At 42.3% G+C, this 144,179-nt stretch overlaps 2 protein-coding genes and 1 long non-coding RNA gene across 3 annotated transcripts; 2 read left to right on the forward strand and 1 right to left on the reverse strand.

The window, feature by feature from the left end:
- Positions 1 to 39,322: 39,322 nt before the first annotated feature.
- On the forward strand, positions 39,323 to 49,231 carry LOC311119826 (uncharacterized protein; the record flags this gene model as incomplete). The annotated part of the gene is made up of 4 exons (XM_084194484.1): positions 39,323 to 39,379; positions 40,324 to 40,486; positions 42,110 to 42,947; positions 49,228 to 49,231. Exons 1-4 carry the CDS (start codon positions 39,341 to 39,343, stop codon positions 49,229 to 49,231), a joined length of 1,044 nt encoding a protein of 347 aa, XP_084050610.1. The 5' UTR covers positions 39,323 to 39,340.
- Positions 49,232 to 64,381: 15,150 nt separating this feature from the next.
- On the reverse strand, positions 64,382 to 65,717 carry LOC311119855. The gene is made up of 3 exons (XR_014612032.1): positions 65,637 to 65,717; positions 64,514 to 64,637; positions 64,382 to 64,421 (listed from the first exon to the last, which is right to left on the reverse strand). It is a non-coding gene; the product is annotated as an uncharacterized lncRNA (long non-coding RNA).
- Positions 65,718 to 130,892: 65,175 nt separating this feature from the next.
- On the forward strand, positions 130,893 to 131,729 carry LOC311119931 (uncharacterized protein). Its single transcript, XM_084194577.1, has 4 exons — positions 130,893 to 130,909; positions 131,015 to 131,075; positions 131,195 to 131,443; positions 131,669 to 131,729. Exons 1-4 carry the CDS (start codon positions 130,899 to 130,901, stop codon positions 131,702 to 131,704), a joined length of 357 nt encoding a protein of 118 aa, XP_084050703.1. The 5' UTR covers positions 130,893 to 130,898; the 3' UTR covers positions 131,705 to 131,729.
- The last annotated feature ends 12,450 nt before the right edge of the window (positions 131,730 to 144,179 follow it).

Below are 144,179 nucleotides of genomic sequence, written 5' to 3' on the forward strand. Positions count from 1 at the left end.
GGGCCTTCTTGTATTAACTAGAGTTCTTTAAACCCCTAACATCAGCTCTGAGGACAGTGGAGAATACTACTGTGAAGCTCTCAACATTATAGGGAGAGAGACTTCCAACCATGTCCATATTAATGTTTCATGTAAGTATTGCATGTTATATACATTGATTTGACAGAAGTATTTTCTAACATCATGTATTAATGATCCTGCAGCAGTGTTTCCCTGGGTTCCTGTGGTGGGGGCTGTCCTGACTGCAGGAGCTCTTCTACGCACCATCTGCTGCACTCTGAAGAGGTCAGCATTTAATTTACATGTATTGTATTTGTAACATATCAACCCCTAAAGGTCAGTAGAGAGCAGAACTCACTCTGTCCCTCTTTACAGGAGATCCACAGGAGGAAGTGATGCCACAGCAGACACAGGTGATTATATCAGTTAAAACTCCACCACCACACATGTTCACATTAATTTACTACATTTCTACACCCTGGTTACACCTCCACCTCCACACCTGGTGACATGAATTTACTACATCACTACACCCTGGTTACACCTCCACCTCCACACCTGGTGACATTAATTTACTACATTTCTACACCCTGGTTACACCTCCACCTCCACACCTGGTGACATGAATTTACTACATCTCTACACCCTGGTTACACCTCCACCTCCACACCTGGTGACATTAATTTACTACATCACTACACATTCTCTTTCTGTATTATCTTATTGTTGTTATCTTGAAATGTATTTCTCCACAGAGTGTCCATCCTGACCCAAACATGAGGACCACATCCCCTGATTACGTCAACCTGGCAGTAAGTCCTTTATAATATATTAATTTATGTATTTTGTTTTATATATAGCTGTAAGATCTTAATTTGATCACCCTGTTAAAGGATAACTTTTAATGTATTTGAAGTTTGAAAGGCTTCTGTCCGTTATTTATAATCCATATACAGTGAGGGAAAAAAGTATTTGATCCCCTGCTGATTTTGTACGTTTGCCCACTGACAACGAAATGATCAGTCTATAATTTTAATGGTAGGTTTATTTGAACAGTGAGAGACAGAATAACAACAAAAAAATCCAGAAAAACGCTGTTATAAATTGATTTGCATTTTAATGAGGGAAATAAGTAGTTGACCCCTCTGCAAAACATGACTTAGTACTTGGTGGCAAAACCCTTGTTGGCAATCACAGAGGTCAGACGTTTCTTGTAGTTGGCCACCAGGTTTGCACACATCTCAGGAGGGATTTTGTCCCACTCCTCTTTGCAGATCTTCTCCAAGTCATTAAAGTTTCGAGGCTGACATTTGGCAACTCGAACCTTCAGCTCCCTCCACAGATTTTCTATGGGATTAAGGTCTGAAGACTGGCTAGGCCACTCCAGGACCTTAATGTGCTTCTTCTTGAGCCACTCCTTTGTTGCCTTGGCCGTGTGTTTTGAGTCATTGTCATGCTGGAATACCCATCCACGACCCATTTTCAATGCCCTGGCTGAGGGAAGGAGGTTCTCACCCAAGATTTGACGGTACATGGCCCCGTCCATCGTCCCTTTGATGCGGTGAAGTTGTCCTGTCCCCTTAGCAGAAAAACACCCCCAAAGCTTAATGTTTCCACCTCCATGTTTGACAGTGGGGATGGTGTTCTTGGGGTCATAGGCAGCATTCCTCCTCCTCCAAACACGGCGAGTTGAGTTGATGCCAAAGAGCTCCATTTTGGTCTCATCTGACCACAACACTTTCACCCATTTCTCCTCTGAATCATTCAGATGTTCATTGGCAAACTTCAGACGGGCATGTATATGTGCTTTCTTGAGCAGGGGGACCTTGCGGGCGCTGCAGGATTTCAGTCCTTCACGGCGTAGTGTGTTACCAATTGTTTTCTTGGTGACTATGGTCCCAGCTGCCTTGAGATCATTGACAAGATCCTCCCATGTAGTTCTGGGCTGATTCCTCACCGTTCTCATGATCATTGCAACTCCACGAGGTGAGAACTTGCATGGAGCCCCAGGCCGAGGGAGATTGACAGTTATTTTGTGTTTCTTCCATTTGCGAATAATCACACCAACTGTTGTCACCTTCTCACAAAGCTGCTTGGCGATGGTCTTGTAGCCCAGCCTTGTGTAGGTCTACAATCTTGTCCCTGACATCCTTGGAGAGCTCTTTGGTCTTGGCCATGGTGGAGAGTTTGGGATCTGATTGATTGCTTCTGTGGACAGGTGTCTTTTATACAGGTAACAAACTGAGATTAGGAGCACAACCTTTAAGAGTGTGCTCCTAATCTCAGCTCGTTACCTGTATAAAAGACACCTGGGAGCCAGAAATCTTTCTGATTGAGAGGGGGTCAAATACTTATTTCCCTCATTAAAATGCATATCAATTTATAACATTTTTGACATGTGTTTTTCTGGATTTATTTGTTGTTATTCTGTCTCTCACTGTTCAAATAAACCTACAATTAGAATTATAGACTGATCATTTCTTTGTCAGTGGGCAAACGTACAAAATCAGCAGTGGATCAAATACTTTTTTCCCTCACTGTAATAATCCACATTTCCTGTTGCTGCAGGATTATTTTCCTGCTGTAGCAAACTCTCAAATTAAGATCCTACATCTGTAGTATTGAGTGTTTGTGTATTTCATCTCTCTCTCTCTCTCTTTCTTTACAAAGAGTGTCCATCCTGATCATAACAGTGACACATACACAGCTCTGAACATGAGGACCGGGTCCCCTGATTATGACACGCTGGCAGTAAGGATCTTGTGATTTAGTGTGTGTGTGTCTGTAAACATGTTAGATATAGTGGTGTGTAAAATGTTCATTCCGTGTGTCTTCTTTCAGAGTGTGACGACTCCCCCAGTGATATAGCCATTAAGAGAGACGCTCAGCCCTCCCATTATGAGAACTGGAGAAAACCACCACAGAACCTGGACTAAAGAAAACCACCACTGAACTGGACTGAAGAGAACCACCACAGAACATGGACTGAAGTGCTATGGCACCAAAACCAAAGCTAGGCCTTACACCTCTATTCTCTTAACAATCATATTGCTACCACATCTAGAAGTTTTCCAGACCATGAACTTCAACTTTTGAGTGAATGCTGTATTTGAATGATCTGTCCTTGTTATGATAGTAATCTACAGTATATTGACAGTATATATCAAGATTTTACTTCTGCTCTTTATCATTGGGATTTTGCATTTCTGTATTTTTGATTACACAAAAACTTTTCTCAGCGACTAACATGGATAATATTGATAACAGCATTTAATATTTTTTGCTCTAGGACCGAGTGCTCCTGATATGTTTAATGATTTACTTGGTATTGCTGTCAGTCATTATTGCACAATTGCCTTTTATGAAAATATTATATTACGCAATACCATATTGTTCAGTGTAATAATATTCTATGTTTGATTATCAAATTATTCTCTACTAACTTTTTTAGACACATTGTGGTTCAGGATCAATAAACTACAGTGAGTGTACAAAACATTAGGAACACCTGCTCTTTCCATGTCATAGACTGACCAGGTGAAAGCTATGATCCCTTATTGATGTCACTTGTTAAATCCACTTCAGTCAATGTAGATGAAGGGGAGGAGACAGGTTAAAGACGGATTTTTAAGCCTTGAGACAATTGAGACATGGATTGTGCATGTGTGCCATTCAGAGGGTGAATGTGTAAGACAAAATATTTAAGTGCCTTTGAACGGGGTATGGTAGTAGGTGCCAGGTGCACCGGTTTGTGTCAAGAACTGCAACACTGCTGGGTCTTTCATGCTCAACAGTTTCCCGTGTGTATAAAGAATGGTCCACCACCCAAAGGACATCCAGCCAACTTGACACAACTGTGGTAAGCATTGGAGTCAACATGGGTCAGCATCGCTGTGGAACACTTTCGACACCTTGTAGAGTCCATGCCCTGACGAATTAATGCTGATACAAGGATCCTATATTAGGTACTACTACAGTGCTAGCTAGCTACATATGGTTTTACAGTACTAATCATTTTCGTGAATGTACAGGGTCCATTTTTGACCAAAGACAATCCAGACTAAGAATTGACTAAAGGTCAGATCATAATGAATACTAGTATTATATGGACAGTTGACCTGATCCTAGATCAGCACTCCCAGGCAACTTTCAGGCATTTTGGTGCCACAACAGCCCTTCCATGGGAGAGCATCCTCACCTGGCGGACAGTGGCCCGTTTCTAAAAGACAGGAAGAGGTCTGCTGGAGCTGCTGGAGTTAACCACACACAGCAATGGTGTTGGTCAGGTGACCCACTCCCTTCTCAGGGTTGGAAAACAAAATAGATTAGTTGAAAGCCACACTGTCAGGTCAGGATTAGATGAACCCCGAACTAATATAGAAAATAATGTATTCCAAACTTCTGAACATGCAACAGCCCCCTTACAATGTCTGGTACTGTCCCCTGAGGCAATATAATCATTCTCTGTTGTAAGTCTTCTGACCATGATAACATTTAATTTAATTGAGAAAGGTCAAGTCAAATGTGAGTGTGCGTGTCTGCCTGCCTCTCAGTCAGTCAGTTGTTACTCAAAGCATATTCTACCTCGATCAGTAGAGCGTTGCATGGTGATGAACTTGGCTGACTTCTTCCTGGCCTCAGTGATGGTCAGAATCAGGGGGATCTGATAGGTGCTCACCTCTCCTGTAATAGATTGAGGGGAGACCACAATAGAAGTGTTGAATGCAGAATAAAGCATCTCTCGTGGTGATTGGATGTCAAAAAAATCCTTGCCGACAGCTAAGAAGAGTTGCTATTTTTATGCTAGTCCCAGATCTGTATGTCCACTCACCCACATCTACTAATCATAGACCAGGGGGTCAATCTGAAATTATAGAAAGGATGATCAGAGAGAGAGAATTCGACATCAGAGTAGGAGTGCTGATCTAGGATCAGGTTGACTCTGTCCATATAATACTAGTATTCATTATGATCTGACCTTTGGTACATTCTTTGTTTGGATTGTTGTCTTGGGTCAAAAATGGACCCTGTACATTCATGAAATATGATTAGTAAAGGAGGGCTCTCCTGCTAGCACTGTAGTAGTACCTAATACATAGAGAATACTTGTATCGGCTGTTATAGATTCATTTTATGACGATGAGCACCTACATTTGCTCCAGTATTAAAGTTGCCTTCCAGTGGCCACCACCACTCCTCCAGCCACATCTGGAACTCCAAGAGACAGACAGAGAGAGAGAGAGAGAGAGAGAGAGAGAGAGAGAGACACACTGAGTCTGAGAGCTGGGAAAATAGATAAATGTAAAACAAATGTTGCTTATTCATAGGTTGCACCTCAGTCAGCGGGTCGCGTCATGTCATTGTTATGAATATTCTCCAAGCCTCCCTCTGCCGTTGGTGCATAGACATGCACAAAAGTCACGATGGATGGAGGCTAATGACTATTTTGTCTAAGTAACACTATAGTGCCCTAGAAATTTGATGACATTGCTAAAGTAGACAAATGTGTAGTAGGAAACAACTTTGACATCATTATCATGTCGTCAAATGGATGGCAATGTTGTCATTAGCTAACAAGTTCATGAAAAATAGCTAGCAATGCTAACGGCAGCTAGCAAAAATGTGGTGGTATCCCCTCAATCGTAGCTATCTAGCTAACGTTATGCTGCATATCTAAAGTCAATCTGGCGACATCAAAATGACAAAAGGTTTTCTTACTCATTATTTGCCATAACTTTTTTGAAGAAATCAGCACTCATTGACGACGCATTGAGTAGAATGCTCGATCAGTCGGACATGCTTCTCAGACAGGGGCTTGCTTGTTCGTTCTTGTCTGAGAATAGCCATAGCTAGCTACCACAGTGATCCCCTTGAGAGTAGCTAATTTCAGTGCATCATTCATATGGCTTGCTAGCTAGTGTAGGAGCTCCCTAGGTGAGTCCTCTTTACCTTTACTGGACTCAGGCTGAGATATGCTGTCAATGTTCACTTCATGGATCTCCTTTCTTGCCACAGTGTGACTGAAAATAAAATAAGTACATACAACGTTTACCAATTGTGAGGAGACTGTTTACCCTGGATGGAACATGTATGACAGGGCAAAAATCAAGACATATTTCACACAAAAGTAGGATGGATGCATAATGCATACAATTTTTGGTGATAGTGTCGTATATGAAGATTATGACGTTGTTAATGTTTTTAAGTGGAACCGGAGAGGACGTTTATTTTAGTATCAAGAGGGAATGTTTTCGTGTAACGCCACATACAACAGACAGGAAGTGTGTTGTAGACAGGGGATTGGACAGTAGAGGGAGCCACCCACATCTTGGGGAGATTATATATACTGGGGGGAAAACGAAGAAGAGGTTAGAGCGACCATTGCAATCTGGGGCGTCGCTCTCCGGGTGGGCATGACACCTGTAACTCATGCTGAAAGCTTGTGATATGAATAAACTTATGATCAAAGGTTCAGTATGAGCGGACTCCTTTGTTTATCAGCAATAATTGCCAACATTTACTCTATACTACAAATGGCGTCACGAAAAGGGAAGGACTGCATTTACCTCTTTGTTGCATTCATTGCCGCCAAGCTAACTCCTTCTGAAGTCATGGCCAGATAAGGGTGAGTTTTTCCTCACCGCTTTGGGAGTTTGTTAGTTTGGATGCTATTTGAGTGTGGACTGGAGAGATGTACCATTAGGACCGAAGTGTGCTTTGTGTTGCGTTATTGCTGAGAACTGGGGGTCTGGCTAATCATTATAAAATTGTTTGCACTGATAAACAGCGCAAAAGGGGGGAGAGCCTATAGATTGGCTATAGAGATGTGTTGCTTGAATAGGAAGTCAAGAACAATCAGGGGCCAAGATATGTATACAAGTTAGGACATTGCAGGATTTGATAAGCCCTCGGAACAAACGAGGCGACCTCTCGGGTGGGCCATAAATCCTAATAACGCATTCGGTGTGATTAGGTGTGTTCTGGGAACACGGGGTTTTGGAATATACATTCTATTGATGTTACCTCTCAGCTGGTGGTTGACGAAGCATTTGTCTGAAGTAACCTCTCATAAAATATCCAGAACTCACGGCAGCCTAAAGTTAGTAGGAACAAAGAAAAGTAATTTAAGGCGCAATGTCGGGTACATTGTTTTCATGCTACATGGTGCATACAGGCTAATGCTAATGCTAAATGCTAATATGCTGCATGCTAACATGTGACCTTAGAGGTCCACTGCGATGGAATAAAGCCTCTTAAATTATGTTTGTGTGTGTAGAATTTCGGTTCTAGGTTTTGTGAGCGCTGTTAAATGTTGTTTGACTATGAGGGGAAAACGGAGGTACAGCAGGACTGTTAAACTGTCTGTTTGGGTTGGGGAGAGAGCTAAGAATCTCCCTTCCACGGTGAAAAAGTATTTTTGAATGTATCGCGCATGCGTGTGATTTTACTAAACTACAACACGTTTGATTTTACTACACTAGGTTACGACACGGGGGAGTTTACGGCACTAGATTATGACACGTTTGTTTTACGGCACTAAACTACAACACGTTGTTTACTAAAACTACAACAAGGGGGATTTTGGGTAAATGGGTCATACTTCTGTTACACTGCAGGGGGAGACAGAGACACAGACGAGGGAACAAAGAGGAGAGATTTTAACACGAATGGAATCTTCTAGTTGTTACATCGGCTGTTGGTTAAAGATGAAACTGTTTTTGTGACCTATTGAATTGATAAATGAGAGAGATATATGTTGACTGATTAAAATAAATAAAATAAAATGACGGATTAAAATAAAATAAAAATGTTATTGAGCTATCTATATTTATTCCTGAGTTGATTCTTAGAGCGAATGTGAACGAAGGAATATTGAATGCTGGAAATAACTCAGTGATTGCATAAACTGCTAAATTCTTTTTCTGTTTCTATGCTCTTTTGTCATATGAGAGGCGATAGGACGAGAGGAGAGAGAAAGAGAGGAGGGGCTGGCGTGTACGTGACGCGACAGAGGATCGAGTCAAAAGGTTTCTTTGGTGCTGTTCTGTTTACAAAATCTTCCCCTACAGGATATTTGATGTTATGACAATTTCACAGAGGCTTGGCAAAATACTCATTCATTAAAATTTGCATTTTGGAGTTTCTGTGCATCACTTGGGTTTGATTAGGGGTTCTGTTGGAAATCGAGTACTGACATTGTTCTGTAAAATTAAAATAATTGGGTGCTTATAGAGTAAGGGGGTTTATGGGTATTGTAGTGATTGTAGGGTTAGAGGGCTTTGTTTTTAGGATTGCTGTGAAGTTGACTACTTGCATTTACTTTCCTGATGGGTTGTGGTAAGATAGCCACTAATTGATAAATTGGTAAGATAGGATATAGAAATAAAAAATAGATTTTTTATTTTAATTTAAAAGATTTTTGAATAAAAAATTTAATTGAATTTTTTTTTTTTTTTGGGTTGTTTGGTTTATATTAATAATTAAAGGGGGGAAGCCATAGGCTATATAGTCTAAAATAAAATAATTCACAATAAAGGAATATAAAAGGGTTGTTACAATGGGGAAAAACGACAGCAAGGCTATGAAGGTAATTACACCTGTTGATATAGTACAAAATAGTAATCCTTTAACTAAAGTATTGCTAGGTTATCCGGCAAATGAAACAAAAGTTGCCCTTCATTCTCAAACAAAAACTGATAAAAGATTCCAGCGATAAGATAAACAAAGGTATAGAGAAAAGGCTAAAGGAAGAGAAGGCGACAGAAAAAACTAATGGCAGAAGTTAGTACACCTTTCTCACACACGGATTCAGCAAAAAGACACCCACCTTATGAGAAGGAAGTAGAGCTTAGGGATGTTTATCCTCAGCTTCCAGTGATCATCCAGGAGGGTGATTATTGCATCAGAGATGAAAATGAACGAATTATAGATAGAGGACAAGCAGAAACGACCAGAAAGATGAATCCAAAACTCCAGAAGTAAGAAAAACCGAGATGTCTGGAAACTAAGAGAAGAATACAGTGAGGCCAAGGAAAAAGGCCACTAGTAAGAAGATGATGGAAGATGATATTTCGAGGACAGAACTTAGAATATAAGCTGTTGAAGAATCCTGACATGTCAACAACAAGAAAGAACAGGACCAAGAAACTCTCAAAAAACTCAATCATACAACTGGTGGAGAAGGAGAAGAGAAGCTTTGGTTATGAAGAATCAGAGTGAACCAAATCAACAATCACTGCTACAGCTTCAACTGAACAAGGCCAACCGCAATTGTACCAGCCACCAAGGGCGGTACCAGTTATTCCATATCCACAGCCAGATTCTGGACAGACACAGAATTGGAGAGGAAGAGGACGAGAAGGCTTAGAAGGAGGAGGAAGATTTCAGCTACACTTACAGCAACTTTCAGAAGAGTGTTATAATTATGGACAGGTTGGTCACTTTACCTGTGAGTGCAATGCGCCAGGAGGAAACAACAGAGGAAATTTCTGAGGAAGATAGAGGAGCAAGTGAAGATCACCTGTTCTCTAGGTGAACCCTTAAAGGATTCTAGAGTGCCTAGAAGATACGAAGGGGGGTGTCAGCTGATAGCACCGATTAGAGAAGAAGAGAAAATATCTAACAATTGAAGTAAAAACAAAGGACTAGGAGAGGTGAATAGTGGAAAAGCTTTTATCTGTGTTGAGCCTAAAGAGGTTAAACATCTCATTATGTAAAATTAACTAATTAGGATAGGGATTTGAGGTAGTAAAACAGCTAATTACTCTTAAGGAACCAATTGAGCTCTGCTATAAAAATCAAAGAGAAATTAAAATAGACATACTAATATTAGAACATATACCTATTGCATTGTTGGGAAGAGAGGCATTGTGTAAATTGAACTGTACAATAAGATGTACACTAGACGGCTGTCTGGTAGAAGATTTTAAAAGAGTGGGGTTTTTGGGAATCATATTTGCTTAAAAAGATAATATCATAGGAAGGATGACAATCTATTAGACTGCCTATTAGACAATCTGTCTGAAAAATAAAGTTAAAAGGGGTGACTGTTATTCTGGGTTACATTCCTACACCAAGAGATTTCAGGCTAGGCTAAAATATGTTTAGTCGTTTGCCAAGTCTGTGTGTAAAGAAGTCAGAAGCAGGTGGGGACTTCCCAATCACATATTCTAAAAATTAGTGGTAAAGGATTTTGTGAATAAATCAGTGGAAAAAGGGTTTTAAAGGTTAGGAGAAAATATTAGATTTAAAAAAGTTAGGAGAACTAGGGTTGAAGGAACTCTAAGACAGTAAGCTAAGTTTCAAAGTTAGTAGTAAGAGAGAGAGAACAGTGGTGAAGGACATTTTAGAGTTTAGTGGGAAGATAGATATGGTAGGAGTTTAGATCTGTTAGGAGCAGATGCATTGAGAAAGTATGCGTTGCTGAATGATAAGAGAAGATTGAGGGTGATTGAGTATCTATACTTACAGTTCCCAGCAGGAAGATCAAGGTAATTGTGGGTGTATTTTTTATAATCAAAAGTTTGAAAGTCAGGGATTAGAGGTAGGACTGAGAGTTTTAAAAAAAAGGTGACACTAGTGGTGATAGAGGGAAATACAAGTAAGGAGTTAAAAGTCTTAGGGAAAATAGATGAAGTAACAACAATGACATTAACACTTCAGTATATTAAAACAACAGTGAGAAGCAATTTAACTCTTTCAACATTGATAGTTATTAAAGCCATAAATATATCGCATTTGATTATAAGGGAACCAATAGCTCCAGCACCAATTTTAGGGGGAAAAAGACTGTTATTAGGGTTAGGATGGGGACGTTCCTCCCACATGGAGAGATAATTATGGAGAAGAAGTATTGTTATCAGGACCAGAAGTAGAAGCTGTTGCACCTAGTCAAAGGAGGTATAGTTTGTACAACGATATGAAGTGGAAGAGGGTTATGAGTGATTGTTCATTCATTTTGCGTAATGTTACAGAGAAAGATCAGGGAGAATATATGTGTACTTATCTAGTGCAAGCATTAAAATTTGTTCCGGTTAAGAATTATTGGTTAAAAGGCTATGTAATTCGTAAAGTGACGCTTATAATGGAAGAGTTGAAGTCTGTTGAAGCTTCCACAGTCACCAAAGGAGTTCAGGAGAAGTATATTACAGTAGCCACTCCAACAGTAAATAATACACAGAGGATATTGGTAGCTTTCCCACTAGAAGTAGTCAAGGGTGTAATACATCAACTAAATCAACTACTTTAATGGTGACTTTGGAAGGGATTAATGGAAAGTAAATGGAAAGTGTCTCTGCCAAACCCCTCGCGACAAGCTGAAATCGCCGCTGCAAACACCTTAATGGTGGCGTGCGATCGCTGCTTATCAAACATAGACTGCAGGAAAGAGAGAACACTCTCAACCTGACAGCTCATGGGGTCTACATTCTCTGTGACGCACCACTGTGAAAAAACTTTCCATTTACTGGCATACACCCTGGAAGTGGAACTGGCACGTGAACCCTGTATGGTCCTGATTACTGAATCAGATAACCCACAGCGCTCTAGCCTGTCCCTCTCAGGAGCCAAGCCTTCAGTGGTTGGCCGATTATGGGCAATTGCCCTATCGAGCCCCCCGCCTGAGACAACGCGTCCCGTCGATGTGGAATTGGCCAAGGTGGCGCAATCAACATCTGACTCATCTCCGCAAACCATGGAGCCCCTGGGCGATCGGTGGCTATCAATATTATTGACAGCCCTCCTGATCTCACCCTGTCTAACAGTGGGAGAATGCAGGACAGCGGAGGGAATGCAAACAGAAGAACTCTCGGCCACGGGTGGTGCACGAATGCGTCCCTTCCCAGTGGCGGTTAGTCCTGTTCCCTCAGAGAGAACCATAGGGGACAATGCGCGTTCACGCGTGACGCGAATAAATCCACCTCGGCTCTCCCGAACTGTTCCCAAATTTGGAGAACAATGTCCGGATGCAGACGCCACTCGTCGTCTCGAGGACCCCCTCGAGACATGAGGTCTGCTCCTACGTTCAAGTAGCCCGGAATGTGTGCTGCTCTCAATGAGTGAAGGTGCTCGTGAGCCCACAGCCACAATTCCTCTGCCGACCAGTGGAGAGCAGGAGACCTGACTCCTCCCTGGCGATTTATGTGGGCTACTGTGGTCCGGTTGTCTGACCAGACCAACACATCGCGACCACGAAGGGTAGACGCGAAGTGGGTCAGAACCAGTCGAACCGTTTCCAACTCCAAGAGGTTGATGTGGCAACTCGAAAGAGGCCACACACCTCCTATCGCTTGGGTCTGACATGTCCCTCCCCATCCAGTCAGAGAGGCATCTGTAAACACTGGAATGTAGGAGGACACTTTGCCTATCGGGACTCCGTGCGTGAGAATGCGCGGGTCTCTCCAATAGTTCAGATCTTCACTGAGCGAGAGAGGAACCACCACCAACCGATGACGTTGACGCACTGGGTCTAGTCTTAGTTGGGCGAGCCATCGCTGCATCCTGCGCATGCGCAGGAGTCCCAGCGGAACCACGGAATGGGCTGACGACATGAGACCCAAGAGTGACATGACTGACAGCGCCGTTACCGTGTGATTAGGACGACACTTTCTCAGGGATAGCAACAAGGCTACCCTTCGAGGGTCCGAAATTCGAGCCCTCATCATTACAGTGTCTAGCTGTATCCCCAGACAATCTGATGACTGGGCCAGGGCGCGCTCTTTTTCCAATTCACAGCGAACCCCAGACGTGTGAGATGAATCACTGTCTGTGTTGTGTGAGTGATCGCCAGCTCTGCTGACGGGGCGAGAACCAGTAGGTCGTCTAGGTAGGCTAGTAGCCTTATTCCCTGACGACGCAACGGTTCCAATACCACCTCCACACACTTGGAAAACATGCGAGGTGCCAGGGCGTACCCGAATGGCATCCTCGTGTATTCGTACGCCACCCCTTGAAAAGGCGAATCGCAGAAACTTTCTGTGACGCGGCTGCACCGGCACATGAAAGTACGCGTCCTTTAGGTCTATGCTTGTACAAAAGTCTCCTTTCTGGACACATTCCAGTAGACGTTTTGTCGTGAGCATTCGGAAGGGCCGTTTGGTTACGCTCTCGTTGAGAATGCGTAAATCCAATATCGGCCTCATTCCCCCCGTCTTTTTGTGCACCAGGAAGTAGGGCGAATATAGCCCTTTGTTCCTTTGCTCCTGGGGAACTACTGTGACCGCCTCCTTCGCCAAAAGTTACGTAATCTCTGACACCAGAGCGGCCACTTTTTCGGGCGTTTTCATCACCGTCTCCACCACTCCCCTGAATGGGGGCGGTGTCCGATGGAATTGGATGGCATAAACCTTCTGCAACGTCTGGTCTAGCCAGCGTGAGAGGGTACAGCTTCGCCGCCACTCCCAGCAATGCAGAGAAAGCGGGCGAGCACGAAGCTGTGGTACATTCAGTAGGAAGGACCTGTATTCCTCGATGGCCCTTGCCGCCGCTGTTCCCCAGCACTGAGGTGGTGGAACAGCCCAAGGCGGGCCTCCCGTGAAAGGGAGAGGAAACATCAGCGCGTTCTGAGAGAAACGGGGGCGCCAATACGTTGGTTAAACCCATAACCGTAGTGTTCCGGCCCTCCGTGAACGCAGCGCGGATCTGAACTGCACTGACCGGGGCTATAGCCTGCGACAGAGCACCATCCCCAGAAAGCGATTGCGTCATCATTCCAGAATCTGGCTGTGACTGCAGTTCGCTATGAGAGCCCTTCACTACAGTACTCCTAGGAGTCTGTAATGTGAGGTCTCTATGAGGTAACCCAAGGCGGCGCCTTGATACCTTCTTAACATTCACCTTCTGTGTGTGCTCAGCTCTGCACCCTTGGTGGGCTGAACTACACTCAGCGTGGTGAGCATCAGCGCATTCTGAGAGAAACGGGGGCGCCGATACGTTGGTTACGCCCGTAACCGTAGTATTCCGGCCCTCCGTGAACGCAGCACGGGTCTGAACTGCACTGACCTTAGTCTGAGCCATCCCCGAATAGCGGTTGCGTCATACTGTCATTATCTGACTGAGACTGCAGCCTGCCATGTGAGACACTCCTGAGCGGCACTCAGAGTGGTAAGAGAGAGAGAGTGAGGTAGGGCGAACGCTCTCGGATGTATTATGGAAAAGGGCTCTTTTTTGACAAAGTCAGGTGGAGCCAACTCTTTATTACATATCACATCAACAACAACATTTTCACCCATCCCCTCAACCGAAGGGTGGGGGGGAATAGCGGCCACGTTCCACTCTGTCGTTGCGCCGTCTTCTATCCACTCCCCCACGTCCCGTCATGTGCGCCGTCTCTTGTGGCCGTCCTTAGGCTGCCAGGTCGGCGTCTTGACAACCTCCCTTGCCGGCTGCGTCATCGGGGCCACCGTGGCTGCTGGGGGGGCGGGGCCCGCTAGTTCAAAAGCGACGTCCTGTCTGCTTCCTTCATGGTCGTCAATGACAACCAGAGGTGTCGTTCCGCGACCACCGAAGTGGCCATGGACCTCCCCACGCAGACAGCCAAAGCCTGAGTTAGGTGGAGAATAGCGCCAGAAATTCTGGACGCCTCCTCCACCTCCTCCCAGTCCAGGTTGGTCTTACCCGTGGTTAAACGGGACAGAGCGGCCGCTAGGAGGGCAATATTATTAGCTGCTGCTACAGCTTGGGCTCCCAACGTAAAAGACTTCTCTCACAGCTGCGCTGTGAGACAGTCCTTCTGCGTCGGGCAAAGGTGGCTTTCTTAGAAGAGGGCCAGGGACTCGAACCCGGTACGAGAGACGCAGCCATGGCGCTCTCTAACCTGGGGATTCACTCTGGTGAATGGGAGGTATGATTTGGCCGGCGAACGCGCCGCCAAAGGTGCCTCCCATGAGCCCTCAATGTATTTTGCCAGTGAGGGCATTGCTGGAGCCAATGGCTCTGCCGCTCTCCTTGGCCGGGAATAGGGGCCGCCCTCCATCATATCCACCTCCGGTGCGGAGGGAATAGGGGGCAGCGCTATTTCCAAACGTCGGGCAGCCCTCTCAATGAGTCCGGGAAAATCCGAACGCAGAGAGGCTGCAGCGAAGGACAGGGCTTCTGATCTCTCAGAGCCCGTGTCGTCATCGCCTAGGGAACTGCAATCCCTCTCACTCTCCAAAGGAAAGGGGGGCTTGAACGTGTGGGTCAGAGGGTCGGATTGTTCCATCGGAATATCCGCCTCCTGCCCATAATCTCCTGAGTCGGCGCCATCTGATGATGCCTCTGAAGCAGAGGCTAGCACCGACAGCACGTCCTGTAGAGGAAAATCCTCCCTAAAAAACGGCCAGCGCTGCTTCCTCTCCTTTAAAGAAAGGAGGGTGCAGGAGGCGCAATTAGGGGGATTGCTGATGCCCTCCTTGGCGTGCTGTGAACCCAAACACACGAAACATAAGTCGTGGGAGTCCACAGCCGCCATGGAGGAGCATCGGCATTGAGCTCTGAAAATAGCTTTTAGGGGTGGAAAATGTCCTGGTGTGCTCATTGTAGGACGACGTCGATGAACTGGAAATCGACGGCGTTTCTTCGTCCTGAGTCTTCTCTTCGTCTCCTCGTGGCTTCTTCAGTCTAGTCCAGTCGCTGAAGATAAAGGGAGGGCTGATTGAGGTGAGGCATCCCCTCTTATAGGGACACCTGTACTCCTATTGGCTGCAGGTGTGTGCATAATTTTGTCTCAGGCTGATGCTGCCTTAGGGCAGTGGGTAAACCAATAGGAGCAGAGCTCCCCTATGGGGCGGAGCTCCACGATATAGAACCCATATTTATGTTTATTTATTTTCCCTTTCGTACTTTAACCATTTACTGACAAATACTGACATTTAATCAATTACAAATTACATGACCCTCCCCTGGAAAAAACAACAACTAAACTCTCCCCCTGACTGAAATTGAAAAAGCATGACGCAATCCCCCGGGAAATACAGTAATTGCATTCATTTCTGCCTGTCCCTAAAGAATAATGTATTTATACTATAGTCCAGCTGGGGGCAGTAATGCAAGATATTGGATGCCAATCACCATTAAAGTCCACTGAAGAAGAAAAAGGAGACGAATTTGTCATTGCAAATATTTTCCGATATGTGAGATAATTTACTTGTTCTCTGTAATATCGTATAGCTTTGGAATCGTGACATTATCTAGTGTGGAGGAAAAGATGCAGGTTTCTAGACTCATACCCTGACTCTGAGAAGGGATTGCGTGACGATTCGTTTGGCACCCGCGTGACCCAACATGACTACGTGAACGCGAATGTCCGACAGTCTGCTGGGTGAGGCGTTATACGTTCCTCCATTCATTGCCGAATGAGATTCCTAGATCCTCCTTTCTCTAATATCTCTGCAATGAGCTCTTAAATCGAGATAGCTGTGTATTCTGCTACTGCATGGCCAGCGTGAGCCAGAATGTCTGATGAAAAAACGCTGAAGAAAATGTGGCTTCCCCAATGGATCCGGTAAGTCTGGTTTCCTTCTAACAGTATAGGCCTGCTGTATAAAATGTCTATGCCTAGTTTTTATCATATTTGAACCTCCACATTCCTCTGTTCCGTGTTAATGGCTGGACAAAAAAAATAAAAAGACTGTAAAACTTGGGATTTGTTTTCCTTCAGCAAGGTAACCTACTACTATATCATGCGTAGGAATCTGTATCTAGAACTTAATGATCTCTCCTTCCTCCCAAAGTTTTCACCTCCACTGATTTGAAAATCTGATTATCCTTTATATGACCAGATACTCGGAAGTGGTCACTCACAATGAAAATATATCTTCTTCTGTGGGGTTTATTGGCGGTTGTCATCCAACGTTATGGTGCATTATGCCACCTACTGTACTGGAGTGTGGGCCAGCGACAGGGATCGAGGAACTAAATCCTATATGACATCCCCGTTTCTCTTAAAAAATATACATATTTGAGACTGTATGTAACGATGTATGCTCATCAAACTCAATTCCTGTACCCCCTTCTCCCTCATACTGGATCAGTCTCTCTCTTTCCCTATCATACTGCCCACACTGTATCAGTACATGCTCCACTGTCTCTGTTTCCTGGCAGTAATCACACCTTCCTGTTGGATGCTTTCCTATCACATCTAATGACTTATTCAGCTGGCTGTGTCCCACCCTTAGCCTTGTAAGGATGGCCTCCTCTCTTCTGTCCATTCCTACCATCCTCCCCTACTTTACTCTGTACCTGGAATAGGGGCGGCAGGTAGCCTAGCGGTTTAGAGCGTTGGGCCAGTAACCCGAGCCGACTAGGTGAAAAATCTATCAATGTGCCTTTGAGTAACTTAACCCTAATTGCTCCTGTAAGTCACTCTAGATAAGAGTTTCTGCTAAATGACTAAAATGTAAACAATGAATAGATGCCTGCCCTTAGTGTCACTGTTTCACTGTTCCTGCCATCTCTGCACCACCGCTGCCCATATCATTCCCTTAGCCTCTGCCTTGCTCATTGGCACCTTAACCTCCTGTCTCCTAAGGGCCTGTTTAGCTAGCATATCTACTTCCTCATTCCCTTCCACCCCCACATGGGCCGGGACCCAAGCAAAGCTTATATGGACACCCAGCTGTCTCATCTGGGCATGAATTTAAATTCCCTCATATAGCAGGCCTTGTCTGCTATGTGAGCTAAATTATTGCAGGCTTATCAACACAGTACATGAGTCAGAACATATACAGTGGGGAGAACAAGTATTTGATACACTGACGATTTGGCAGGTTTTCCTACTTACAAAGTATGTAGAGGTCTGTAATTTTTATCATAGGTACACTTCAACTGTGAGAGATGGAATCTAAAACAAAAATCCAGAAAATCACATTGTATGATTTTGAAGTAATTGATTTTCATTTTATTGCATGACATAAGTATTTGATACATCAGAAAATCAGAACTTAATATTTGGTACAGAAACCTTTGTTTGCAATTACAGAGATCATATGTTTCCTGTAGGTCTTGACCAGGTTTGCACACACTGTAGCAGGGATTTTGGCCCACTCCTCCATACAGACCTTCTCCAGATCCTTCAGGTTTCGGGGCTGTCACAGGGCAATACGGACTTTCAGCTCCCTCCAAAGATTTTCTATTGGGTTCAGGTCTGGAGACTGGCTAGGCCACTCCAGGACCTTGAGATGCTTCTTACGGAGCCACTCCTTAGTTGCCCTGGCTGTGTGTTTCGGGTCGTTGTCATGCTGGAAGACCCAGCCACGACCCATCTTCAATGCTCTTACTGAGGGAAGGAGGTTGTTGGCCAAGATCTCGCGATACATGGCCCCATCCATCCTCCCCTCAATACGGTGCAGTCGTCCTGTCCTCTTTGCAGAAAAGCATCCCCAAAGAATGATGTTTCCACCTCCATGCTTCACGGTTGGGATGGTGTTCTTGGGGTTGTACTCATCCTTCTTCTTCCTCCAAACACGGCGAGTGGAGTTTAGACCAAAAGGCTATATTTTTGTCTCATCAGACCACATGACCTTCTCCCATTCCTCCTCTGGATCATCCAGATGGTCATTGGCAAACTTCAGACGGGCCTGGACATGCGCTGGCTTGAGCAGGGGGACCTTGCGTGCGCTGCAGGATTTTAATCCATGACGGCGTAGTGTGTTACAAATGGTTTTCTTTGAGACTGTTGTCCCAGCTCTCTTCAGGTCATTGACCAGGTCCTGCCGTGTAGTTCTGGGCTGATCCCTCACCTTCCTCATGATCATTGATGCCCCACGAGGTGAGATCTTGCATGGAGCCCCAGACCGAGGGTGATTGACCGTCATCTTGAACTTCTTCCATTTTCTAATAATTGCGCCAACAGTTGTTGCCTTCTCACCAAGCTGCTTTCCTATTGTCCTGTAGCCCATCCCAGCCTTGTGCAGGTCTACAATTTTATCCCTGATGTCCTTACACAGCTCTCTGGTCTTGGCCATTGTGGAGAGGTTGGAGTCTGTTTGATTGAGTGTGTGGACAGGTGTCTTTTATACAGGTAACGAGTTCAAACACGTGCAGTTAATACAGGTAATGAGTGGAGAACAGGAGGGCTTCTTAAAGAAAAACTAACAGGTCTGTGAGAGCCGGAATTCTTACTGGTTGGTAGGTGATCAAATACTTATGTCATGCAATAAAAAGCAAATTAATTACTTAAAAATCATACAATGTGATTTTCTGGATTTTTTTAGATTCCGTCTCTCACAGTTGAAGTGTACCTATGATAAAAATTACAGACCTCTACATGCTTTGTAAGTAGGAAAACCTGCAAAATCGGCAGTGTATCAGTGTGCAGCAACAGCAGAGAAGCCAGTCTAACAAAGATATGATGTTGCAAAAGGAAGAAGAATGCCCATGGCCCTCTGCCCTAAGAGTGGATACTGCCTCTCTACACTCAGCCAGAATTCACTCAGTGTCTGTGATGTGAACCTCAGTCTCAATGTGGAGTCAGACGTTATATCAATGAACTGGTCCTCCTCTGCAGAGCTGAAACCAGTTGGAGCTGGTGCATTGAAAGGATCTCTCACCCAGTCATATTGGGAACTGTTTTCAGGGAAGTACTTTTTAAAGAATCCCATCAGTGATGAAATATGCTCCTTAATATATGGAATCACTGAGGTGGCATCATAGTCAGTAGTGTCAACAAATTCATGCAGGTTCTTGAATGAATCAGTATTTCCTTCATCAAGTCGCCTGCCCCACATTGCAAGCTTTCGAGTGAAAGAGCTGATCTTGTCTGTGACCTGAGGGAGGTGTTTATCTTTCCCTTGAAGCTGTAGATTTAGTTCATTTAGCTTTCCAAATATGTCACTCAGGTAGGTCAGTTTTGCCAGGAAGTTCTCATCACTACATTTTTCTGCGAGGTCATACTTGTGCTCCTGCTCCGAAAACATTCTTATCTGCTCTCTGAGCTCAAAAACTCGGGACAAGACTTTTCCTCGTGACAGCCACCTTGCTTCACTGTGAAACAGCACAGCTTGATGTTCAGCTCCCATCTCCTCACAGATAGCAGAGAAGACTCTTGTTTTTAGTGGTCTGGTCTTTATAAAATTGACTACACCTACAATGTCAGTCATAACCTCACTTAATTCAGAGAAAAGGTGCCTTGATGCCAGTGCTTCTCTGTGTATAACACAGTGTGTCCACTCAGCATTAAGTGAGGCCTTCTTGATGAGTGCCCGAAGTCCTTTTCTCATCCCTGCCATGGTCTGTGCACCATCACTGCAAACACCAATGCAGTTCTCCCACTTTAGCCCATTCTCAGTCAGGAAGCAGTCCAGCATTTTGAATAGCTCTTCAGCTGTGGCTCTGTCTCTGACATATTTACGAAAAAGTAGATCCTCACACAGGGAGTTTGTCATGTCAAAACGTACATAAGCGATAAACAAACAGTCTTTGTTGCTGTCAGTTGCTTCATCGAACTGTAAGGCAAAACGTTTGTCTTTGAGTTTATCTACCAGCTGTTCATTAAGATCGTTAGCAATGTCATTTATACGTCTGGCGACAGTGTCATTGGACAGAGGGATAGTTTTTATTTTTGCAGCACTTGCGTCATCCAGCATTGACAGAGACCATGTCTAATGCTGCAGGCAGTATCAGCTCCTCTGCTATGGAGTGTTTTTTTTTGCACTGAGCAATTTGGTACGCCACCTTATATGATGCTAACAGTGCTCGCTGGTTTACTGAAGTAGCATTCACAAAGCGGGACGATTGTTTGCAATCTTCGGCATATTTTCGCTGAAAACTCAAGCGGCTTATCAGCGTGATTGGGGTGTAATGTCTTTAAGTGACGCCTTAATTTATTTGGCTTCATGCTGTCCGCTGCCAACATTTTTAGACACAGTAAACATACCGGTCTTTCCTCGTCTCCCACCGTAGTCACAGTGAAGCCAAGCGCTACATACGCTTCGTCATATTTCCTCGTCTTAGCTTTCGGGAGACTTACGTTTGTCTCATTATCTCCGTCTCTCTCCGCCTTTCTTTTCATCCCTGTTGAATATTTTTCCATGGTGTCTCCTAAGGGTTTGTTATCTGCACTTCATATCTCCTGCTCTGTGCTGTGTGCTCTTGTTCGGTGCTAAAAAACCCTACTCCCTGCGGCAAAAAAAAAGCATGTTCCCCGGGGTCACACGCGCCCCCCCTGGCATCGCTCCGAGCCCCCCACTATTTGAGAAGGACTGCCTTAAGCCAATTAAGATAAGCAGAGTAAGGTGTTTACATGACTAATGCCATACTCGGCCTACAGCCATAACTAGTTTAATGTCCAATTATGAGTGTGCATGTAAACATACTCATTGTAAAGCACTAGTTATTTTGTTGCTATGACAGTCATTTCTGAACATTATTATGAATGTTATTAGTAATTCATTTACGTCTGTCCCTCATTTTAAGGTTGATATGATGAGTTTCTGTGGTATTAAGGAATTCAGGATGCATTAATATAACTAAACACTTAGATGGAGATTTGATACAAGGTATTGAATAATATGGTACCAGATTCAACACAACAAGATAGACGTAAGTTGCCTCTTGCTGTCCGAATGATAGACCCAGAGATCTCTGTTTATATACTTGAGTGTAAACAAGTTCTAACCAACAGTTGCCAACCATCATTGGGTGTCACTCCCAACCCCGATGGTATCAGTTTGCACCCCAGTCAGGACATTCTATCACGTAGTCATTCTAAGATTAACAGCAGTGGCCCCCCAGAATTCCTGGCACCCAGACTATCTGGCACACATCAGTGACATAAATAAATGGAATGTCCTCATCCTCAAATCCTATGTAACACGTAGTATCAAAGGTAAACTGTGATGGAAATGTTTGTTAAACCTTTATCATGCTTTTTCTTTAAGCTTAATTGCTTCTGCCTTAATTCTGAGATGATTGATATAACTAGATCATATGAGATGGGATTGTGTGTGCAGGGGTATGGGCCTGTTTCTAACTGTTCTGTGGCTGTGGATGTGCAGCATAGGAACCTAGTTTTAGGGAAGTATGGACATGATGTCAGGGTGCACAGCCAAGAGCTGAAAGGTGAGACCTATGCTTTCCTGCTGGTCAGAAGGGAAAGAACCGGTTCCTCTCAATCTACTGAAACCAGAGCAAAGTGTTAAATCCTGCGCTCTAATGATAAAGCTGTTGTCCTGGCTAAGGCCTGTTGCTGAGCAAAAGGTTCAAACTTGGTGTGTGTGGGTGTCAAGCCCCACATCATCTAGGCAGACAGCGAAAGACGCTTTCTTGCTCGGGTCAAGGGGCCATTAATCTACTATTGAGGAACTATGTCTGGGGAGATTTCCTGTTGTTTTGACAACCTTTTTCACAGTTAGTCTGCACCCCAGTTTCGTCTCATTGTCCAGCACATACACACACCAAGATCACAAGTTTTGTACATGCTTGCATAAGGTGACTTGCCTAGATAAGGTTTCTGTACTCCTCGTGTCATTCCAGCTCTCTGGCGTACACCTTAGAAGTGCATGTCCGACCAGCTCCATTATTGCAGTAATTAATTGGTAAATAAAGTATAAATGTTTGAAGAAATAAAAAAACTCTCCTTATTGGGTAGAATTTCCACAACACAACCCTGTTACATGAACTGAACTCTCGTTTTAATATGGTGAAACTAGTCCTTTAAAATATATACAGTGGGGGAAAAAAGTATTTAGTCAGCCACCAATTGTGCAAGTTCTCCCACTTAAAAAGATGAGAGAGGCCTGTAATTTTCATCATAGGTACACGTCAACTATGACAGACAAAATGAGAAAAAAAATCCAGAAAATCACATTGTAGGATTTTTTATGAATTTATTTGCAAATTATGGTGGAAAATAAGTATTTGGTCAATAACAAAAGTTTCTCAATACTTTGTTTATATACCCTTTGTTGGCAATGACACAGGTCAAACGTTTTCTGTAAGTCTTCACAAGGTTTTCACACACTGTTGCTGGTATTTTGGCCCATTCCTCCATGCAGATCTCTTCTAGAGCAGTGATGTTTTGGGGCTGTCGCTGGGCAACACGGACTTTCAACTCCCTCCAAAGATTTTCGATGGGGTTGAGATCTGGAGACTGGCTAGGCCACTCCAGGACCTTGAAATGGAATGTAATACGTCTCCTGACAGCCACCCCACTTTTCTGTTCAACAAAGGCTGATCCAGTCTTACCTGTCTTTGGGTCTTTTGATCCATCTGTATATATGGGCAATTTTTTTTGATTTTACAGTTTCCAGGCACCTTTTAAAGAACTCTCATGGATCAACACCATCCCTGTCGTTCCGTGCTCTCTCCAACACTTGTAAATCAACTACTGGAGGTGGGAGTAGCCATGGTGGACTCACAGGGATAGGTACCGTGGGGCTAATGTCCCTGCCATACAATCCCATCTGCCTCGCCTGGTTATCACCCACCCATCCAAAGGTTTTATTCTGTCCACGTTCATGCTCCCAACTTTTCTGTAGAACCCTTTTTGTGGGGTGAGACAACCCATGTTCCAATAATTAATTGCCTTCTAATATGTAACGGCAATGAAATATATGTCTTAAAAAATGAAAGGCAGTTGGGAGGAGGCAAGATCAGGTGGGACCATTCTAGCCAATGAGAGGGCAGACACGCATGTGAACAACAGGCACAACGGTTTCCACTAGTTACCACAAACACAAAGTAAAAAATGTATATCGTAGAAATTCATGAAAACAAAAATGTGCTTTTTTTATTTTAAGTTAGGGTCAGGCATAAGGTTAGAAGTGTGGTGTGTGGTTAAGGTTAGGTTTCAAATTACATGTTTTTTTTTTGGGGGGGGGGGGGTTAAGTTTCCAGCATGTCACGTGACCTACTTTTATCAGTACACTCATAACAACCTAATCATTATGAAACCTATATTCGATCAAATAAGCCACAAGTCGCCTCTTACTCTCTGTTTTGAAAGGAAATGACTGGTATAAGAAATATGGTGGAAACTCTGACTAGCCCATGCCTCCACCAACCCAAAGCTATTAGATTTGTGGGAAGGAGTGAACGATTGAACATTTCAGGAAAAATGAGATATTCTAGGGATGCTCCCAAATCAATCAGAGGTGTAGACTAAATTAATCAAATGTTTGGTTTAATGATAAACTGTTTAATATTTATTGTGGCCAACAGGACAAAGCTAGCCCGTTCCCCTCCACCCTCCCAGAGTCCCCAGGTCAAACACCTCCTGGTACCGCTTTACTGCTGTGTCTGGTCGACTGCAGGAAAACACCGGGGCAGAGTGGAGCTGAGAGAGGAGGAGGAGAAGAGAAAGAAGATGGAGATTTGATTTCATTAAGTAAGAACCATGGTGTGTAGATTACACTACAGTCTGCTTCTGTAACAATAGTGGAGGTGCATAAAGATGGCGGCCCACATGTACCTACCATAAATTCCTCATTTAGCTAAGTTCACTGTATTGTACATTGCTCTCCTTTACTGTTTTTTTTGGATTAGTCATTAGCACAGTAAACATGATCCCAATTTTAGCTTCAAGACAACAGCAGTTTGAAAAACCGAAAAGTAGATTGTGTTGATTTATTGGAACATTGAACAATGTCGCGCACCGTAGTTTCAAAACTCAGTGAATAGTGCTAAAACAATGATGTCATATCAGAATTCTAACATCTTTATGCACTTTAGTCATTCATTGATTAATTACAGTGGGGAAAAAAAGTATTTAGTCAGCCACCAATTGTGTTGTTCTTCCACTTAAAAAGATGAGAGGCCTGTAATTTTCATCATAGGTACACGTCAACTATGACAGACAAAATGAGAAAAACAAATCCAGAAAATCACATTGTAGGATTTTTAATATATTTATTTGCAAATTATGGTGGAAAATAAGTATTTGGTCAATAACAAAAGTTTCTCAATACTTTGTTATATACCCTTTGTTGGCAATGACACAGGTCAAATGTTTTCTGTAAGTCTTCACAAGGTTTTCACACACTGTTGCTGGTATTTTGGCCCATTCCTCCATGCAGATCTCCTCTAGAGCAGTGATGTTTTGGGGCTGTCGCTGGGCAACACGGACTTTCAACTCCCTCCAAAGATTTTCTATGGGGTTGAGATCTGGAGACTGGCTAGGCCATTCCAGGACCTTGAAATGCTTCTTACGAAGCCACTCCTTCGTTGCCCGGGCGGTGTGTTTGGGATCATTGTCATGCTGAAAGACCCAGCCACGTTTCATCTTCAATGCCCTTGCTGATGGAAGGAGGTTTTCACTCAAAATCTCACGATACATGGTCCCATTCATTCTTTCCTTTACACGGATCAGTCGTCCTGGTCCCTTTGCAGAAAAACAGCCCCAAAGCATGATGTTTCCACCCCCATGCTTCACAGTAGGTATGGTGTTCTATGGATGCAACTCAGCATTCTTTGTCCTCCAAACACGACGAGTTGAGTTTTTACCAAAAAGTTATATTTTGGTTTCATCTGACCATATGACATTCTCCCAATCCTCTTCTGGATCATCCAAATGCACTCTAGCAAACTTCAGACGGGCCTGGACATGTACTGGCTTAAGCAGGGGGACACGTCTGGCACTGCAGGATTTGAGTCCCTGGCGGCGTAGTGTGTAACTGATGGTAGGCTTTGTTACTTTGGTCCCAGCTCTCTGCAGGTCATTCACTAGGTCCCCCCGTGTGGTTCTGGGATTTTTGCTCACCGTTCTTGTGATCATTTTGACCCCACGGGGTGAGATCTTGCGTGGAGCCCCAGATCGAGGGAGATTATCAGTGGTCTTGTATGTCTTCCATTTCCTAATAATTGCTCCCACATTTGATTTCTTCAAACCAAGCTGCTTACCTATTGCAGATTCAGTCTTCCCAGCCTGGTGCAGGTCTACAATTTTGTTTCTGGTGTCCTTTGACAGCTCTTTGGTCTTGGCCATAGTGGAGTTTGGAGTGTGACTGTTTGAGGTTGTGGACAGGTGTCTTTTATACTGATAACAAGTTCAAACAGGTGCCATTAATACAGGTAACGAGTGGAGGACAGAGGAGCCTCTTAAAGAAGAAGTTACAGGTCTGTGAGAGCCAGAAATCTTGCTTGTTTGTAGGTGACCAAATACTTATTTTCCACCATAATTTGCAAATAAATTCATTAAAAATCCTACAATGTGATTTTCTGCAAAAAAAATTACAGGCCTCTCTCATCTTTTTAAGTGGGAGAACTTGCACAATTGGTGGCTGACTAAATACTTTTTTCCCCCATTGTATATATTGATGAAACTATCTGGGTCGTTCCACCCATTTTTTAAAGTGTAAAATGGTAAAATAAATACAAATATTGTTCACCTAATTAACATTTGGCCATAAATAGCACATGTTCAACTTCATAAACATGTTTTCCAATCTCAAGACATTGAATAAAACTATTACTATACTAAGTGCCTATGTGCCAAATAAAGTGACATGGTTGAACATAACAGGGGACTACTGAAAACAACAAAGCCAGTGCATTACATGGGTGAAATAGTCCTTTAAATCAGCCATAAAACCGCTTGTGACAGAGGGAATGGAAGGTTGTTTTGAATGCAATCTTCCAAAAATGTTTTACTTGTTAAAACATTTCTAGATTGTCTATGTATGGGTGAAAGGGTTTACTTGCACAGTTTTCCACCACAAAACAGAATAAAATTGACAAAGATTAGGACCAGCTGACCTGCTTTTACTCTATGATTTGACTATTAGATGTTCAATGTTTATTTTGCAAACATATTTTTTAAGGAATAATTTCAACATATTAAAACGAGAGTTCAGTTCATGTAACGGGGTTAACATTTAAAATGAGGGACAGATGTAAATTCATTATTAATCACATTCATAATAATCTTCAGAAATGACTGTCAAAGCAACAATGAGTATGTTTACATGCACACTCATAATTTGACTTTAAACTAGTTATGGCAGTAGGCTGAGTATGTTATTAGTCATGTAAACACCTTACTCTGCTTATCTTAATTGGCTTAAGGTGACAATCGAAGTAACGCTGTTAAAAACACCTGGTTTTCTGAGCAATCTTTAGAATTATTAGGACACGTAAACGCCTTAATTAGATTCATGTAGGCATATTTAATCTGTGCATGTGCTAGCACGAGCAGCGCAAACTTCCTTCTTTTGCACGAGTGCAGTGAGTTTGGAAAAAGTGAAAGTATGCATCTTATAAATAGTTGACATGTCCGAATTCGGAAACAAATATGCTTCTCAAAAATTATGTGGTCGCTGTGGTAGTACGTTTATTTTGATTGGCAATTTTCAGCATTTATCAAAGTCCCATCAAGTAGCCTGATTTCAGATGTCCATGCTATTCATTATCTTTGTTTCACAGGGGACAGCCCTAACCATTGCTCTCTCAGTGGGAAGGGCTTATCATCTCGGGAGGCTCAACAACAACATGATTCTGACAAGACGTCTCTCCAGAAGAGTCACTCCAGATCAGAACGTCTCACTAAACACAAGCAGAGACTTATAGGGAAGAAACCTCCCCACCGCTGCTCTGGCTGTGGGAAGAGTTTTTCTAAACAGACGGAATTGATGATTCACGAGCGGATTCACACTGGAGAGAAACCTTATAGCTGTGATCAGTGTGAGGAGAGCTTCAATCAATCAGCACACCTGACTAGACACCAACGCATACACACAGGAGAGAAGCCTTATAGCTGTGATCAGTGTGGGAAGAGCTTCAATCAATCAGTACACCTGACTATACACGAGCGCATACACACAGGAGAGAAGCCTTATAGCTGTGATCAGTGTGGGAAGAGCTTCAATCAATCAGGAGCCCTGAGAACACACCAACGCATACACACAGGAGAGAAGCCTTATCGCTGTGATCAGTGTGGGAAGAGCTTCAATTGTTCAGGATCCCTGACGACACACCAGCGCATACACACAGGAGAGAAGCCTTATAGCTGTGATCAGTGTGGGAAGAGCTTCAATCATTCAGGAAACCTGATTATACACCAACGCATACACACAGGAGAGAAGCCTTATAGCTGTGATCAGTGTGGGAAGAGCTTCAGGAACTCAGGACACCTGACTACACACCAACTCACACACACAGAAAATAAACCTTATAGCTGTGATCAGTGTGGGAAGAGCTTCAATCATTCCGGATCCCTGACTACACACGAGCGCATACACACAGGAGAGAAGCCTTATTGCTGTGATCAGTGTGGGAAGAGCTTCAATCAATCAGGAGCCCTGAGAACACACCAACGCATACACACAGGAGAGAAGCCTTATAGCTGTGATCAGTGTGGGAAGAGCTTCAATCATTCTGGATCCCTGATTACACACCAACGCATACACACAGGAGAGAAGCCTTATAGCTGTGAGCAGTGTGGGAAGAGCTTCAATCTATCAGGAGCCCTGACTACACACAAACGCATACACACAGGAGAGAAGCCTTATAGCTGTGATCAGTGTGGGAAGAGCTTCAGTCATTCAAGAAACCTGATTACACACCAGCGCATACACACAGGAGTGAAGCCTTATAGCTGTGATCAGTGTGGGAAGAGCTTCAGTCATTCAAGAAACCTGATTACACACCAGCGCATACACACAGGAGTGAAGCCTTATAGCTGTGATCAGTGTGGGAAGAGCTTCAATCAATCAGCACACCTGACTACACACCAACGCATACACACAGGAGAGAAGCCTTATAGCTGTGATCAGTGTGGGAAGAGCTTCAACAAATCAGGAGCCCTGACTACACACCAACGCATACACACAGGAGAGAAGCCTTATAGCTGTGATCAGTGTGGGAAGAGCTTCAATCTATCAGGAGCCCTGACTACACACCAACGCATACACACAGGAGAGAAGCCTTATAGCTGTAATCAGTGTGGGAAGCGCTTCAGTCATTCAGGAAACCTGATTACACACCAGCGTTTACACACAGGAGAGAAGCCTTATAGCTGTGATCAGTGTCAGATGAGCTTCAATCAATCAGGAGCCCTGATTACACACCATCGCATACACACAGGAGAGAAGCCTTATGGCTGTGATCAGTGTGGGAAGAGCTTCAATCATTCAGGATCCCTGATTACACACCAACGCATACACACAGGAGAGAAGCCTTATGGCTGTGAGCAGTGTGGGAAGAGCTTCAATCATTCAGGATCCCTGATTACACACCAACGCATACACACAGGAGAGAAGCCTTATAGCTGTGATCAGTGTGGGAAGAGCTTCAATCATTCAGGAAACCTGATTATACACCAACGCATACACACAGGAGAGAAGCCTTATAGCTGTGATCAGTGTGGGAAGAGCTTCAGGAACTCAGGACACCTGACTACACACCAACTCACACACACAGAAAATAAACCTTATAGCTGTGATCAGTGTGGGAAGAGCTTCAATCATTCCGGATCCCTGACTACACACGAGCGCATACACACAGGAGAGAAGCCTTATTGCTGTGATCAGTGTGGGAAGAGCTTCAATCATTCTGGATCCCTGATTACACACCAACGCATACACACAGGAGAGAAGCCTTATAGCTGTGAGCAGTGTGGGAAGAGCTTCAATCTATCAGGAGCCCTGACTACACACAAACGCATACACACAGGAGAGAAGCCTTATAGCTGTGATCAGTGTGGGAAGAGCTTCAATCTATCAGGAGCCCTGACTACACACCAACGCATACACACAGGAGAGAAGCCTTATAGCTGTAATCAGTGTGGGAAGAGCTTCAGTCATTCAGGAAACCTGATTACACACCAGCGTTTACACACAGGAGAGAAGCCTTATAGCTGTGATCAGTGTCAGATGAGCTTCAATCAATCAGGAGCCCTGATTACACACCATCGCATACACACAGGAGAGAAGCCTTATGGCTGTGATCAGTGTGGGAAGAGCTTCAATCATTCAGGATCCCTGATTACACACCAACGCATACACACAGGAGAGAAGCCTTATGGCTGTGAGCAGTGTGGGAAGAGCTTCAATCATTCAGGATCCCTGATTACACACCAACGCATACACACAGGAGAGAAGCCTTATAGCTGTGAGCAGTGTGGGAAGAGCTTCAATCAATCAGCACACCTGACTACACACCAACTTATACACACAGGAGAGGAGCCTGATTTACACCAGCTCTCACACACTGGAGAGAAACCTTACTCCTGTCTATATGGAAAGAGCTTTGCTCATTCAGGGCCATTGAAAAAACACCAGAAATCACAAACATGTTTTCTTGCATCTCTCTCTTCTTCGGCACCGGTTCCTGATCCCTAAATAAAGTTTCAATAGAAAACATATAGTAAAGAGTAATCTCCCATTCTCTAAGTGTTTACTAAGTCTGATTACCACGGTAACCTGTGTAGCATAATATAAAGCTCTGGATCGATATGTATCAAGCTTCTCGGAGTAGGAGGTTTGTTTGTGTGTGTTGTGGTGTGGGGGTATTCAGGGCTGTATCTTATTTCATTAACTCCTTGTATAATGTAAAATAATGTTTCAACAATACTAGGTGTGTATTCATGTATTCAATAGATAAATAAATTACATTCAATATCTGCTTCTCTCTTCATTTATATGCTGTTTTTTAAATGGATCAGAGACCTATTCTAGAAGACATTTTCTCCAAAAATACATATTTATTGTAAAACCCTTTACCGGGTTTTAGTGCAGCTGATGGGACATACAGAAGTACAGAATAATGCTGCTATAGGAATTGTGGTTGTGGTTCTCATCCTCTGTCTCTCTGGCTTCATGTGGTTCAGGTGAGCATCTTTCCAAGACTTATCTTTCATTCTATCATTTGGATTTGTTATTAACTTGATTGTTTTTCAATGATTCATTCATTCATTTTTTTTTTTTATATGAAGAAAGCCTCCAGATCTGACACAAGGGACACAGCAGGGAATGGACAGGTGCGTTTAGGTCAAAAAGTGTTTGTTTTCTTTCAGATCTTTTTATCAGTGCTCGATTAATCTTGCCTGGCACAATGGAACCAATTGAATAGTCCCAAGGTATGCTTCTATTGTCTGTCTTTTCTCCTCTCCAGGGAGACTCAGTCCAGTGTATGACAATGGCCTCACTGCAGCACAGACGAGCAGGGTGATGTTCACTATGCCAATGTCCACCTCTATTGCTCCAATAACCAGGAAGTGCCTCTGTACTCCACTGTCGCAACTGCCTCAACCCCAGAAAGAGGATGAGGATGTCCAGTATGATGTTGTGAAATTCAACCCCCCTAGTGCTGCCATCCAGTGAGCAAGTCCAGCCATTACAACATCTCAAGATAATTTTTTTATTAGATAATTTTTTAATTAGATGGTACTTGTGCTTGACAGTTAGAAATGCATAAATTAGTTGTTATGCAGACCAGCAGTTGTTTGTTTTAAACGTATTAACATCTACATGATTACTTAAAATGAGACCCCAGAAGTGAAGATTGATGATGACATGTTGTGTCTCCTTTCATAACAGACCTCCGGCACAAGTAGCTGAGGAGGACCCCTCTGTGCTCTATAGAACAGTCAACAAACCCAGAACCAAGAAGACTACAACCAGACCTGAATAGAAGATGATCTTGGCTGCGTCCCAAATGGTACCTTGTTCGCTCTAGTGCACTATGTAGGGAATAGGGTTCCATTATGGATGCACAAAGAACACCAGAAGACCTGAACACAAGATGACTCTGACTGGGATTCAATCCAAAGTTGCATTATTTTAAAGGTAATAACACTTAAGCCAAGCTCCGCAGCATTTACCTTGAATGTGATTATAAACGTCAGGGAAATTGTCTTTAAAAGCTGCGTTGTCGGCAGCACAGAAGAAATAAGTCTTTATATTTGTATTATTTTTATTATTACTACTAATACAATATATTTAATATAATATTAATATTAGTATATTAGTTTAATATAGTTTACTATAGGGTCTACTATAGGGTTTAATATACAGTGGGGGAAAAAAGTATTTAGTCAGCCACCAATTGTGCAAGTTCTCCCACTTAAAAAGATGAGAGAGGCCTGTAATTTTCATCATAGGTACACGTCAACTATGACAGACAGAATGAGGAAAAAAAATCCAGAAAATCACATTGTAGGATTTTTTATGAATTTATTTGCAAATTATGGTGGAAAATAAGTATTTGGTCAATAACAAAAGTTTCTCAATACTTTGTTTATATACCCTTTGTTGGCAATGACACAGGTCAAACGTTTTCTGTAAGTCTTCACAAGGTTGTCACACACTGTTGCTGGTATTTTGGCCCATTCCTCCATGCAGATCTCCTCTAGAGCAGTGATGTTTTGGGGCTGTCGCTGGGCAACACAGACTTTCAACTCCCTCCAAAGATTTTCTATGGGGTTGAGATCTGGAGACTGGCTAGGCCACTCCAGGAACTTGAAATGCTTCTTACGAAGCCACTCAATCATTGCCCGGGCGGTGTGTTTGGGATCATTGTCATGCTGAAAGACCCAGCCACGTTTCATCTTCAATGCCCTTGCTGATGGAAGGAGGTTTTCACTCAAAATCTCACGATACATGGCCCCATTCATTCTTTCCTTTACACGGATCAGTCGTCCTGGTCCCTTTGCAGAAAAACAGCCCCAAAGCATGATGTTTCCACCCCCATGCTTCACAGTAGGTATGGTGTTCTTTAGATGCAACTCAGCATTCTTTGTCCTCCAAACACGACGAGTTATTTTGGTTTCATCTGACCATATGACATTCTCCCAATCCTCTTCTGGATCATCCAAATGCACTCTAGCAAACTTCAGACGGGCCTGGACATGTACTGGCTTAAGCAGGGTGACACGTCTTGCACTGCAGGATTTGAGTCCCTGGCGGCGTAGTGTGTTACTGATGGTAGGCTTTGTTACTTTGGTCCCAGCTCTCTGCAGGTCATTCACTAGGTCCCCCCGTGTGGTTCTGGGATTTTTGCTCACCGTTCTTGTGATCATTTTGACCCCACGGGGTGAGATCTTGCGTGGAGCCCCAGATCGAGGGAGATTATCAGTGGTCTTGTATGTCTTCCATTTCCTAATAATTGCTCCCACAGTTGATTTCTTCAAACCAAGCTGCTTACCTATTGCAGATTCAGTCTTCCCAGCCTGGTGCAGGTCTACAATTTTGTTTCTGGTGTCCTTTGACAGCTCTTTGGTCTTGGCCATAGTGGAGTTTGGAGTGTGACTGTTTGAGGTTGTGGACAGGTGTCTTTTATAGTGATAACAAGTTCAAACAGGTGCCATTAATACAGGTAACGAGTGGAGGACAGAGGAGCCTCTTAAAGAAGAAGTTACAGGTCTGTGAGAGCCAGAAATCTTGCTTGTTTGTAGGTGACCAAATACTTATTTTCCACCATCATTTGCAAATAAATTCATTAAAAATCCTACAATGTGATTTTCTGGATTTCTTTTCTTCTCAATTTGTCTGTCATAGTTGACGTGTACCTATGATGAAAATTACAGGCCTCTCTCATCTTTTTAAGTGGGAGAACTTGTACAATTGGTGGCTGACTAAATACTTTTTTTCCCCACTGTAGTTTAATATAGGGTATACTATAGTATAGTATATGGTTTAATATAGTATACTATAGGGTTTAATATAGTATACTATAGGGTTTAATACAGTATACTATAGGGTTTAATATACTATACTATACTATAGGGTTTAATATAGTAAGCTATAGGGTCTACTATAGGGTTGAATATTGTATACTTTAGGGTGTACTATAGAGCTTAAAATAGTATATTATAGGGTCTACTATAGGGTTTAATATAGTATACTATAGGGTCTACTATAGGTTTTAATATAATATACTACATGTGTCGCAGGCTCATGTCATGAGACTGAGCTGTTGCTAAAAGCTTTGCTTTGTTTATCTGAAAGGGAACAAGACAATACCAAACCGTGATTAAGCAGTTTTTTTTCTTTTTTTGCTCATTGTGTGTGTTTTAGCACGAGGAAACTGTTGCCCATAATGTTGTAGAGTGTCATGGGTCATGGCACAACAAACTAGGGAATCATTTCTTTACCTTCATTAATATACAAGACTATACACCCCCATGTTGTTCACGTCGGACCCTATTCAGACTTGAGAACTTAACATCGACTTAAGTCCCTAAATATTGCCTAATGTCCATGGTAAGTCTACATATCAAGTCTGAATCGGCCATTCATACACAGATTTTTTTGTAAAATGCAATATAATTTATTATGCAAATGATTTTGGGTTAAACCATCCCTTTTTAAACAAAAGTATATGCTGGGCTTTATTTCACGGAGTATGCTCCATGTATTAAATAACTATAAATAACACAATATAATCAACGTTATTTAATGAGGCCTAACAATAAATGTACACAGTGATTTAAACATCACATCCATACACCAGACTAGAATAGACCTACAAATAGTCTGTCTAAGATAACATCCTATTCCCTATATAATGTCGGGTGACATTTCAGATGCAGCTATCCTCTCTAACAGATAGAAGCCAAACAAATGATGTCAGGAACTCCAAATGTCATTACGTCACTCTTGTGGATTGCTGACGCAATGATGCATAAATTACTTGTTATGCAGACCAGCAGTTGTTTGTTTTAAACGTATTAACATCTACATGATTACTTAAAATGAGACCCCAGAAGTGAAGATTGACATTGTGATGCGCCATGACATGTTTTATTTTGACAGTTGAGGTGTTGTCGTGGAGTGGGCGTAGCAACAGTACACTCTTAGAAGAAGGAAAAAAAGGTGCAATCTAGAACCTTACAGGGTTCTTCGGCTTTCTCCATAGGATAACCCTTTGAAGAACCCTTTTTGGTTCCTGGTAGAACCTCTTTGGTTCCAGGTAGAACCCTTTTGGGTTCCATGTAGAACCCTTTCTACAGAGGGTTCTACCTGGAACCCAAAAGGGTTATCCTATGGGGACAGCCGAAGAACCCTTTTGGAATGATGTTTTCTGCATGTGTCACAGTTGTAACCAAGGTCTTAAAATGAGTGACGTCATCCTCGCTTCGTCCATGGCGATATACGCTGTCGCTCCTGGCAACGGCTCACGGTTCTGAGCACGGTCATAAGCGACGGTCCAGGGCAGAAAGGTGCAGCTCGGAGAGAGGCCACGGAGAATAGAGGATCATAGAAAAGAGAATCCCTCATGACATCACAGACTGTACTGGGGCAGGGAGAGGAGACGCAGACCTTTACATGACCAAACAACACCCTTTTCATGTGACTATATTCATGATAACACAACTTATTGCACCTTAATGCTTAATCGTGCACCCATGTTTTACCTGCAGCACTGCTCCAGAGGTGTCAGGATAGAGGGTTCATCTTTAGAGTGGCCTCCAAACCTGTAGTCTGCACACAGACATTGTGTCAATGTTACGATTAACTAACGTTAGTTAGCTACTATTTGAGGGCTAACTGTTCTCAAATATTTGTGCAGTGTAAAAATTAAATATTGGTAATTGGTGTAATCTGACTACTGCAGCAGCCTACTGCTTGTCCATGTGCTAGCAAGCAGCAATACATCCAGACAAGGAAAAACGTGAAAGCATCCAGGCAGCAGAGATGAGCTTGTCATTAGCTAGCTAACGTTAACTATATTGTAGCTATAAAGCATTATGTTTACTGTTATTTTGAAATAACATCTTTATTTTATTGTATACAAGTTATATACATAGAAGGGGGTTAACTATAAATCCAGTATATTTGGCTGTAGCTTAGTTTAGAAGAAAGACTTATGTTTATTTTTGACCGTAGAATTACTTATGAATTACATTTACATTTTAGTCATTTAGCAGACGCTTTTATCCAGAGCGACTTACAGTTAGTGAATACAAATTTTTTTTTTGTAATGTTTTGTTTGTTTGTTTTTTTATACTGGCCCCCCATGGGAATCGAACCCACAACCCTGGCGTTGCAAACGCCATGCTCTATCAACTGAACTACATCCCTGCCGGCCATTCCCTCCCCTACCATGGACGACGCTGGGCCAATTGTGCGCCGCCCATGAGTCTCCCGGTCGCGGCCGGCTGCGACAGAGCCTGGATGAATAAACTGATGCACCCGTTGTAAAGACTTGTATAAATAGCTATTTGTCCTATCTGTGCTGGTAGTGTACATCAGCTGCCATTATAGCAGCAGCGAAAAACCGGAAGCAGTAATTCCCAGACACCACCTCAGGAGAGATAGGCCTGTTGAGATACTCCCTATTTGCGCATTTGTTTCTTCTTCTTCTTCTTCTTCTTCTTCTTCTTCTTCTTCTTCTTCTTCTTCTTCTTCTTCTTCTTCTTCTTCTTCTTCTTCTTCTTCTTCTTCTTCTTCTTCTTCTTCTTCTTCTTCTTCTTCTTCTTCTTCTTCTTCTTCTTCTTCTTCTTCTTCTTCTTCTTCTTCTTCTTCTTCTTCTTCTTCTTCTTCTTCTTCTTCTTCTTCTTCTTCTTCTTCTTCTTCTTCTTCTTCTTCTTCTTCTTCTTCTTCTTCTTCTTCTTCTTCTTCTTCTTCTTCTTCTTCTTCTTCTTCTTCTTCTTCTTCTTCTTCTTCTTCTTCTTCAATGAGGTTTAACGGCGGTTGGTATCCAATTTGTTGCATTTCCGCCACCTACTAGACTGGAGTACAACTCCCTTATATTTTGCTTGAAAAATTAAATTTAAATAAAGAAATACCCTACCATCTAACACTACACTCACAAATTCAAAATATTATTAATAACTAACACCACCCTTCTCCACTATTTAAATATATTCATTCCTACCTCATGCCCTCAACCTGAAATGATAGGACATCACCACTTAACACTCCCTGTAACTCTTCTGATGTCAAGTCTCGCACACCCAAATACCTCTCTGCAGTTGCCACCACAACCTCAATTTTCTTCGACTTACGTTCCATCCCTGCAGTACAATCAATAACCATTGCTATAAACGCTAAAAATCCAATCTTACTGAAACATATATCACTTGTTGACCTATCCCTCTGTACTGGTACATATCTACTACTCTCACCACTCCTCCCCCTTGACCCATCTTCCTCTACTTTCTTCACTGCCTCAGCATATGACAACTTCTTCACTACACTTACCCTGGAAACCTCAACCTGCTTCTCTCGCACATTTCTGATCCCCAACCCCATGGCCACCCCTACAATTAGCACATACCACTACTTTCCCCAATGCTACATATTCCTTTGTCTCATGCCCTTCTGCACACTTCTCACATCTTGGAAAGTCCCTCCTGCATACTGCTGCCACATGCCTATAAGTTTGACACCTGTAACATCGTAATGTATTCTGCACATAAACTCGTACAGGATTACTTATATATCCTAACTTTACTTTGTTAGACTCAACTGCAAAACTCAAAAGAACAGACAATGACTCTTCTGTTTCCCCACTCTCGCCACCCTGTTTGTGTCGCACCAAACGACAAGCATCACAAACACCGGGAATCTTCCCCTTCAGTTGGTCCACTTCTACATTTACTGCTACTCCAATAATCACTCCTTTCAATGGCGCCCTTTTCTTGAGAGCGAAACAATTCACAATTCTTTCCCCCATTTGTTTAACTCTGAGCGCCTTCTCCCTCTGCCCAACAGAAACACAAACAATTATCACTAGACCACTTCTGGTTACCCTCACCGATTCCACTGTACCCAACTCTTAATTCACCCATCTTGAAACCACAAATGGATCAGCCAAAAGGCAAGGGTCCACTTTTTCCAAAAACTTCACTCCTACTGTCATCTTTATCCTGACCCTCTGTGCAAGCCTCTGGCTCCGAGTACTTCACCACACCTACCACCTCCAATATTTCACCCTCATTCACTTCCATTTCTCCTCCTGTCTTCAGCTCACTTTGCATACATTTCCTACCATTCTTCTTTAACAAACCTTCTCCCTTTTTACGCCATTTTTTACAGACTCAAGCTCACAATCCTCCTCCCTTTCTCTCTTAGACCTCCTCTGCCTCTTTTTCCTTCCATTCCTCCTCCGTCATCCAAGTATACGTCTCCTTATCCCACAGCTGTCTGTGAGACGCCATGTTTCTTCATCCAGCCAAAACAGAAAACACAGCTCGAGACGCCGTGCCGTCCACCTTCCAACTTCCCCAACCCAGCGCAGTACTGCCGCACATGTGTTCCAAGTGGATGTCAGGTAAAAGTAGACCATAGCAGACAACAGGATTCATAGTGAAAGGGGGTGTTGTTGAACGTTTTCTTGACTTAACTCAACTTTTATAGATCACATAAAATGTTATCCAGGAACTTTCTGAAGTAAGATTAGGCTACATGAGACGTTTATTTGTCCTAACTTAATTCAGTTTAGATTATTTAAATAGATGTTTGACTGCTCAGGTATAGGGGCTCATCAGTTGCAGCCTTGAGAATTTAATTTTCTCTCTGCAACTCCCTAGTCATTATCTGAACACTACAACAAAGTAGTCTAACGCCATTTACACAGATGGACAGGATGAACTGGGACAACATTTGTAGTGCAGGAATGTGGCTGTATATACGGCGGAGCTGATGGCCATACTGTTGGCCTTGCAGTGGGTGGAGGAAGTCAAGCCAGACAGAGTAGTTATTTGCTCTGATTCTTGTGCAGTGTTGACAAGTCTGCAGTCCTTTAGCTCACGTAGCAGGCAAAAGCTGCTTTATGAGGTACTACAAACCCATGGCAGGATTAGACAGATTGGTAGACAGATAAGATTTACTTGGGTTCCAGCCCATGTGGGGGTTGAGGGGAACGAGACAGTAGATGAACAGGCTGAACAAGCACTTAGTAGTGGGGATATTGATGTTGTAGTTTCAATGAGCAAAGCAGAGGAAAAAAGCCTGATATGGACAGGGATGGTGCAGAGATATCAGGAGCAGTGGAATAGAGATACTAAGGGCAGGCATTTATTTCAAGTACAGAGGAAAGCTGGAAGGGACAGAAGAGAGGAGGCTATTTTTACAAGATTAAGGGTGGGACACAGCTAGTTGAATAAGACTTTAAATATGATAGTAAAGCATCCAACAGGAAAGTGTGATTATTGCCAGGGAACAGAGACTGTAGAGCATGTATTACTACAGTGTGGGCAGTATCAGAGGGAAAGAGAGAGGCTGAGATCTAGTATGAGGGAGAAGGGGATACAGGACATTAGTTTAACGAGTATATTGAGTAGAACTTTATTAAATATAGTCTCAAATATTTTGATATATTTTTTAAGCAAAACGGAGCTGGCACGTAGAATATAGTTTTTTCCTGTCTCAGGCCCACACTCCAGTACAGTAGGTGGCGATAACGCACCATAACGTTGGATGCCAACCGCCGATAAACCCCAGCGAAGAAGAAAGTAGTCTAACTGTACTGTAGCCTACAACAACTCATGTCTTACAAAGAAACAATAGCTTCCACAATGGATCGGGTAAGTCTGGTTGTAATAGTATAGACCTGCTGTGTTGTATAAAATGTCTAGGCCTAGTTTTCATCGTCATTGATCGTCCACATTCCTGTGTTAGGTTTAAACGGCTGGACAGAATAAAAATGGACGGTAAAACTTGTTGGGATTTTTTTTCCTTCAGCAAAGTAGCCTACTACTATATAATGTTTAGGAATCTGTGACTATTACCTAATTATCTCTCCTTTCTCCCTAAGTGTTCACATTCCTTCACTGATTTAGAACATATTATCCATTATTTGACCAGATACCCAAGTGGCCGCTCTAACAAAGAAAATAAATGTCTTCAAAAATGGAAGGCAATCGGGAAGAGGCAAGATTAGGTGGGACCATTATAGCCAATGTGAGGGCATATATACTTACTACAGCCACAAAGTCAAATATCTATATCGTATTTTTATTTATTTAGGCTAAGGCGTAAGGTTAGAAGTGTGGTTTAGGTTAGAGTTAAAATTACTTTTTAATAAGATCAATTGTATAAATGGGCGTGATTTATGACTTTGTTTGTGGTAGGGACAACCAGACACTACCCAGATAAAGTGCCGGGATGTCACGTGTCCTACTTTTACCAATACACTCCTAGCAATTTAATAGTTACGAAATTTATGTTCCATCAAATAAACCAGAAGCCAGATTTTGGGCCCAATTATCCCTCTCGCTTCGCCTCTTCCTCGCTGTTTGAACGGAAATTACTGGTATAAGAATTATGGTGGAAACTAGAATTATGGGTGGAAACTAGCCCATGCCTCCACCAATCCAATGCTCTTAGATTTGTGGGTTGTAGTGAACGATTGAACATTTCAGTATAAAGGAGATATTCGAGGGATGCACCCAAATCAGAGGTTTAGACTGAATTAATGAAATATTTGGTTTAATGTTAATCTATGTAGAATACTTCTTGCGGCCAACAGGACAAATCTAGCCCGTCCCCCTCCACCCTCCAGGAGTCCCCAGGTCGACCGCCTCCCGGTACTTTACTGCTGGGTCTGGTCGACTGCAGGAAAACACCGGGGCAGAGTGGAACTGAGAGAGGAGAAGGAGAAGAGAAGGAAGATGGAGATTTGATTTCATTAAGTAAGAAGCATGGTGTGTGGATCAGACTGCAGTCTGCTTCTGTAACAATTAATTGACTAATTATATACTGATGAAAATATCTTGTCATTCCACTCAAATTTGAGAAGTATAACTTGGTCCCAGAAACGTTTGATTTCACCAAATTGTAACGTTCTGTCATAAAGAGCAGGTGTTCAACTTCATAAAAAACATGTTTTCCCATTTCAAGAGGTTAAATAAAAAAGAAATAATATAGTAAGTGCCTATGTTGATCGTAACAGGGGACTACTGAAAACAACAAAACCCCTAGTTTACATTGGTCAAATAGTCCTTTAAATCAGCCGCAAATTCGCATATGACAGGGATAATGGAAGCTAGGTTTATGCAACAGGGAGTGGCAATTAAATGCAATTTTCACAAAAAAATATAATTGTTAAAATATTTCTACCATGTCAATTTATGGGTAAAAGGGTTCACTTGCTCAGTTTTCCACCACAAAACACCAGAGAATTGACAAAAGACTACAACCAGCTCACCTGCTTTTACTCTATGATTTGACTATTAGATATTCAATGTTTCTTTTGCAAAAATTGAATAGTTTCACCATATTAAAACTAGAGTTCAGTTCATGTAACAGGGTTGAACTTAAAATGAGGGATAGATGTAAATTAATCACTAATCACATGAAATACATGATCTTCAGAAATGTCTGTCAAAGTAACCAAATAACTAGGGCTTTACATGCACACTAATAATTTCCTATTAAACTGATTATGGCAGTAGGCCGAGTATGGCATTAGTCATGTAAACACCTTACTCTGCTTATCTTAATTGGCGTGAGGTCATAACCGAAGTAAGCATACGCCTTTAAAAACACCTGTTTTTCTGAGCAATCTTTAGAATTATTAGGACATGTCAACACTTTAATCAGAGTTATAGCGGTGTATTTAATCTGTACATGTGCTAGCACAAGCGGCGCAAGCTAACTTCTTTTGATCGGGTGCAGTGAGTTCAGAAAAACTGAAAGTATGCAGCTTAGAAATAGTTTTCACATACAAACTTTATTTGTCCAAACTCAGAATTAAATATGCTTCCAAAAAATGACATGGCCTCTGTGGTAAAACGTTTATTTAGATTGGCAATTTTTTTTGCATTAATCAAAGTCCCATCAGGTAGCCTGATTTCAGATGTGTCCATGTAAACAGGATTATTAGAGAAATTATTCAAAGCATGTCAACGTTTAAATCAAACTCCTATACTAATTGACTATTCATAATAATCATATTATTCTGCGCATGTAACCGTACTCACTGATGTTAAAACTTGGAGAAATTATTGTATTAGGTGGGTTAAAATCTTTCTAGAAGTTACACAGGGTTGTCGGAGGGACTTGTCAAAATGCAGAATTTTGTCACTTTAGCAAGTCTTTATTCATATAAAAATCGAATTAATCTAATTGTCCATGTGTTCTGTTTTAATGGGCACTTTATTTAATATAACAGAGATTCAAAATGTTATATTGGTGCACAATTTCTACTGAACAAATATAAAAGGGACGTAAAAGGCATTCATTTCGTGGAACGACCCATCTATTTATGGGCCCATGTTTGCAAAATCTAACAATTCAATGTCTTTGATTCACAGGGGACAGCCCTAATCGTTGCTCTCTCAGTGGGAGGGGCTTATCATCTGGGGAGCCTCAACAACAACATGATGCTGACAAGACAGAGAAAAGTCTATCCGGATCAGAACACCTCAAGAAACACCAGCAGAGAGGTGTAGGGAAGAAACTTCATCATTGCTGCTCAGACTGTGGGAAGGGTTTTGCTAAACAGAGGGAATTGATAATTCACCAGTGGATTCACACCGGAGAGAAACCGTATCACTGCTCTCAGTGTGGAAATAGTTTCACTGCATCTAAAACCTTAAAATGTCATCAGAAAATTCATACAGGGGAGAGGCCTTACCCCAGCTTTGATTGTGGGAAATGCTTCTATCAATCAGGAACCCTGACTAAACACAAACGGAAACACAAGGGAGAGAAGCCTTATAGCTGTGATCAGTGTGGAAAGAGCTTCAATCGATCAGGAACCCTGACTACACACCAACGCATTCACATAGGAGAGAAGCCGTATAGTTGTGATCAGTGTGGGAAGAGCTTTGCTATATCCGGAACCCTGACTAGACACCAGCGGATACACACAGGAGAGAAGCCGTATAGTTGTGATCAGTGTGGGAAGAGTTTTGCTCACAATTTCACCCTGACTACACACCAACGCATACACACAGGAGAGAAGCCTTATAGCTGTGATCAGTGTGGGAAGAGTTTTGCTCTAGATTCCACCCTGACTACACACCAACGCATACACACAGGAGAGAAGCCTTATAGCTGTGATCAGTGTGGAAAGAGCTTCAATCGATCAGGAACCCTGACTACACACCAACGCATTCACACAGGAGTGAAGCCTTATAGTTGTGATCGGTGTGGGAAGAGCTTTGCTCTATCCGGAACCCTGACTCGACACCAGCGCATACACACAGGAGAGAAGCAATATAGTTGTGATCAGTGTGGAAAGCGCTTCAATCAATCAGGAAAACTGACTGAACACCATCACATTCACACAGGAGTGAAGCCTTATAGTTGTGATCAGTGTGGGAAGAGCTTTGCTCTATCCGGAAACCTGACTAGACACCAGCGCATACACACAGGAGAGAAGCCATATAGTTGTGATCAGTGTGGAAAGCGCTTTGCTCTATCCGGAAACCTGACTTTACACCAGCGCATACACACAGGAGAGAAGCCATATAGTTGTGATCAGTGTGGAAAGAGCTTTGCTCTATCCGGAAACCTGACTTCACACCAGCGCATACACACAGGAATGAAGCCTTATAGTTGTGATCAGTGTGGGAAGAGTTTTGCTCAAGATTCCAACCTGACTATACACCAGCTCATACACACAGGAGAGAAGCCTTATAGCTGTGATCAGTGTGGGAAGAGCTTCAATCAATCAGGAACCCTGACTAAACACCAACGGATACACACAGGAGAGAAGAATTATAGTTGTGATCAGTGTGGGAAGAGTTTTGCTCAAGATTCCACCCTGACTATTCACCAGCTCATACACACAGGAGAGAAGCCTTATAGCTGTGATCAGTGTGGGAAGAGCTTCTATCGATCAGGAACCCTGACTAAACACCAACGGATACACACAGGAGAGAAGCCTTATAGTTGTGATCCGTGTGGGAACAGTTTTGCTCAAGATTCCACCCTGACTGCACACCAACGCATACACACAGGAGAGAAGCCTTATAGCTGTGATCAGTGTGGAAAGAGCTTCAATCGATCAGGAACTCTGACTAAACACCAACGCATTCACACAGGAGTGAAGCCTTATAGTTGTGATCAGTGTGGGAAGAGCTTTGCTCAAGATTCCAACCTGACTTATCACCAGTGCATACACACAGGAGACAAGCCTTATAGCTGTGATCAGTGTGGGAAGAGTTTCAATCATTCATTATCCCTGACTAGACACCATCGCATACACACAGGAGAGAAGCCTTATAACTGTGATCAGTGTGGCAAGAGCTTCAATCATTCAGGAAACCTAATTACACACCAGCGAATACACACAGGAGAGAAGCCTTATAGCTGTGATTAGTGTGGGAAGAGCTATCATTCAGGAGCCCTGATTACACACCAGCGAATTCACACAGGAGAGAAGCCTTATAGCTGTGATCAGTGTGGAAAGAGCTTCAATCGATCAGGAACCCTGACTAAACACCAACGCATACACACAGGAGAGAAGCCTTATAGCTGTGATCAGTGTGGGAAGAGTTTTGCTCTAGATTCCACCCTGACTACACACCAACGCATACACACAGGAGAGAAGCCTTATAGCTGTGATCAGTGTGGAAAGAGCTTCAATCGATCAGGAACCCTGACTACACACCAACGCATTCACACAGGAGTGAAGCCTTATAGTTGTGATCAGTGTGGGAAGAGCTTTGCTCTATCCGGAACCCTGACTCGACACCAGCGCATACACACAGGAGAGAAGCAATATAGTTGTGATCAGTGTGGAAAGCGCTTCAATCAATCAGGAAAACTGACTGAACACCATCACATTCACACAGGAGTGAAGCCTTATAGTTGTGATCAGTGTGGGAAGAGCTTTGCTCTATCCGGAAACCTGACTAGACACCAGCGCATACACACAGGAGAGAAGCCATATAGTTGTGATCAGTGTGGAAAGCGCTTTGCTCTATCCGGAAACCTGACTTTACACCAGCGCATACACACAGGAGAGAAGCCATATAGTTGTGATCAGTGTGGAAAGAGCTTTGCTCTATCCGGAAACCTGACTTCACACCAGCGCATACACACAGGAATGAAGCCTTATAGTTGTGATCAGTGTGGGAAGAGTTTTGCTCAAGATTCCAACCTGACTATACACCAGCTCATACACACAGGAGAGAAGCCTTATAGCTGTGATCAGTGTGGGAAGAGCTTCAATCAATCAGGAACCCTGACTAAACACCAACGGATACACACAGGAGAGAAGAATTATAGTTGTGATCAGTGTGGGAAGAGTTTTGCTCAAGATTCCACCCTGACTATTCACCAGCTCATACACACAGGAGAGAAGCCTTATAGCTGTGATCAGTGTGGGAAGAGCTTCTATCGATCAGGAACCCTGACTAAACACCAACGGATACACACAGGAGAGATGCCTTATAGTTGTGATCCGTGTGGGAAGAGTTTTGCTCAAGATTCCACCCTGACTGCACACCAACGCATACACACAGGAGAGAAGCCTTATAGCTGTGATCAGTGTGGAAAGAGCTTCAATCAATCAGGAACCCTGACTAGACACCAACGCATACACACAGGAGAGAAGCCTTATGGCTGTGATCAGTGTGGAAAGAGCTTCAATCGATCAGGAACTCTGACTAAACACCAACGCATTCACACAGGAGTGAAGCCTTATAGTTGTGATCAGTGTGGGAAGAGCTTTGCTCAAGATTCCAACCTGACTTATCACCAGTGCATACACACAGGAGACAAGCCTTATAGCTGTGATCAGTGTGGGAAGAGTTTCAATCATTCATTATCCCTGACTAGACACCATCGCATACACACAGGAGAGAAGCCTTATAACTGTGATCAGTGTGGCAAGAGCTTCAATCATTCAGGAAACCTAATTACACACCAGCGAATACACACAGGAGAGAAGCCTTATAGCTGTGATTAGTGTGGGAAGAGCTATCATTCAGGAGCCCTGATTACACACCAGCGAATTCACACAGGAGAGAAGCCTTATAGCTGTGATCAGTGTGGAAAGAGCTTCAATCGATCAGGAACCCTGACTAAACACCAACGCATTCACACAGGAGAGAAGCCTTATAGCTGTGATCAGTGTGGGAAGAGCTTTGCTCAAGATTCCATCCTGACTTATCACCAGTGCATAGACACAGGAGAGAAGACATAGAGCTGTGATCAGTGTGGGAAGAGCTTTGCTCAAGATTCCAACCTGACTTATCACCAGCGCATACACACAGGAGAGAAGCCTTATAGCTGTGATCAGTGTGGGAAGAGCTTTGCTCTCTCCGGACACCTGACTTCACACCAACGCATTCACACAGGAGAGAAGCCTTATAGCTGTGATCAGTGTGGGAAGAGCTTTGCTCTATCCGGACACCTGACTTCACACCAGCGAATACACACAGGAGAGAAGCCTTATAGCTGTGATCAGTGTGGGAAGAGCTTTAATCAATCAGGAGCCCTGACTACACACCAACGCATACACACAGGAGAGAAGCCTTATAGCTGTGATTAGTGTGGGAAGAGCTATCATTCAGGAGCCCTGATTACACACCAGCGAATACACACAGGAGAGAAGCCTTATAGCTGTGATCAGTGTGGGAAGAGCTTTGCTCAAGATTCCAACCTGACTTATCACCAGCGCATACACACAGGAGAGAAGCCTTATAGCTGTGATCAGTGTGGGAAGAGCTTTGCTCTATCCGGACACCTGACTACACACCACTGAATACACCCAGGAGAGAAGCCTTATAGCTGTGATCAGTGTGGAAAGAGCTTCAATCGATCAGGAACCCTGACTAAACACCAACGCATACACACAGGAGAGAAGCCATATATCTGTGATCATTGTGGGAAGAGCTTCATGGCGTCAGGAAATCTGACTACAAACCAACGCATACAAACAGGAGAGGAGCCTTATTGCTGTGATCAGTGTGGATAGATTTCACCCTGACTTTACACCAGCTCACACACACTGGAGAGAAACCTTATTCCTGTCTATGTGGAAAGAGCTTTGCTCATTCAGGGTCACTGAAAAAACACCAGAAAGGTATGTATTCAATAGATCAATACATTAAATCCATTATCTGCTCAACAACGTCTACTTATCACATTCATTTGATGTTTTTAAATCTATAAAAAGAACCCATTTTTTATAAGGACCATAGGCCTCTTGTGTAATTAGTTTGGTCCTGAAAGATGTTCACATATTTATTGTAAAACCCTTCACCAGGTTTTAGTGTAGCTGATGGGACATACGGAAGTACAGAAGCCATAGGACTATTAGTGTGGTCAAATTATGTTGTTGCGTTTATTTTAAATTGGGATATCTTTCAGCTTTCCTTATTGTATATTAAGTGTTCTCCAAAAACATGTTCACACATTTTTATTTTGAATCGTGTTGGTTGTTAGGAAGAGGTGTCATGGGGACAGGAAGCCAGCTCTGCCCATCAGTACTTACAGGTCATGTCAACCACAGACCTCACACTCTTCTGTTTTCTCACGGCCAGTAAGGTCTCCTACCAAACTTCTCTCTCTTCACTCTGGAAATACACTTGATAATATCTTATACCTTACTATTCTACTTTTTATTGGGGATTTGTTACGCGGAACGAATGCTTGCATGTAAATGTAATTGTAAAACATACATCTGCAATGTGGTTTCATGTTTTCTTGTTTTGCATTGCTGATTGCATATTCATTTTTTTTAATATGTATTTTTTAAATGTTTAGTTGTATTATGTAGAAGAGACCAGGATATGTTGTTGCCCTGTGTCCCAACACTCAATGTTATAGTCATGGTCCTGAGAATAAAACAGGTTTAAAACGATCAACAGAGAAACACGTGTCTTACAGTGCTACACATCTGTTATAATAAGTACTTTGTCCTGCTTAATTGAAGTATCAGGTGTAGTTTTTCACCAGTTATAAAGTTTGTTGTCTATCTTTATGTTTCTAAGGCTGAAGGGAGGGAGATGCAACAATAGCCTTGAGAACATCTGGACTAATATAGAACTCTGTTCCAAGTTGCTGTCAGGTAAAAGTAGACGATAGCAGACAAAAGGATTCTTAGTGAAAGGGGTGTTGTTGAACATTTTTGTTGACTTTACTCGACTTTTATAGATCAGGTAAAATCTTATCCAGGAACTTTCTGAAGTAAGATTAGCCTACATGAGATGTGAGACGTTACGTTATCATAACTTAATTGAGTTTTGATATTTAAATAGATGTTTGATTGCTCTGGTCTAGGGGTGTATCAGTTGCAGCCTTGAGACTGGAATTCTCTCCCGGGGGAATTCTCTCCCGGCAACCCCCTAATCCTTATCTGAACGCTGTGAAAACAAAGTAAATGTACTGTAGCCTACACATTTCTTGTCTTAGTAAGAAACAATAGCTTCCATGATGGACCCGGTAAGTCTGGATTCCTTTTAACAGTATAGGTCTGCTGTGCTGTATAAAATGTCTAGGCCTAGTTTTCATCATTTTTGCTCCTCCACATTCCTGTGTTTGGTTTAAATCGCTGGACCAAAAACATCTGACGCTAAAACTGGTTTGGATTTTATAATCAGGAATCTGTGATATTACTTAATTACCTCTCCTTCCTCCCAAATTGTGCACTTGTTCACATCCACTGATTTGAAAGTCAGATTATCCATCATATGACTAGATACTCAAGTGGCCACCCTAACAATGAAATAGATCTTATTCTGTGGGGTTTATTGGCGGTTAGCATCCAACGTTATGGTGCATGAGGCCACCTACTGTACTGGAGTTTTGGCCAGCAACAGAGATCGAGGAACTAAATCCTATCAGCCTGCCCCGTTTCTCTTAAAAAATATTATTATTTGCGACTGTATCTAACGATGTTCTACTCAGTATGCTTATTAAACTCAATTCCTCCTCACACGCTGGAGAGAAACCTTACTCCTGTCTTTGTGGAAAGAGCTTTGCTCATTCAGGGTCACTGAAAAAACACCAGAAAGCACAAACATGTCGTCTAAATGGCCAAATGTCATCATAGAAAATGTCATAGTGAAGCCTTTGTGTGTAGAGGAGGATGTTGATGTGGGTGGGGGTATTCAGGGCTGTACCTTAATTAATTAAATAACTCCTATTATCCATTAAATAATTGTATAATGTAGAATAATATTTCAGCAATACTAGGTGTGTATTCATGTGTTCAATTGATCAATAAAATGAATCCATTATCTGCTCAACAACATCTGCTTCTAATTTCATTTATATGTTTTTTTTTTAATATATGGACCAGAGGCCTCTTCTAGAATAAGTTTGCTCTAAAAATATCTAGACATATTTATTGTAAAACCCTTTACCAGGCTTTAGTGCAGCTGATGGGACATACAGAAGTACAGAAGAATGCAGCTTTAGGAATTGTAGTTGTGGTTCTCATCCTCTGTCTCTCTGGCTTCATGTGGTTCAGGTGAGCATCTTTCTAAGACTTATCTTTCACTTTATCATTTTGATTTGTTACTAACTTGATTGTTTTTCTATGAATCATTCATTTATTTATTTATTTTTAACATGAAGAAAGCCTCCAAATCTGACACAAGGGACACAGCAGGGAATGGACAGGTGAGTTCAGGTCAAAAAGTATTTTTCTTTCAGATCTTTTTATCAGTACTCGATTAATCTTGCCTGGCACAATGGAACCAATGGAATAGTCCCAAGGTATGCTTCTATTGTCTGTCGTTTCTCCTCTCCAGGGAGACTCAGTCCAGTGTATGACAATGGCCCCACTGCAGCACAGACGAGCAGGGTGATGTTCACTATGCCAATGTCCACCTCTCTTGCTCCAATAACCAGGAAGTGCCTCTGTACTCCACTGTCCAACTGTCTCAACCCCAGAAAGAGGATGAGGATGTCCATTACGACATTGTGAAATTCAACCCCCCCAGTGCTGCCATCCGGTGACCAAGTCCAGCCATTACAACATCTCAAGATATTTTTTTATTAGATGGTACTTGTGCTTGACAGTTAGGAATGCATAAATTAGTTGTTATGCATAAATTAGTTGTTATGCAGACCAGCAGTTGTTTGTTTTAAACGTATTAACATCTACATGATTACTTAAAATGAGACCCCAGAAGTGAAGATTGATGATGACTGTTGTGTCTCCTTTCATAACAGACCTCCAGCACAAGAAGCTGAGGAGGACCCCTCTGTGCTCTATAGCACAGTCAACAAACCCAGAACCAAGAAGACTACAACCAGACCTGAATAGAAGATGATCTTGGTTGTGTCCCAAATGGTACCTTGTTCCCTCTAGTGCACTATGTAGGGAATAGGGTTCCATTATGGATGCACACTGAACACCAGAAGACCTGAACACAAGATGACTCTGATTGGGATTAAATCAAAGTTGCATTATTTTAAAGGTAATAACACTTAAGACAAGCTCCGCAGGGATATTGTCTTTAAAAGCTGCGTTGTCGGCAGCACAGAGAAAAAAGTATTTTTATTTTTATTATTACTACTAATATAATATTTAATATAATAGTAATATAGTATACTATAGTATATAGGGTTTGATATAATATACTATAGGGTTTAATATAGTTTACTATAGGGTTTAATGTAGTATACTATAGGGTGTACTATAGGGTTTAATATAGTATACTATAGTGTCTACCATAGGGTTTAATATAGTATACTATAGGGTCTACTATAGGGTTTAATATAGTATACTATAGGGTTTAATATAGTATACTATAGGGCCTACTATAGGGTTTCTCTTGAGAGCCAGGTCTGCCTACGGTGACCTTTCTCAATAGCAATGCTATGCTCACTGAGTCTGTACATAGTCAAAGGTCAGTCACAGTGGTCAGGTATTCTCTGTTTAGGGCCAAATAGCATTCCAGTTTGCTCTGTGTTTTTGTTAATTCTTTCCAAGGTGACAAGTAATTATCTTTTTGTTTTCTCATGATTTGGTTGGGTCTAATTGTGTTGCTGTCCTGGGGCTCTGTGGGGTCTGTTTGCTTAGGGGACTTTTCTCCAGGTTCATCTCTATGTAGGTGAAGGCTTTTATGGAAGGTTTGGGAATCGTTTCCTTTTAGGTGGTTGTAGAAATTAACAGCTCTTTTCTGGATTTTGATAATTAGCGGGTATCGGCCTAATTCTGCTCTGCATGCATTATTTGGTGTTTTACATTGTACACGGAGGAGATTTTTGCAGAATTCTGCATGCAGTCTCAATTTGGTGTTTGTCCCATTTTGTGAATTCTTGGTTGGTGAGCGGACCCCAGACCTCACAACCATAAAGGGCAATGGGTTCTATAACTGATTCAAGTATTTTTTGCCAGATCCTAATTGGTATGTCAAATTGCATGTTCCTTTTGATGGCATAGAAGGCCCTTCTTGCCTTGTCTCAGATCATTAACAGCTTTGTGGAAGTTACCTGTGGCGCTGATGTTTAGGCCGAGGTATGTATCATTTTTTTTGTGCTCTAGGGCAACGGTGTCTAGGTGGAATTTTTGTATTTGTGGTCCTGGAGACTGGACCTTTTTTGGAACACCATCATTTTGGTCTTACTGAGATTAACTGTCAGGGCCCAGGTCTGGTACAATCTGTGCAGAAGATCTCTCTCTCTCTCCCTCTCTCTCTTTCTCCCTCTTCCACTCAATTACATTTCAATTCAAGGGCTTTATTGGCATGGGAAACGTGTTTACATTGCCAAATCAAGTGAACTAGATAACAAACAAAAGTGAATTAAACATTAAGAAAATGAAGAGTAAACATTAAAATGAGAAAAGTTCCAAAAGAATAAAGACATTTCAAATGTCATATAATATAGTATACTATAGGGTCTACTATAGAGCTTAATATACTATACTATATGGTCTACTATAGGGTTTAATATACTATACTATAGGGTCTACTATAGGGTTTAATATAGTATACTATAGGGTCTAATATAGGTTTTAATATAATATACTATAGGGTCTAATATAGGGTTTAATATAGTATACTATAGGGTTTAATATAGTGTACTATAGGGTTTACTATAGGGTTAAATATAGTATACTATAGGGTTTAATATAGTGTACTATAGGGTTTAATATAGTATACTATAGGGTTTAATATAGTGTACTATAGGGATTAATATAGTGTACTATAGGGTTTACTATAGGGTTTAATATAGTGTACTATATGGTTTACTATAGGGTTTACTATAGTATACTATAGGGTTTAATATAGTGTACTATAGGGTTTACTATAGGGTTTAATATAGTATACTATAGGGTTTAATATAGTATAGTATAGTATAGGGTCTACTATAGGGTTTAATATAGTATACTATAGGGTTTAATATAGTGTACTATACGGTTTAATATAGTATACTATAGGGTCTACTATAGGGTTTACTATAGTATACTATAGGGTTTAATATAGTGTACTATAGGGTTTACTATAGGGTTTAATATAGTCTACTATAGGGTTTAATATAGTATACTATAGGGTGTACTATAGGGTTTAATATAGTATACTATAGGGTCTACTATAAGGTTTAATATAGTATACTATAAGGTGTACTATAGGGTTTAATATAGTATACTATAGGGTCTACTATAGGGTTTAATATAGTGTACTATAGGGTTTACTATAGTATACTATAGGGTTTAATATAGTATACTATAGGGTTTAATATAGTATACTATAGGGTTTAATATAGTATACTATAGGGTTTAATATAGTATACTATAGGGTTTAATATAGTATACTATAGGGTTTAATATAGTATACTATAGGGTGTACTATAGGGTTTAATATAGTATACTATAGGGTTTAATATAGTGCACTATAGGGTTTACTATAGTATACTGTAGGGTTTAATATAGTGTACTATAGGGTTTACTATAGGGTTTAATATAGGGTTTAATATAGTATACTATAGGGTTTAATATAGTGTACTATAGGGTTTAATATAGTGTACTATAGGGTTTACTATAGGGTTTAATATAGTATACTATAGGGTTTAATATAGTATACTATAGGGTTTAATATAGTGTACTATAGGGTTTACTATAGTATACTATAGGGTTTAATATAGTATACTATAGGGTTTAATATAGTGTACTATAGGGTTTACTATAGGGTTTAATATAGTATACTATAGGGTTTAATATAGTATACTATAGGGTTTAATATAGTGTACTATAGGGTTTAATATAGTGTACTATAGGGTTTAATGTAGTATACTATAGGGTTTAATATAGTGTACTATAGGGTTTACTATAGGGTTTAATATAGTATACTATAGGGTTTAATATAGTATACTATAGGGTTTAAACCCTCTCCTGAGTGGCGCAGTGGTCTAAGGCACTGCATCGCAGTGCTAGCTGTGCCACTAGAGATCCTGGTTCGAATCCAGGCTCTGTAGCAGCCGGCCGCGACCGGGAGACTCATGGGCGGCGCACAATTGGCCCAGCGTCGTCCAGGGTAGGGGAGGGAATGGCCGGCAGGGATGTAGCTCAGTTGATAGAGCATGGCGTTTGCAACGCCAGGGTTGTGGGTTTGATTCCCACGGGGGGCCAGAAAAATAAAAAAAAATTAAAAAAATAAATATATATATATATATATATATATATATATGTATTCACTAACTGTAAGTCGCTCTGGATAAGAGCGTCTGCTAAATGACGTAAATGTAAATGTAAAGTAATATAGTGTACTATAGGGTTTACTATAGGGTTTAATATAGTGTACTATAGGGTTTACTATAGGGTTTAATATAGGGTTTAATATAGTATACTATAGGGTTTAATATAGTATACTATAGGGTTTAATATAGTATACTATAGGGTTTAATATAGTGTACTATAGGGTTTACTATAGGGTTTAATATAGTATACTATAGGGTTTAATATAGTATAGTATAGTATAGGGTCTACTATAGGGTTTAATATAGTATACTATAGGGTCTACTATAGGGTTTAATATAGTATACTATAGGGTCTACTATAGGGTTTAATATAGTGTACTATAGGGTTTACTATCAGGTTTAATATAGTATACTATAGGGTTTAATATAGTATACTATAGGGTTTAATATAGTGTACTATAGGGTTTAATATAGTGTACTATAGGGTTTACTATAGGGTTTAATATAGTATACTATAGGGTTTAATATAGTGTACTATAGGGTTTACTATAGGGTTTAATATAGTATACTATAGGCTTTAATATAGTATAGTATAGTATAGTGTAGTATAGGGTATACTATAGGGTTTAATATAGTATACTATAGGGTTTAATATAGTGTACTATAGGGTTTAATATAGTATACTATAGGGTCTACTATAGGGTTTAATATAGTATACTATAGGGTCTACTATAGGGTATAATATAGTATACTATAGGGTTTAATATAGGGTTTAATATAGTATACTATAGGGTTTAATCTTGAAACCATAAATGGATCAGCCAAAAGGCAAGGGTCCACTTTTTCCAAAAACTTCACTCCTACTGTCACAGACTCTTTATCCTGACCCTCTGGGCAAGCCTCGGCCTCTGAGTACTTCACCACACCTACCACCTCCGATACTTCACCCTCATTCACTTCCATTTCTCCTCTTGTCTTCAGCTCACTTTGCTTACATTTCCTACCATTCTTCTTTAACAAACATTCTCCTTTTTTCACGCCATTTTTTACCGACTCAAGCTCACAATCCTCCTCCCTCTCTCTCTTAGACCTCCTCTGCCTCTTTTTCCTTCCATTCCTCCTCCGTCATCCAAGTATACGTCTCCTTATCCCACAGCTGTCTGTGAGACGCCATGTTTCTTCATCCAGCCAAAACAGAAAACACAGCTCGAGACACCGTGCCGTCCACCTTCCCCAACCCAGCGCAGTACTGCTGTGAAAGTGTTCCACATATAAAATGTTATCCAGGAACTTTCTGAAGTAAGATTAGGCTACATGAGACGTGAGACGTTTATTTGTCCTAACTTAATTACGTTTTGATATTTAAATAGATGTTTAATTGTCAGGTATAGGGGCTCATTAATTGCAGCCTTGAGAATTTAATTTTCTCTCTGCAACTCCCTAGTCATTATCTGAACACTACAACAAAGTAGTCTAACGCCATTTACACAGATGGACAGGATGTACTGGATCAACATTTGTAGTGCAGGAATGTGGCTGTATATACGGCGGAGCTGATGGCCATACTGTTGGCCTTGCAGTGGGTGGAGGAAGTCAAGCCAGACAGAGTAGTTGTTTGCTCTGATTCATGTGCTGTGTTGACAAGTCTGCAGTCCTTTAGCTCACGTAGCAGACAAGACCTGCTTTATGAGGTGCTACAAACCCATGGGAAGATTATACAGATGGGTATACAAATACGTTTTACTTGGGTCCCAGCCCATGTGGGGGTGGAGGGGAAGAGGCTGAACAAGCACTTAGCAGTGGAATAGTTTCAATGAGCAAAGCAGAGGCAAAAAGCCTGATATGGACAGTGATGGTGCAGAGATGGCAGGAGCAGTGGAATAGAGATACTAAGGGCAGGCATTTATTTCAAGTACAGAGGAAAGTCAGGGAGGGGAGGACGGCAGGGAGGGACAGAAGAGAGGAGGCTATTTTTACAAGGTTAAGTGTGGGACACAGCCAGTTGAATAAGACTTTAAATATGATAGTAAAGCATCCAACAGGAAAGTGTGATTATTGCCAGGGAACAGAGACTGTAGAGCATGTATTACTACAGTGTGGGCAGTATCAGAGATATAGTATGAGGGAGAAGAGGATACATGAAATTAGTTTCAAAATTATATTGAGTAGAACTTTATTACATATAGTCTCAAATATTTTGTTATCTTTTTTAAGCACAACGGAGCTGGCACGTAGAATATAGTTGCTTCCTGTCTCAGGCCCACATTCCAGTACAGTAGGTGGCGATAATGCACCATAACGTTGGATGCCAACCGCTGATAAACCCCAGCGAAGAAGAAAGTAGTCTAACTGTACTGTAGCCTACAACAATTCATGTCTTACAAAGAAACAATAGCTTCCACAATGGATCGGGTAAGTCTGGTTGTAATAGTATAGACCTGCTGTGTTGTATAAAATGTCTAGGCCTAGTTTTAATCGTAATTGTTCGTCCACATTCCTGTGTTAGGTTTAAACGGCTGGACAGAATAAAAATGGACAGTAAAACTTGTTGGGATTTCTTTTCCTTCAACAAAGTAGCCTACTACTATATCATGTTTAGTAATCTGTGCCTATGACCTAATTATCTCTCCTTCCTCCCAAAGTGTTCACATTCCTTCACTGATTTCGAAAACATTCTGCATTAATTGACCAGATACTCAAGTGGCCGCTCTAACAAATAAAATAAATGTCTTAGAAAATGGAAGGCAACCGGGAAGAGGCAAGATCAGGTGGGACCATTATAGCCAATGAGAGGGCAGATATGCGTGTTTCCACTAGTTACCACAGCCGCGAAGTCAAATATCTATATCGTATTTTTATTTATTTAGGGTTAGGCATAAAGTTAGAAGTGTGGTTTAGGGTAGGGTTAAAATCACATTTTAATAAGAGCAATTGTTTAAATGGACGTGATTTATGACTTTGTTTGTGGTAGGGACATATTTTGGGCCCAGTTAACCCTCTCGCTTCGCCTATTGAAAGGAAATGACTGGTATAAGAATTATGGTGGAAACTAGCCCATGCCTTCACCAATCCAATGCTCTTGGATTTGTGGGTTGTAGTGAACGATTGAACATTTCAGGATAAAGGAGATATTCGAGGTGTAGACTCAATTAATAAAATATTTTGTAATAAAATATTTTATATATTAATCTATGTAGAATACTTCTTGCGGCCAACAGGACAAATCTAGCCCGTCCCCCTCCACCCTCCAGGAGTCCCCAGGTCGACCGCCTCCCGGTACTTTACTGCTGGGTCTGGTCGACTGCAGGAAAACACCGGGGCAGAGTGGAACTGAGAGAGGAGAAGAGGAACATGGAGATTTGATTTCATTAAGTAAGAAGCATGGTGTGTGGATTAGACTACAGTCTGCTTCTATAACAATTAATTGACTAATTATATACTGATTAAAATATCTTGTCATTCCACTTAAATTTGAGAAGTGTAACTTGGTCCAAAAAAACCTTTGAAAAAAAATCGGATTAATCTAATTCTCCATGTGTTCTGTTTTAATGGGCACTTTACTTAATATAACTGAGATTGAAAATGTTATATTGGTGCACAATTTCTTCTGAACAAATATAAAAGGGACGTAAAAGACATTCATTTCGTGGAACGACCCGTCTGTTTATGGGCCCATGTTTGCAAAACCTAACAATTCAATGTCTTTATTTCACAGGGGACAGCCCTAATCGTTGCTCTCTCAGTGGGAGGGGCTTATCATCTGGGGAGCCTCAACAACATCATGATGCTGACAAGACAGAGAAAAGTCTATCCGGATCAGAACACCTCAAGAAACACCAGCAGAGAGGTATAGAGAAGAAACTTCATCATTGCTGCTCTGACTGTGGGAAGGGTTTTGCTAAACAGAGGGAATTGATAATTCACCAGCGGATTCACACCGGAGAGAAACCATACCACTGCTCTCAGTGTGGGAATAGTTTCGCTGCATCTAAAACCTTAAAATGTCATCAGAGAATTCATACAGGGGAGAGGCCTTACCCCAGCTTTGATTGTGGGAAATGCGTCTATCAATCAGTAACCCTAACTGGACACCAACGCATTCACACAGGAGAGAAGCCTTATAGTTGTGATCAGTGTGGGAAGAGCTTCAATAAATCAGGAACCCTGACTAAACACCAACGGATACACACAGGAGAGAAGCCTTATAGCTGTGATCAGTGTGGAAAGAGCTTCAATCGATCAGGAACCCTGACTAAACACCAACGGATACACACAGGAGAGAAGCCTTATAGCTGTGATCAGTGTGGAAAGAGCTTCAATCGATCAGGAACCCTGACTAAACACCAACGCAGTCACACAGGAGAGAAGCCTTATAGCTGTGATCAGTGTGGAAAGAGTTTTGCTCTAGATTCCACCCTAACGGCACACCAACGCATACACACAGGAGAGAAGCCTTATAGCTGTGATCAGTGTGGGAAGAGCTTCAATCAATCAGGAACCCTGACTAAACACCAACGGATACACACAGGAGAGAAGCCTTATAGCTGTGATCAGTGTGGGAAGAGCTTCAATCGATCAGGAACCCTGACTAAACACCAACACATTCACACAGGAATGAAGCCTTATAGTTGTGATCAGTGTGGGAAGAGTTTTGCTCTAGATTCCACCCTGACTGCACACCAACGCATACACGCAGGAGAGAAGCCTTATAGCTGTGATCAGTGTGGGAAGAGCTTCAATCGATCAGGAACCCTGACTAAACACCAACGGATACACATAGGAGAGAAGCCTTATAGCTGTGATCAGTGTGGGAAGAGTTTTGCTCAAGATTCCACCCTGACTGCACACCAACGCATACACACAGGAGAGAAGCCTTATAGCTGTGATCAGTGTGGGAAGAGCTTCAATCAATCAGGAACCCTGACTAAACACCAACACATTCACACAGGAGAGAAGCCTTATAGTTGTGATCAGTGTGGGAAGAGCTTTGCTCTATCCGGAAACCTGACTAGACACCAGCGCTTACACACAGGAGAGAAGCCTTATAGCTGTGATCAGTGTGGGAAGAGTTTTGCTCAAGATTCCACCCTGACTGAACACCAACGCATACACACAGTAGAGAAGCCTTATAGCTGTGATCAATGTGGGAAGAGCTTCAATCAATCAGGAACCCTGACTAGACACCAGCGCTTACACACAGGAGAGAAGCCTTATAGCTGTGATCAGTGTGGGAAGAGTTTTGCTCAAGATTCCACCTTGACTGCACACCAACGCATACATACAGGAGAGAAGCCTTATAGCTGTGATCAGTGTGGGAAGAGCTTCAATCATTCAGGACAACTGACTACACACCAACGCATACACACAGGTGAGAAGCCTTATTGCTGTGATCAGTGTGGGAAGAGCTTCAATCATTCAGGACAACTGACTACACACCAGCGAATACACACAGGAGAGAAGCCTTATAGCTGTGATCAGTGTGGGAAGAGTTTTGCTCACAATTTCACCCTGACTGCACACCACCGCATACACACAGGAGAGAAGCCTTATAGCTGTGATCAGTGTGGGAAGAGTTTTGCTCAAGATTCCACCCTGACTGCACACCAACGCATACACACAGGAGAGAAGCCTTATAGCTGTGATCAGTGTGGGAAGAGCTTTGCTCAATCCGGAAACCTGACTACACACCAGCGAATACACACAGGAGAGAAGCCTTATAGCTGTGATCAGTGTGGGAAGAGCTTTGCTCTATTCGGATACCTGACCACACACCAGCGAATACACACAGGAGAGAAGCCTTATAGCTGTAATCAGTGTGGGAAGAGCTTCAATCGATCAGGACACCTGACTACACACCAGCGAATACACACAGGAGAGAAGCCTTATAGCTGTGATCAGTGTGGGAAGAGTTTCTATCACTCAGGAGCCCTGATTACACACCAGCGAATACACACAGGAGAGAAGCCTTATAGCTGTGATCAGTGTGGGAAGAGCTTCATGGCGTCAGGAAATCTGACTAGACACCAGCGCATACACACAGGAGAGGAGCCTTATAGCTGTGATTAGTGTGGATAGATTTCAACCTGACTACACACCAGTTCATACACACTGGAGAGAAACCTTACTCCTGTCTATGTGGAAAGAGCTTTGCTCATTCAGGGTCACTGAAAAAACACCAGAAAGCACAAACACCGGTTCCAGATCCCTAAATAAAGTTTCAATAGAAAACATATTGTAAAGAGTCATCCATCTCCCATTCTCTAACTAAGTCTGATTACCATGGTAAGATGTGTAGCATAATATTCAATAGATCAATAAATGAAATCCATTATCTGCTTAACAAAGTCTGCTTATCACATTAATTATATGTTTTTAAAATCTATAATTGTAATCTATTTTTTATAAGGAGCATAGGCCTCTTGTGTAATTAGTTTGGTCCTAAAAGATGTTCCCATATTTATTGTAAAACCCTTCACCAGGTTTTAGTGTAGCTGATGGGACATACAGAAATACAGAAGCCATAGGACTATTAGTGTGGTCAAATGATGTTGCATTTATTTTAACTTATTTTAATAGGGATATCTTTCAGCTTTCCTTATTGTATATTAAGTGTTCTCAAAAAAGATGTTCACACATTTTTATTGTGAATCGAATTATGTGTTGGTTGTTAGGAAGAGGCATCATGGGGGCAGGAAGCCAGCTCTGCCCATCAGTACTTATAGGTCATGTCAACCACAGACCTCACACTCTTCTGTTTTCTCACAGCCAGTAAGGTCTCCTACCAAACTTCTCTCTCTTCACTCTGGAAATACACTTGATAATATCTTATACCTTACCATTCTACTTTTTATTGGTGATTTGTTATGCGGAACGAATCCTTACATGTAAACGTAATTGTAAAACACACATCTGCTATGTGGTTTCATGTTTTCTTGTTTTCTTGTTTTGTTTTTCATTGCTGATTGCATATTCATTTTTTTAAATATGTATTTTTTAAATGTTTAGTTGTATTATGTAGAAGAGACCAGGATATGTTGTTGCCCTGTGTCCCAACACTCAATGTTATAGTCATGGTCCTGAGAATAAAACAGGTTTAAAACAATCAACAGAGAAACACGTGTCTTACAGTGCTACACATCTGTTATAATAAGTGCTTTTTCCTGCTTAATTGAAGTATCAGGTGTAGTTTTTCACCAGTTATAAAGTGTGTTTGTTGTCTATCTTTATGTTTCTAAGGCTGCAGGGAGGGAGATGCAACAACAGCCTTGAGAACATCTGGACTAATATAGAACTCTGTTCCAAGTTGCTGTCAGGTAAAAGTAGACGATAGCAGACAATAGTATTCTTAGTGAAAGGGGTTTTGTTGACTTTACTCGACTTTTATATATCAGGTAAAATCTTATCCAGGAACTTTCTGAAGTAAGATTAGCCTACATGAGATGTGAGACGTTATGTTATCATAACGTAATTGAGTTTTGATATTTAAATAGATGTTTGATTGCTCTGGTCTAGGGGTGCATCAGTTGCAGCCTTGAGACTGGAATTCTCTCCCGGGGGAATTCTCTCCCGGCAACCCCCTAATCCTTATCTGAACACTGTGACAACATAGTAACTGTACTGTAGCCTACACATTTCTTGTCTTAGTAAGAAACAATAGCTTCCATGATGGACCCGGTAAGTCTGGTTTCCTTTTAACAGTATAGGTCTGCTGTGCTGTATAAAATGTTTAGGCCTAGTTTTCATCATTTTTGCTCCTCCACAATCCTGTGTTCGGTTTAAATGGCTAGACCAAAAAAAACATGACGGTAAAACTGGTTGGGATTTTTTTTCCCTCAGCAAAGTATTGTATACTATATAATGCGTAGGAATCTGTGTCTAGTACTTAATGATCTCTCCTTCCTCCCAAAGTGTGCACTTCTTGACATCCACTGATTTGAAAGTCAGATTATCCATTGTATGACCAGGTACTTCAAGTGGCCACTCTAACAATTGAAATATAACTTATTCTGTGGGGTTTAGCGGCGGTTGGCATCCAACATTATGGTGCATGAGGCCACCTACTGTACTGGAGTTTTGGACAGCAACAGGGATCGAGGAACTAAAGTCTATCAGCCAGCCTCGTTTCCCTTTAAAAATATATTCATTTGCGACTGAATCTAACGATGTTCTACTCAGTATGCTTATTAAACTCAATTCCTCCTCACACGCTGGAGAGAAACCTTACTTCTGTCTTTGTGGAAAGAGCTTTGCTCATTCAGGGTCGCTGAAAAAATACCAGAAAGCACAAACATGTCGTCTAAATGGCCAAATGTCATCATGGAAAATGTCATAGTGAAGCCTTTGTGTGTAGAGGAGGATGTTGATGTGGGTGGGGGTATTCAGGGCTGTACCTTATTTAATTAACCCCTATTATCCATTAAATAATTGTATAATGTTATTATTATTATGTTATTATAATGTAGAATAATGTTTCAACAATACTAGGTGTGTATTCATGTATTCAATTGATCAAAAAATGTAATCCATTATCTGCTCAACAACATCTGCTTCTCACTTCATTTATGTTGTTTTTTATATGGACCAGAGGCCTCTTCTAGAATACATTTGCTCCAAAAAGATCTAGACATATTTATTGTAAAACCCTTTACCAGGTTTTAATGAAGCTGATGGGACATACAGAAGTACAGAATAATGCAGCTTTAGGAATTGTAGTTGTGGTTCTCATCCTCTGTCTCTCTGGCTTCATGTGGTTCAGGTGAGCATCTTTCTAAGACTTATCTTTCACTTTAGCATTTTGATTTGTTACTAACTTGATTGTTATTCAATGATTCATTATTTTTATTTATTTTTTTAAACATGAAGAAAGCCTCCAAATCTGACATAAGGGACACAGCAGGGAATGGACAGGTGAGTTCAGGTGTCACGGCTGTCAGTGAGATGCAGTTGAAGAAGTCAGGCGCAGGACACGGAACTCTCGGAAACGTGCCTCCATAGGGCTCGGCTCGGAAGTGCTGGGGGATGGAATGGACGGCCCCAGCTCCGGACGTCCGCGGGTAGCCAACAGGGTATCCAGGCGAATCGACATGTCCACCAGCTGATCGAAGCTTAGGTTGGTGTCCCTGCAGGCCAACTCTCGACGAACGTCCTCTCTTAAGCTACACCGGTAGTGGTCGATGAGGGCCCTCTCATTCCATCCCGAATTGGCAGCCAGAGTCCGGAAGTCCAGTGCGAATTCCTGCGCGCTCCTCCTCCCCTGTCTGAGGTGGAACAGACGCTCACCCGCCGCCTTCCCCTCCGGGGGATGATCGAACACCACCCTGAAGCGGCGGGTGAACTCCACATAGTTCACAGTAGCGGCGTGTATTCCTCCCCACTCGGCGTTGGCCCACTCCAGTGCCTTGCCGGACAGACAGGAGATGAGGGCGGACACGCTCTCGTATCCCGAGGGTGCCGGGTGAATGGTTGCCAGGTAAAGTTCCACTTGGAGCAGGAAACCCTGACACCCGGCTGCGGTGCCATCATAAGCCCTCGGGAGCGAGAGCCGAATCCCACTGGACTCCTGATGTGAGACGATAGGAGTGGCCGAGGGTGGTGGTATCGTTGGAGGAGGTGTGGGCAAACCTCCTCTCTCCCATCGTCCCAAGGTGTTCATCACCCTATCCATGGCGGCACCAAGATCTTGAAGAATAGCTGCCTGTTGTAGGACGCGCTCCTCGAGTGATCCGGTCGGTGCCGTCGTTCCTGCTGACTCCATGTTGTGGTGTGTGATTCTGTCACGGCTGTCAGTGAGATGCGGTTGAAGAAGTCAGGCGCAGGACACGGAACTCTCGGAAACGTCCTTTAATCCGATATTGAAAAGATGAACACAGAATAACTCCACACAGGGAGGAAAATACCCGCTCACAAACGACATACGTGAAGGAAAAACAATCACACACAAGATCCCGATGAGAGACAGGGGTAATTATAGGGCAACAATCAAACATAATGTGAAACAGGTGTAAACAATACAGACAAGACTAGACAGACACCGATAACATCGATCGGCAGCAGCTAGTACTCAGGGGACGACGAACGCCGAAGCCTGCCCGAGCAAGGAGGAGGAGCAGCCTCGGCAGAATCCGTGACATCAGGTCAAAAAGTATTTTTTTCTTTCAGATCTTCATCAGTGTTCGATTAATCTTGCCTGGCACAATGGAACCAATGGAATAGTCCCAAGGTATGCTTCTATTGTCTTTCGTTTCTCCTCTCCAGGGAGACTCAGTCCAGTGTATGACAATGGCCCCACTGCAGCACAGACGAGCAGGGTGATGTTCACTATGCCAATGTCCACCTCTATTGCTCCAATAACCAGGAAGTGCCTCTGTACTCCACTGTCCAACTGCCTCAACCCCAGAAAGAGGATGTCCAGTACGATGCTGTGAAATTCAACCCCCCCAGTGCTTCCATCCGGTGAGCAAGTCCAGCCATTACAACATCTAAGAGAATTTTTAAATTAGATTGTACTTTTGCTTGACAGGTAGGAATGCATAAATTACTTGTATGCAGACCAGCAGTTGTTTGGTTTAAACATATTAACATCTACATAATTACATAAAATGAGAACCTAGAACTGAAGATTGATGATGACATGTTGCGTCTCCTTTCATAACAGACCTCCGGCACAAGAAGCTGAGGAGGACCCCTCTGTGCTCTATAGCACAGTCAACAAACCCAGAACCAAGAAGACTACAACCAGACCTGAATAGAAGATGATCTTGCCTGCGTCCCAAATGGTACCTTGTTCCCTCTAGTGCACTATGTAGGGAATAGGGCACCTGCCCCTCCAAAGGTCTGTGCACAGCCTGTGCATGATGCACCAATGAACACAAACAAAAAGCACAGAATAAACATAAAAATAAGCTTACGTGTCACATGGAAAAGGATGTTTCGTGAATCTTGTCCCGCTTTGTTAGAAGTCAAGCATCTGTAGAGAGCGTGGACCTTGGCTTTCTGGATCTTTAGAGAACTCACAGTCTGCAGACAAACATGAGCTTTACAGTTATTTTACTGATTCATTGATATCATAAATGACTGCGATCACTTAGAGAGGAAGGAATGGTCTTGACCTTGTGTAAGTGATCTGTGTTAGTGCTAATTCGATCGATAGGATTCTCCTGCCCTGTGGTATTGCTGATGTCCCTCTATTTGGTACAGCCCTCCAGCTTGACCCCAGAGTTCACCACTCCTGACCTGTAGGACAAAACCAAGCTCACTCAACTGACACACTGCTATAATCAGACACAGAATATCAATATAAGCACAGCACCGTACATACACAAATAAACATGCACACACAAATGTAAAAAGACAACTATGATCTTTATAAATACAATATGTAGGTCTATGGGTTTATTGGTCCCTGTTCACAGCTGGGAGATGGTTATTTCAGGAGAGGTTATGTCATTTATTTACAGACTGGAGTGGGTAGGACCGTCAAACAAACACACACCACGAGAGAGAGCGAGAGAGAGAATGTAAAACGGGGAGCTAGAGATGATTGGAGTGATGGTGGTAGGTAAGGATTGAGGGAAGATGAGGAGGTAGAGATGGGGTTTCACAGGAAGAAGCCTTTAGACAGAGTATTGCAATTGAACAACAGGAAACCCTGACCAGGACTGAGGAAGTGCTTGGATGTGCAGGCTGAAGATAAGGCCTTACTGATGGTATGTGCTGTGGACTGGACCATACACTCCATCAACAATCCTCACATTACTGCATACCTGAGGGGCCCATTCACTAATCACAACCCATTCTGAAGCCCCAGCTCTACCCAATCACAATCTTCCTAAGAGACTCAATCATCAAAGTTCTCTTGAATACAAGGCTAAGCATAAGATTCTCCATAGAGAATACTGGGATCATATGGAAAACACATACAACATCATACAAACACACAAAGATAAGCTTGGTCTTCATGTTTTTCTCAGTCTAACTCACCCTGCTGTTGTTAAACTATGCACACAACTTACTGTGAGAAGTATGAAGCACATCCACTTATCTGATGCAGGTCAGAGGGCACACTCATTGTCTCTGTTAATGCTTTCATCAACATCTAGAATGCTGTTTTTCCTCCACAGAATCAACAACCTGTTGACAATGACCATCTGAGGACCATCAGGGTGAGGTTACACACACGCGCACGAACACACACACACACACACACACACACACAGTGAATGTGAGACTTACTGGAAGATGATTGGGCAGTCCTCTCTGGACATCCACTGCCATTGGATGTGTGGGGGGGTGGGGATTCCACGGGCGGTGCACCTAAGGGTGGGGCTGCTGCCATACATGTGGACATCCATGTCCATGGCAACCCCCTTCTCAATGATATGGGGACGGAATGAGGAGACATGAACCAAGACTTGACAGGTGCAAACTCCACATGGCCCTGGGCTAAGAGCAGTATGAACGAGGCAATGGTCACATCACAATTTAAGTCTAAGACAGAGGTACAGTATAAAGGAGAAAGAGAGGGGGAAATTATAGGACAAAGGGAGGGAGGAGAGAGAGGGGAGAGGAAGAGAACTGGAGAGAGTAGTGAGAGAGGAATGGTAGAGAGGAGGGGAGGAGGTACATACCATTGACCAAGACCTGGACAGAGCGACTCTTCTCTTCTTTTCTTATCTTATTGGTCAAGACCACGGTGTAATTCCAGGCATCGTTCTCAGTAATTTCAAGCATTGTGAGAGTCCCTGGCAGGTTTAAATCGATAGTCATCCTTACTGATAGGCTGGCCATTCTTGTACCTGAAGAAATAAGGACAGGTTACATTTACATTACTTAGAATACAATACAAACTACTGCAAGTATATATATCATTACTGTACATGATCAAAGTACCATCTGACTGTAGGTTCTGGGTAGGCGTCGAACTTGACTGGTATCTTAGTGGTCTGGCTAACGTTCACCCCCAGAACCTTAACCCACTTGTGGTCATCGAAAACAATAAAAGGCTTTTCTAATGACAACAAAAACAACACAAACGTCATCAGAACAATTCAATGTCACAAAATAACATAATGGATTATTGTGCCAAAAAAACAGACCAGGGGAAATATTCAATCTAAACCAACAAGAGGATATCCGCAAAAAAAGTGTACTCTGGAAAACCTCCGGACTATGTACCTTGGACAACTGATGTGGCTTAAATCACTAAGAACCTGATGTACCTACCATAGACCATGAGAGATGTAGATGCACTTTTGACCATTTGTCCACTGGAGGCTGTGCATTTGTATTCTCCTGTGTAGTTGACAGTCACATTCTCCACTATTAGTTTATTGGAAAGCTCTAGATGGTTCCACAGCTTCTTCTTGTGTGATGTGGTGTAGGCCCGCACAGAGCCATTCACTGGGGCCTGCAAGAGGGGCAGAAGGGAGAGCGAGGGGATAAGAGCTCCATAAATCAACCTAAAGACTGGTATAGGGGAGAGTGGGTAAGTTGAGCAATTTTCTACATTCAGCTTCACTCTGTCAAGGGAAATATAGTATTCTTTCTAACAAAGATATCTACATATATTTCAGGATGTTGTGTATCTCTGGAAATAGTATGAAGTCATGTAAACATTACAGTTTTGAAAATATAGCTTGTCCGGGTATGAGGTAAGTTAAGCCGCCTACACATTTCATAATCACAATCGCTTTTTTGTCTTTTAATCATTTTTAACATATTTGAACACAGGCGTAACACCAAACAAACAGTTTGTACTTTTTAAAACACTTTTAACATAGGCCAAGCCCTGTTGTTACCTCATATCCCAGCACTAATGCCTTGCATTACTTCTGGGAAGAAAACACCTCAATTTGCTCAACTTGCCATTGGCTCAACCATTGGCTCAACTTACCCAAAGGCAAACATTTTGACTATATTAGCCCACACAGCTACAAGGATGCACTTTCATGCTAGGTTTAGGACCTCATATTGAAGCTTATAGAGACCCCAACTGTTGTATAGAACAATCTTACAATTATCTACTTTGGTTTAGATACAAGCATCATGAAACCTCTAACACAATAAATGTATTTGTCTTGGTGAAAATCTTTTATTTTTTTAATCTAACTTGCTTACCATTTTTTCCATGTGGTTTCTTCCTTCACAGACTCCATGAAATGATGACCTCTATTTAAATATTTGATCAAATTATTAATTTTGTGTTTGTTTCCTAAAAACAAGGGTGGCTCAACTTAACCCATTTGTCGCAACCTACCCCAGTCTCCCCTAAGCGTACATGAGAAGATGATACCATTAATTATATAAGGGCAGCCTTGAACTGAAGTTGTGTTTTTTTTAAAAGTTCCTGAAAGCAGTATGATGAGTAACATGTCTGTCAATAAAGCCTAAGTCAGTGATTTCATGTTAATTTAGTGATCACAGTCGGTCTATAAGGGTGGGCAATGCAGGGTACTGACCAGGCTGAGAGGGTGTGTCCAGGTGAAGTCAATGGCAGTGCAGTTGAGCACCAGTCTCTCCCCCACAGACAGCCTCTCATGTGCCGGCGTCAGGGTGAGGTTATGGATCTTATATCCTGCGGAGAAGGGAGGGGAGACACTGCGGAGCGGTGAGCAGACTATTGTTCTCCTGAGACTCACAAACACACACAGGGTACATGCATGCAGACAATACACTTAGATAAACACACACATACATTAAGTTATGTAAACACAAATAAATACAAACTTGACACTTTGAATGAGACCTTGGCAAGGTAAGTGATGCATAGAGTGGATTAAACAGGATTCATACACTAAACTAAAACCTAACCCACTTACCAACAACAGCAACCATGTAGAGAGGTGATTTGTAGGTCTCGTTGTGTATGTGTCTCTGACAGAAGACCAGCATAGCTGATCAGGTGACTGGGAACTGAGAAACCCTTCATGCTATCCCAAAAAATATCCTTCCCGTTCGGATAGTTCTTTCTTGGGAAACTTCTGATGAAAAGGTCACACAAAATATATATATACAGTGGGGAGAACAAGTATTTGATACACTGCCGATTTTGCAGGTTTTCCTACTTACAAAGCATGTAGAGGTCTGCAATTTTTATCATAGGTACACTTCAACTGTGAGAGACGGAATCTAAAACAAAAATCCAGAAAATCACATTGTATGATTTTTAAGTAATTAATTTGCATTTTATTGCATGACATAAGTATTTGATCACCTACCAACCAGTAAGAATTCCGGCTCTCACAGACCTGTTAGTTTTTCTTTAAGAAGCCCTCCTGTTCTCCACTCATTACCTGTATTAACTGCACCTGTTTGAACTCGTTACCTATAAAAAGACACCTGTCCACACACTCAATCAAACAGACTCCAACCTCTCCACAATGGCCAAGACCAGAGCGCTGTTTAAGGACATCAGGGTTAAAATTGTAGACCTGCACAAAGCTGGGATGGCCTACAGGACAATAGGCAAGCAGCTTGGTGAGAAGGCAACAACTGTTGGCGCAATTATTAGAAAATGAAAGAAGTTCAAGATGACGGTCAATCACTCTCGGTCTGGGGCTCCATGCAAGATCTCACCTCGTGGGGCATCAATGATCATGAGGAAGGTGAGGGATCAGCCCAGAACTACACGGCAGGATCTGGTCAATGACCTGAAGAGAGCTGGGACCACAGTCTCAAAGAAAACCATTAGTAACACACTACGCCGTCATGGATTAAAATCCTGCAGCGCACGCAAGGTCCCCCTGCTCAAGCCAGCGCATGTCCAGGCCCGTCTGAAGTTTGCCAATGACCATCTGGATGATCCAGAGGAGGAATGGGAGAAGGTCATGTGGTCTGATGAGGCAAAAATATAGCTTTTTGGTCTAAACTCCACTCGCCGTGTTTGGAGGAAGAAGAAGGATGAGTACAACCCCAAGAACACCATCCCAACCGTGAAGCATGAAGGTGGAAAAATCATTCTTTGGGGATGCTTTTCTGCAAAGGGGACAGGACGACTGCACCGTATTGAGGGGAGGATGGAAGGGGCCATGTATCGCGAGATCTTGGCCAACAACCTCCTTCCCTCAGTAAGAGCATTGAAGATGGGTCGTGGCTGGGTCTTCCAGCATGACAACGACCTGAAACACACAGCCAGGGCAACTAAGGAGTGGCTCCGTAAGAAGCATCTCAAGGTCCTGGAGTGGCCTAGCCAGTCTCCAGACCTGAACCCAATAGAACATCTTTGGAGGGAGCTGAAAGTCCGTATTGCCCAGCGACAGCCCCAAAACCTGAAGGATCTGGAGAAGGTCTGTATGGAGGAGTGGGCCAAAATACCTGCTGCAGTGTGTGCAAACCTGGTCAAGACCTACAGGAAACGTATGATCTCTGTAATTGCAAACAAACGTTTCTGTAACAAATATTAAGTTCTGCTTTTCTGATGTATCAAATACTTATGTCATGCAATAAAAAGCAAATTAATTACTTTAAAATCCTACAATGTGATTTTCTGGATTTTTGTTTTAGATTCCGTCTCTCACAGTTGAAGTGTACCTATGATAAAAAGTACAGACCTCTACATGCTTTGTAAGTAGGAAAACCTGCAAAATCGGCAGTGTATCAAATACTTGTTCTCCCCACTGTATGGCCAAACAATACAGATTTACCGTTTCAGGTGTCTTTTTAAAGAACTAGCATGGATCAACCCCCTCTCTGTCTTTCTGTACTCTCTCCAACACTTGTAAATCAACTACTGGAGGTGGGAGTAGCCATGGTGGACTCACAGGGATAGGTACCATGGGGCTAAAGTCCCTGCCATACAATCCCATCTGCCTCGCCTGCTTATCACCCACCCATCCAAAGGTTTTATTCTGTCCATGTTCATGCTCCCAACTTTTCTGTATTACCCTTTTTGTGGGGTGACACACCCCATGTTCCTGTAAGTTAACCCAATAATTCATTGCCAGCGATTGCCTCATATGTAATGGCAATGAAAATAAATGTCTTAAAAAATGGAAGGCAGTCGTTACCACAACCACAAAGTCAAAAATATACATCGTAGAAATTCATGTAAACAGAAATGTGCTTTTAGATTTTAAGGTTAGGGTCAGGCATAATGTTAGCAGTGTGGTCATTGGGGAGTAAAAAGTACAAACAAAATGAAACAGGGACTCGCTCCTGCAGGTTCATGCTCTACTACATCCGTAAAGTTTGATCCTACTTCACACAGGAAGCAGAACAGATCCTAATCCAGGTGTTTCTCATCTCCCGTCTGGACTACTGCAACTCAGTATCAGGTCATTAACATAAAAAATATATATATTAAATGTTCTTATTACATGCTAGAACAAAACAAATATAGTGTTGAGTTTTTGCTCTCATCTGATTGGCAGGTAATCCATCAATCAACTACAAAGTAGCAGTAGGTGGGATCTCCACTCATAACAATAGTAACAATGCAAAACAAAACGTTTTACAATAAGATTCACATGGCTACATTAATTCATATCAAATCCTGGTCTCTTCTACATAATACAACTAATGAATATGCAATCAGCAATGTAAAACAAAACAAGAAACATGAAACCACATTCCAGATGTATGGTTTACAATGACATTTACATGCAAGCATTCGTTCCATGTAACAAATCACCAATAAAAAGTAGAATGGTAAGGTATAAGATATTATCAAGTGTATTTCCAGAGTGAAGAGAGAGAAGTTTGGTAGGAGACCTTACTGGCTGTGAGAAAACAGAAGAGTGTGAGGTCTGTGGTTGACATGACCTATATGTACTGATGGGCAGAGCTGGCTTCCTGTCCCCATTTTTTTTATTTTACCTTTATTTAACTAGGCAAGTCAGTTAAGAACAAAGTTCTTATTTACAATGACGGCCTACACCTGCCAAACCCGGATGACGCTGGGCCAATTGTGGCCTAATTGTGCGCCGCCCTATGGGACTCCCAATCACGGCCGGTTGTGATACAGCCTGGAATCGAACCAGGGGGTCGCCTCAAGCAAGTGACGCCTCAAGCACTGAGATGCAGTGCCTTAGACCACTGTGCCACTTCCTGCCCCCGTGATGCCTCTTCCTAACAACAAACACATCGTTCGATTCACAATAAAAATGTGTGAACATCTTTCTGGAGCACTCTTAACATACAATGAGGAAAGTTGAAAGATATCACTATTAAAATCCTTTAACAACATAACTTGACCACTAATAGGCCTATGGCTTCTGTACTTCTGTATGTCCCATCAGCTACACTAAAACCTGGTGAAGGGTTTTACAATAAATATGTGAACATCTTTTAGGACCAAACTAATTATACAAGACGCCTACGATCCTTATAAAAAATAGATTATTATTATTATAGATTTAAAAAAACATAACTAATGTGATAAGCAGATGTTGTTGAGCAGATAATGAATTACATTTATTGATCTGTTGAATACATGAATACACACCTAGTATTATTAAAATATATCTATAAAACTGTTTATATTTATTTATAGACAGTTACAAGGCTTCTCTCCTGTGTATAAATTGGTGTGTAGTCAGGTCTCCTGACCGATTGAAGCTCTTCCCACACTGATCACAGCTATAAGGCTTCTCTCCTGTGTATAATTGGTGTTTAGTCAGGTCTCCTGATTGACTGAAGCTCTTCCCACAATCAAAGCAGGTGTAAGGCTTCTCCCCTGTATGAATTCTGAGATTTAAGGTTTTAGGTGCAGCAAAACGCTTCCCACACAGAGCAATGGTAAGGTTTCTCTCCGGTATGAATCCGCTGGTGAATGATCACTTCCTTCTGTTTAGCAAATTTCTTCCCACAGTCAAAGCAGCAGTGGTGAGGTTTCTTCCCTATACATCTCTGCTGGTGTTTCTTGAGGTGTTCTGATCTGGAGAGACTCTTCTCTGTCTTGTCAGCATCATGATGTTGTCGAGGCTCCCCAGATGATAATCAATGCTGACCTTGTTATGAGTACCATTATCTACTGTTCTGGCACTATGTCATGTCCCCCCTCAGGAGTTATTCCCCACGCCTCTTTTACTTGTCTGTCTATGATTTCTTGAATCAGAATTTTAGCTGTGTGTTGTGCGTTCCTTTCTTAGTAGGGTAGGCTTCAACCCATCGTGAGAAACGATCAACAACAACCAGCACATCTTCCTGTAGTCCACTGTCACCCGCCAATCACCATTCCATTTCCCCCCCCTGGCTATACTGGGCTATTAGAGGCAGAATGTGTATTTTCGACAATACCAATGTCCCATAGATCTTTAATCACTACTTTAGTAGCGGCAATAGCTTTCTTGATAACAGGATATTGTTTTGTGCAAGGTGGGGCAACACCTGTCAAGAACACTGGTTCCATATCCAAAGTTCCACACAAATTTTTCTTCATAGTCCAAATAGCATGGTTCTGAACTGTAGATTCCTGCAGTTGTCTAATTTGCCAAGTCACCTTTCCTTCAGAGATGTTCAGTGTAGAGTCAAGTTGCATAATAACATCAATGCCTAAGATAGGTTGTTCAAAGGAGCCTATCCACACCCCTGCATCAATCTTCATTGGACCAATAGAAATTGATAATGGTTTGGTCTGCTTCATATCTGTCTTCACCCCCCACTCCTGTTGCTCTCATCTTCTTGCCTGTGTACTGAGGACATTTATTTTGCATAAGATATGGGCAATACAGTGACTTCAGCACCTGTATCTACTAAGAAATCTACTGCAAAGTTGTTAACCATCATGTTCACATATATTCCATCCAATTTTAGTATGTACAACAGCTGAGATGGGACCTAAGAGGGGGTCTGTGAGTTTCCATCCACAGCATCCAGCAAACTCTGCTGCTGAGCCGTAGAGAGCTTCTTACATTTCTGCATCAGCATTGTGTCGTTGGGGATGTTGTCCTGTTTCCATATTCCCTTAGACGGAACCTGCTTCTCCTGGCCACTTCTCATACGGACACGTTTTCTTTTCCGACATTCTTTTTGCCAGTGACCAGAACTCCCGCAATAATGACATACACCAGGTTTCTCTTCTGCGGAACGAGTAATGTTGTTGGTTTCACTCGGAACCTGCACAACTCTGATGACAGCCGTTTTATTATGTTGATTGATGTCTCTGTCCAGTCGTGACAGCATGTCAATGATGTCGCCATAGTTTTGTCTCTCCCAATCAGCAGTTGTGGAAACAAAAGTTTTGCGCAAATCATCATATATGGATTGCATCAATGTATGTGTGATTGCCCCATTTTTGGATGAGTTGAGTGCATTTTCATCTTCCATGTCGGGTAACCCACTGTATCTAACCACCTCTGCTCTAAACCTTTCTTCAAATTCAGCAAACGGTTCTTTCGGTTTTTGGATACATTTGGTTATCTCTCCCCAATTGGTGGTGACATTGGTCAGACCCTTAAGGAAATCATGTATGGCTCTCCATCCATCGGCCACATCTTGCTCTTCACCACCCACAGCGCTATAAACCTTTTCTTCAAATACACCATGTTCACGGGTGTTCAAAACAAAGCCTAACAACTGTAACCCATCATATGGATGTAGATTGTAGAGTTTTTTAAATCGCTTTAAATGGTTCCACGTCTTCATACCCACGTCTCGTGGATGCTTCAAAGTCTTTGACCATTCATCCACGTTTTGGAGATGCTGATTTATGTGTGATTACTGTCACCGGGGGTTTGTCTTTACTCCCTTTAACAGCCTGTGTTCTGATTGGCCTAAGACATCGTTTGTCACCGCTGTCAGAATCTGTTGACTCAAAGCCAGGCAGTGCTGACCAGATGCTTGAAACCCGATCTGCCTTTCACAACTCAGCATGAGGGTAGAACAGAGAGCCCACAGGTGGGGGACAAGTCTCCCTTTAGCACTCCTGCAATTGTTGAATTTCCTCTTTTAATGTTAGTATCTGTTCCCCAAGAGCCTTCAAACTCTCTTCACCTCTTTGCTAGAACTTAATTGGGTCATTTCACTGTGTGTGTGTGTGTGGGTGAAGTGGGAATCTGACCTAGGGTCGAATTGCTCGCTCTTACTTAAATCCATGGCTGTCCTACTTTATCAGAGACTGAAACCAGACTGTGGCCTTTTGCCTCTCTCCTCAAACAAAGTGGAAAGAGCAGCCAGGGTTGAGCAGAGTTCAGGCTAAACCTTTGTCTCTCCTTGGCTATATTCTTGATTGATTACAGCATGATGGGGTGGGGTTTGTGTATGTTTGAAAGATTTAAGTATGGACCTGTCATGTCCAACAATAAGTCTTCTTGTCAAGCCCGGGAGAGCCGGGGTTAAACAGAGTTTAAACTAAACATGAGTGTTTTTGCAAGATAAGGGATTGAATGATTGTATTACTATTGATTCTGAACTGAATGAAAGTCTAATTTAGCCGCCATCATAGACAAAGGAAGTAGGCGGAGCGATAAAGAGAGGGAAACTGAAGAGGGAGGGATTTTAAGCTAGGGTGTGTGTGAAGGAGACTATATAGCTAGGGAAGAGAGAGAGAGAGAAAAGGGGGCTACTCTGCAGACCAGCACGGGCTTTGTTGAATTGAAATAAAGTCAAATCTTGATTCTACGAAAACTCTGGAAGAACTTTGATTTTTATTAAAGTATAGTCATTCATTTCCACAACACCATCCTCCCCTACTTTACTCTGTACCTGGAATAGGGGCGGCAGGTAGCCTAGTGGTTTAGAGCGTTGGGCCAGTAACCCGAGCCGACAAGGTGAAAAATCTGTTAATGTGCCATTGGGCAACTTAACCCTAATTTCTCCTGTAAGTCGCTCTAGATAACATTGCCTGCTAAATGACTAAAATGTAAACAATGAATAGATGCCTCCCCTTAGTGTCACTGTTCCACTGTTCCTGCCATCTCTGCACCACCACTGCCCATATCATTCCCTTAGCCTCTGTCTTGCTCATTGGCACCTTAACCTCCAGTCTCCTAAGGGCCTGTTTAGCTAGCATACAGTGGGGGGAAAAAGTATTTAGTCAGCCACCAATTGTGCAAGTTCTCCCACTTAAAAAGATGAGAGAGGCCTGTAATTTTCATCATAGGTACACGTCAACTATGACATACAAAATGAGAAGAAAAAAAATCCAGAAAATCACATTGTAGGATTTTTTATGAATTTATTTGCAAATTATGGTGGAAAATAAGTATTTGGTCACCTACAAACAAGCAAGATTTCTGGCTCTCACAGACCTGTAACTTCTTCTTTAAGAGGCTCATCTGTCCTCCACTCGATACCTGTATTAATGGCACCTGTTTGAACTTGTTATCAGTATAAAAGACACCTGTCCACAACCTCAAACAGTCACACTCCAAACTCCACTATGGCCAAGACCAAAGAGCTGTCAAAGGACACCAGAAACAAAATTGTAGACCTGCACCAGGCTGGGAAGACTGAATCTGCAATAGGTAAGCAGCTTGGTTTGAAGAAATCAACTGTGGGAGCAATTATTAGGAAATGGAAGACATACAAGACCACTGATAATCTCCCTCGATCTGGGGCTCCACGCAAGATCTCACCCCGTGGGGTCAAAATGATCACAAGAACGGTGAGCAAAAATCCCAGAACCACACAGGGGGACCTAGTGAATGACATGCAGAGAGCTGGGACCAAAGTAACAAAGCCTACCATCAGTAACACACTACGCCGCCAGGGACTCAAATCCTGCAGTGCCAGACGTGTCCCCCTGCTTAAGCCAGTACATGTCCAGGCCCGTCTGAAGTTTGCTAGAGTGCATTTGGATGATCCAGAAGAGGATTGGGAGAATGTCATATGGTCAGATTTAATTTGGAGAACTTGCACAATTGGTGGCTGACTAAATACTTTTTTCCCTCACTGTAGTATACAATAGGGTTTAATATAGTTTACTATTGGGTCTACTATAAGGTTTAATATAGTATACTATAGGGTTTAATATAGTATACTATAGGGTCTACTATAGGGTTTAATATAGTATACTATAGGGTCTACTATAGGGTTTAATATAGTATACTATAGGGTCTACTATAGGGTTTAATATAGTCTACTATAGGGTTTAATATAGTATACTACAGGGTCTACTATAGGGTTTAATATACACTGCTCAAAAAAATAAAGGGAACACTAAAATAACACATCCTAGATCTGAATGAATGAAATAATCTTATTAAATACTTTTTTCTTTACATAGTTGAATGTGCTGACAACAAAATCACACAAAAATTATCAATGGAAATAAAATGTATCAACCCATGGAGGTCTGGATTTGGAGTCACCCTCAAAATTTAAAGTGGAAAACCACACTACAGGCTGATCCAACTTTGATGTAATGTCCTTAAAACAAGTCAAAATGAGGCTCAGTAGTGTGTGTGGCCTCCACGTGCCTGTATGACCTCCCTACAATGCCTGGGCATGCTCCTGAGCCAACTCCTGGACAGTCTGTGGTGCAACGTGGCGTTGGTGGATGGAGCGAGACATCAAATCAAATCAAATTGTATTGGTCACATGCGCCGAATACAACAGGTGCAGACATTACAGTGAAATGCTTACTTACAGCCCTTAACCAACAGTGCATTTATTTTAAACAAAAAAAGTAAGAATAAAACAACAACAAAAAAAGTGTTGAGAAAAAAAGAGCAGAAGTAAAATAAAGTGACAGTAGGGAGGCTATATATACAGTAAAATAAAGTGACAGTAGGGAGGCTATATATACAGGGGGGTACCGTTGCAGAGTCAATGTGCGGGGGCACCGGCTAGTTGAGGTAGTTGAGGTAATATGTACATGTGGGTAGAGTTAAAGTGACTATGCATAAATACTTAACAGAGTAGCAGCAGCGTAAAAAGGATGGGGTGGGGGGGCAGTGCAAATAGTCCGGGTAGCCATGATTAGCTGTTCAGGAGTCTTATGGCTTGGGGGTAGAAGCTGTTGAGAAGTCTTTTGGACCTAGACTTGGCACTCCGGTACCGCTTGCCGTGCGGTAGCAGAGAGAACAGTCTATGACTAGGGTGGCTGGAGTCTTTGACAATTTTGAGGGCCTTCCTCTGACACCGCCTGGTATAGAGGTCCTGGATGGCAGGGAGCTTTGCCCCAGTGATGTACTGGGCCGTACGCACTACCCTCTGTAGTGCCTTGCGGTCAGAGGCCAAGCAGTTGCCATACCAGGCGGTGATGCAACCAGTCAGGATGCTCTCGATGGTGCAGCTGTAGAATTTTTTGAGGATCTGAGGACCCATGCCAAATCTTTTTAGTCTCCTGAGGGGGAATAGGCTTTGTCGTGCCCTCTTCACGACTGTCTTGGTGTGTATGGACCATGATAGTTCGTTGGTGATGTGGACACCAAGGAACTTGAAGCTCTCAACCTGTTCCACTACAGCCCTGTCGATGAGAATGGGGGCGTGCTCAGTCCTCTTTTTTTTCCTGTAGTCCACAATCATCTCCTTTGTCTTGGTCACGTTGAGGGAGAGGTTGTTGTCCTGGCACCACACGGCCAGATCTCTGACCTCCTCCCTATAGGCTGTCTCATCGTTGTCGGTGATCAGGCCTACCACTGTTGTGTCGTCGGCAAACTTAATGATGGTGTTGGAGTCGTGCCTGGCCATGCAGTCATGGGTGAACAGAGAGTACAGGAGGGGACTGAGCACGCACCCCTGAGGGGCCCCCGTGTTGAGGATCAGTGTGGCAGATGTGTTGTTACCTACCCTTACCACCTGGGGGCGGCCCGTCAGGAAGTCCAGGATCCAGTTGCAGAGGGAGGTGTTTAGTCCCAGGATCCTTAGCTTAGTGATGAGCTTAGAGGGCACTATGGTGTTGAATGCTGAGCTGTAGTCAATGAATAGCATTCTCACGTAGGTGTTCCTCTTGTCCAGGTGGGAAAGGGCAGTGTGGAGTGCGATAGAGATTGCATCATCTGTGGATCTGTTGGGGCGGTATGCAAATTGGAGTGGGTCTAGGGTTTCTGGGATTATGCTGTTGATGTGAGCCATGACCAGTCTTTCAAAGCACTTCATGGCTACAGACGTCAGTGCTACGGGTCGGTAGTCATTTAGGCAGGTTATCTTAGAGTTCTTTGGCACGGGGACTATGGTGGTCTGCTTGAAACATGTTGGTATTACAGACTCAGTCAGGGACATGTTGAAAATGTCAGTGAAGACACTTGCCAGTTGGTCAGCACATGCTCGGAGTACACGTCCTGGTAATCCGTCTGGCCCTGCGGCCTTGTGAATGTTGACCTGCTTAAAAGTCTTACTCACATCGGCTACGGAGAGCGTGATCACATAGTCGTCCGGAACAGCTGGTGCTCTCATGCATGCTTCAGTGTTGCTTGCCTCGAAGCGAGCATAGAAGTGGTTTAGCTCATCTGGTAGGCTTGTGTCACTGGGCAGCTCGCGGCTGTGCTTCCCTTTGTAGTCTGTGATAGTTTTCAAGCCCTGCCACATCCGACGAGCGTCAGAGCCAGTGTAGTATGATTCAATCTTAGACCTGTATTGACTCTTTGCCTGTTTGATGGTTCGTCGGAGGTCATAGCGGGATTTCTTATAAGCGTCCGGGTTAGAGTCCCGTTCCTTGAAAGCGGCAGCTCTACCCTTTAGCTCAGTGCGGATGTTTCCTGTAATCCATGGCTTCTGGTTGGGGTATGTACGTACGGTCACTGTGGGGACGACATCATCGATGCACTTATTGATGAAGCCAGTGACTGATGTGGTGTACTCCTCAATGCTGTCTGAAGAATCCCGGAACATGTTCCAGTCTGTGCTAGCAAAACAGTCCTGTAGCTTAGCATCTGCGTCATCTGACCACTTTTTTATTAACCGAATCACTGGTGCTTCCTGCTTCAGTTTTTGCTTATAAGCAGGAATCAGGAGGATAGAGTTATGGTCAGATTTGCCAAATGGAGGGCGAGGGAGAGCTTTGTATGCGTCTCTGTGTGTGGAGTAAAGGTGGTCTAGAGTTTTTTTCCCTCTGGTTGCACATTTAACATGCTGGTAGAAATTAGGTAGAACGGATTTAAGTTTCCCTGCATTAAAGTCCCCGGCTACTAGGAGCGCTGCATCTGGATGAGCGTTTTCCTGTTGATTAATGGCCTTGTACAACTCATTCAGTGCAATCTTAATGCCAGCATTGGTTTGTGGTGGTAAATAGACAGCTATGAAAAATATAGATGAAAACTCTCTTGGTAAATAGTGTGGTCTACAGCTTATCATAAGATACTCTACCTCAGGCGAGCAAAACCTCGAGACTTCCTTAGTATTTGATTTTGTGCACCAGCTGTTGTTTACAAATATACAGAGACCGCCTCCCCTTGTCTTACCAGAGTCTGCCGTTCTGTCCTGTCGATGTAGCGTATAGCCTGCTAGCTGAATGTTATCATTGTTGTCGTTCAGCCACGACTCCGTGAAACATAAGATATTACAGTTTTTAATGTCCCGTTGGTAGGATAACCGTAATCTTAAATCGTCAATTTTATTCTCAAAAGATTGAACGTTGGCTAATAGGATTGATGGGAGAGGCAGTTTACTCGCTCGCCGTCGGATCCTTACAAGGCACCCGGATCTGCGTCCGCGATATCTCCGTCTCTTCCTCACGCGAATGACGGGGATCTGGGCCTTGTCGGGTGTCTGTAGGATATCCTTCGCGAACGCCTCGCGAAGGATATGATGTCCTTCGCGAGGCGAAGTCCCAGATGTGCTCAATTGTCCCAGATGTCCCAGATGTGCTCAATTGGATTCAGGTCTGGGGAACGGGCGGGCCAGTCCATAGCATCAATGCCTTCATCTTGCAGGAACTGCTGACACACTCCAGCCACATGAGGTCTAGCATTGTCTTGCATTAGGAGGAACCCAGGGCCAACCGCACCAGCATATGGTCTCACAAGGGGTCTGAGAATCTCATCTCGGTACCTAATGGCAGTCAGGCTACCTCTGGCGAGCACATGGAGGGCTGTGCGGCCCCCCAAAGAAATGCCACCTCACACCATGACTGACCCACCGCCAAACCGGTCATGCTGGAGGATGTTGCAGGCAGCAGAACGTTCTCCACGGCGTCTCCAGACTCTGTCACATCTGTCACATGTGCTCAGTGTGAACCTGCTTTCATCTGTGAAGAGCACAGGGTGCCAGTGGCGAATTTGCCAATCTTGGTGTTCTCTGGCAAATGCCAAACGTCCTGCACGGTGTTGGGCTGTAAGCACCTGTGGACGTCGGGCCCTCATACCACCCTCATGGAGTCTGTTTCTAACCGTTTGAGCAGACACATGCACATTTGTGGCCTGCTGGAGGTCATTTTGCAGGGCTCTGGCAGTGCTCCTCCTGCTCCTCCTTGCACAAAGGCGGAGGTAGCAGTCCTGCTGCTGGGTTGTTGCCCTCCTACGGCCTCCTCCACGTCTCCTGATGTACTGGCCTGTTTCCTGGTAGCGCCTCCATGCTCTGGACACTATGCTGACAGACACAGTAAACCTTCTTGCCACAGCTCGCATTGATGTGCCATCCTGGATGAGCTGCACTACCTGAGCCACTTGTGTGGGTTGTAGACTCCGTCTCATGCTACCACTAGAGTGAAAGCACCGCCAGCATTCAAAAGTGACCAAAACAGCCAGGAAGCATAGGAACTGAGAAGTGGTCTGTGGTCACCACCTGCAAAACCAGTCCTTTATTGGGGGTGTCTTGCTAATTGCCTATAATTTCCACCTGTTGTCTATTCTATTTGCACAACAGCATGTGAAATTTATTGTCAATCAGTGTTGCTTCCTAAGTGGACAGTTTGATTTCACAGAAGTGTGATTGACTTGGAGTTACATTGTGTTGTTTAAGTGTTCCCTTTATTTTTTTGAGCAGTGTAGTATACTATAGAGCTTGGAACATTTCTACATGGGTTGCGGTCTCATGGCTTGAGACTGAGCTGTGGCTAAAAGCTTTGCTTTGTATATCTCAAAGGGAACAAGATAATATACCAAACTGGTCATTGCGCTGGTTGTTTTTTAGCTCTTTGCGTGTGTTTTAGCAAGAGGAAACTGTTGCCCATAATGTTGTAGAGTGTCAACAAACTAGGGAATAATTTCTGTAACTTCATTAATGTATAAGACTATACACCCACACTGTTGTTCACGTCAGACACTATTCAGACTTGAGAACTTAACATCGACTTAAGTCCCAAAATATTGTCTTATGTCCATGTTTTTTATTGACCTGTCCATGTTAAGTCTACATATCTCAAGTCTGAATCTGGCCTCCATACACATCTTGCAATTAACATTGTAATTGTTTAGATTTTTTGTCAAATGCTTTTGTAAAATGCAATATTTATCATGAGATTGATTTTGGGTGAAACTATCCCTTTTTAAACCAAAGTATATGCTGGGCTTGATTTCACTAAGTATGCTCAATCTATTAAATAACACAATATAATCAGCTTTATTTAATGAGGCCTAACAATAAATGTACACAGTGATTTAAACATCACATCCATACACCAGACTAGAATATACCTACAAATAGTCTGTCTGAAATGGCATCCTATTCCCTATATAATGTTCGTTGACATTTGGGATGCAGCTATCCGCTCTAACAGTTAGAAGCCAAACAAATAATGCCAGGAACTCCAAATGTCCTTATGTCACTCTTGTGGATTGCCGACGCATTGACGTCACACAATTAAATCAACGCTATGGTGATGCTTCGCGACAATTTCTTTTGACGGTTGAAGTGTGGTCGTCGAGTGGGCGTGTCACACTACACTCTTTGAAAAAAATTGCTTTTTAGAAAAAATCTCTGAAGCTGGAGACACTTATCTCCCTCACTAACTTTAAGCATCAGTTGTCAGTGCACCTTACCGATCACTGCACCTGTACACAGCCCATCTGTAATTAGGCCACCGAAATACCTCATCCCCATATTGTTATTTATTTTGCTCATTTGCACCCCAGTATCTCTATTTGCACATCATCTTTTGCACATTTATCATTCCAGTGTTAATTACGAAATTGTAACTATTTTTGCACTATGGCCTATTTATTTATTGCCTTACCTCCATAACTTACTACATTCGCACACACTTTATATTTTCTGTTGTATTTTTGACTTTATGTTTTGTTTACCCCATATGTAACTCTGTGTTGTTTTTAATCGCACTGCTTTGCTTTATCTTGGCCAGGTCGCAGTTGTAAATGAGAACTTGTTCTCAACTGGCTCACCTGGTGAAATAAAATAAAAATCTTGATACTCCCTCTTTGCGCATGTGTTCCAAGTGGCTGTCAGGTTAAAGTAGACGATAGCAGCCAACATGATTCTTAGTGAAAGGGGGTGTTATTGAACGTTTTCTTGACCTTACTCGACTTTTATAGATCACGTAAAATGTTATCCAGGAACTTTCTGAAGTAAGATTAGGCTACATGAGACGTTTATTTGTCCTAACTTAATTCAGTTTTGATGTTTGATTGCTCTAGTCTAGGGGCGCATCCGTTGCAGCCTTGAGAATGTCATTTTCTCTCGGCAACTACCTAGTCATTATCTGAACACTACAACAAAGTAGTCTAACTGTACTGTAGCCTACAACATTTAATGTCATACAAAGAAACAGTAGCTCCCACAATGGATCGGGTAAGTCTGGTTTTAACAGTATAGGCCTGCTGTATTGTATAAAATGTCTAGGTCTAGTTTTCATCAAATTTGATCCTCCACATTCCTGTGTTCGGTTTAAACGGCTGCACACAAAAAATTACGGTTGTTTGATATTTACATAGATTTACATAGGTTTGATTGCTCTAGTCTAGGGGCGCATCCGTTGCAGCCTTGAGAATGGCATTTTCTCTCGGCAACTCCCTAGTCATTATCTGAACACTAAAACAAAGTAATCTAACTGTACTGTAGTCTACAACATTTCATGTAATACAAAGAAACGATAGCTTCCACAATGGATCGGGTAAGTCTGGTTTTAACAGTATAGGCCTGCTGTGTTGTATAAAATGTCTAGGCCTAGTTTTCATAATCTTTGATAATCCACATTTTTGTTTTCGGTTTAAATGGATGGACAAAAAAACCTCACGGTAAAACTTGTTGGGAATTTTTTTCCTTCAACAAAGTAGCCTACCACTATGTCATGTTTAGGAATCTGTGACTCTGACCTTATTATCTCACCTTTCTCCCAAAGTGTTCACATTCCTTCACTGATTTCGAACACATTATCCATTATTTGACCAGATACTCAAGTGGCCACTCTAACAAAGAAAATACATGTCTTCATTAATGGAAGGCAACCGGGAAGAGGCAAGATCAGGTGGACCATTATAGCCAATGAGAGGGCAGATATGCGTGTTTCAACTACTTACCACAGCCACGAAGTCAAACGTCCAAATAGTATTTTTATTTATTTAGGGTTAGGCATAAAGTTCGAAGTGTGGTTAAGGTTAGGGTTAAAATCTAATTTTAATAAGATTCATTGTAGTAATGGGCGTGGTTTATGACTTTGTTTGTGGTAACTAGTGACGACCAAGCACTACTCCCATATAAGTGTTTTTTTCCCTCAAAGTTGCCGGGATGTCAGGTGTTCTACTTTTACCAATAAACTTCTAACAACCCAATCGTTACTAAATTTATATTCGATCAAATAAGGCTTAAACCAGATTTTGGGCCCAGTTATCCCTCTCGCTTCGCCTCTTCCTCGCTGTTTGAAAGGAAAGGACTGATATAAGAAATATGGTGGAAACTCTGACTAGCCCATGCCTCCACCAATCCAATGCTTTTAGATTTGTGGCTTGTAGTGAACGAGTGAACGTTTCAGGAAAAATGAGATATTCGAGGGATATACTCAAATCAGAGGTTTTATTAATATAATTAATAAAATATTTGGTTTAGTGTTAATCTATGTAGAATACTTCTTGCGGCCAACAGGACAAATCTAGCCCGTCCCCTTCCACCCTCCTGGAGACCCCAGGTCGACCGCCTCCCGGTACTTTACTGCTGGGTCTGGTCGATTGCAGGAAAACACCGGGGCAGAGTGGAACTGAGAGAGGAGAAGGAGAAGAAGAACATGGAGATTTGATTTCATTAAGTAAGAAGCATCGTGTTTGGATTAGAATACAGTCTGCTTCTGTAACAATTCATTGATTAATTATATATTGATGGAAAATATCTGGTCGTTCCACCCAATGTTGAGACGTGTAACGTGATTTTTTATTTATTTTTTTAACGTTGGATTTCACCGAATTTTAACATATTGTCATAAAGAGCACATGTTGACCTTCATAAAAAAGCATTTTGCTAAAAAAAATTAAGGAACAGTTTAAAACAAGTGTTCAGTTCATGAAACAGGGTTGACCTTAAAATGAGGGACAGGCGTAAATTAATAATTAATCACATAAAATAAATAATGTTCAGAAATGACTTTCAAAGTAACCAAATCACTAGGACTTTACATGCACACTAGTCATTTCCTATTCAACTGATTATGGCAGTAGGCTGAGTATGGCATTAGTCATGTAAACACCTTACTCTGTTTATCTTAATTGGTGTGAGGTCATAACCGAAGTAAGCATACGCCTTTAAAAACACCTGGTTTTCTGAGCAATCTTTAGAATTATTAGGACACGTAAACTCTTTAATCAGAGTTAAAGTGGTGTATTTAATCTGTACATGTGCTAGCACAAGCGTTGCAAGCTAACTTCTTTTGATTGAGTGCATAGAGTTTGGAAAAACTGAAAATAGGCAGCTTCAAAATAGTTTTCACATACAAACTTTCTTTGTCCAAACTCAGAATCAAATATGCTTTAAAAAAATAACATGGTAGCTGTGATAGAACGTTTATTTTGATTGGCAATTTTCTGAATTCATCAAAGTCTCATCAGGTAGCCTGATTTCAGATGTGTCCATGTAAACAGGATTATTAGGAAAATTGTAATTCATTCAAAGCATGTCAACGTTTAAATCAAACTCCTATACTAATTGACTATTCACAATAATCATATTATTCTGCGCATGTAACCGTACTCACTGAAGGTAAAACTTGGAGAAATGATTGGGTAAACACTTTTTTAGATGTTACACAGGGTTGAATGAGGGACTTGTCAAAATGCTGAATTTTGTCACTTTAGCAAGTCTTTATTCATATAAAAAATCTGATGAATTGTATTCTCCATGTGTTCTGTATTAAAGGGCACTTTATTTAATATAACAGATATTTAATATTGAATATTGGTGCACAATTTCTACTGGAAAGATATCAAAGGGATGCAAAAGCCATTACATTCATGGAACGACCCATCTATTTATGGACACATATTTGCAAAACCTTACTATTCAATGTCTTTGTTTCGCAGGGGACAGCCCTAATCTTTGCTCTGTCAGTGGGAGGGGCTTATCATCTGGGGAGCTTCAACAACATCATGATGCTGACAAGACAGAAAAGAGTCTCTCCAGATCAGAACACCTCAAGAAACACCAGCAGAAATGTATAGGGAAGAAACCTCACCACTGCTGCTTTGACTGTGGGAAGGGTTTTGCTAAACAGAGGGAATTTATCATTTACCAGCGGATTCACACTGGAAAGAAACCGTACCGCTGCTCTCAGTGTGGGAAGTGTTTCGCTGCATCTAAAACCTTAAAATCTCAGAGAATTCATACAGGGGAGAGGCCTTACCCCTGTCTTGATTGTGGGAAGAGCTTCAGTCAATCAGGAGCCCTGACTAAACACCAACGCATACACACAGGAGAGAAGCCTTATAGCTGTGATCAGTGTGGGAAGATCTTCAATCAGTCAGGTAACCTGACTACACACCAGCGCATACACACAGGAGAGAAGCCTTATAGCTGTGATCAGTGTGGGAAGAGCTTCAATCATTCAGGACACCTGACTAAACACCAACACATACACACAGGAGATAAACCTTATAGCTGTGATCAGTGTGGGAAGGGTTTTGCTCAGGATTCCACCCTGACTGCACACCAGCGCATACACACAGGAGAGAAGCCTTATAGCTGTGATCAGTGTGGGCAGAGCTTCAATCGTTCAGGACACCTGACTGCACACCAACGCATTCACACAGGAGAGAAGCCTTATAGCTGTGATCAGTGTGGGAAGAGCTTCAATCATTCAGGACACCTGACTACACACCAACGCATACACACAGGAGAGAAGCCTTATAGCTGTGATCAGTGTGGGAAGAGCTTCAATCAATCAGGACAGCTGACTATACACCAACGCATACACACAGGAGAGAAGCCTTATAGCTGTGATCAGTGTGGGAAGAGTTTCAATCAATCAGGTTACCTGATTACACATCAACGCATACACACTGGAGAGAAACCTTACTCCTGTCTATGTGGAAAGAGCTTTGCTCATTCTGGGTCACTGAAAAAACACCAGAAAGCACAAATGTGCTGTGATTTAACTCCCTCCTCTCCGGCACCGGTTCCAGATCCCTAAATAAAGTTTAAATACATGACTCTTTACAATATGTTTTCTATCTCCCATTCTCTAACAGTTTACTAAGTCTGATTACCGTGGTAACTTGTGAAGCATAATATGCAGCTCTGGATCCAAATGTATCAAGCGTCTTGGAGTGTTGTGTTGTGGGGTGGGGATGTTGAGGTTGGTGGGGGTTTTCAAAGCTGTATCTTATTTCATTAACTTCTATTATCCATTAAATAATGTAGAATAATATTTAAATAATAGTAGGTGTATATTAATGTGTGAGGGAAATAGCCTTGAATTGTACATCTTGTCTCATACAATCATTTGTTCCTGTAGGTGCTGGGTAAAAATTTGAGGGGGAGACGGTCATGTCCCCCTCAGAACTTTTGGCAGAACGCCCAGAATATGTTCTATAAGTTAAGATAGGAGACAGTGCCAGTCATATGCAGGAACCAACTGTTAATTATGAACTAATTATGAATAATGAATCATGTAAATCATGCAAATATAATATGTCTGTGTAAGCAGTATATAAGAGAACTAACGGGACTGCCCCGAAAGAGCTCCCGACCGACGTGTACGTGCATTAAGTTTGTTGGAACCTCTCCAGCTTGCTGAGAATAAATAAATATTCATTTAATTTTGGCTTTGATTCCCTGGTGGTAATTTCCACGACACGTATTCAATACAAAAATAAATTATATCCATTATCTTACGTGAAGGAGATGTGTCACACTGCATGAGGCAAAGGATGGTCACACCAGATACTGACTACCTTTTTTTAAAGGTATATGTGACCAACAGATGCGTATTTGTATTCCCAATCATGTAAAATCCATAGATTAGAGCCGAATTCATTTATTTCAATTGACTGATTTTTTTATATTACATTTTACATTTTAGTCATTTAGCAGACGCTCTTATCCAGAGCGACTTACAGTTAGTGAGTGCATACATTATTATTATATATATTTTTTCATACTGCCCCCCCCCCCCCCCCGTGGGAATCGAACCCACAACCCTGGCGTTGCAAACGCCATGCTCTACCAACTGAGCTACATTCCTGCCGGCCATTCCCTCCCCTACCCTGGACGATGAACTGTAACTCAGTAAAATCTTAGAAATGGTTGCATGTTGCATTTATATTTTTGTTGAGTGGAAGAATAATTGAAGAAACTAATGAATAAATGAATGGGCCTACTACTGTTTTAGGTGTTCTGAGTCAGAACTGTTTCAACGTGACTTACACCCATCAGAGTATCTGTGCTATGAAGGGCTCAACAGTGGATCTGCCCTGCACATATCAACATCCAAGTTATCATGTTGTCTCAGAACCAAACTGGTATATCCAAGAGAAATGTAATGAGGCGCCTAAAATCCTGAGCTCGGTGCCAGAGTATGCAGGTCGTGCTGAGTACCTTGGGACTAAAGAGAAAGACTGCACCCTGAGAATCGCAGACCTGAGAGAGAGCAATTCAACTGAGTACAGGTTCAGATTTAAAACACAGTATGCAGAATGTGGGTACAGCTTCCCTGGTACAACTGACTGTCACAGGTAATATATAATATCTAATTGTAATAATTCATTAGAATCATTCAGACCTGCAGGTGAAGGTGTCTTCCTCCACAGAGGAAAATAAGAGAACACTGACCTGTAGCACCACCTGTCTTCTGACCGACAACTCCAACCCCACCTACATCTGGTACAAGAACGGACAACATCTCCATCACCCTACTTCCCAACAATACTCCTGGAATAGAGAGAGAAGGGAGGAAAGGTAGTCACAAGGCTGAGACTGGGACACACAAGGCTCAATAGTACATTGAAATTGGTGGGAAACATCCTACTGGGAGGTGTGATCATTGTCAGGAGGAGCTGGAGACAGTGGAACAGTGTGTGAGGGAATGTACATTTTGAGGAGTAATGGGGTTGAAGAGCCATGATTAAGTGAACTGCTGGGGAAATCTTCAGGGGATGTAGTATTTAATTATGCATTTCATTACCTAAGGGAGACAAGAATATTGGGCAGGATTTAGACCTACACTGTCTCTGGTCCACACTCCAGTTCAGTTGGTGGTGGTACTGCACCTTAAAGTTGGTTGCCAACCAACATATAAAATCCACAGAAGAAGAAGAAGAAGAATAAAGAGAGAGAGAGAGACAGACCACTGTGACTGACCAAAACTTAAGGAAAGCTTTGACTATGTACAGACTCAGTGAGCATAGCCTTGCTATTGAGAAAGGCCGCCGTAGGCAGACCTGGCTCTCAAGAGAAGACAGGCTATGTGCACAATGCCCAAAAAAGGAGGTGGAAACTGAGCTGCAATGACCATATTAGAGAGACATGTTTACTTCAGATTACACAGACCCACAAAGAAATCGAAAACAAACCCAATTTTGATAAACTCCCATATATATTGGGTGAAATACCACAGTGTGCCATCACAGCAGCAACATATATGACCTGTTGCCACAAGAAAAGGGCATTCGTCAGAAAACGAACTAGTAGCCAGTTGTTGTTGTCCATGGTGGAATCATATCCAACCCACAGACTCCTGAAGCTTATGTTATGTCCCCACATGAGCTCCCGAGTCTAGCTAACATGACGTTAGCTAGCGTCGCGAATTTCGCTTCCTAGCTAAGCTGTTTCATGACAAAACGGATTATATGAATCAAACACTGTAGCTAGCTGGCAAGCCATCCTCGGTGACAATGTTATTGTGGCGCAGTAATGTCAGATTTGTTTTTTAATTTTATGTTAACTGTCATTGATGTTTACTACTGGTTTCAGATCTGAAGCAAGATAAATTACCCGCCATGTTTTGGGTTTTGTTAAGGGTCAGAGTGACGTCAAGCACTTAAGAATGTCACGATCGTCTGAGGAAACGGACCAATACGCAGCGCGTGGAGTGAACATGATGACTTTATTTAAATAAAAGCAACCACGAAAACAACAAACAAATGACGATAGTGAAGTCCTACAGTGACTATGACTGAACCTGGAACAAAAACCCACAACCCCCACAGGAAAACAATCAGATTAAATATGGCTCCCAATCAGAGATAACGAGCCGACAGCTGACACTCGTTACCTCCGATTGGGAGTCATTGACCAAACCTAGACATAAACCCCACAGAACTGCAAACATAGAAATACACCCAAAACCCAACATAACCAAACCAAAACCCAACAAAACAAATACACCCTGGCTCAAATATAAAAGTCCCGGAGCCAGAGTGTCACAGTACCCCCCCCTAAAGGTGCGAACTCCGGGCGCACCAGCATACAGTCTATGGGAGGGTCTGGGTGGGCGTCTGTCCACGGTGGCGGCTCTGGCCCTGGTCGTGGTCCCCACCCCACCTTAGTCACTATCCGCTTCCGTAGCCTCCTCCATATGACCACCCCCCAACTAAACCCCACAGAATTAAGGGGCGGCACCGGACTAACGGGCAGCACCGGACTAAGGGGCAGCACCGGACTAAGGGGCAGTACCGGACTAAGGGGCAGCACCAGGATAAGGGGCAGCACCGGGCTAAGGGACAGCACCGGACTCAATGGCGGATCCTGGCTGGCTGGCTCTGGCGGATCCTGGCTGGACGGCTCTGGCGGATCCTGGCTGGACGGCTCATGGCTGGCTGAAGGATCTGGCTGCTCATGGCTGGCTGACGGATCTGGCTGCTCATGGCTGGCTGACGGATCTGGCTGCTCATGGCTGGCCGACGGATCTGGCTGCTCATGGCTGGCCGACGGATCTGGCTGCTCATGGCTGGCCGACGGATCTGGCTGCTCATGGCTGGCCGACGGATCTGGCTGCTCATGGCTGGCTGACGGATCTGGCTGCTCATGGCTGGCCGACGGATCTGGCTGCTCATGGCTGGCCGACGGATCTGGCTGCTCATGGCTGGCCGACGGATCTGGCTGCTCATGGCTGGCTGAAGGCTCTGGCTGATCCTGTCTGGCGGAAGGCTCTGGCTGATCCTGTCTGGCGAAAGGCTCTGGCTGATCCTGTCTGGCGGAAGGCTCTGGCTGATCCTGTCTGGCGGAAGGCTCTGGCTGATCCTGTCTGGCGGAAGGCTCTGGCTGATCCTGTCTGGCAGAAGGCTCTGGCTGATCCTGTCTGGCAGAAGGCTCTGGCTGATCCTGTCTGGCGGAAGGCTCTGGCTGATCCTGTCTGGCGGAAGGCTCTGGCTGATCCTGTCTGGCAGAAGGCTCTAGCGGCTCCGGTCTGGCGGACGGCTCTGAAGGCTCATGGCAGACGGGCGGCTTAAGCGCCTTTGGGCAGACGGGCAGTTCAGGCCCCGTTGGGCAGACGGCAGACTCTGGCCGTCTGAGGCGCACCGTAGGCCTGGTGCGTGGTGCCGGAACTGGAGGTACCGGGCTGAGGACACGCATCTCAGGGCTAGTGCGGGGAGAAGCAACAGGGCATGCTGGACCCTGGGGACGCACATAAGGCCTAGTGCGGGGAGAAGCAACAGGGCATGCTGGACCCTGGGGACGCACATAAGGCCTAGTGCGGGGAGAAGCAACAGGGCATGCTGGACCCTGGGGACGCACATACGGCCTAGTGCGGAGAGCAGCAACAGGCCGGGTCGGGCTGGCGACGCGCACCGTAGACTTGGTGCGGGTGGCAGGAACAGGCCGGACCGGGCTGGCGACGCACACCGTAGACTTGGTGCGGGTGGCAGGAACAGGCCGGGTCGGGCTGGCGACGCGCACCGTAGACTTGGTGCGGGTGGCAGGAACAGGCCGGACCGGGCTGGCGACGCACACCGTAGACTTGGTGCGGGTGGCAGGAACAGGACGGGTCGGGCTGGCGACGCACACCGTAGACTTGGTGCGGGTGGCAGGCACAGGCCGGACCGGGCTGGCGACGCACACCGTAGGTTCTGTGCGTGGAGCAGGAACAGGCCGGGCTGGGCTGGCGACGCACACCGTAGGTTCTGTGCGTGGAGCAGGAACAGGCCGGGCTGGGCTGGCGACGCACACCGTAGGTTCTGTGCGTGGAGCAGGAACAGGCCGGGCTGGGCTGGCGACGTACACCGTAGGCTTAGTACGTGGAGCAGGAACCGGCCGGGCTGGACTGGCGACGCACACCGTGGGCTTGATGCGTGGAGTAGGAACAGGCCGGTCCGTACTGGGAACACACACCACTGGCTTTAACTGGGGATCAGGAACGGGCCGGACCGGACTGGTAACACACATCAGTCTCTCACGCCGTGCCGCAACAACTTCCCTTCCTCTACTCGCCAATGGCTCCCGTAATCCGATAGCCTTCTCTCCACATCTCCCTGTGGCAGCCTCCTGCTGCCCAACCGCCCAAGCCATGTGCCCCCCCCAAAAAACTTTTTGGGGTTGCCTCTCGTCCCTCCGACGATGGCCCTGCCGACGCCGTTGCTCCTCTCTCCGTCGCCTCTCCACTGTCTCGCTCCATGGACGGCGATCCATCCCCTCCAGGATTTCCTCCCAAGTCCAGGACCCTTTTCCGTCCAAAATCTCCTCCCATGTCCAGACCTTTGGAGCTGGGTCCTGTTGCCGCTTGACACGCTGCTTGGTCCTTTTATGGTGGGTTTTTCTGTCACGATCGTCTGAGGAAACGGACCAATACGCAGCGCGTGGAGTGAACATGATGACTTTATTTAAATAAAAGCAACCACGAAAACAACAAACAAATGACGATAGTGAAGTCCTACAGTGACTATGACTGAACCTGGAACAAAAACCCACAACCCCCACAGGAAAACAATCAGATTAAATATGGCTCCCAATCAGAGATAACGAGCCGACAGCTGACACTCGTTACCTCCGATTGGGAGTCATTGACCAAACCTAGACATAAACCCCACAGAACTGCAAACATAGAAATACACCCAAAACCCAACATAACCAAACCAAAACCCAACAAAACAAATACACCCTGGCTCAAATATAAAAGTCCCGGAGCCAGAGTGTCACAAAGAAAGCACAACCAATCATCCGAATTCTGCCATCTTTATGCACTTTAGTCATTAATTTATTAATTATATATTGATGAAAATATCTGGGTAGTTCCACCCATTTTTAAAAGTGTAACTTGGTCAAAACATTTTAACATTGTGTAATAAAAAGCACATGTTGAACTTCATAAAAAACATGTTTTCCCATCTCAAGATATTGAATAACATTTTTACTATACTAAGTGCCTATGTGCCAAATATAGTAACATGGTTGAACATAACAGGGGACTACTGAAAACACAACCACCAGATTACATGGGTAAAATAGTTTTTTAAATCAGCCATAAAACCGTTTGTGATAGGGGGAATCAAAGGTTGTTTTGTGAAACAGGGAGTGGCAATTGAATGCAATCTTCACCAAAAAATGTAATTGTTAAAACATTTCTGGCATGTCTATGTATGGGTGAAAGGGCTGACTTGCTCAGTTTTCCACCACAAAACAGCAGTAAATTGACAAAAAGAGTAGAACCAGCTCACCTGCTTTTACTCTATGATTTGACTTATATGGTCAATGTTTATTTTGAAAACATGTTTTTTTAAGGAATAGTTAAAAAATATTAAAATGAGAGTTCAGTTCATGTAACAGGATTGACCTTTAAATGAGGGACAGATGTAAATGAATCACAAATCACATTCATAAAAATCTTCAGAAATGATTGTCAAAGCAAAAAAATAACTAGTGCTTTACAATGAGTATTTTTACATATGTTCGTTTCTGAACAGAGTAAAAACTCACAGACAACCAGAAAAAGCTCAAAACAAGTTTATTCACCCACTGGGTCATACATCTGCAAAGACAAAGACATGATTACACAAGCACATATATTTATACACTTCTACTAGGCAGAGTCAACTCCTTGCACATCTAGACAGCCAATAAATATATGTTCCTAGTCAGGAACTTAATTGGTTCCTCTAACTGGAGTAGTCATGTTCCTGCCTGATGCTAGAACCTTTGTGGGCGTAGAAGTATATGTGTGTGAAATAGGACTGTTTCTTCTCACTTCATCTGACCTGACCTCGGGATGAATTCCTCACTCCTCCCTAATTCACGGCTGTCCTACCTTATCAGTGACTGAAACCAGACTGTTGCCCTTTGTCTCCCTCCTTAGGAGCCATGAAATGAACAATAACATGTTTGACAGAATGTAAACTTTCTGCACTCCCCCTTGTCTCACTCAGAAACTTTACATACACTTAGTTCCTATCCACACTCCATTGACCCCAACATATACATTCCTTATACATGGAAAGTAATCAATAAGTTATAGTATGATAACATGAATAGGTATATTTCAAGCTAGAATCCAACACATGCACACTCATAATTTGACATTAAACCAGTTATAGCAGTAGGCTGAGCATGGCATTAGTCATGTAAACACCTTACTCTGCTTATCTTCATTGGCTTAAGGTGACAATCGAAGTAACGCTGTTAAAAACACCTGGTTTTCTGAGCAATCTTTAGAATTATTAGGACACTTAAATGCCTTGATCAGATTCAAGTAGGCATATTTAATCTGTTCATGCGCTAGCACGAGCAGCGCAAACTTCCTTAGAAATAGTTTTCACATACAAACTTTATATGTCGGAATTGAGGAGCCCTGACTGCACACCAACGCATACACACAGGAGAGAAGCCTTATAGCTGTAATGAGTGTGGGAAGAGCTTTGCTCTATCTGGAAACCTGACTACACACCAACGCATACACACAGGAGAGAAGCCTTATAGCTGTGATCACTGTGGGAAGAGTTTTGCTCGAGATTTCACCCTGACTACACACCAGCGAATACGCACAGGAGAGAAGCTTTATAGCTGTGATCACTGTGGGAAGAGTTTTGCTTGAGATTTCACCCTGACTACACACCAGCGAATACGCACAGGAGAGAAGCTTTATAGCTGTGATCAGTGTGGGAAGAGTTTTGCTCGAAATTTCACCCTGACTGCACACCAGCTCACACACACTGGAGAGAAGCCTTACTCCTGTCTATGTGGAAAGATCTTTGCTCATTCAGGGTCACTGAAAAATCACCAGAAAGCACAAACATGTCATCTTTTATCTCCCTCCTCTCCTGCACTGGTTCCAGATCCCTAAATAATGTTTCAATAGAAAACATTTAGTAAAGAGTCATCCATCTCCCGTGCTCTAACAGTTTACTAAGTCTGAATACCATGGTAACCTGTGTAGCATAATATGAAGCTCTGGATCCATATATATCAAGTGTGTTGGAGTATGAGTGCTGATCTAGGAGCAGGTCGCGTGTCCATTTATTCTCATGCATTTTGATCTAAATGGCTAAATGTCATCATGGAAAATGTCATAGTGAACCATTTGTGTGTAGAGGGGGATGTTGAGGTGGTTCGGGGTGTTCAGTGCTGGATCTTATTTAATTAACTCCTATTATCCATTCAATAATTGTATAATGTAAAATAATGTTTCAACAATACTAGGTGTGTATTGATGTATTAAATTGATCACTAAATTAAATCCATTATCTGCTCAACAACATCTGTTTATCACTTCATTTATATGTTTTTTTTTTATATGGACCTGTTCTAGAATAAATTTGCTCCAAAAAGATCAAGACATATTTATTGTAAAACCCTTTACCAGGTTTTAATGAAGCTGATGGGACATAAAGAAGTACAGAAGAATGCAGCTATATGAATTGTAGTTGTGGTTCTCATCCTCTGTCTCTCTGGCTTCATGTGGTTCAGATGAGCATCTTTCTAAGACTTGTCTTTCACTTTATCATTTTTATTTGTTACTAACTTGATTGTTATTCAATGATTTATTCATTCATTTGTGTAAAAAACATGAAGAAAGCCCCCAAAACGTTAGTTAAACCTGTAGTCCGCACGCAGACAGTGTCAATGTTACAATCAACTAACATTAGTTAGCTAGCATTCGAGGGTTGACTGTTCTCAAATATTTGTGCTGTATAAAAAGAAAATGTTGGTAATTGGTGTAATCTGACTACTGCAGTGGCCTACTGCTTGTCCATGTGCTAGCTAGCAGCAAGAAACCCAGACGAGAGAAACGTGAAAGCATCCAGGCAGCAGAGATGAGCTTGTCATTAGCTAGCTAACGTTAGCTATATTGTAGCTATAAAGCATTATGTTTACTGTTATTTTGAAATGACATCTTTATTTTATTGTATACAAGTTATATACATTGGCAAAAGGGGGTTAGTTATAAATACAGTATATTTGGCTGTAGCTTAGTTTAGTTTTTGACCAGGGAATTACTTGTGAAATAGGTTTGATTCACAAGTTGCAAAGACTTGCATAAATAGCTCTTTGTCATATATGTGCTGGTAGTGTACAGCAGTTGCCATTAATCGTCATTCCCAGACATCCCCTCACTAGAGAAAGGCCTGTTGAGATACTCCCTCTTTGCTCATCGTTTCCAAGTGGCTGTCAGGTTAAAGTAGATGATAGCAGACAACAGGAGTCTTAGTGAAAGGGGGTGTTGTTGAACGTTTTTTTGACATTACTCGACTTTTACAGATCACGTAAAATGTTATCCAGGACATTTCTGCATATTCTGCGGTATTTAAATATATGTTTGATTGCTCTGGTCTAGGAGTGCATCAATTGCAGCCTTGAGACTGGAATTCTCTCCCGGCAACCCCCTAATCCTTATCTGAACACTGTGACAACAAAGTAACTGTATATGGTTGAGGCAGCGATGCCAGAGTCCCCTGGTGCGAGGAGTACGGTGGAATTAACTTTAGACAAAGATTTGGTTGGAGAGCCTCGTAAAGGCATCCCTTGAGAAAGCAAGAACAAGATGTATGTCAGGAGAAGTGCATCATAAGGAGACGTATATTGGAGGGAAAAAGAGAGGCAGAGGAGGTCTAAGAGAGAGAGGGAGGAAGATTGTAAGCTTGAGTCGGTTAAAAATGGCGGAAAAAGGGAGAAGGTTTGTTAAAGAAGAATGGTAGAAAATGTAAGCAGAGTAAGCTGAAGACAGGAGGAGAAATGGAAGTGAATGAGGATGAATGAGGGTGAAGTATCGGAGGTGGTTGGTGTGGTGAAGTTCTCGGATCCCGAGGCTTGCACCGAGGGTCAGGATAAAGATGAGTCTGTGACAGTAGGAGTGAAGTCTGGAAAAAGTGGACCATTGCCTTTTGGCTGATCCATTTGTGGTTTCAGGGTGGGTGAAAACAGATTTGGGTACAATGGAATCGGTGAGGGTAATCAGAAATGATAATTGTTTGTGTTTCTGCTGGTCAGAGGGAGAAGGCGCTCTCAAGAAAAGCGCATCATTGAAAGGAGTGATTACTGGGGTAGCAGTAAATGTAAAAGTTGACCAACTGAAGGGGAAGATTCCCGGTGTTTGTGATGCTCATCGTTTGGTGCGACGCAAACAGGGTGGCGAGAGTGGTGAAACAGAAGAGTCATTGTATGTTCTTTTGAGTTTTGAAGTTGAGTCTTTGCCCGAAAAACTGAAGTTAGGATATACAGTGGCTTGCGAAGGTATTCACCCCCCTTGGCATTTTTCTACTTTGTTGCCTTACAACCTGGAATTAAAATTGATTTTTGGGGAGTTTGTATCATTTGATTTACACAACATGCCTACCACTTTGAAGATGCAAAATATTTTTGTTGTTGTTAAACAAACAAGAAATAATAAGAAAAAAAACAGAACCCCCCCGCCCCCCCACCAAAGTCAATACTTTGTAGAGCCAACTTTTGCAGCAATTACAGCTGCAAGTCTCTTTGGGTATGTCTCTATAAGCTTGGCACATCTAGCCACTGGGATTTTTGCCCATTCTTCAAGGCAAAACTGCTCCTGCTCCTTCAAGTTGGATGGGTTCCGCTGGTGTACAGCAATCTTTAAGTCATACCACAGATTCTCAATTGGATTGAGGTCTGGGCTTTGACTAGGCCATTCCAAGACATTTAAATGTTTCCCCTTAAACCACTCGAGTGTTGCTTTAGCAGTATGTTTGGGTCATTGTCCTGCTGGAAGGTGAACCTCCATCCCAGTCTCAAATCTCTGGAAGACTGAAACAAGTTTCCCTCAAGAATGTACTGCCGATGAAAAACATACCCACAACATGATGCTGCCACCACCATGCTTCACTTTGGGGATGGTGTTCTCGGGGTGATGAGAGGTGTTGGGTTTAACGCCAGACATAGCGTTTTCCTTGATGGCCCAAAAGCTAAATTTTTGTCTCATCTGACCAGAGTACCTTCTTCCATATGTTTGGATGTTGGGGGAGTCTCCCACATGCCTTTTGGCGAACACCAAACGTGTTTGCTTATTTTTTTCCTTAAGCAATGGCTTTTTTTCTGGCCACTCTTCCGTAAAGCCCACCTCTGTGGAGTGTACGGCTTAAAGTTGTCCTATGGACAGATACTCCAATCTCCGCTGTGGAGCTTTGCAGCTCCTTCAGGGTTATCTTTGGTCTCTTTGTTGCCTCTCTGATTAATGCCCTCCTTGCCTGGTTCGTGTGTTTTGGTGGGCGGCCCTCTCTTGGCAGGTTTGTTGTGGTGCCATATTCTTTAAAAAAATTTATAATGGATTTAATGGTGCTCCGTGGGATGTTCAAAGTTTCGGATATGTTTTTATAATCCAACCCTGATCTGTACTTCTCCACAACTTTGTCCCTGACCTGTTTGGAGAGCTCCTTGCTCTTCATGGTGCCGCTTGCTTGGTGGTGCCCCTTGCTTAGTGGTGTTGCAGACTCTGGGGCCTTTCAGAATATACTGAGATCATGTGACAGATCATGTGACACTTAGATTGCACACAGGTGGACTTTATTTAACTAATTATGTGACTTCGGAAGGTAATTGGTTGCACCAAATCTTATTAAGGGGCTTCATAGCAAAGGGGGTGAATACATATGTACGCACCACTTTTCCGTATTTTATTTTTTAGAATGTTTTGAAACAAGTAATTTTTTTCATTAAACTTCCCCAATTTGAACTATTTTGTGTATGTCCAGTACATGAAATAAAAATTAAAATAAATTTAAATTACAGGTTGTAATGCAACAAAATAGGAAACACGCCAAGGGGGATTAATACTTTTGCAAGGCACTGTATAAGTTATCCTGTAAGAGCTTATGTGCCGAAAACATTACGTTGTTACAGGTGTCAAACTTATGAGCATGTGGCAGCAGTGTGTTGGAGGGAGGTTCCAAGGTGTGAGAAGTGTGCAGAAGGGCATGAGACAAAGGAATGTGGAGCATTGGGGAAAGTAGTCATACGTGCTAATTGTAGGGGTGCCTATGGGGCTGGGGATCAGAAATGTCCCGTGCGAGAGAGGCAGGTTGAGGTTTCCAGGGTAAGAGTAGTGCAGAAGTTGTCATATGCTGAGGCAGTGAAGAAAGTAGAGGAAGATGGGTCAAGGGGGATGAGTGGTGAGAGTAGTAGATCTGTACTAGTACAGAGAGATAGGCCAACAAGTGATATATGTTTCAGTAAGAATGGATTTTTAGCATTTATAGTAATGGTTATCAACTGTACTGAAGGGATGGAATGTAAGTCGCAGAAAATTGAAGTTGTGGTGTCAGCTGCAGAGAGGTATTTAGGTGTGGGAGACTTGACATCAGAATAGTTATAGGGTGTGTTAAGTGGTGATGTCCTATCCTTTGAGGCCGTGAGGTAGGAATAAATATATTTAAATAGTTGAGTAGGGTGGTGTTAATCTTTTATTATTTTTCAATTTTTTAATTTATGTGAGCGTAGTGTTAGATGGTAGGGTATTTTCTTTATTTAATCTTTTTATTTTTCAAGCAAAGTATAAGGGAGTTGTACTCCAGTCTAGTAGGTGGCGGTAATGCAACATATTGGATGACAACCACTGTTAAACCTCATCAAAGAAGAAGAAGAGTGATAGCAACAGACAGAGAGAGAGAGAGAGAGAATTCACTCATCAACCAAGAATTCACAAAATCGGACAAACACCAAATTTAGACTCTGCATGCTGAAAAAATGTTATTTGGCTGTCCCCATAGCAGAACCCTTTTTTGTTCCAGGTAGAACCCTTTTTGGTTCCAGAGCTCACAGAGAGTGGATTGAAAAGGAAATGAATTAATTTCGCAACAATGGACTTTCCACTGACTAGTACGCAGCATCCATTTTCATATTCCCCACTAGAGTAAACAGAGATGTGAAACATCTAATATAAGGAGAGTGTTGGCAAAGAAAGAGAAGTAAAAGAGAGGGAGATGGGGTGAGTGTGAGAGAGTGATGGAGGGATAGAATGATAGACAGACCGGGGGAGTTGAAGAAGGTCTTGGCCAGTTTGTGGTCTGTGGTGATGTTGTTGATCTCTGTTACCACGTCAACCAACCTCCCTACAGCTGGAGGGATCCTCCTGTACCCTAACACCCTGAGAGAGAAGGATCAGTATCTCACATCATTGGTTTCAGCATGGCTTGTCCTTAGATAGGAAAGGACATCACAAGCTTGAGCTGGGTCACTCCGGACTTCTGCACTGAGAATCACAGAGAGAGAGAGAGACGAGCTACCATGGCAATGCTTCACACTCACACCATTGCAACACCACGGCAACCAGCATCGTCGTCATCATCATCACAACATTTTCAGTCGGAACACTTGAAAGAAGAGGTGTGTGAGTTATCATAGCTTTAACCTAACACACACAGAGTACACACATGGAAACATAGTTTACTCAAACGCAAACATACACGCACGCACACACACAGACACACATATGATTCACACTGGGTTACTCAGTAAAACTGAAAAGGTCATCTGGTTGGCTTGTTTTCATCCTGCAGTTCTTCTATTAATCCACCAGTGGTCCCCCTACACCTGACTCAAAACACATTTACATTTTAGTCATTTAGCAGACGCTCTTATCCAGAGTGCATACATTATTTTATTTTTTTCATATTGGCCCCCCATGGGAATCGAACCCACAACCCTGGCGTTGCAAACGCCATGCTCTACCAACTGAGCTACATCCCTGGACCAATTGTGCATCGCCCCATGGGTCTCCCGGTCGCGGCCGGCTATGACAGAGCCTGGATTCGAAACCAGGATATCTAGCGGCACAGCTAGCACTGTGATAGAGTGCCTTAGACCACTGCGCCACTCAGGAGACTACAGTCTATTAATCCACTAGTGGTCTCCCTACACCTGACTCAAAACACCACAACTACAGTCTATTAATCCACTAGTGGTCTCTCTACATCTGAATCAAAACACCACAACTACAGTCTATTAATCTACTAGTGGACTCTCTATATCTGACTCAAAACACCACAACTACAGTCCATTAATCCACTAGTGGTTTCACTACACTTAACTCAAAACACAACAATGAAAGTATATTAATCCACTAGTGGTCTTTCGATACCTTACTCAAAACACCACAACTACAGTCTATTAATCCACTTGTGATCTCCCTACACCTGACTCAAAACATCACAACTACAGTCTATTAATCCACTAGTGGTCTCACTACACCTGACTCAAAACACCACAACTACAGTCTATTAATCCACTAGTGGTCTCCCTACATCTGACTCAAAACACCACAACTACAGTCTACTATTCCACAAGTGGTCTCCCTACACCTGACTCAAAACAACAACTACAGTCTATTAATCCACTAGTGGTCTCCGTACACCTGACTCAAAACACCACAACTACAGTCTATTTATCCACTAGTGGTCTCTCTACACCTGACTCAAAACACAACAACTACAGTCTATTAATCCACTAGTGGTCTCCGTACACCTGACTCAAAACACCAAAACTACAGTCTATTAATCCACTAGTGGTCTCACTACACTTAACTCAAAACACAACAATTAAAGTATATTAATCCACTAGTGGTCTTTCTATACCTGACTCAAAACACCACAACTACAGTCTATTAATCCACTTAAGGTCTCCCTACACCTGACTCAAAACACCACAACTACAGTCTATTAATCCACAAGTGGTCTCCCTACACCTCACTCAAAACACCACAACTACAGTCTATTAATCCACTAATGATCTCCCTACACCTGACTCAAAACACCACAACTACAGTCTATGTATCTACTAGTGGTCTCTCTACACCTGACTCAAAACACCACAACTACAGTTTATTAATCCACTACTGGTCTCCGTACACCTGACTCAAAACACCACAACTACAGTCTATTAATCCACTAGTTGTCTCCCTACACCTGACTCAAAACACCACAACTACAGTCTATTAATCCACTAGTGGTCTCATTACACTTAACTCAAAACACAACAATTAAAGTATATTAATCCACTAGTGGTCTTTCTATACCTTACTCAAAATACCACAACTACAGTCTATTTATCCACTAGTGGTCTCCCTACACCTGACTCAAAACACCACAACTACAGTCTATTAATCCACAAGTTGTCTCCCTACACCTGACTCAAAACACCACAACTACAGCCTATTACTCCACTAATGATCTCCCTACACCTGACTCAAAACACCACAACTACAGTCTATTAATCCACAAGTGGTCTCCCTACACCGGACTCAAAACACCACAACTACAGTCTATTAATCCACTAGTGGTCTCTCTACACCTGACTCAAAACACCACAACTACAGTCTATTAATCCACTAGTGGTCTCACTACACTTAACTCAAAACACAACAATTAAAGTATATTAATCCACTAGTGGTCTTTCTATACCTTACTCAAAATACCACAACTACAGTCTATTAATCCACTTGTGGTCTCCCTACACCTGACTCAAAACACCACAACTACAGTCTATTAATCCACAAGTGGTCTCCCTACACCTCACTCAAAACACCACAACTACAGTATATTAATCCACTAGTGGGCTCTCTACATCTGACTCAAAACATCACAACAACATTCTAATAATCCACTGGTGGTCTCTCTACACCTGACTCAAAACACCACATGTACAGTCTATTAATCCACTAGTGGTCTCCTTACACCTGACTCAAAACACCACAACTACAGTCTATTAATCCACAAGTGGTCTCCCTACACCTGACTCAAAACACCACAACTACAGTCTATTAATCCACTAGTGGTCTCTCTACACCTGACTCAAAACACCAAAACTACAGTCTATTAATCCACTAGTGGTCTCACTACACTTAACTCAAAACACAACAATTAAAGTATATTAATCCACTAGTGGTCTTTCTATACCTTACTCAAAATACCACAACTACAGTCTATTTATCCACTTGTGATCTCCCTACACCTGACTCAAAACATCACAACTACAGTCTATTAATCCACTAGTGGTCTCCCTCCACCTGACTCAAAACACCACAACTACAGTATTTAACTCCACTAATGATCTCCCTACACCTGACTCAAAACACCACAGCTACAGTCCATTAATCCACTAGTGGTCTCCCTACACCGGACTCAAAACACCACAACTACAGTCTATTAATCCACTAGTGGTCTCCCTACATCTGACACAAAACACCACAACTACAGTATTAATCCACTAGTTGTCTCTCCACACCTGACTCAAAACACCACAACTACACTCTAATAATCCACTAGTGGTCTCCCTACACCTGACTCAAAACACCACAACTACAGTCTATTAATCCACTTGTGGTCTCCCTACACCTGACTCAAAACACCACAACTACATTCTAATAATCCACTGGTGGTCTCTCTACACCTGACTCAAAACAACACAAGTACAGTCTATTAATCCACTAGTGGTCTCCTTACACCTGACTCAAAAAACCACAACTACAGTCTATTAATCCACAAGTGGTCTCCCTACACCTGACTCAAAACACCACAACTACAGTCTATTAATCCACTAGTGGTCTCCCTACACCTGACTCAAAACACCACAACTACAGTCTATTAATCCTCTAGTGGTCTCCCTACACCTGACTCAAAACACCACAACTACAGTCTATTAATCCACTAGTGGTCTCCGTACACCTGACTCAAAACACCACAACTACAGTCTATTAATCCACTAGTGGTCTCCCTACACCTGACTCAAAACACCACAACTACAGTCTATTAATCCACTAGTGGTCTCCCTACACCTGACTCAAAACACCACAACTACAGTCTATTAATCCTCTAGTGGTCTCCCTACACCTGACTCAAAACACCACAACTACAGTCTAATAATCCACTAGTGGTCTCCCTACACCTGACTCAAAACACCACAACTATAGTCTATTAATCCACTAGTGGTCTCCTTACACCTGACTCAAAACACCACAACTACAGTCTATTAATCCTCTAGTGGTCTCCCTACACCTGACTCAAAACACCACAACTACAGTATTAATCCACTAGTGGTGTCCCTACACCTGACTCAAAACACCACAACTACAGTCTATTAATCCACTAGTGGTCTCCCTACATCTGACACAAAACACCACAACTACAGTATTAATCCACTAGTTGTCTCTCCACACCTGACTCAAAACACCACAACTACACTCTAATAATCCACTAGTGGTCTCCCTACACCTGATTCAAAACACCACAACTACAGTCTATTAATCCACTAGTGGTCTCATTACACTTAACTCAAAACACAACAATTAAAGTATATTAATCCACTAGTGGTCTTTCTATACCTTACTCAAAATACCACAACTATAGTCTTTTTATCCACTTGTGATCTCCTTACACCTGACTCAAAACATCACAACTACAGTCTATTAATCCACTAGTGGTCTCCCTACACCTGACTCAAAACACCACAACTACAGTCTATTAATCCACAAGTGGTCTCCCAACACCTGACTCAAAACACCACAACTACAGTCTATTAATCCTCTAGTGGTCTCCCTACACCTGACTCAAAACACCACAACTACAGTCTATTAATCCACTAGTGGTCTCCGTACACCTGACTCAAAACACCACAACTACAGTCTATTAATCCACTAGTGGTCTCCCTACACCTGACTCAAAACACCACAACTACAGTCTATTAATGCACTAGTGGTCTCCCTACACCTGACTCAAAACACCACAACTACAGTCTATTAATCCTCTAGTGGTCTCCCTACACCTGACTCAAAACACCACAACTACAGTCTAATAATCCACTAGTGGTCTCCCTACACCTGACTCAAAACACCACAACTACAGTCTATTAATCCACTAGTGGTCTCCTTACACCTGACTCAAAACACCACAACTACAGTCTATTAATCCTCTAGTGGTCTCCCTACACCTGACTCAAAACACCACAACTACAGTCTATTAATCCACTAGTGTTCTCTCTACACCTGACTCAAAACACCACAACTACAGTCTATTAATCCACTAGTGGTCTCCCTACACCTGACTCAAAACACCACAACTACAGTATTAATCCACTAGTGGTCTCCCTACACCTGACTCAAAACACCACAACTACAGTCTATTAATCCTCTAGTGGTCTCCCTACACCTGACTCAAAACACCACAACTACAGTCTATTAATCCACTAGTGGTCTCCGTACACCTGACTAAAAACACCACAACTACAGTCTATTAATCCACTAGTGGTCTCCCTACACCTGACTCAAAACACCACAACTACAGTCTATTAATCCACTAGTGGTCTCCCTACACCTGACTCAAAACACCACAACTATAGTCTATTAATCCACAAGTGGTCTCCCTACACCTGACTCAAAACACCACAACTACAGTCTATTAATCCACTAGTGGTCTCCTTACACCTGACTCAAAACACCACAACTACAGTCTATTAATCCTCTAGTGGTCTCCCTACACCTAACTCAAAACTCCACAACTACAGTCTATTAATCCACTAGTGGTCTCCCTACACCTGACTCAAAACACCACAACTACAGTCTATTAATCCACTAGTGGTCTCCCTACACCTGACTCAAAACACCACAACTACAGTATTAATCCATTAGTGGTCTCCCTACACCTAACTCAAAACATCACAACTACAGTCTTAATTCACTAGTGGTCTTCCTACACCTGACTCAAAACACCACAACTACAGTCTATTAATCCACTAGTGGTCTCCGTACACCTGACTCAGAACACCACAACTACAGTCTATTAATCCACTAGTGGTCTTCCTACACCTGACTCAAAACACCACAACTACAGTCTGTCCCAATTATCTCTCCTTCCTCCGAAAGTGTTCACTTGTTCACTTCCCTTCACTGATTTGAAAGGAAATGACTGGAATAAGAAATATGGTGGAAACTCCCACTAGGCCATGCATCCACCAATCCAATGCTTTTAGATTTGTGGAAAGTAGTAAACGAGTGTACACTACAGGATAAATTATTGGAACTCAAGCGGTGACTGTAACAGTAGAACAGTATTGGCTTAGTGGACCACATGACGTTCCAGAGTGCTACTTCATTCTCTTTGTGTAGGGCCTAATACTCACCATATCTACCACTTCCATCCTTCATCAATTAGGGTCCAAAGCCCCCTCCACAACACACCCACATCTCCCTCCTGCACTGACGATAAGGTGAGTGCTGAGCTGCTGGGCGAGAGGTACCATGTTGGGGTCTAGGTGGGGGTAGAGCTGCCAATGGGAGATACCAAGAGGAACATCAGCCAGGGAGGGTGGCTCTCACTGCTGCTTTTCCAATAGGCCTGGTCATAGTCAATGCCAGAGTATGCAATATTTCACACAAAATTGGATGGATGCACACAATTCTTGGTGATAGCCAAGTTAATTTAAATAATGTATGAATTGAGAATCTCAAATAGAGTTTGGTTTGAGAGCCAAACTGAGAGGCTGTCATGTTAGGTTAGGTTTTGCTCACCTGCAGACAGCATGTATTCAGGTCAAGCCGTTATTGGCCCCGGCAGCGCTTTCTCCTCTGTCTGAGCATTGATCTTGGCATCTGCAGAACAGAGACAACAGAGGAAGGATTCAAGATTGTTTTTCTGGGAACGCACTTTTAAAGGAGTATTAATCTACTTCCACTGTTGGCTAATGACCCCAGAATTTTATTTAGGAAAATCCGGCATCGTATTATTAAACAGACTTTCCAAACGTTGCTACCTGCTTACATCATGTCAAAATAAAAGTCCCCCACAATTTTTTTTGTTTTGTCCACATATGGTGCATGTGCATGACTTATTTTAGATTTTGTTCCAAATTCCTCCCTTCGTAATGACCAACCTTCCTGCCCACTGACACATTACGTTTAAATTGAATTTTATTTAACTTCTGGCATCCCGCAGACTGTTTTTGTGCAACCCAATACAATTGATAGCAATGTTAATGTAGATAAATAATTTTTTCCATCAACTCCCTTGAAGTTGCCTTGATCTGCCCGAGCTTTTATCCCTGTAACACAAACCCTTGTGACACCATGAAGGTCGGCATGGTGTTGGTCCAGATGACGACACCCGACGCTGACTCTCAGCCGTTCATGCCTTCACTCAACCCAAGTTCTGACCGAGTCCTGGTCCCAGCTGGGCAAGATATTGGATGCCAACCACCATTAAAGCCCACTGAAGAAGAAGAAGAATGAGACGAATTTGTCATTGCAAATCTTTACCGATATATGATATAATTTACTTATTCTCTGTAATATCGTATAGCTTTGGAATCGTGACATTATCTAGTGTGGAGGAAAATATGCAGGTTTCTGGACTCATACCCTGACTTTGAGAAGGGATTGCGTGACCCAGCATGACAAGGTGAACGTGAATGTCCGACAGTCTGCTGGGTGAGCCGTTATACGTTCCTCCATTCATTGCCGAATGGGATTCCTAGATCCTCCTTTCTCTAATATCTCTGCCATGAGCTCTTAAATCGAGATAGCTGTGTATTTTGCTACTGCATGGCCAGTATGAACCGGAATGTCTGATGAAGAAACGCTGAAGGAAATTTGGCTTCCCCAATGGATCCGGTAAGTCTGCTTTCCTTTTAACAGTATAGGCATGCTGTATAAAATGTATATGCCTAGTTTTTATAATATTTGATCCTCCACATTCCTCTGTTCCGTGTTTAATGGCTGGAAGAAAAAAAAGAAGAAAACTTGTTGGGATTTGTTTTCCTTCAGCAAGGTAACCTACTACTTTATCATGTGTAGGAATCTGTGTCTAGTACTTAATGATCTCTCCTTCCTCCCAAAGTGTGCACTTGTTCACCTCCACTGATTTGAAAATCTGATTATCCATTATATGACCAGATACTCGGAAGTGGCCACTCACAATGAAAATACGTCTTCTTCTGTGGGGTTTATCCGCGGTTGTCATCCAAAGTTACGGTACATTTTGACACCTACTGTAATGGAGTGTGGGCCAGCGACAGCGATCGAGGAACTAAATCCTATATGACAGCCTTGTTTCTCTTAAAAAATATACATATTTGAGACTGTATCTAACGATGTTCTACTTAGTATGCTTATCAAACTCAATTCCTGTACCCAATATCCCTCATACAGTTTCAGTCTCTCTCTTTCCCTGTCATACTGCCCACACTGTATCAGTACATGCTCCACTGTCTCTGTTTCCTGGCAGTAATCACACCTTCCTGTTGGATGATTTCCTATCACATTTAATGACTTATTCAGCTGGCTGTGTCCCACCCTTAGCCTTGTAAGGATGGCCTCCTCTCTTCTGTCCATTCCTACCATCCTCCCCTACTTTACTCTGTACCTGGAATAGGGGCGGCAGGTAGCCTAGTGGTTTAGAGCGTTGGGCCAGTAACCCGAGCCGACTAGGTGAAAAATCTGTTAATGTGCCATTGGGCAACTTAACCCTAATTTCTCCTGTAAGTCGCTCTAGATGACATTGCCTGCTAAATGACTAAAATGTAAACAATGAATAGATGCCTGCCCTTAGTGTCACTGTTTCACTGCTCCTGCCATCTCTGCACCACCACTGCCCATATCATTCCCTTAGCCTCTGTCTTGCTTATTGGCACCTCTACCTCCTGTCTCCTAAGGGCCTGTTTAGCTAGCATATCTACTTCCTCATTCCCTTCAGCCCCCACATGGGCCGGGACCCAAGCAAAGCTTATATGGACACCCATCTGTCTCAGCCGGGCATGAATTTGAATTCCCTCATTTAGCAGTCATTGTCTGCTATGTGAGCTAACTGATTGCAGACTCATCAACACAGCACATGAGTCAGAACATATAACTACTCTGTCTGGCTTGACTTCCTCCACCCACAGCAAGGCCAACAGTATGGCCATCAGCTCTTCCTTGTTCACAGCCAGGTGGAATGTAATACGTCTCCTGACAGCCAACCCACTTTCTTGTTCAACGAAGGCTGATCCAGTCCGACCTGTCCATGGGTCTTTTGATCCATCTGTATATATGTCAAAAAATACAGATTTACCGTTTCCAGTCGCTTTTTAAAGAACTCACATGGATCAACCCCCTCCCTGTCTTTCCGTACTCTCTCCAACACTTGTAAATCAACTACTGGAGGTGGGAGTAGCCATGGTGGACTCACAGGGATAGGTACCGTGGGGCTAAAGTCCCTACCATACAATCCCATCTGCCTCGCCTGGTTATCACCCACCCATCCAAAGGTTTTATTCTGTCCATGTTCATGCTCCCAACTTTTCTGTAGAACCCCTTTTGTGGGGTGACACACCCCATGTTCCTGTAAGTTAACCCAATAATTAATTGCCAGCGATTGCCTTCTAATATGTAATGGCAATTAAAATAAATGTCTAAAAAATGGAAGGCAGTCGTAACCACAAAGTCAAAACATAAATGTGCTTTTTTTATTTTAAGGTTAGGGTCAGGCATAAGATTAGCAGTGTGGTCATTGTGGAGTAAAAAGTACAAAAATAATAAATAATTCAACAGTGACTCGCTCCTGCAGGTTTTTGCTCTACGACATCCGTAGAGTACTGATATAACGACTTTTGATACAGGATTTCTTAATGTCTGTAAAATCATGAGCTGTATGTGAGTGACAGGACAATGACACACCGTGTGTTGTGTCGGTCACGGATGGGGGGCCAGAAGGTCAGTGTGCCAAGATAGATTGGGGGCCACTGTTGCTAATATTAGGAGGGGTACGTGATGGAATGGCCTGGCAAGGGTGCCACATGATACCATGTAGGGGGATCCTATTGTAGTCGGACACTCAATAATGGTTGGCAACTGTTGGACAGAAGTAGATTGGAGAGCATCATAAACTGAGGGATTTTCTATGGAAGTCATTCAGATGACAAGAGGCTACGCCCGTAACGCTTGTCATTGAATCCAGTACTGTAACAATCAAATAAACATGAATCAACTCTCCATCTAAAGTGTTCAACTATTCTCTTACATCCTGAAGTACTCGATACCAGAGAAACTCGTCATAACAAGTACGATCAAACTTCACACAGGAAGCGGAGCAGATCCTAATCCAGGCGTTTCTCATCTCCCGTCTGGACTTCTGCAACTCAGTATCATGTTATTAACATTAAAAAATATATAGTAAATGTTCTTATTACATGCTAGAACAAAACAAATATAGTGTTGAGTTTTTGCTCTTATCTGATTGGCAGGTAATCCATCAATCAACTACAAAGTAGCAGTAGGTGGGATCTCCACTCATAACAATAGTAACAATGCAAAACAAAACGTTTTACAATAAGATTCACATGGATACATTAATTCATATCAAATCCTGGTCTCTTCTACATAATACAACTAATGAATATGCAATCAGCAATGTAAAACAAAACAAGAAAACATGCAACCACATTCCAGATGTATGTTTTACAATGACATTTACATGCAAGCATTTGTTCCTTCTAACAAATCACCAATAAAAAGTAGAATGGTAAGGTATAAGATATTATCAAGTGTATTTCCAGAGTGAAGAGAGAGAAGTTTGGTAGGAGACCTTACTGGCTGTGAGAAAACAGAAGAATGTGATGTCTGTGTTTGACATGACCTATAAATACTGATGGGCAGAGCTGGCTTCCTGCCCCCATGATGCCTCTTCCTAACAACCAACACATAATTCGCTTCACAATGAAAATGTGTGAACATCTTGTTGGAGCAAAGTTAATATACAATGACGAAAGTTGAAAGATATCCCTATTAAAATAATTTAAAACAAATACAACAACATAATTTGACCACACTAATAGGCCTATGGCTTCTGTACTTCCGTATGTCCCATCAGCTACACTAAAACCTGGTGAAGGGTTTTACAATAAATATGTGAACATCTTTTAGGACCAAACTAATTATACAAGAGGCCTATGCTCCTTATAAAAAATAGATTATTATTATAGATTAAAAAAACATAACTAATATGATAAGCAGATGTTGTTGAGCAGATAATGGATTAGATTTATTGATCTGTTGAATACACACCTAGTATTATTGAAACATTATACGATTATTTAATGGATAATAGGAGTTAATTAAATAAGATACAGCTCTGAACATCCCCACCCCACCACACACACACAGCACTCCTACTCCAAGACGCTTGATACATATGGATCCAGAGCTGCATATTATGCTACACAGGTTACCATGGTAATCAGACTTAGTAAACTGTTAGAGAATGGGAGATAGATTAATCTTTACAAAATGTTTTCTATTGAAACTTTATTTAGGGATCTGGAACCGGTGCTGGAGAGGGGGGAGATGAAAGAATACAGGTTTGCACTTTCTGGTGTTTTATCAGTGACCCTGAACGAGCAAAGCTCTTTCCACATAGACATTTATAAGGCTTCTCTCCTGTGTGTATGCATTAGTGTTTGCTCAGGGCTGCTGATTGATTTAAACTCTTCAGGAAGTCAGGACCACACTGATCACAGCTATAAGGGATTGCGCCTGTGTATAAGTTGGTGTGTAGTCAGGTGTCCTGACCTCCTGAAGCTCTTCCCACACTGATCACAGCTATAAGGCTTCTCTCCTGTGTGTTGGTGTGCAGTAATGGCTCCTGATTTGACTGAAGCTCTTCCCACAATCAAAGCAGGGGTAAGGCTTCTCCCCTGTATGAATTCTCTGAGATTTAAGGTTCCCACACTGAGAGCAGCAGTACGGTTTCTCTCCAGTGTCAATCCGCTGGTGAATGATCAATTCCTTCTGTTTAGCAAATCTCTTCCCACAGTCAAAGCAGCAGTGGTGAGATTTCTTCTCTATACATCTCTGCTGGTGTTTCTTGAGGTGTTCTAATCTGGAGAGACTCTTCTCTGTCTTGTCAGCATCATGTTGTTGTTGAGGCTCCCCAGATGATAAGCCCCTCCCACTGAGAAAGCAATGGTTAGGGCTGTCTCCTGTGAAACAAATATATTGAATAGCATGGACATCTGAAATCAGGCTACCTGATGGGACTTTGATGAATGCAGAAAATTGACAATCAAAATAAACGTACTACCGCAGGGACCATGTTATTTTTGAGAAGCATACTTCATTCAGAATTCGGACATATAAAGTTTGTATGTGAGAACTATTTCTAAGCTGCATACTTTCAGTTTTTCTGAACTCACTGCACACGATCAAAATAAGTTAGCTTGCGCTGCTTGTGCTAGCACATGCACATATTAAATACACCGCTATATCTCTAATTAACGTGTTTACATGTCCTAATAATTCTAAAGATTGCTCAGAAAAGCAGGTGTTTTTAACTGCGTTACTTGGATTGTCATCTTAAGCCAAATAAGATAAGCAGAGTGAGGTGTTTACATGACTAATGCCATACTCAGCCTACTGCCATAACTAGTTTAATGTCCAATTATGAGTGTGCATGTAAACATACTCATTGTAAAGCACTAGTTATTTTGTTGCTTTGACAGTCATTTCTGAGCATTATTATGAATGTTATTAGTAATTCATTTACGTCTGTCCCTCATTTTAAGGTTGATATGATGAGTTTCTGTGGTATTAAGGAATTCAGGATGCACTAATATAACTAAACACTTTTTGATTTGATACAAGGTATTGAATAATATGGTACCAGATTCAACACAACAAGATACAACTAAGTTGCCTCTTGTTATCCAAATGATAGACCCAGAGATCTCTCAGTTTATATACTTGAGTGTAAACAAGTTCTAACCAACAGTTGCCAACCATCATTGGGTGTCGCTCCCAACCTCGATGGTATCAGTTTGCACCCCAGTCAGGACATTCCATCACGTACTCATTCTAAGATTAACAGCAGTAGCCCCCCAGAATTCCTGGCACCCAGACTTTCTGGCACCCATCAGTGACATAAATACATTTCATCACCCACAGCGCTATAAACGTTTTCTTCAAGTACACCATGTTCACGGGTGTTCAAAACAAAGCCTAACAACTGTAACCCTTCATATGGATGTAGAGTTTTTTAAAATCACTTTAAATGGTTCCACGTCTTCATACCCACGTCTCGTGGATGCTTAAAAGTCTTTGACCATTCATCCAAGTTTTGGAGATGCTGATTTATGTGCGATTACTGTCAAGGGGGTTTGTCTTTACTCCCTTTAACAGCCTTTGTTCTGATTGGCCTAAGACATCGTTTGTCACCGCTGTCAGAATCTGTTGACTCAAAGCCAGGCAATGCTGACCAGATGCTTGAAACCCGATCTGCCTTGCACAACTCAGCATGAGGGTAGAACAGAGAGCCCACAGGTGGGGGCCAAGTCTTCCTTTAGCACACATGCCTCCTGCAATTGTTGAATTTCCTCTTTTAATGTTTTTATCTGTTCACCAAGAGCCCTCAAACTCTCTTTATCTCTCTGCAATGTCCTATCATGAGTATCACAAAGGACTTTCTGATCTCGTTGTCTGACTTCAGCTAATACAGTTAAAGACCATCGTGTCTTTGTCAATGAGTTAGACATTCTCTGTATTTTTCCCCAAGCTTTTTGTATATCAGACAGATTCCATCAACAATGACTTAATATTTATTTATTATCTCCTGCCTACACTTCTCTACTTTGAAATGGTTCTTCCTATCATTAGAAAGTGAATTTAATATATTTTTCATGTTCACATCCGGAGCAGCTGTCCCGCCCTTTTCCGGAGTGGTTCTTTCACTTAACAATGGCATTATATTAACTTCAAAAGTTGTGTGTGTATATATATATATATATATATATACAGTGGGGAGAACAAGTATTTGATACACTGCCGATTTTGCAGGTTTTCCTACTTACAAAGCATGTAGAGGTCTGTAATTTTTATCATAGGTACACTTCAACTGTGAGAGACGGAATCTAAAACAAAAATCCAGAAAATCACATTGTATGATTTTTAAGTAATTAATTTGCATTTTATTGCATGACATAAGTATTTTATCACCTACCAACCAGTAAGAATTCCGGCTCTCACAGACCTGTTCGTTTTTCTTTAAGAAGCCCTCCTGTTCTCCACTCATTACCTGTATTAACTGCACCTGTTTGAACTCATTACCTGTATAAAAGACACCTGTCCACACACTCAATCAAACAGACTCCAACCTCTCCACAATGGCCAAGACCAGAGAGCTGTGTAAGGACATCAGGGATAAAATTGTAGACCTGCACAAGGCTGGGATGGGCTACAGGACAATAGGCAAGCAGCTTGGTGAGAAGGCAACAACAGTTGGCGCAATTATTAGAAAATGGAAGAAGTTCAAGATGACAGTCAATCATCCTCGGTCTGGGGCTCCATGCAAGATCTCACCTCGTGGGGCATCAATGATCATGAGGAAGGTGAGGGATCAGCCCAGAACTACACGGCAGGACCTGGTCAATGACCTGAAGAGAGCTGGGACCACAGTCTCAAAGAAAACCATTAGTAACACACTACGCCGTCATGGAATAAAATCCTGCAGCGCACGCAAGGTCCCCCTGCTCAAGCCAGCGCATGTCCAGGCCTGTCTGAAGTTTGCCAATGACCATCTGGATGATCCAGAGGAGGAATGGGAGAAGGTCATGTGGTCTGATGAGACAAAAATAGAGCTTTTTGGTATAAACTCCACTCACCGTGTTTGGAGGAAGAAGAAGGATGAGTACAACCCCAAGAACACCATCCCAACCGTGAAGCATGGAGGTGGAAACATCATTATTTGGGGATGCTTTTCTGCAAAGGGGACAGGATGACTGCACCGTATTGAGGGGAGGATGGATGGGGCCATGTATCGCGAGATCTTGGCCAACAACCTCCTTTCCTCAGTAAGAGCTTTGAAGATGCACACAGCCAGGGCAACTAAGGAGTGGCTCCGTAAGAAGCATCTCAAGGTCCTGGAGTGGCCTAGCCAGTCTCCAGACCTGAACCCAATAGAAAATCTTTGGAGGGAGCTGAAAGTCCATATTGCCCAGCGACAGCCCCGAAACCTGAAGGATCTGGAGAAGGTCTGTATGGAGGAGTGGGCCAAAATCCCTGCTGCAGTGTGTGCAAACCTGGTCAAGACCTACAGGAAACTTATGATCTCTGTAATTGCAAACAAAGGTTTCTGTACCAAATATTAAGTTCTGGTTTTCTGATGTATCAAATAGTCATGTCATGCAATAAAATGCAAATGAATTACTTAAAAATCATACAATGTGATTTTCTGGATTTTTGTTTTAGATTCTGTCTCTCACAGTTGAAGTGTACCTATGATAAAAATTACAGACCTCTACATGCTTTGTAAGTAGGAAAACCTGCAAAATCGGCAGTGTATCAAATACTTGTTCTCCCCACTGTATATATATATATATATAGTGAGGGAAAAAAGTATTTGATCCCCTGCTGATTTTGTACGTTTGCCCACTGACAGACATGATCAGTCTATAATTTTAATGGTAGGTTTATTTGAACAGTGAGAGACAGAATAACAACAACAAAATCCAGAAAAATGCATGTCAAAAATGTTATAAATTTATTTTCATTTTAATGAGGGAAATAAGTATTTGACCCCTCTGCAAAACATGACTTAGTACTTGGTGGCAAAACCCTTGTTGGCAATCACAGAGGTCAGATGTTTCTTGTAGTTGGCCACCAGGTTTGCACACATCTCAGGAGGGATTTTGTCCCACTCCTCTTTGCAGATCTTCTCCAAGTCATTAAGGTTTCGAGGCTGACGTTTGGCTACTCGAACCTTCAGCTCCCTCCACAGATTTTCTATGGTATTAAGGTCTGGAGACTGGCTAGGCCACTCCAGGACCTTAATGTGCCTCTTCTTGAGCCACTCCTTTGTTACCTTGGCCGTGTGTTTTGGGTCATTGTCATGCTGGAAAACCCATCCACGACCCATTTTCAATGCCCTGGCTGAGGGAAGGAGGTTCTCACCCAAGATTTGACGGTACATGATTGTCCCTTTGATGCGGTGAAGTTGTCCTGTCCCCTTAGCAGAAAAACACCCCCAAAGCATAATGTTTCCACCTCCATGTTTGACGGTGGGGATGGTGTTCTTGGGGTCATAGGCAGCATTCCTCCTACTCCAAACACGCGAGTTGAGTTGATGCCAAATAGCTCAATTTTGGTCTCATCTGACCACAACACTTTCACCCAGTTCTCCTCTGAATCATTCAGATGTTCATTGGCAAACGTCAGACGGGCATGTATATGGGCTTTCTTGAGCAGGGGGACCTTGCGGGCGCTGCAGGATTTCAGTCCTTCACAGCGTAGTGTGTTACCAATTGTTTTCTTGGTGACTATGGTCCCAGCTTGAGATCATTGACAAGATCATCCCGTGTAGTTCTGGGCTGATTCCTCACCGTTCACATGATCATTGCAACTCCACGAGGAGAGATCTTGCATGGAGCCCCAGGCCGAGGGAGATTGACAGTTATTTTGTGTTTCTTCCATTTGCGAATAATCACACCAACTGTTGTCACCTTCTCACCAAGCTGCTTGGCGGTGGTCTTGTAGCTCATTCCAGCCTTGTGTAGGTCTACAATCTTGTCCCTGACATCCTTGGAGAGCTCTTTGGTCTTGGCCATGGTGGAGAGTTTGGAATCTGATTGATTGATTGCTTCTGTGGACAGGTGTCTTTTATACAAGTAACAAGCTGAGATTAGGAGCACTCCCTTTAAGAGTGTGCTCCTAATCACAGCTCGTTACCTGTATAAAAGACACCTGGGAGCCAGAAATCTTTCTGATTGAGAGGGGGTCAAATACTTATTTCCCTCATTAAAATGCAAATCAATTTATAACACTTTGACATGTGTTTTTCTGGATTGTTTTGTTGTTATTCTGTCTCTCACTGTTCAAATAAACCTACCATTAAAATTATAGACTGATCATTTCTTTGTCAGTGGGCAAACGTACAAAATCAGCAGGGGATCAAATACTTTTTTCCCTCACTGTATATACACCTGTTCTGAAAGGCCCCAGTGTCTGAAACACCACTAATCAAGCGGGCATATGAAGAACAAGGAGCTCTCCAAACAGGTAAGGGACAAAGTTTTGGAGAAGTACAGATCAGGGTTGGGTTATAAAAAAGTATCTGAAAATTTGAACATCCCACAGAGCACCATTAAATCCATTAATAAAAAATTGAAAGAATATGCAACACAACAATCCTGCCAAGAGAGGGCCGCCCACCAAAACTCACGGACCAGGGAAGGAGGGCATTCATCAGAGAGGCAACAAAGAGACCAAACATAACCTTGAAGGAGCTGCAAAGCTCCACAGCTGAGATTGGAGTATCTGTCCATAGGACAACTTTAAGCCGTACACTCACAGAGCTGGATTTTACGGAAGAGTGGCCAGAAAAAAAGCATGTGGGAGACTCCCCAGCTTTTTGGCCATCAAGGAAAACGCTATGTCTGGCGCAAACCCAACACCTCTCATCACCCCGAGAATACCATCCCCACAGTGAAGCATGGTGGTGGCAGCATCATGCTCTGGGAATGTTTTTCATCGGCAGGGACTGGGAAACTGGTCAGAATTTGAAGGAATGATGGATGGTGCTAAATACAGGGACATTCTTGAGGGAAACCTGTTTCATTCTTCCAGAGATTTGAGACTGGGACGGTTTTCCACCTTCCAGCAGGACAATGACCCTAAGCATACTGCTAAAGCAACACTTGAGTGTTTTAATGGGAAACATTTAAATGTCTTGGAATGGCCTAGTCAAAGCCCAGACCTCAATCCAATTGAGAATCTGTGGTATGACTGAAAGATTGCTGTACACCAGCGGAACCCATCCAACTTTAAGGAGCTGGAGCAGTTTTGCCTTGAAGAATGGGAAAAAATCCCATGGCTAGATATGCCAAACTTATAGAGACATACCCCAAGGGACTTACAGCTGTAATTGCTGCAATAGGTGGCTCTACAAAGTATTGACTTTGGGGGGTTGAATAGTTATGCACGCTCACGTTTTCTGTTTTTTTGTCTTATTTCTTGTTTGTTTCACAATTTTTTTTATTTTGCATCTTCAAAGTGTGTAAATCACATCATACAAACCCCCAGACAATCCATTTTAATTCCAGGATGTAAGGCAACAAAATAGGAAAAATGCCAGGAATATACTCAAGTGGCAACTCACGATGAAAATACCTCTTCTGTGGGGTTTATCGTCAGTTGTTATGCAACGTTATGGTGCATTATACCACCTATTGTAATGGAGTGTGGGCCAGAGACAAGGATCGAGGAACTAAATCCCACCTGCCAGCCTCGTTTCTCTTTTAAAAATATAAAATATTTGCTACTGTATCTAATGTTCTACTCAGTATGCTTATTTACATTTACATTTCAGTCATTTTAGCAGACGCTCTTATCCAGAGCGACTTACAGGAGCAATCAGGGTTAAGTGCCTTGCTCAAGGGCACATCGACAGATTTTTCACCTAGTCGACTCGGGGATTAGAACCAGTGACCTTTCGGTTACTGGCACAACGCTCTTAACCACTAATCATACTCAATCCCTGTACCCCCTTCTCCCTCATACTGTATCAGTCTCTCTCGTTCCCTATTATACTGCCCACACTGTATCAGTACATGCTCCACTGTCTCTGTTTCCTGGCAGTAATCACACCTTCCTGTTGGATGCTTTCCTATCACATTTAATGACTTATTCAGCTGGCTGTGTCCCACCCTTAGCCTTGTAAGGATGGCCTCCTCTCTTCTGTCCATTCCTACCATCCTCCCCTACTTTACTCTGTACCTGGAATAGGGGCGGCAGGTAGCCTAGTGGTTTAGAGCGTTGGGCCAGTAACCCGAGCCGACTAGGTGAAAAATCTGTCAATGTGCCTTTGAGCAACTTATCCCTAATTTCTCCTGTAAGTCACTCTAGATAAGAGTTTCTGCTAAATGACTAAAATGTAAACAATCAATAGATGCCTGCACTTAGTGTCTGCACTGTTCCTGCCATCTCTGCACCACCACTGCCCATATCATTCCATTGGCCTCTATTTACTCAATGGCACCTCCACCTCCTGTCTCCTAAGGGCCTGTTTAGCTAGCATATCTACTTCCTCATTCCCTTCCACCCCCACATGGGCCGGGACCCAAGCAAAGCTTATATGGACACCCATCTGTCTCAGCCGGGCATGAATTTGAATTCCCTCATTTAGCAGTCATTGTCTGCTATGTGAGCTAACTGATTGCAGACTCATCAACACAGCACATGAGTCAGAACATATAACTACTCTGTTTGGCTTGACTTCCTCAACCCACAGCAAGGCCAACAGTATGGCCATCAGCTCTGCCATGTACACAGCCAGGTGGTCTGTAATACGTCTCCTGACAGCCACCCCACTTTCCTGTTCAACAAAGGCTGATCCAGTCTTACCTGTCCATGGGTCTTTTGGTCCGTCTATATATATGGGCAAAAAATTAAGATTTACAGTTTCCAGTCGCCTATTAAATAATAACAGATGAATCAACCCCCTCCCTGTCTTTCCATACTCTCTCCAACACTTGTAAATCAACTACTGGAGGTGGGAATAGCCATGGTGGACTCACAGGGATAGGTACTGTGTGGCTAAAGTCCCTACCATACAATCCCATCTGCCTCGCCTGGTTATCACCCACCCATCCAAAGGTTTTATTCTGTCCATGTTCATGCTCCCAACTTTTCTGTGGAACCCCTTTTGTGGGGTGAGACAACCCATGTTCCAATAATTGCCTTCTAATATGTAACGGCAATGAAATATATGTCTTAAAAAATGAAAGGCAGTCGGGAGGAGGCAAGATCAGGTGGGACCATTCTAGCCAATGAGAGGGCAGATACGCATGTGAACAACAGGCACAACGGTTTCCACTAGTTACCACAAACACAAAGTCAAAAATGTATATCATAGATATTCATGAAAACAAAAATATGCTTTTTCATTTTAAGTTAGGGTCAGGCATAAGGTTAGAAGTGTGGTTAAGATTAGGTTTAAAATGACATTATTATTATTATTTTTTGGGGGGGGGTAAGTTTCCAGCATGTCACGTGACCTACTTTTATCAGTACACTCGTAACAACCTAATCATTATGAAATGTATTTTCGATCAAATAAGCCACAAGTCGCCTCTTCCTCTCTGTTTTGAAAGGAAATGACTGGTATAAGAAATATGGTGGAAACTCTGACTAGCCCATGCCTCCACCAACCCAATGCTATTAGATTTGTGGAAGTAGTGAATGATTGAACATTTTAGGAAAAATGAGATATTCTAGGGATAGACCCAAATCAATCAGAGTTGTAGACTAAATTAATCAAATATTTGGTTTAATGATAAACTGTTTAATATTTATTGTGGCCAACAGGACAAAGGTAGCCCGTTCCCCTCCACCCTCCCGGAGTCCCCAGGTCAAACACCTCCTGGTACCACTTTACTGCTGGGTCTGGTCGACTGCAGGAAAACACCGGGGCAGAGTGGAACTGAGAGAGGAGGAGGAGAAGAGAAGGAAGATGGAGATTTGATTTCATTAAGTAAGAACCATGGTGTGTAGATTACACTACAGTCTGCTTCTGTAACAATAGTGGAGGTGCATAAAGATGGCGGCCCGCATGTACTTACCACAAATTCCTAATTTTGCTAAATTCACTGTATTGTACATTGCTCTCCTTTACTGTTTTTTTGGTATGGTCATTAGCACAGTAAACATGTTCCCAATTTTCAATGACATATCAGAAGTCTGCCATCTTTATGCACTTTAGTCATTAATTGATTAATCATATATTGACGAGAAAATCTGGGTAGTTCCACCCATTTTTAAAAGTGTAATATGGTATTTAAAAATAAATTTTAAAAAAATCACCTAATTTATCATTTGGTCATAAAGAGCATATGTTCAACTTCATAAACATGTTTTCCAATCTCAAGACATTGAATAAAAATATCAATATACTAAGTGCTATTTGCCAAATAACGTGACATGGTTGAATGTAACAGGGGACTGATGAAAACAACAAAGCCGGTGCATTACATGGGTGAAATAGTCCTTTAAATCAGCCATAAAACCGCTTGTGACAGAGGGAATGGAAGGTTGTTTTGAATGCAATCTTCACAAAAAAATGTACTTGTTAAAAGATTTCTAGCATGTCTATGTATGGGTGAAAGGGTTTACTTGCACAGTTTTCCACAACAAAATAGCATAACATTTACAAAGATTAGGACCAGCTCACCTGCTTTTACTCTATGATTTGACTATTAGATGATCAATGTTTCTTTTGCAAACATATTTTTTTAAGGAATAGTTTCAGGAATAGTCCTGTGTAGCTCAGTTGATAGAACATGGCATTTGCAACGCCAGGGTTGTGGGTTCGTTTCCCACGGGGGACCAGTATGAAAAAGAAATGTATGCACTAACTGTAAGTCGCTCTGGATAAGAGCGTCTGCTAAATGACTAAAATCTAAAATCTAACTAGGGCTTTACAATGAGTGTTTACATGCACACTCATAATTTGACATTAAACCAGTTATGGCAGTAGGCTGAGTATGTTATTAGTCATGTAAACACCTTACTCTGCTTATCTTAATTGGCTTAAGGTGACAATCGAAGCAACGCTGTTAAAAACACCTGGTTTTCTGAGCAATCTTTAGAATTATTAGGACACGTAAACGCCTTAATTAGATTCATGTAGGCATATTTAATCTGTGCATGTGCTAGCACGAGCAGCGCAAACTTCCTTCTTTTGCACGAGTGCAGTGAGTTTGTAAAAAGTGAAAGTATGCATCTTATAAATAGTTTACATGTCCGAATTCGGAAACAAATATGCTTCTCAGAAATAATGTGGTCGCTGTAGTAGTATGTTTATTTTGATTGGCAATTTTCAGCATTTATCAAAGTCTCATCAGGTAGCCTGATTTCAGATGTCCATGCTATTCAATATCTTTGTTTCTCAGGGGACAGCCCTAACCATTGCTCTCTCAGTGGGAAGGGCTTATCATCTGGGGAGGCTCAACAACAACATGATGCTGACAAGACGTCTCTCCAGAAGAGTCACTCCAGATCAGAACGTCTCACTAAACACCAGCAGAGACTTATAGGGAAGAATCCTCCCCACCGCTGCTCTGGCTGTGGGAAGAGTTTTTCTAAACAGACGGAATTGATTATTCACGAGCGGATTCACACTGGAGAGAAACCTTATAGCTGTGATCAGTGTGGGAAGAGCTTCAATCAGGCAGCACACCTGACTATACACCAACGCATACACACAGGAGAGAAGCCTTATAGCTGTGATCAGTGTGGGAAGAGCTTCAGTCAATCAGGAGACCTGAGAACACACCAACGCATACACACAGGAGAGAAGCCTTATAGCTGTGATCAGTGTGAGAAGAGCTTCAATCAATCAGGAGCCCTGAGAACACACCAACGCATACACACAGGAGAGAAGCCTTATAGCTGTGATCAGTGTGGGAAGAGTTTCAATCATTTAGGATACCTGATTACACACCAACGCATACACACAGGAGAGAAGCCTTATATCTGTGATCAGTGTGGGAAGAGCTTCAATCATTCAGGATCCCTGATTACACACCGACGCATACACACAGGAGAGAAGCCTTATAGCTGTGATCAGTGTGGGAAGCACTTCAATAATTCAGGATCCCTGATTACACACAGACGCATACACACAGGAGAGAAGCCTTATAGCTGTGATCAGTGTGGGAAGAGCTTCAATCATTCAGGATCCCTGATTACACACCAACGCATACACACAGGAGAGAAGCCTTATAGCTGTGATCAGTGTGGGAAGAGCTTCAATTATTCAGGATCCCTGATTAAACACCAGCGCATACACACAGGAGAAAAGCCTTATAGCTGTGATCAGTGTGGGAAGAGCTTCAATCAATCAGGATCCCTGATTACACACCAGCGCATACACACAGGAGAGAAGCCTTATAGCTGTGATCAGTGTGGGAAGAGCTTCAACCATTCAGGATCCCTGATTACACACCAACGCATACACCCAGAAGAGAAGCCTTATAGCTGTGATCAGTGTGGGAAGAGCTTCACTCAATCAGGATCCCTGACTACACACCAACTCATTCACACAGGAGAGAAGCCTTATAGCTGTGATCAGTGTGGGAAGGGCTTCAGGAAATCAGGAAACCTGACTGTACACCTGCGCATACATACAGGAGAGAAGCCTTATAGCTGTGATCAGTGTGGGAAGAGCTTCAATCGTTCAGGAGACCTGACTACACACCAACGCATACACACAGGAGAGAAGCCTTATAGCTGTGATCAGTGTGGGAAGAGCTTCAAACATTCAGGATCCCTGACTGCACACCAACGCATACACACAGGAGAGAAGCCTTATAGCTGTGTTCAGTGTGGGAAGAGCTTCAATCGTTCACTATCCCTGACTACACACCAACGCATACACACAGGAGAGAAGCCTTATAGCTGTGATCAGTGTGGGAAGAGCTTCAATCGTTCACTGTACCTGACTACACACCAACGCATACACACAGGAGAGAAGCCATATAACTGTGATCAGTGTGGGAAGAGCTTCAATCAATCAGGAGCCCTGACTATACACAAACGCATACACACAGGAGAGAAGCCTTATAGCTGTGATCAGTGTGGGAAGCGCTTCAATCATTCTGGATCCCTGACTACACACCAATACATACACACAGGAGAGAAGCCTTATAACTGTGATCAGTGTGGGAAGAGTTTCAATCAATCAGTACACCTGACTATACACCAACGCATACACACCGGAGAGAAGCCTTATAGCTGTGATCAGTGTGGGAAGAGCTTCAATCATTCAGGATCCCTGACTACACACCAACGCATACACACAGGAGAGAAGCCTTATAGCTGTGATCAGTGTGGGAAGAGCTTCAGTCATTCAGGATCCCTGATTAAACACCAACGCATACACACAGGAGAGAAGCCTTATAGCTGTGTTCAGTGTGGGAAGAGCTTCAATCAATCAGGAGCCCTGACTATACACAAACGCATACACACAGGAGAGAAGCCTTATAGCTGTGATCAGTGTGGGAAGAGCTTCAATCGTTCAGGAGAACTGACTACACACCAACGCATACACACAGGAGAGAAGCCTTATAGCTGTGTTCAGTGTGGGAAGAGCTTCAATCATTCAGGATCCCTGACTGCACACCAACGCATACACACAGGAGAGAAGCCTTATAGCTGTGATCAGTGTGGGAAGAGTTTCAGGAATTCAGGAGAACTGACTACACACCAGCTCACACACACTGGAGAGAAACCTTACTCCTGTCTATGTGGAAAGATCTTTGCTCATTCAGGGTCAATGAAAAAACACCAGAAAGCACAAACATGTCATCTTTTATCGCCCTCCTCTCCTGCACCGGTTCCAGATCCCTAAATAAAGTTTCAATAGAAAATGTAACAGTTTTCTAAGTCTGATTACCATGGTAACCTGTGTAGCATAATATGCAGCTCTGGATCCATTTGTATCAAGTGTCTCTTAGTAGGAGTGCTGTCTGTATGTGTGTGGTGGGGTGTGGGGTATTCAGAGCTGTATCTTATTTAATTAACTCCTATTATCCATTAAATAATTGTATAATGTAGAATAATGTTTCAACAATACTATGTGTATTCAATAGATCAATCAATTCAATCCATTATCTGCTCAACAACGGCTAATTATCACATGAATTCTGTTTTTTAAATCTATAATAATAATCTATTTTTTATAAGGAGCATAGGCCTCTTGTATAATTAGTTTGGTCCTAAAAGATGTTCACATATTTATTGTAAATCCCTTCACCAGGTTTTAGTGTAGGTGATGGGACATACGGAAGTACAGAAGACAATAGCCTATTAGAGTGGTCAAATTAGGTTGTTGCATTTATTTTAACGTATTTTAATAGGGATATCTTTACACTTATCTCATCATTTTATGTTAAGTGTGCTCCAAAAAGATGTTCACACATTTTTATTGTGAAGCGAATTATGTGTTGGTTGTTTGGAAGAGGCATCATGGGGGCAGGAAGCCAGCTCTGCCCATCAGTACTTATTGGTCATGTCAACCACAGACATCACACTCTTCTGTTTTCTCACAGCCAGTAAGGTCTCCTACCAAACTTCTCTCTCTTCACTCTGGAAATACACTTGATAATGTCTTATACCTTACCATTCTACTTTTTTATTGGTGATTTGGTACGACGAACGCATGCTTGCATGTAAATGTCATTGTAAAACATACATCTGGAATGTGGTTTCATGTTTTTTTGTTTTGTTTTACATTGCTGATTGCATATTCATTTTTAAATATATGTCATTTTTAAGTGTTTAGTTGTATTATGTAGAAGAGACCAGGATATGTTGTTGCCCTGTGTCTCAACACTCAATGTTATAGTCATGGTCCTGAGAATAAAACAGGTTTAAAACAATCAACAGAGAAACACATTACTTACAGTGCTACACATCTGTTATAATAAGTGCTGTTTCCTGCTTAATTGAAGTATCAGGTGTAGTTTTTCACCAGTTATAAAGTTTGTTGTCTATCTTTATGTTTCTAAGGCTGAAGGGAGGGAGATGCAACAATAGCCTTGAGAACATCTGAACTAATATAGAACTCTGTTCCAAGTTGCTGTCAGGTAAAAGTAGAAGATAGCAGACAAAAGGATTCTTAGTGAAAGGGGTGTTGTTGAACGTTTTGTTGACTTTACTCAACTTTTATAGATCAGGTCAAATCTTATCCAGGAACTTTCTGAAATAGGATTAGCCTACATGAGATGTGAGATGTTATGTTGTCATAATGTAATTGAGTTTTGATATTTAAATAGATGTTTGATTGCTCTGGTCTAGGGGTGCATCAGTTGCACCTTGAGACTGGAATTCTCTCCCGGCAACCCCCTAATCCTTATCTGAATGCTGTGAAAACAAAGTAAACGTACTGTAGCCTACACATTTCTTGTCTTTGTAAGAAACGCTGAAGAAACAATAGCTTCCATGATGGATCCGGTAAATCTGGTTTCCTTTTAACAGTATACAGTGAGGGAAAAAAGTATTTGATCCCCTGCTGATTTTGTACGTTTGCCCACTGACAAAGAAATTATCAGTCTATAATTGTAATGGTAGGTTTATTTGAACAGTGAGAGACAGAATAACAACAAAAAAATCCAGAAAAACGCATTTCAAAAATGTTATAAATTGATTTGCATTTTAACGTTAGTTAAACCTGTAGTCAGCACACAGACATTGTCAATGTTACAATCAACTAACGTTAGTTAAACCTGTAGTCAGCACACAGACAGTGTCAATGTTACGATTAACCAACGTTCGTTAGCTAGCAATCAAGGGCTGACTGTTCTCAAATATTTGTGTAGTGTAAAAATTAAATGTTGGTAATTGGTGTAGTCTGACTACTGCAGTAGGCTACTGCTTGTCCATGTGGTAGCTAGCAGCAAGAAACCCAGATGAGAGAAAGGTGAAAGCATCCAGGCAGCAGAGATGAGCTTGTCATTAGCTAGCTAACGTTAGCTATATTGGAGCTATAAAGCATTATGTTTACTGTTATTTTGAAATAACATCTATATTTTATTGTATACAAGTTATATACATAGACAGAAGGGGGTTAGTTATAAATACAGTATATTTGGCTGTAGTTTAGTTTAGAAGAAAGACTTACGCAGTGTTGTAAAGTACTTAAATAAAAATACTTTAAAGTACGACTTAAGTAGTTTTTTTTGTGTATCTGTTCTTTACTTAACTATTTATATATTTGACAACTTTTACTTTTACTTCACTACATTCATAAATAAAATGATGTACTTTTTACTCCATACATTTTCCCTGACACCCAAAAGTACTCGTTACATTTTGAATGCTTAGCAGGATAGAAAATGTTTCAATTCACACACTTATCAAGAGAATATCCCTAGTCATCCCTACTGCCTCTAATCTGGCGGACTCACTAAACACAAATGTCTTAGTGTTGGAGTGTGCCCCTGCCTATCTGTAAATTTGTTTAGTATAAAGACATTTTAATTATTCATACTTTTACTTTTAATAATTAAGTATATTTGAGCAATTACATTTACTTTTGATACTTAAGTATATTTAAAACCAAATACTTTTAGACTTTTACTCAAGTAAAATTTTACTGGGTGGCTTTCACTTTTACTTGAGTCATTTTCTATTATGGTATCTTTACTTATACTCAAGTATGACAATTGGGTACTTTGTCCACCACTGGATTTACGTTTATTTTTTGACCGGAGAATTACTTCTGCAACCATTGCAAAGACTTGCATAAATAGCTCTTTGTCCTATCCGCGCTGGTAGTCTACAACAGCTGCCATAATAGCAGCAGCGAAAGACCGGAACCAGTAATTCCCAGAGAGATAAGGCTGTTGAGATTCTCAATTTTTTGCGCATGTGTTCCAAGTGGCTGTCAGGTTAAAGTAGACGATAGCAGACAACAGGATTCTTAGTGAAATGGGGTGTTGTTTGAACGTTTTCTTGACATTACTCGACTTTTACAGATCACGTAAAATGTTATCCAGGAACTTTCTGAAGTAATATTAGGCTATATGAGACGTTTATTTGTCCTAACTTAATTATGTTTTGATATTTAAATAGATGTTTGATTGCTCTGGTCTAAGGGCGCATCAGTTGGAGCCTTGATCGATTTTTCTCTCGGCAACTCCCTGGTAATTATCTGAACACTACAACAATGTAGTCTAACTGTACTGTAGCCTACAACATTTCATGTCATACAAAGAAACAATGGCTTCCACAATGGATCGGGTAAGTCTGTTTTTAACAGTATAGGCCTGCTGTGTTGTATAAAATGTCTAGGCCTAGTTTTCATCATCTTTGAACCTCCACATTCCTGTGTTCGGTTTAAACGGCTGGACAAAAGAAAAATTGACTGTAAAACTTGTTGGGATTTTTTTTTTTCAGCAAAGTAGCCTACTACTATATAATGTTTAGGAATCTGTGCCTATGACCTAATGATCTCTTCTTCCTCCCAAAGTGTTCACATTCCTTAACTGATTTCGAACACATGATACATTATTTGTAGTCCTCTGTAGCTCAGCTGGTAGAGCACGGCGCTTGTAACGCCAAGGTAGTGGGTTCGATCCCCGGGACCACCCATACACAAAAAAATGTATGCACGCATGACTGTAAGTCGCTTTGGATAAAAGCGTCTGCTAAATGGCATATTATTATTATTATTTGACCAGACACTTAAGTGGCCGCTCTAACAAAGAAAACAAATGTCTTCTAGAATGGAAGGCAATCAGGAAGAGGCAAGATCAGGTGGGACCATTATAGCCAATGAGAGGGCAGATATGCGTGTTTCAACTAGTTACCACAGCCACGAAGTCAAACGTCTATATCGTATTTTTATTTATTTAGGGTTAGGCATAAAGTTAGAAGTGTGGTTAGGGTTAAAATCTAATTTTAATAAGACTAATGGTAGAAATGGGCGTGATTTATGACTTCGTTTGCGGTAACTTGTGACGTCCAGGCACTACTCCCATATAGTGTTTTTTTTTGCTTCCAAAGTTGCCGGCATGTCACGTGTTCTACTTTTACAAATACACTCCAATCAAGCTAATCGTTATAAAATGTGTATTCTGAAAAATAAGCCAGAAGCCTGATTTTGGGCCCAGTTAACCCTCTTGCTTCGCCTCTTCCTCGCTGTTTGAAAGGAAATGACTGGTATAAGAAATATGGTGGAATCTAGCCCATGCCTCCACCAATCCAATGCTCTTAGATTTGTGGTAAGTAATGAACGATTGAACATTTGAGGAAAAATTAGATATTCTAGGGATGCACCCAAATCATTCAGGGGTGTATGTTGAGGTGGGTGGGGGTGTTCGGAGCTGTATCACACCAGATACTATCTTTTTTTTAAAGGTATCTATGACCAACAGATGCATATTTGTATTCCCAATCATGTGAAATCCATAGATTAGGGCCTAATTCATTTATTTCAATTGACAGATTTTTTTTACATGAACTGTAACTCAGTAAAATCGTAGAAATTGATGTATGTTGCGTTTATTTTTGTTGAGTGCAATAATAATTGAAGAACCTAATTGAATAAAGTAATGCGCTTACTACTGTTTTAGGTGTTCAGTGTCAGAACTGTTTCAACGTGACTTACGCCCATCAGAGTTTTTGTGCTATGAAAAGCTCAACAGTGGAACTGCCCTGCACATATCAACATCCAAGTTATCATGTACTATCAGAACCAAACTGGTATATCCAAGAGAAATGTAATGTAAAATCCTGGGCTCAGTGCCAGATAATACAGGTCGTGCTGAGTACCTTGGGACTAAAGAGAAAGACTGCACCCTGAGAATCACAGACCTGAGAGAGAGCGATTCAGCTGACTACAAGTTCAGATTTAAAACACAGTATTCAGAATGGTGTTACAGCTTCCTGGAACAACTCTGACTGTCACAGGTAATATATATAATATCTAATTCTAATAATTAATTAGAATCATTCAGACCTGCAGGTGAAGGTGTCTTCAGCCACAGAGGAAAATAAGAGAACACTGACCTGTAGCACCACCTGTCTTCTGACCGACAACCCCAACCCCACCTACATCTGGTACAAGAACGGACAACATCTCCATGACCGTACTTCCCAACAATACTCCTGTAATACTCTAGTGGTCTGGCGTTACTCTGCAGACAGTTTCTCCTGTACTGTAAAAGACCATGAGGATTTTCTCGCTACTACAGTGTAGTCTGGACTCACCTATAATAATCATCTTAAGTATCAACCATTAAGGCCTGTGGACCAATAGTAGAACATGTGGGGAAAAACAGACAAATCTGTGAACTCTTGGATAGTAACACTAGTAGAAATTATACGGTATAATATAAAAGGTAGAAAATGGCTGATGGTATGTTCTTTTGTTATACCGTTTATGATTATATCTTTTTTTTATCCATTTTAGAATGAGGCTGTAACAAAATGTGGAAAAAGTCAAAGGGTCTGAATACTTTCCGAATGCATTGTATGTGTCTATATACTTTATTCATTTTAAATGAACCAGTCCAATACATCTAAAACACTTGAAAATAGTCTCATTATCGTTTCAGGAATTGATCAGATAGATACGTTTTTTTTTTCAGGTGTTCATGATCAGAGCTGTTTGAATGTGACTTACACCAAGAGGAGTATCTGTGCCTTGAAGGGGTCAACAGTGGACGTTACCTGCACTTATAGACATCCCAGCTGGCATAACGTCACAGAAGTATCCTGGTTCAACAAATGGGATTCTGGAGTTACTGCAGATCTAAGCCAGGACCCAGAGTATGCAGGTCATGTGAAGTACCATCCAACTACAGACAAAGACTCCACCCTGAGAATCACAGACCTAAGAGAGAGTGACTTTGCTGAATACAAGTTTAGATTTACAACAACTGAGGTAAAATGAGATACAGCTTCCCTGGAATTACTCTGAATGTCACAGGTAATTCTGCCATTACAGTATTATATAATCTAGTCTAAATCATTATATTATTGGTGGAAATGATGATGATTGTGCTCTTTTGTCTTCATTTACCCCTTTTCAGACTTGCAGGTGAAGGAGACTCCTGCCACAGAGGAAGGGATTCTGACACTGACCTGTAGCACCACCTGTACGCTAACTGACAACTCCAACCCCACCTACATCTGGTACAAGAACAGACAACGTCTCACCAACCCAAACACCCAAGATAACTACCTCTCCCTAGACCAAATCAGCAGTGAGGATGCAGGCAGCTACTCGTGTGCTGTAAAAGGCTACTAGAATCTCCGTTCTCCTGTTACATTTGTTGGGGAACCAAAGTCTTTGAAGAATCCAATTGTAGGAATCATAGTTGTTGTTCTAATTCTCATAATCTGTTCTCCTTGGGTTCATGTGGTTCAGGTGAGTGAGAAGAATTTACCCTTTTTCACATACTGTTTTATAATCAATGAAAATATTTACAATGATTGATTTATTAATTGATTAATTCATTCACAAAACACGAAGAAGGCCTCCATTATCCACGTCTGACACACAAGACAGGAGAGACACAGTAGAGAATGGACAGGTGAGTCTGTTGGAATCAGCTGACTGAGAACTACAGTGATCTGTGTATAGATGGACTCAATGACTGTGGTAATATTAAATTTTTCACCCCTCATGTTGTCTGTCCTCTCTCCCCATCAGAGAGACTCTAATCCAGTGTATGACAACGTCTCAGGCATGCCCATGGCCCCTACTGCAGCACAGAGACCGATCACAGACGAGCAGGATGACGTTACCTACGCCAGCATCCAACACAGAAACCAGGAAGTGCCTCTGTACTCCACTGTCCCACCCCCAGAAACAGGACCAGGATTTCCAATATGCTACTGTGAAATTCAACAGCCCCAGTGCTGCTCAATAGACATTGGGTTGGATTCAATCAAATCATGGGTAATAGGCATTGCAGCTTTTAATGTAATATACATTTTTTTTTAAATATGCTTTTTGAAAATACTATAATTACTCAATTAGAATTACTTAGATTTTGTCTTGAACTATCCCTTTAAATAAAAGTATATGCAAAACTGTGCAGTCCATATTCTACTGTTCTATTATGGTGCAGTGATGTCATTTTTTACAGTAACTTTTTTGTTGTTTTAATATCCCAAAATAAAGAAACCAACCAGCGTCGGAGATGGGGAGCGGGAGTAGACTTGACAGTATGCCCCCCTCTCCAGCCACAGGACAACGCCGGCCAGAAGGATGGCCCCGAGGGTGAGGAGCGGGCCGGTCCGGAACTGGGATGATGTTGTGATCTTTAATGTCGTCTACCGGAACCCAAACCGCTCCTCCGGACCGTACCCCTCACAGTCCACTAGGTACTGGAGCCAACCCCCATGACGTCGGGAGTCCAGGAGGGATCTGACTGCTTAGGCGGGGCTTCCCTCGATGTCCAGGGGAGGCAGAGGGGGACGGCATCAGCCAGGGGACCAGGAACCACCGGCCTGAGGAGGGAAACGTGAAAAGAGGTTGAGATACAGCAGTTAGTGGGGAGCTGTAATCGGTAAGTAGCCTCATTGATCCCCCTTAGGACTTTGAATGGCCCCACAAACCGGGGGCTCAGCTTCCGGCAGGGCAGGCGGAGCGGGAGGTTACCGGGCCGCCCCTCTGCTCTAGTGGACCCTGGGTTAGGGCGCACCGGACACCTCTGAAGCTGGTGCCCCTCCTGGCCGCAATAGGAACAGAGCCCCAGCTGTCTCCGGCGACGCGGAGAGGTGTGTGGCCCCTACCTCCATTGGTTCAAGCTCTGCCTCAGGACAGCCAAAGGAGGGAGGCGAGTGGCGACATAAACTTCTAACCTCCCAGAGAAGATTATCCAGACAGATGGCCATCGAGATGAGAGCATCCAAGGATATGTTGTCATCCCGACATGCCAACTCCGTCTGGACCTTCTTGCGCAGACCATTCTTGCAGAATAGAGTGCAGAGTGCCGGCTCATTCCATCCGCTGGAGGCCGCCACAGTGTGAAAGGTGAGGGCGTACTCCGCAGCGGTCTGGGCACCCTGCCGGAGCTGGAAAAGTTCCTCACCTCCCTCTCGAGGATGGTCGAAGACTGCCCTGAACAGATACATTAACCTCTAATACGAACCCGGCTCCTCATCTCTCCCAGTCGGCCGTAGCCCACTCCAACGGCCGTCCGGTCAGCAGGGAAATTACCGTGGCAACCTTGGACCCCTCGGTGGTGGGGACTCCCGTCTGATAGACGAAATAGAGGGAGCACTGGAGTAGGACGCCACAGCATTTCGATGGAGTACCGTCGTATTTCTCCGGAAGGGACAGTCGGCCATCGCTGACCTGGGCGGACGACTGGGTAGTCTGGGGGGCTGGCTCACTGTGACAACCTGTGGTTGGAGGACCTCTGATAGGGGTATGGAGAACCTCGCTGGTGGTGTCGAGGCGGTGGAGAACGCGGAGGACCTCCTCCATGGCCGTACCCAGTCTTGCCAGCTGGTCGTGGTGTTGATGGAGTAGATGACCTTGTTCGTTAACTGTCTGGAAGAGGGTTGAATCTTCTGCTTCTTCCATATTGGGAGGTGTTATTCTGTAACGTGTACACCGGGAGTCAGAAATCAGGTGCAGAAAGTGAGTGTTAATACTGAACAGATACAAAAGCACAAACATGGGAAGTGTACTGAACGTGAGAGAAAAACCAATAACACCTAAGGACTGATGACAACAGGGGCTAAATAAAGAGGAAGTAATCAGGGAAGTGATGAAGTACAAGTGTGCCTAATGATGAGGCGCAGGTGTACGTAATGAAGGTTGCCAGGTGTGCGTAATGATGGGTTGCCAGGACCGGTGGTTAGCAGACCGGCGACGTTGAGTGTCGGAGAGGGGGAGCGGTTTTGACATGACGATCGTCAGATTGGGGGAGGAGAAGAGGTAGGGGGCCTACGTGGGTAACTGGGGCCATGCCTTGATGGGTAACTGATTAATAAAAAATAAACTGCATAATAAATAAATGTGACTGGTCAATTTTGTGAGTCAGGGGCTGGGCCCAAGCCCAAGACACATTTTATATCCAACCATAGGAGGTCACGCTCAATGTTCAAAATACACCAGAGTGCATAATTTAGCCATAGAGGATCAATAATTTCAAAGAAATAACTGTGGATTAAGTTTAAGTTTTATCACAAGCACATACAGGTAACTGTCGAGCCCTTTCCCAACAATGCAGAGTTGAAATGTAAGAAAAAAATTAGCTAGGGAAAATAGTAACACATTAAAATAACAATAACGAGGCTGTATACCGAGTCAATGTGCAGGGGTACAAGGTAGGTAATTTAGGTAATATGTACATGTAGGTAGGGGTAAAAGTGACTAGACAATCAGCACATGTGTAATGTTGAGATGGAATTGCCAATCAGTGAAGCAGAAGCCAATCGGTTAATAAGAACAGTGGTTAAAAACAAATGGTAAGACTTGTGGAACAAGGAGAGAAAGGGAAGACACCTGTGTAAGATCCAGGAAAAGGTGGGGGCAGGGAGGTCTTCAGGCCGAGAGAGAAGTGTAGACACAAGGCTGACACTGGGACACACATGGAAATTGGTGGGGAAACATCCGACTGGGAGGTATGATCATTGTCCGGAGGAGCTGGAGACAGTGGAACAGTGCCAGAAATATGTGAGGGAAAGGGAGCGATTGTTATTCGTTTTGAGGAGTAATGGGGTTGAAGAGCCAGGATTAAGTGAACTGCTGGGGAAAGCTTCAGGAGATGTAGTATTTAAAGACGTATTTCGTTTCCTTAGGGAGACAAGAATATTGGGTAGGATTTAGACCTTCACTGTCTCTGGTCCACACTCCAGTCCAGTTGGTGGCGGTAATGCACCTTAAAGTTGGTTGCCAACCACCATATAAAATCCACAGAAGAAGAAGAAGAGCGAGCGCAAGAGAGATAGAGACAGAGAGAGATAGAGACAGAGAGAGAGAGAGAGAGAGAGAGAGAGAGAGAGAGAGAGAGAGAGAGAGAGAGAATTCACCAAGAATTAACAAAATGGGACAAACACCAAATTGAGACTGCATGCTGAATTCTGCAAAAATATAATCTGTGTACAATGTAAAACACCAATAATGCATGCAGAGCAGAATCAGGACAGAATTAGGCCAATACCCGCTAATTATCAAAATCCAGAAAAGAGCCGTTAAATTCTACAACCACCTAAAAGGAAGCGATTCCTAAACCTTCCATAACAAAGCCATCACCTACAGAGAGATTAACCTGGAGAAGAGCCCCCTAAGCAAGCTGGTCCTGGGGCTCTGTTCACTAACACAAACAGACCCCACAGAGACCCAGGACAGTAACACAATTAGACCCAACCAAATCATGAGAAAACAAAAAGATCATTACTTGACACATTGGAAAGAATTTACAAAAAAACTGAGCAATTTAGAATGCTATTTGGCCCTAAACAGAGAGTACACAGTGGCAGAATACCTGACCACTGTGACTGACCCAAAATTAAGGAAAGCTTGGACTATGTACAGACTCAGTGAGCTTAGCCTTGCTATTGAGAAAGGTCGCCATAGGCAGACCTGGCTCTCAAGAGAAGACAGGCTATGTGCACACTGCCCACAAAATGAGGTGGAAACTGAGCTGCATTTCCCAACCTCCTGCCAATTGTATGACCATATTAGAGACACAGATTTCCCTCAGATTACACAGACCCACAAAGAATTTGAAAACAAATCCAATTTTGATAAACTCTCATATCTATTGGGGGAAATACCACAGTGTGCAATCACAGCAGCAAGATGTTTGACCTGTTGCCACAAGAAAAGGGCAACCAGTGAAGAACAAACACCATATTCATGTTTATTTATTTTCCCTTTTGTACTTTAACTATTTGCTCATCGTTACAACACTGTATATAGAAATAATATGACATTTAAAATGTCTTTATTCTTTTGGAACTTTTGTGAGTGTAATGTTTACTGTTCATTTTTCACTGTTTATTTCATTTTGGTTTATTATCTATTTCACTTGCTTTGGCAATGTAAACACATGTTTCCCATGCCAATAAAGCCCCATGAAATTAATCCTGAGAGAGAAACGAGAAAGAGAGGGTTGTAAGATGGTAATTCAAAACGTAAATTCCAAAATGGTTACAAATACTGACATTTAATCAATTACAAATTACATTACCCTCCCCTGGACTAAATATAGATATCGTCAACCTCCCCCTGACTGAAATTGAAAAAGCATGACCCTCCCCCATTTTCCTCCAGGAAATACAGTAATAACATACATTTCGGCCTGTCCCTAGAGTAAATGGATTTATACTATAGTCCAGTTGGCGGCGGTAATGAAAGATATTGGATGCCAACCACCATTAACGCCCTCTGAAGAAGAAGAAGAATTTCGTCATTACATCGTGAACACGATTGTTCGACAGTCTGTTGGGTGAGGCGTTATACGTTCCACCATTCGTTGCCGAATGAGATTCCTAGATCCTCCTTTCTCAAATATCTCTGCCATGAGCTCTTAAGTCGAGATAGCTGTGTATTGTCCTACTGCATGGCCAGTGTGAGTCAGAACGCTAACTAGCCAGCTACATTTCAGTCAGTTGTTGTCCTTCCAAATGCGGTGGTCACTGGATAAACTAGCTATGAGTTGAACATATGTCAGAAAAATAACTACTAACAGTAGCCAGTTGTTGTCCATGGTGGAATCGTATCTAACCCACAGGCTCTTGAAGCAAATGTTATGTCCCTACACGAGCTCTCGTCTAGCTAACGTTAGCTAGCGTCGCGAATTAGCATTTCTCTAACTAGCTCAGCTGTTTTATAACAAAACGGATGATATGAATCAAATACTGTAGCTAGCTGGCAAGCCATCCTCAGCGACAATGTTACTGTGGCGCAGGAATGTCAGATTCGTGTTTTAATTGTATGTTAACGGTCATTGAAGTTGATGGTTACTACTGGTTTCAGATCCGAAGCAAGATACTTTTATCAGTACACTCGTAACAACCTAATCATTACGAAACGTATCTTTGATCAAATAAGCCAGAAGTCGCCTCTTCCTCTGTTTTGAAAGGAAATGACTGGTATAAGAGATATGGTGGATCTCTGACTAGCCCAGTCCTTCTCAAATAGTGGGGCGCGACCCCCCCGGGGAACATGCTTTTTTTTTTGCCGCAGGGAGTAGGTTTTTTTTGCACAGAGCAGGAGATATGAAGTGCAGATAACAAACCCTTGGGAGACACCATGGAAAAAATATTCAACAGGGATGAAACGAAAGGCGGAGAGAGACGGAGATACTGAGACAAACGTAAGTCTCCCGAAAGCTAAGACGAGGAAATATGATGAAGCGTATGTAGCGCTTGGCTTCACTGTGACTACGGTGGGAGACGAGGAAAGACCGGTATGTTTACTGTGTCTAAAAATGTTGGCAGCGGACAGCATGAAGCCAAATAAATTAAGGCGTCACTTAAAGACATTACACCCCAATCACGCTGATAAGCCGCTTGAGTTTTCAGCGAAAACGTGCCGAAAATTGCAAACAATCGTCCCGCTTTGTGAATGCTACTTCAGTAAACCAGCGAGCACTGTTAGCATCATATAAGGTGGCGTACCAAATTGCTCAGTGCAAAAAAAAAACACTCCATAGCAGAGGAGCTGATACTGCCTGCAGCATTAGACATGGTCTCTGTCATGCTGGATGACGCAAGTGCTGCAAAAATAAAAACTATCCCTCTGTCCAATGACACTGTCGCCAGACATATAAATGACATTGCTAACGATCTTAAAGAACAGCTGGTAGATAAACTCAAAGACAAACGTTTTGCCTTACAGTTCGATGAAGCAACTGACAGCAACAAAGACTGTTTGTTTATCGCTTATGTACGTTTTGACATGACAAACTCCCTGTGTGAGGATCTACTTTTTCGTAAATATGTCAGAGACAGAGCCACAGCTGAAGAGCTATTCAAAATGCTGGACTGCTTCCTGACTGAGAATGGGCTAAAGTGGGAGAACTGCATTGGTGTTTGCAGTGATGGTGCACAGACCATGGCAGGGATGAGAAAAGGACTTCGGGCACTCATCAAGAAGGCCTCACTTAATGCTGAGTGGACACACTGTGTTATACACAGAGAAGCACTGGCATCAAGGCACCTTTTCTCTGAATTAAGTGAGGTTATGACTGACATTGTAGGTGTAGTCAATTTTATAAAGACCAGACCACTAAAAACAAGAGTCTTCTCTGCTATCTGTGAGGAGATGAGAGCTGAACATCAAGCTGTGCTGTTTCACAGTGAAGCAAGGTGGCTGTCACGAGGAAAAGTCTTGTCCCGAGTTTTTGAGCTCAGAGAGCAGATAAGAATGTTTTCGGAGCAGGAGCACAAGTATGACCTCGCAGAAAAATTTAGTGATGAGAACTTCCTAGCAAAACTGGCCTACCTGAGTGACATATTTGGAAAGCTAAATGAACTAAATCTACAGCTTCAAGGGAAAGATAAACACCTCCCTCAGGTCACAGACAAGATCAGCTCTTTCACTCGAAAGCTTGCAATGTGGGGCAGGCGACTTGATGAAGGAAATACTGATTCATTCGAGAACCTGCATGAATTTGTTGACACTACTGACTATGATGCCACCTCAGTGATTCCATATATTAAGGAGCATATTTCATCACTGATGGGATTCTTTAAAAAGTACTTCCCTGAAAACAGTTCCCAATATGACTGGGTGAGAGATCCTTTCAATGCACCAGCTCCAACTGGTTTCAGCTCTGCAGAGGAGGACCAGTTCATTGATATGACGTCTGACTCCACATTGAGACTAAGGTTCACATCACAGACACTGAGTGAATTCTGGCTGAGTGTAGAGAGGCAGTATCCACTCATAGGGCAGAGGGCCATGGGCATTCTTCTTCCTTTTGCAACATCTTATCTTTGTGAGACTGGCTTCTCTGCTGTTGCTGCACTGAAGACCAAGTACAGGTCCCAGCTAAACATTGAGCAGGAGCTGAGAATTGCAGTATCATGCTTCAAACCCCGCTTCGAAAAGCTGTGCACTGCAAAACGTGCTCATTGTAGCCATTAATCCTGACTTCCTCATTTTGATTAAAAAAATAATAATAATCAGCACAAATTGTTTTATTCATTTTTGTTTTATAGGTCAAAGTGTTTCATATATTGTGCTCCTGAGTTAATGTTGCTGATCAATTTGAATGTATTATTATTTATTGATTATATTTAATTTTATTTTTCAGTATCAAATGGTCAAAACATGTTTACAGTTTAAATAAGGTTTGAATTTTTTTTTTAATTTCAGGCAAATTTATGCACTTTTAGTATTTTCTGTTACAGACTAAAAAACAATGTTAATAAAGTTATTCTTTGTTGTAAGTTGATCTATATTTTTCTTTTTACTTTTTTTGTTTTCTTTAATGTTAATAAGGATACAATGTTATGCAGAGGTGTACTTATAACAATTTTATAGACAAATTATACTATTTACAGTTGCGGCGGAGAGTTGGGGGGCGCGAAATGTTTACTTCTTCCTAGGGGGGGGCGTAACAGAAAATAATTGAGAAGCACTGCTGTAAGTTAACCCAATAATTAATTGCCAGCGATTGCCTTCTAATATGTAATGACCATGAAAATACATTTATTTAAAAATCAGGAAGAGCCAAGATCAGGTGGGATAATTCTAGCCAATGAGAGGGCAGATATGCATTTTAATAACATGGATAGCATGTGTTTGAAGTATTTGATACCATTCCACAAATTCCGCTCCAGCCATTAAAGGGTTCTTCTGCTGTCCCCATAGGAGAACCCTTTTCAGTTGCAGGTAGAACCTCTTTGGTTCCAGGTAGAACCCTTTACATTAGGAAAACTGTTTAATTAACACTTATGAGTATGGTGGGCTGAATTTTCTGGACTTTCCTACCTTAAATAATACTTTTAAGATCAATTGGATAAAACAATTCCTAAGAAGACCCACTTCTATGTGGAACTTTATTCCTCATCTCTTTTCTACTTTTTGTGGCCTTAACTTCACGTTGGTTTGCAATTATAATATTGACAAAGTTCCAGTGAAACTCCGCTTTTCATCAGCAGGTTTTCTTGTCATGGTCCTTAATTTAGAAGCATAATTTCTCCCCACACATATATTATATCTGGAATAATCAGCACATATTGTATAAAAATACATCTTTATTTTTAGAATATTGGTTCCGAAATAATATCCTATTGGTGAGCCAACTTGTAAATGCAGAGGGTCTTTTACTTATATAAGAATAATTTGTATCACTTTACAAGATCCCTGTAACGCCTAAAGATTTTGCAATTGTTTTAGATGCCATTCTCTCAGGTGTTGCTTTATTATTCAGGAACATGTTAACCTCTATGGGATCAGTGTCCCGTATACGGGCCGGTTGAGCTAACGTACGCTAATGTGATTAGCATTACTGTTGTAAGTAACATCAACATTTCCAGGACATAGACATGTCTTATATGGGCAGAAAACTTAAATTCTTGTAAATCTAATTGCATTGTCCAATTTACAGCAGCTATTACAGTGAAAAAATACCATGCTATTGTTTGAGGACAGTGCACAACAACAACAAAAACTTATCACGGCAACTGGTTTGATACATTCACCTCTGAAGGTAAATAATGTACTTACATTCAGTAATCTTGCTCTTATTTGTCATCCTAAGGGTCCCAGAGATAAAATGTAGCATAGTTTTGTTTGATAAAATCCATTTTTGTATTCAAATGTAGGAACTGGGTTCTACAGTTTGAACACCTGCTGTCTCTGGCTCCACACCCAACCTGCCCGGCTATCTAGATGTGTGAAAGTTAGTGTATAAGCTAATGATCCATCATGTATGACATTCCTGGGAGTGTGTAAACTTACATTTTGTATTACCATATCATTTTTGTATGTTCTCTATAGTTATGTACTTGAAAATGTATAAATTGACAAATTTGGCACATTTGGGCAGACTTGATACAAAATAGTCCAGTATTGCAATGTTTTACTGGATCAATCTGAAACTTTGCACACACACTGCTGCCGTCTAGTGGCCAAAATCTAAATTGTGCCTAAACTGCAATATTATATTGTGGCCTTTCTCTTAAGTTTCAAAGATGATAAAAATAAAAAATAAAATGTTTGTATTATCTTTTACCAGATCTAATGTGTTATATTCTCCTACATTCATTTCACATTTCCACAAACTTCAAAGTGTTTCCTTTCAAATGCTATCAAGAATATGCATATCCTTGCTTCAGGTCCAGAGCTACAGGTAGTTTGATTTGGGTATGTAATTTTAGGCGAAAATTGAAAAAAATAGGTTTTAAGACCTGACCCTCAGAACCAACCTTCAATTACCCCTGTTGACTTATCAGTAGGTAAGATTTTATTTAATTTTGGTCCATTCAACAACAATAGAGCTATACGTATATTCAAATTGTACAATTTGTAATGACCACCCAGAAACGGTGTTGCATCTTTTTTTGCATTGTATTCAAGTAAATAATCTGTGGCAAGACATCAGTAGATTTATGATGGAACATATTTATGAATATTTAACCCTATTATGGAGAGATGTACTGCTTGGATTCTTTACCTACCATAGAAATCATTTGAACCAATTTTATGTAATTAATTTCAGTGTTCTTTTGGCCACATTTCATATTCACAAATGTACATTTACGAACAAAGTACCCCTTTTTCTTACCTTACAAAAATACATTGAACAATATTTTAAGACAAATAAATACTGTACCAACAAAAAAGCTGTTAGAATTATAAATGTGTGAATGTCCTTCAAGGGCTTTGTGTAATGTGTTATTGTACCCCCTAGCCCCGCCCCTAGCCCAACTTGTCACACCCTGATCTGTTTCACCTGTCTTTGTACTTGTCTCCACCCCCCTCCAGGTGTCGGCCATCTTCCCCATTATCCCCAGTGCTCTTCTTCCTGGAGCAAGAGGCAGAGTTCAGCACACCTTCTGCCCAGTTGTTCGTCCGTCACTGTCACCGTACCTGGAAGAGAGCCCGGGCCGCTCTTCTCAAGACCACCTCCAGGTACCGACGACAGGCGGACCGCCACCGGACCCCTGCTCCCAGCTACCATCTTGGGCAGAGGGTATGGCTCTCCACTCGGGATCTGCCCCTCTGGGTGGAGTCCCTCAAACTTTCCCCATGTTTTATTGGTCCTTTCCCCATCTCTAAAGTTGGTCCTCTGTAGCTCAGCTGGTAGAGCACGGCGCTTGTAACACCAAGGTAGTGGGTTCGATCCCCGGGACCACCCATACACAAAAAAAATGTATGCACGCATGACTGTAAGTCGCTTTGGATAAAAGCGTCTGCTAAATGGCATATATAAAGTTCTTAGCCCCTCTGCTGTTCGTCTTCTGTTGCCCCGTACCCTCCGTATACATCCCACTTTTCCTGTGTCCAGAATTAAACCCATGTCTCATAGCCCTTTGTCTCCTGTTTCCAGGAAGTTTTTTTTTTGTTTAGGTCATATCCTGAGTCGTGATACAACTGTCATTTGTATATTCTTTATGTATACTTGTGTTCCCCGTGTACCTTTCGTATTGATTTCTTGTAGTTAATAAAATAAAAAGATATGCCTGTTGAGATACTCCCTCTTTGCACATGTTCCAAGTGGCTGTCAGGTTAAACTAGATGATAGCAGACAACAGGATTTTTAGTGAAAGGGGTGTTGACAGTTGTTGAGCGTTTTTGACTTTACACAACTTTTATAGATCAGGTGAAACTTTTTGACATAAGATTAGCATACATGAATCGTGAGGCATTTATTTGTCCTAACTAAATTCAGTTTTGATATTTAAATATATGTTTTATTGCTCTGGTCTAGGGGCGCATCCGTTGCAGCCTTCAGAATGGAATTTTCCATTCTGAACACAACAAATTAGGGAAATATGAATGAAGTCTTTCTGGAATGGGGGGCATGTCCCCCCCCCCCCCCCCCCCCACATTCTGAAATTGCATTTTTGTCCCCCCCCCCAGCTTTCTCATTGGAATGTGAAACAAAAAGCGGCAACGGTGTGCTTTAGGACCATGCGGTCGGGTAGGCTGTTTGGAGTGTTTACCGGCTGGATTTAGGACCGTGCAGACACCACAGAGCGGGCTGACACGCTGGCTGGACCAGCATGGGAGAGTTGAGAATAGTTCAGTATGTACGTGTTGCGCTCTTTCGCCAAGTTGTAAAAGGAAGCAGAACAGAAACTGGCTGCTCTTTAGTTGACTGATGTAGCTGGTAAGGTAACTGCTGTTTAACTTAACAGAGAAAAACCTTAACTAGTGTTTATTCCCAGTGCTGAGCTAGTATTGTAACTGACATGTAACGTTAGGTAATGTTTTATCCCCTCTCTACTAAGGTGAATTAATAAGCTACGCTAGCGAGTTGCTACCACAACCAGGTCAGCTCTAGCCTCTAGTTATGTCAGATAGTAATAATAGCCACCTCATATCGCTATCTAACAGCTGTTGTTTGTATGGAAATGTTTTGTAGGCGTTGTTTTGTCCTGTTTCAAAAGTAAATGAACTTGGCAAGCTTTCACCAGTTGATGTAGTGTTAGAGAGAGAGCTGGCCAAAAGTTGGCTAACATTAGCTATTATTTTTGCCTCAATCAAACTAGACCTTAATCAAATGATGAAACCATCGGCCAAACGATTGAAGATTGATATTCTGACATTTTTCAGTGCAATGAGTGTTTTATTGGACAGTATGGCAATGTAACGTTATTGATCTGTCAGTTTCCCTAGCTAATTCCCTACTTTTCACACTGACACAGTAATAAACAGCTCTAATGTTACAGGCTTCACTGTCATGGTGCGCACCGGTTTCTTCATCCCGCTCCCACACACACCTGCTGATTTTCTGTCCGACACCCGCCCGCTACTGCAAGAACTGGTCCAGAACCCAACCGCAGTCCCACAATGCTATTTTAGGCGTATGTGACGCAGCTCACATGCCAGCCATGGTCCCAGCAATTTTGCGGCCTATAGGCAGTATCAAATGCGGAAAAAAAAACTTCAGAAATAGGTTAAATTACCAGAGATTCTCACATGGCCCTTATATTGTATACAGGGCTATGTCAGCCAATATGCTAAATGTAATTTGAAGAGAGCAGAGTTGGAGAGACTTGAACTTTATCTTGAGCTGTTTTTACAGCCTGCCTTTTAGGATAGGAGTGGGAAGATTTTCAGATGGAGAAATAATGGGTGATCAATATTTAGGCCTATTTCTAGGCAATTTAGTAAACTATAGCCTAATCATAGGCCTATTTAGGAAGTACATTTCCTTGGAAAGATAACTGCCCCGTGCTTCTTCGCAATGCTTGCTCACCATAGTAGCCTAACCTACAGTGCATACGGAAAGTATTCACACCCCCTGACTTTTTCCTCATTTGTTATGTTACAGCCGTATTCTAAAATGGATACAATAGTTTTTTTCCCCTCATCAATACCCCATAATGACGAAGTGAAAACAGGTTTTTAGATTTGTTTTGCTATTTTTTATTTTTTAAACATCAGATATACCTTTAAATTAAAGATGGGAAGGAAATTGTGTTGGGAGAGAGTTGAGTTATTGACTAGACTGGTGTGGGTTAGACGTGCAGGTGGCTCGGGCTGGCTGGTC

The sequence above is a fragment of the Coregonus lavaretus genome (genome assembly GCF_964263955.1).
Source record: "Coregonus lavaretus genome assembly, contig: HAP1_SCAFFOLD_55, whole genome shotgun sequence".
NCBI classification, from domain to species: domain Eukaryota; kingdom Metazoa; phylum Chordata; class Actinopteri; order Salmoniformes; family Salmonidae; genus Coregonus; species Coregonus lavaretus.

Excerpts from the sequence above, each read along its gene's own strand:
- LOC311119931 (XM_084194577.1), top strand. Across the intron at positions 131,076-131,194 it reads ACACAGTAGAGAATGGACAG|AGAGACTCTAATCCAGTGTA; the intron begins GTGAGTCTGTTG and ends TCTCCCCATCAG. Across the intron at positions 131,444-131,668 it reads TGGATTCAATCAAATCATGG|AAACCAACCAGCGTCGGAGA; the intron begins GTAATAGGCATT and ends CCCAAAATAAAG.